Raw genomic sequence first — 119164 nt, 5'->3', positions numbered from 1 at the left:
CTGCTTTTCTATGGGTTTGCCAGAAATTTAACGGGGGCCTATCTTTTTGTTACAGTTTCTGTGTGGGCCTTATGTTATGTTCTATTTAAAGCCCCGTGAATGGACTTGAATTAAATTCAAAATTCTTAACATTGGATGGGCTTACATCAAGTATCAAAATTTTAAGCATACCAACCGGCGAGCATGGTTTTATGACAGAAAAAAAATTCATGTTGGGATTTACGACAAAGAAATTGGTATAAACTTTGGAGCAATTAAATTTTATTTAAATTAATTGTGTATTAACTTCCTGGTTAATAGTTATAAATTTATTAATTGGCTTGAATTATGTTAGTCAACTTGACAAATAACTTCCTTAATAATGAGAGAATTACATTACTCGAAAATATCTTTGATCATAAGGAAGGGAAAATGGCTCATGAGGCTCATACCCTTCTTTGCTACGTGCATAGCAACTATCAAGAGAAATGATCATTCATAATGATGACTGGCTCATGAGATTCATACCTTTCATTACTATTGCCGTAACAATTATTGAGCTATTAAATTAGATCATCATTAGAATGAATGATTCATTCACGAGATTCATACCTTTCAATCTATGTGCATAAAAACTAGCGAGCTACGGATATGATCATTCATTACAATGAATGGTTGATTCATGAGATTCATACTTTCATTATTATGGGGCATAACAACTGTTGAGCTATTGTTTTATAACATGGCGCCCTACTAAGCAAACCTAGGTGACACAATCACCTTTAGGGTAACTTGGGTGATATGGTACCTTAGTGATTTTTCACCCCGCATAAATTGCCCTCATTCCTATAGTACAACCCCTTTAGGGATGAGGTATGGGAGTATCCTAATTTTTATGTTCTTGATGAATATGAAATTGAAGGGTCGAATAATTATTATTGTCATGCATTATTTAAGGCTAGATTGTTGTGTCTAAAGAAATGACTTTGATTTTAATGTATGATAGTTATAAGAGGGACAAACGTCAAGCTAGGATATACTTTTGTGAACAAGACTACCTAGGTCTTTGATTCCAACTTGATCATGGTCATTGATTCAAAATTTAAAGGATTTATATTTTTAGCTTTACTCTTTTCTTCCTTTTTCTTCCTCTACAGCATTGAGAACAAAAGCTTACCCTTGGTGAATCCCTTATACTTGAACCTATTCTAGTCCTTCCTTTCAAACTTCTTTTGACCCTTTAGATACATACCTATATTGTTTATGTTTCCCTTTTAATTTCTTTAATTTTGTCACTTTTTAAAGTTCCCATTAATGACCTATTAGATGAAAGTTCTCTCTCTTGAAGAGGGTGACAACCTTGAATTTAAAGGCTTTTGTGACAACCCGAATAAAAATGGAATTTAAATAATAAAGAGGAAAAGAGATTATCAGAGGACTCATCGACGAAGTCAGGATTTGTCGACGAGAGTATAAGAGAATTCGTAGACAAAAACTGAATTTCGTCGACGAGAAAATACCGAGAGAGGTTTTGAGCCGACTGAATTTCGTCGACGAGGACTTAATTTCATCGACGAAATTATTAAAGGATTCGTCGACGAATGATGTGGCTCGTCGACGAATCCCCTATACTATAAATATCAAAAATCCGAGTTTTAACTTCTTAACTAAGCTAACTCTCCTCTCTCTCTCTCTCTCTCTCTCGCGCTCTCTCTCTCTCTCTCTCTCTCTCCCCCCCCCCCTTCGGCCCTCTCTCTCTCTTTCATTGATTTTGGGTCAGATTTACGCCGGATCGACAATTCGAAGTCACCACAACGCTCTTGGGGAAGTTCTCTCCAAATCTGTCGGAGCAGATCGTTGGCGAAAGTAAGTTGGAAATCATCCTTAAGTTGAGATAAGACTTTTTAAGTCAAATTTGATATTACAACAGTTATAGGAAATGATGCACGCGTGAGAATACTAAAGTTTAATACTGAGAGTTTTCAGTTTCAGGGTATTGATCAGGAAATTTTACGGGGGTTAGACCAGGATATTTTAGGGGCTTTCTCAGTAGTCAGGTAAGGGAATAAACTAAAACAGTTACTTTCTTACAAATTATTGTTATTTATGAGAAAAGTTATTTTCAAGAAAAGCATACATTATATCTGTATAATGCAAAAGAAATGTACGTTTGAGAAAATACCATTACTATGTTTAAATGTATATATATGTATGAGATGCCATAAACTGTGATTTTAGAATACAATGTATGGTTTTATACAGCAAATGTGTGGCATGAACATTATTTTACATGGAAGAATATCACGATATAACAAATATACGAATGTAATACGTTTTGAGAAATTAGAAAAGAGTACAATACATTACAATGTTGAAATACATGATAAATGATTTATTTTTGGAATGATATGTATGATATCTTCGGTGCAAGGCCGTAATTTATGAAATGTTCGGCGCAAGGCCATGATATATGAAATGTTCGGTGTAAGGTCGTGATATATGAAAGATTTGGCGCAAGGCCATATTTTTGAAATTATGAAAGATGCTATATGATTATGTATTATATATTATCAGAACCCGGATATTAGTTTAGTTCAGTTCAGGAGTTCGGTACCATAACTATATAGATCAGATATCTATGTTCAAACTTGTGCTAACCACCCCACGAAGGGGTGGGAGATGGATAGTCGATGTGACTTTCAGTGTAGAGTTGTAGATGTCCACCTAGCAGTCCGGACCAGGGTGTGGCGGGCCCATCGTACTTACAAACATATTTGACTCAGCAGTGGTCGGTCAACCATTGTCGAGTCCCGCCTTCAGGCTGCACAACCCATCACGAGGGGTAATACATGACATCAACTAGCTAGTCATCCTGGGTATGTTTTTAGTATTATCAAATATAACAGACGATGTATGAATGATATGATTTAGTAGAATAATATGAAAGTATATAATGATTCAGTATGTTTTGACGTATGTTCACTGATATATGAAATGTATTGTATATGTATAACTGCATTATATATATTCATGTTACCACACAGCTGTATTTAGTTTATTTTCCCTTACTGAGAAGTGTCTCACCCCCGAATATTAAATGATTTTTCAGGAGCCCCTGAGAGACCAGCAAGTCATGACCGCCGTTGAGTTTGTCAAGTTACCCCGTTAGGAGGGTAAGTTTTGTATTAGGATCAGTTGATTTTTGTTGTATGATCATAGGGTCATTTTGGTATTTTGATGGTTGTATATAAGTATAGTATTTGGTGATGTAGTAAACTTTGGTATTACGTAATTAATGGTCTAATGGATGTAATTTATTTTACGGCTGCTTAGGTTTCCGCTGTTTATATCAGGCTATCCCCGCTACCCACTGGTTCAGGTTGATTTTTCTATTTATTATGCTACATTTTATATTAAGAAATTAAGGGCGCTACAGCTCTCCTAGGCATGTTACCACTACCATCAATAAGAACTAAGGGGAGCTTCAACCCTTACTCTTATAGACTATGACTAGAGTTCTTTGGCCTCAAAAGGGAACTCTTCCCTAGAAGTGGAGGCATCCTTGTCTATCCACGCTTCATACCCATATCCTACTTTGTCAATGACGAGGAGGTTCTACCCAAATCCTATCCATTTATTGCACCTTGAGGCTAGATAACTCTTTATCTCCCTTTTTCTTCTGACCAACCTTGTGACAATAAACTTGGTAAGATTTTCCTCTATGAAGAAGCCCTCCTTGTTGTCTTTTTCATCCTTTTTTATCCCTTCATGGGGGCTAACCTAACACCTACTTAACTCACCCTCAACGGTTCAAAGATTCTCATAAGGTTTTGTTGTCTTTGTATCAAGACATAAAAATAGCCTTCAATGTCAGTGTTTCAAAATTGTTTACTTGTGAAGAGTCATCCCCAAATGAGGAGTTGTGGCATCCATGTGCTACCTAATACCCTAATTCCATTAAGGGTAGAAAGAACATTTATTTTCATGAATTGGAAGAAAACCTAGCTAGTCTCACAAGATGAGCCTAAGCTTATAGCATCCCCTTTGAAAAGCTAAGTGTACTCCCAAGAGGGGGGGGGGTGAATTGGGTTTTTAAAATTTTCTTTTTAATTTCTTGTTTTACAAGTTCTTTTAGTTAAGTATTAATCCCTTTTTCAATTTGAATTATTTTATAATCACAACAATCAACTTCACAAGTACAATTGATTTGTAACAACCAACACTCAAACCAATCAATGAAGTAAGCTTGATATTGCAATATGAAATTAAATAGAAAATCCAACCAATGCTTCCAAAGTTCAAAAATTGGTATCAATTAAGTATCTTAAATTAAGTATGTAACCAACCAATATATTAATGAGTTTTGGTATTAATCAATCAACGTACTCCCTTATGGTTTCTACAATTCTCAAAGACAAATTAATATTCAGCAAATTAATTACACAACCACACAGTTTATAAGTGCTGAAATTTAAAGAGAGTAGGGAATAGAATAACACCGGGTTTTTATGAGGTTCGGCTATACCCGCCTACGTCCTCGCCTTAGGTAACACACCTAAAAATTCCACTATACCACTCCTTTACGAGTAGATCAAATAGAGCTGATTAGTACAAGTTAGAGCACTAATATAATTCAAATTTAAATATCAATAAATAATGAATTTGAAGTTCAAGAAATTAATCATCGGGTTTTTCTTTAGATTGAAAGAAGTTTGGTAAGAGCACAAGACCCAAGTGGTTGTATCAGCAGGATTTCAGTATAACTTCAGTAAGAGTGAGTGAGCAAGAAAGCTTTGAGAGACTTTGATTGCTTGATTGTTTGTAGTTGTTGTTATAAAAATCCTTTGGTCTTCCATGTATTAATAGAGTTCTAAAAGTAATTCCTTGTTGCCCAAGTTTACTTTGAGTATTTCCCAAGTATTTACAAAGTTTGGAGCCCAAGCAAACAATTTTGAAAAGTTTTCACGCTGTTTTAATTCAAAATTTATGAAGGTCAGTCGTCTGACAAAAAGTGTTAGTTGCTTGACACGTTAAAAACTCAGCGTATTTCAAAAGTCAATGCTTTGTCAGTCGCCTAAGAAAAATTTGTGAGGCGCCTATCACAGTTCTGTTTGCGTTTCTTAAAAATCATATAATTTGTCAATCGCCTATTGAAACCTAGTCAATCGTCTAAGCATGCATTTTAACTGTTTTTAAGATTTTGTTTCCTAAAACTCTTTTAGCTTTTAATCTTGGAATCTTTTATTTGAATTTTGAAAAATATGTTTCCCAAGGTTTTAAAAATAGGTCTCTAAGTCTGTAAACATTCCTAAAGAGCTTCAAAGCATCCGTATTGATTTTAAATTGAAATACATACATAAGACTTTCCTTAAGACTTAAACTCTCTAAGTGTGAAGTCCTTATATATATATATCTTACTTTGAGTTCATCTTGACTTTGAGCTTCAAAAATCTTTAAGCTTTTATAAGATTTGACAAAATTGATCTGTTGAGTTTTCTTTTGGTCGTTTGTTTGGAATGTAGGCTATCAATGCACTCTTGATTTTGAACTCTAATGCTTAATTCCTTAAATATCATCACTTTAACCAAAACATATTAAATTCCTTTGATTTGTTATCATCAAAATAAGATTTGTAAACCTTGTTAAGCCAACAATCTCCCCATTTTTTATGATGATAAATAAGGAGCAAAAGAGAGTTAATCTTGATAAGGCTCCTTGTTGACTCTATGAGTCCAATCCTATTTTGATAATGACAAATCACTTGGTATTTGATCTGTGCATTGAGGTTGTGAACAGGAATCATATTAAGCATGCATGGAAAGATAACAAGTCATGGAAGTCACAAAGTAAAGCTAACAAATCTTGACAAGATCCATGGAACTCAAAGAGTATGAGAATTAAGATGTAAGCGGAAAAGTTCAAGATCATCTTGGGAATGGGTATTTAGAACTCATGTACTTACATTTTCGTATGATTTAATTTAAGGCTCATCGTAACTTAGAATGATTTTAGAATTCATGCATTTCATTTACATCATTAGGGAACCTTTATGGACTTAGAAATGTTTTTGAAATCATGGAATATATGTTTTATAAAAGGCCCAAGAAAAAGAGCTAAGCATTTTTTTTTTTAAATTAGAAAAAGGAAATAAAAAAAAGGGACTTCGGTAGCCTGAACTCCACCTCAGTAGCCTGAAGAATTTCTTCAAGAGCCTGAAGATTAAGTTCGGTAGCCTGAAGAATTAATAGGAATCACAAAACCTGGTACAGGCACTTCGGTCGCCTGACCTTGGAACCTCAGGCGCCTAAACTTGCCACTTCAGGAGCCTAAATCCCACTTCGGTTGCCTGAAGTCGCGGGAAACCTTAAAAATCAGATTTTTATTAAAAGAACTCGCAAGCTATTTCTTTGATCCAACAGTTGAGATCAATTCTAAGGGTAAGATACTATATATATACTGAATATCAAAACCCTAGAACGAAGTTAAGACACACAACAAGAGAAGAACACATCGTATTGCTAGATTGTAGAGAAACTTGAGCTGATTGTCTGCACTTCATTCTACTTTCATTGTCTTTGGGCAAAAGCTATTCCGAAAATCAAAGGGCATTCATTCATTCAACTGTACTTCAATCTAGTATTGAGGTTTGATCATTCAAGTTATTGTTTTCAAGAACTTCTCATCTCATTACATATTCTTGAACTTCATTAGAAAAGTTTTAATCTTGAGTGTGCATATTCGTATAAAAATTGATTTTTGAAAAAATCATTACTTGAGAAAGCTTGTTTAGCTTGGTTGATTGGTTTTTGATTCAAGAGTATATAAATATACTTATGTATTGTTCATAGAGCTTATTATTAAAAAACCATTTTGACTAAAAGATTGATCTTGAAAGTGCCTATACATATACATAGTTATTCTAAATAAGATCATTACTTGATTTAAGTTGTGTGATTGATTGAAAGTTTTGATTCAAGTGAGTGTTTTCTAAAAGATATATATTTTAGATATATTAACGCTTGATTAAATATCCTTGACACTTATAACTATATATTCTATTGAGGGATATTTTCTGAAAAACAATAAACTCAGTTTGTGATTGAATACTTGAAAGTAAAACTTTGTGATTTTGATTGATTTGATATTCAAAACAAAGTTTTTGTTAACAAGTTCACATCAAGCATATTTGTGCGTTTTTACAAAGTGAACTAAGAACCCTAGTATACTCCAAAACATTTTAAATATATTTTTACTTGGGAGTTTTGGTTAAATAGAGATTTGTGTGTTGAAGCATATCATACATAAAATGATTGTATCGTTTTCATACATTCATGAGCTTCAAGTTATATCATATGTTAATGTATTAGGAATTTGATTTGTACTCACACACTTTTGTTAGAAGCATTGTTTTGAGTGTTAATTTTCAGATTCTATTGTACACATGGTTTGGTGTGTGAACTGGTGTGAGAGGAGAGAGATGTATCTCTTGTAAACAGCGGAGTAGGAGGGAGCTGTTCCTCTTGTAAACAGCGGATTGTACGAGAAGCTCCGTCCCAATTTAAGGAGTAGGGATTTAGTGAATCCTTGAGTGGTTGCTCAAGGCGAGGACGTAGGGCAAGTCAGCTGAACCTCGTAAAACTGTGTTTGCCTTCTCTCTTCCCTTTACTCTTTATTTTCAGCACTGCATTTAAATTGTGTACATTGCATGCATAGGTTGGATAGGCTTACACATAAGTAATTGAGTAACAAGAAGTCATTGGTAAATATATAAGAAGGGTTTAAGAGGTAAATAATTTTCAAAGAATTTTATAAATACCTAATTCACCCCCCCCCCCTCTTGGGATTACACCTGATTCAACACTCTCCCTTACAATAAGCATACTTTTAACAATGTTTTGAAAAACAAATCATTCATATGATCAAATAACTCCAGATTCAATTTTTTGATTCCATGTAAGTTAATTTATATAAGAATCAAGTATTCATAGTTCATATCATCATATCATCATACCATTAGTGCAACATAGTTCATATCGTCATATCATCATACTATGATTAGCAATATCTCATATTCTACGTTGCTTAAGCTTTCTTATCTTTGCATTTTATCTCCTCAATTTTGTTCTCATTAATTTAGCTCTCATTTTTGCCCAAACTTTCTCCCCCTTTTGACATCAATCAAAAAGAGAAAAGTAACAAGAAAAACATATAAATACTAAGGTACTGAGTAACCATAAACAAAAGTATAGATTTAGTGAAGACACAAAGTAGAACTTTGCATTCATCATGCATAAAAAGATAGACAATAAGTCTCAAAGTAGCATGAGAAAACACAAAAGATTGTATATCATAAAATTCAATAATTTTCAGTAATTATGATATCATTACTTAACAAGTCTAACTCCCCCTGAATGAAATGTATTTTATATTCAATAAATTCATAATTTCATTCTTGAAGGACAAACTATGTATCCATGTATAATATGAGTGTAAATATCATGTGAAGCTGTCATCATTCTCAGTTATCATTAGCAATCATCATTATCAATCATGCTTTTAAATTTATTATGTCATGCTCATGCTTAGTTTATTAAATTTTCTCCCCCTTTTTTATATCAACAAAAGGATAGACCGAAAGAAATACTATGCAAAAGTACTAAGGACCCAAAAAAAAATTTTCACATTTAGATTGCAAGAATAAGGTTCATAAGCTAGCATATATTTCAATCATAACATGGTCATCCATCATTCAACATGCAAAAGAAATATTACATAATCCAACATCAGCATGTGAACTAAAATGGTCAGGAGAAACAAATAAAAGAGCTAAACACAACAAAATAGCAATGTCAAACGTTTCAAACCAGCTTAGTGTTTGGTTTCAGATTATTCTTTGGCATATGAATACCCAAAAATTCATATGGCTTTCCAAATCTCAGTATTTTCTAAGTTAAGCCTTGTACAATCCAATCTTTCTTGATTGTAGCCAATAATGCTATTCTTGTATTTATTTGTTTCAATATAATAGTCATCAATAAGCTCATAAACTCTTCTTTAATATTTTCCAAGTAGCAGCTTCTGATATAATCATGGAGTGAAGGCTTTTAATAATAATTTTAGAAGACTTCTTAGTTGAACTTTTTTTCTTGAATCAGCCATATGCTGTCAGCCATATGCTGTGAGTTTCAGATTCTTCATTTTGGAGCTTCTTTTAGTGTTCTAATCAATCAACTAGGTTTCTTTTTAATTTGATATTCTAAATCTCAAGTATGTGCAAATAGCAATATATATTGTGCTAATTTTAACCTTAAGTGTATATAACCTTTCTTTAAATATTCAACTAAGGTTATATTATTTCATCTCTTTTAGGTATAGCTGATATAAGAAATTATTTACCATGATATGCATAGCCAATATAGACTTTCAATTTATGCATTAGATCTTCAAGGATTCTAATATAGTAGACATATCTATTAATATTTTATGAGTTTAACATTGTCTATTATCATAGCACACTTATAATTATCACTAAATCTCTTTGAATTGACTACCTCAAATCTTGTAGGTCATGGAGACATTCATTTTCATTTAGTATAGATTTTGCTTTATTAATTCCTAAAAATAAATGACTATTCCTAGACTCTATGAAGTCCTTGGTTTGTGAACTAGACTTTCATCTAGAGATTTGTGTGCCTCCTCTAAAATGACTTTCCTAATCTCAGTACCTGTAGGATCGCATAGCCTGGTATGGAACCTCAGAGCCCTGTTATCTGAAATATTGAACTCTTTCCCCTATCTGTTCTATACTTTCTCTATCAGCTTTACTAACTTTGCATCATTCCTCTGGGCAGTTTTAATCCTCTCCTGCAAAGTAGGCCGCAACACCAGATAAACAATAAATGTCTGGTGATCACCCTCTACTATCTCTACCCCGAGTCTCTCCAGATCCATCTGGATCGGATGTTGAATCTCCACTGCCGACAACTCTGCCCCCACTAATTTCTAGCTTAATGCATTAGCCACCATATTTGCCTTCCCTGGGTGGTAGTTGATAGTGCAGTCATAATCTTTAATGAGCTCTAGCCACCTCCTCTACCTCATATTCAACTCTCTATGGGTAAAAAAAAATACTTTAAAATTTTATGATCAGTAAAGATCTCGCATTTCCCACCATAAAGATAGTGCCTCCAGATCTTCAAGGCATATACCACTGTCACTAACTCTAAGTCGTGCACAGGGTAATTCTTTTCATATTCCTTAAGTTGTCATGATGCATAAGCAATAACTCTTCCACGCTGCATTAACACACATCCGAGTCCTTTCAAAGATGCATCTTTGTATATAACAAATCTATCCTCCCCTAATGGAATGGATAGTACCGGTGCAGTGACCAACCTCCGCTTTAATTCCTGGAAGCTCTGCTCATAATCATTGATCCAGTTAAACTTACATTTTCCCTCGTGAGTCGTGTTAATGGACCCGATAATCTAGAGAAACCATTTATAAAGCATTGGTAATAACCTACCAGACCAAGAAAACTTCTGACCTCCAAGATATTTCCTGGTCTCACCCAATTCACTACTGCCTCTATTTTACTCGGATCAACTGATATGTCGTCCCCGGAGATCACATGCTTGAGAAAAGGGACCTGTCTCAACCAGAATTCACATTTCTTTAATTTAGCGTATAATTGCTTCTCCCCCTCAACACCTGTAAACCAGCCTCATATGATCCCCATGTTCCTCAAAACTCTTCGAATAGACCAGTATATTATCAATAAATACTACAACAAATTAGTCCAAATATCGATGGAACACCCGATTCATTAAATCCATACATACTGTCGGTGTGCATTAGTCAATCCGAATGACACTATTAAGAACTTGTAGTGCTCATACTTGGTTCGGAAAGTTGTCTTCGAAATGCCCTCTGTTCTAACTCTTACTTGGTGGCAGTCCAATCAAAGGCCAATCTTGGAGTAAACCTGAGTCCCCTGGAGCTAATCATATAGATCATCAATTCTGGGAAGAGGATATTTATTCTTGACTGTCAATTTGTTTATTTCTCTATAATTTATACACATCCTCATGGTTCTATTTTTCTTTTTCACGAACAGAGTTGGTGCTCCCCAAGGCGACACACTGGGTCTGATGAACCCTTTATCTAATAGCTCTATAGGGTGCTTTTGATATGGTGCTGACCTTGGTAAAAGATCCACAGTAAATTCAATTTCTCGGTCTAGTAGTAAGCCAAGTAATTCCTCTGAAAATACATCTGAAAATTCTCTGACTATAGGAATGTCAATCGATTTTAGTTCTTCTCTTGGCAACTCCTTTATGTAGGCAACATACCCCTGGCAACCAACCTGAAGCAACTTCCTCACCTGAATTGCCGACACTAAACGTGGCAAGGCGTTCACACTTGAACCTATAAATATGAATTATTGCCCACTGGATAGTTTTTTTTTTTAAGCACCCTTCTACATCTCATTACTAATCCAGTCGATGTAACTACTGACACCCAATATCAGCAACTATATCTCAATACCACATAATTAAACATATTCCAATGATACAATCGAATGGGTGGTACCTAAATCAAATTAAAACAACAACTTTTATATGATAAAACAATAAGAATACTTGTCACAGCGTCTCTGGTAGCCTCAGCGCCTCCTGGTGTGGATATGTAAACTCGTGCCCGCTTGGTATTTCTTTGCTAGCCTTCACGGGGTGCCTGAGTATTACACCGAAGTTGCCTGGGAGCGGGAGCTATAATATACTGCGTACAACAATTTCGTGCTATATGACTCGGTCTACTACATCTGTAACAAACATTGTTTCCCAACTGACATGCTCTCGTATTTATCTTACCGCATATGGGGCAAATAGGGTACATCTTCTTGCCCTGAACTTTATGGTTCCCAATCTCCTGCCTCTGTTTATTGCTATGTCCACCTCTCCCACTTGGGCCCCAGCTAGAGCCCGTTTGAAATTCAGGAGGCGCGGGCCTCTTCCTCTGGTTCAAGTTCACAAACTCCTCCACCTGAGTGTCTCTGGTGGAAAAGTGAATGTATCAATCGTAGAAGATTTCTTTAAAACGGTTCCATGTCAGGGTTGCTGAACTTGATCTTTGTTCTTCAAGTAGCTTCACCGACATCCACCAACTCTTGGCCTCCCCAGTCATTTTGAAGACAGCATACAAAATCTTCTGCTCGTCTGCAAAATGGAGATTGGTCAATTTACTTTCAATCTCTTGGATCCACTCCTTTGCAGTACTTGCATCGGCTCCTCACGTAAAAGTCGAGGGATTCATATTGGTAAACTACTCGATAGAGCACTTCAAATTAGCTAGTGACCAATACTGTCCCCTAAGATTCTGCACAATTCCAACCATAACCTGTTGGCTTGCACCACGCAGCATCTGCTCACAGTCACTGCCACCCATATTGAATGCCCCTACATTGCCACTTCTTTTAGCATTCCTATTGCTATTTTCAGGGTCCATTCTGAAAAGAAAATAAACATGATCTGAGAATCCCTACCTCATAGTGCTATTCTATCTAAAATACCCCATGCCTCTTATCACTAATTTAAAGTCTAGTTATACCATATGGAAATAGAAACTGATGATAGTTTACTATGGTTTTCCTGAAATCGTCACTCTAGGAAAAACATAGAAACCACATTGAAATTTCTGCTTCCAGATTGTAGAACAGAACCCCAAATCCTCATCCTAGTTTCCCAACATTAGCTCACTGATTTTCTATTCTATCTTTCTTCAAAATTCCATTCCTATATTCTAGTATTGTTTTCCGCTATACTCTAGAGTTTGCAGAACCTAGCAACCTAGGCTCTGATACCAAAATGTAACGACCTGAAATTTTATACCATTTTTTTTATAGATATACTGCAAAATAAAATACTCTGATACCCCTGATAATGTCTGCTATAACATCTCAGGCCCCAAGTGGGTACTGACGAAATTCCTGTCCACATAATAACAAACCTATGTAGCAGAAAACATAAAGTCATACATCGATATATACAATACCAAAATCCAGTATTTTCCCAAAATATACTACCCAAAACTCCCGAATGCTACACAAAAGTAGAACCTCTTGATAACACTTATCCTACAGGTAGGGTAGTGTTGATGACCTCTCTACCTACGAGCCTGATCCGCTCAAATGAGTTATTACTAGTGTGTGACAAATGAGTTTACATAAATAATTTACCGATAAATAACTGTACTGAGATACCATGTAAAATATAATACTATGTAACTCACACCTATGTGACTTAAAATACACTTGTAATATTTGAGTTTTCTATTTAATCATACTGCTAGTTTTATAATATATCTGTTGATATTTTGTAAATCTGTATATATATATATATATATATATATATATATATATATATAAATAATTGTGAAAACTACCCTGGAAATCTGCTTGTTATGATTTAACCCCTCATGACAGGGTTGTGTGGCCCGTAGGCGGAACTTAACTTTGGTTGGCCTACCAGGATAAGTCACCTGAATACTCTGTCAATCCTCAATCCGGCCTTACTGCAATCCCTCCAAAGGCTCGGTATTGACATTTACCTTGTCAAATCAGCCTCCTCAACCTAGAATACTAGGGAGTCTGCAATCCCTCCATAGGTATAGTAGACGGAATCCACATACTATCTGAGATATTGTGTTGCACTCTAATATGAAATAGCAATGGTATCGTGCTCTACTGAGTAAATCTGACTGAAATAATAAATCTGACTGAAATAGTTAATTTGACTAAAATATTTAATTAGGGTCTGATACTATATAATACTAATATATAATTATCTTACTATTTTATCATGATTCCAAAATAACCATAACACTACAAATCTGATATGAAAATACTAGAATATCTTACTAAAATAACTGAAATATCTGACTGAATAAACTGAGATATCTGTCTGAATAAACTGAAATATCTGGCTAAATAAACTAAAATATCTGAGTGTTATGGTTTGGAAATTCTGTGAATCATGGTATTATGCAAATATTGTGAAATATCTGTTTGTAAAATATCTGTCTTGTGAAATATCTGTTTGTAAATATATTGTAATTTACAATTCTGTAAAGTCTTGTAAAGCATATTCTTGTGCAAAAATAATGTAAATCGTGATATTCTAAAAGACCGTTATAAATTCTAAACTGTTATGATATTAACTCATGCCACACAACTAAATAAATAGAAACCCCTGTACTGAAATTTGTATTTTATGATAATGAAGACGAAACGCATATATATTACAGATAAAATATCTGAAATTCCTAGTATAGCATATTTCCCTTACCTAGCTAACTAAACTCATCTACTGATTCTAAATCACGCCCACGACATTCACAATTCCATAATCCTGAAATTATGCACATATATATTTTCATGTCAATCAACTGAATACTCAGAATAATTTTCATACTCATATTTCCTGAATCTGCTTACTCGTAATTTTCTAAACTATAATTTACCTTGGCTCCTAGAAAAATATCCGCTGGAGGTCCTCAACCCATGCCTGCAGGGTCCCAAAAACACCCTAACCTTAAAATTATAATACCCTAATTTTACTCTACAAAACACCAGTATATTCTTATACAATACAAAATATGGCTCAGATAAACCTGATAATACTAGAAATACCTAAATAATCTACTTACCCTGATCTTGGGATGGTGCCCAAGTTGCCCTAATCAATAATCTGTTCCAGCAGACTTGTAGAGAATCTCCCCAGGATCAAGATGATGGCTTCTGATCATCGAAACGAGGAGAAACGAGGCGAAAATGGTTGAGAGAAGGGGGAAAAACCGAACTGGAGAGAAAGAGAGAGAGCTGAGGGATTTTGATTTTCCTCGCTGAAATGTCATTTTCGGCTATTTATAGGCCTCTAGCCATGTGACCTCATCGACGAGCCACTACACCTCGTCGACGAGTCCAAGAAGGAGATTCGCCGACGAACACATAACCCTCGTCGATGAATTTCAAGCCTTGAAATTAGCCCTCTCGATAAGTTCTTGTCGACGAGACACATGTCCATGTCAATGTGCACAAGAAGACTTCTCGTCGAAGAACGTTTTGCGTTCGTCGACGAGACCCTGCTGAATCCCCCTTTGAAATTTCCTTTTCTCTCATTTCTTTTATTATTTAATTGCAATAATTCTTTGAGTCTCTACATATACAATATAGACAGTGCAACCATACGTCTCAGATAGAGTATGACATTACCGATTGTGTCACAGGTAGAGTAAAGGCCTCCCTGACGTTCGGACCAAGTGGAGCGGGCCTTTCGTGCTACAGGCATATACAGACATATGCATACAGTTAGACTAGCACTAGTAGGCCAATCAGTGTTTAGTCTCGCCTACGGGCCGCACAACCCTGTCATGAGGGGTTAAATCATGACATACAACCATCGAGGGAAGTTTTCAGAATTATAAACATACAGTATATACAGAGAACATAGATTACCTATTATAGTTAGAAATATGATTAAATAGATAACTCAAAAATTCTATATTTTAAATGACATAGGTGTGAATTATTATACAGATACTTTTACATGATATCTTATTTACAGTTTTAATTAAACGATAGGTTGCGAATAAACTCATATGCCACACATTGGTAATAACATATTTCTCCCTACTGAGAGGTGTCTCACCCCAGCATTATGAACATTTCAGGTAATCCAGAGAGACGTGCAGGGCTAACTCAGAGATTAAGGAGGCGGCTGAGTCGGCATAGTTTTGGGGTGAGTCTTGGGCTGAGTGGTAGAGCTTTCAGTGTTTTGGGATTTTTGGGGAATGATGTGTATGTGTGTATATATATGTGTATGGAGGATCTATAGCACTTTGGTATAGTGTATTTTGGGATATGGTTTGGATATATATATTTTCCATTGCATAAATATCATACAGAGAATGCACAGGATACCACGACACCCGCTCTGAGCCGTGATGATGACAAATATCATCTATATACAGAGGGTATCAGAGTTATGATATATAGTTTGACAACATTAATATAAAAAAGAAAAAAATAGTTAGAAATTTTAGGTCATTACAGAACATGTGTACAATATGAGTGCCAATCTAGTTTCTAAACAAAAGGTTCTCAGACTATCCTTACTATCACTGACAATGACTAGCATAGGTTTTCGGTCTGCAGCCACTATAAGCTATAGGCAGAAAAAGTTCAATTTGTGTAAAGGGTTTTTCATGTGCCTATGCGGAGGTAGTAACCTCATAATAGAGGCACCAGTGCCTCCCCCTTCGTCTAATCCAAGGTCAAGGTCAATAGCCCAGGCTGAGGGCAAAAAGCGTGGGCACAAGTGTTGGTGAGGTGTGTGTTAGGAGAAAACCAATTTTAAACCCAATATCAACAACATTTAGTACATACTCAAAAATATAATCCAACAATCAATGACATTAAATAAGATACTATAAAAATACAAGTATATACAACATAAACAAAAACAGGAATACAATAAGCAATTTTCAAAAACAAAAACAGGAATACAATAAGAAATTTTCTATAAATAAAAGAAAAAAAATAGTATGAAGCAACCAATCATTTTTTAATAAGGTAAACACAAGATTAGATAGCTTGACTCTCGAATGTCTCTAGCGGAGTCACTAAGCTATCGCTACATGTATGTGACACAAGGTTAAAAAATGATTTTTTATTATTAGAAAAAGGCAAACTCACTATTGGAGGCAAAAAAGATTGAAGAGATTTGGAGTCGCCATCATACTTTATTATGGAAAAAATAGAGAGAGTACCATTTGATTTGAAAAGATGATCTGCGAACCAAAGAAAATGGATTTAGAAGTCTATTGTGCGTAGGGAAGGTGATATTGATGAATCAATACCCGTATCATCACCTAAAGAATGATTGCCACCGTACCTTGTGTTTATCCAAAAATATTTTTAAATATTGTTTGGCTAGTAATTTTAGGAATTGTAAAAGAATTTTGAAGAAAGGCTTTAAATAAACCCTAGGATCTGAAAAGCGACATTTGATCAAATGTACTATCACATGACCCATTAGGATGACCAATAGTCATTATTATATTGCCTATCAATGGGGACCTCTTCTCCCCTCAACAAATCTAGTATATGAGGTGATGAGTTACCTAGTTGTACCTAAGGAAGGACGGTGATTGGTTCCTATCTAAGAAATTAAAATTTTTCGACTGTCCCATCGTTGGTCAAATAAGATGTCAGAAGCACACATTGATTCTTTGGGTAAAAGAATTTAAAGAATCAATGCTAGAATGATAAAGGATAAGCACATAATGTTATTTATATACTAATACAAGTCTCCAATGAATCTTCTGAAACCCAAAACACTATCAACACATGCTTTTACACCAAAGTGAAAGAAAGCCTTTTTGGCTTCTACGTCCTTCTCCATTAGCATCTCTCATCTCTCTCTCTCTCTCTCTCTCTCTCTCTGTAAATATAACATGCAAGGGATTTGTAGTAGCAGCAACTATGTAGCACATTGGTGACGACTCTATGGTGGCATGACAACAATGGTGGCAAAGCTTGGTGACATCAAAGGTGATGTAGGGCTAGTTGCAGTAGAGATGTTTTTCTTTATGGAAACAAAAAATAAAATAGAATATAAATGAATATGGAGAGAGAAAATGGTTAACTTATGTGTATGGATCAAATTTCACTTATATTCTTCTTCCTTTTAATTTCAGATTGAATGTTCCAGCTTTCCCTCTTCTCTTTTTTTTTTTTTTAATTTAAATTCCAGCCTTGGCTCTCTCCCATCACAATCCTTGATTTCAATATTCAGATCCCCCCCTCAATTATGCGTTGATAGGCTTATTTATAGGCAATTTTTCTGAAAATTGATTGGAAGAGCTAGTGGTGGCATTCCTTAATGGTAAGGATGGCTCAGAGATTGGAATGCGAGGGAGGCGCCATTCCTTAGCGTGGAAGGATGCGTTGGGATTGGCTTGCGAAGGGTGTGATTTCCCCCCTCGTGATTGCAGGTTGCAGGGATGATATTACTATTTTCAAATTAAAAAAATGAATTCAATATCGTTTGGGCCTGGATTCGATTTGAGCTGTCTCAAATTTGGGTCTTGGTTTAGATTCAACTTGCATTGAGTTTGGATTTTGGTTTGGGTTCAATGGGCACTGAATTAAATTGGAAAATTGATTTCAACCAATTTGAATTAAAATTACATGTCAAAATAATATCAATTGATAACCGATTTTCGGACAAAAAATAGAACAAGTTTTAAATTTTTTTCAAAATTCATCAATGATTTCAAACAAATAAGAAATTCAGATAAAATTTCTTTTTTTTTTTTGTTGAGAAATTCAGGATTGGGACAGAGAATTTAGATTTTTAAAAATGATTTTGAACTCAAAAATAATTGAGAGTTAAAAAATGGAGCAATGTTAATTTTCCCAATCTTGAAACTAATTTTGAAATCATCGATAAATAATTAACCTTAACGGATGAGAATTCCACTTGTAAACTTATCCCACATTAAAAAATCAAAGTGGATGTAGAAACTTATATACATGGTTGGATCCAAGACCTAATAGACTTAACCTTTTGGATCAAATCGATGTTCACCCAAGCACATCCATAACTTCCTCCTGTCCTCTCCCAATAGAGACAAGGGTTGCAATTTGGAACACATGAAAACTATAGACAATATGTCAAAATGCAAATCAAATATTGGTTTACATTGCATTTTATTAGTCAAATTGGAAATTAGAAATCATATGTTGTTTAATTGTGGTTTTCTGAGGAAGCCTGTGGGAAAGCTACTGGCAATCCGAACCAACCTTCACCTGCAACATCTTGCGGGAGGAAATGTAGAAGCTAATAAACTGAACTTCAGGAGTAACGAGGAGGACATAATCCTCTTTCTGCATCAGTTTGTTTCCCTTCAACTAATATATTCTTCTTTGCCTTCTTAGGAAAATAGAAAAAAAGGTAAAAAAGGGAGGCTAGCAAAACACGGCTGCACCGATGCGACTGTAGCCAAACCTTCCCCCAGCAATCACACCGCTGCTGTCGCTCGTCTCATACCGAAGCCGCCGAACACACAGCCTAACCACTCTCTGACGCCCCCGCTCCTGTCCATGGCATTCTCTTCTTCGATCTCTCCTCTGTACTACGTCCCGTCCAAGGCATTGTCGCATGATGCGAAGTCTCATCCCGAGAAGATCTGTCTCTCTGGACGCCCTGCCTGCTCTCGTCTGCGGTATTTTTCAATCTCGAGGTACTAGATTTGTTCCATTTGGTTGGTGAAAAAAAAGCTGGAAAACCGAATAATATTGAATTCACAATCTGTTTTATGTTCTTATCTGCCTCTGCGCGATTAAAGAGAGCAAATGCGCTCAGCTCAAGTTGCTGAATTGTTGCGCTAGGCTCTTCATAGCCGGGTTTTGTTTTAGTTTTATTGGGTTTCAAATAATAAGAACAATTAAAAGCTTGAGGTCCAAGTTTCTTTTAGTTACTTACATTTTCTCAGCAACCAAGGAGAACTGGTTTTCCTTCATTGCCGCCTTGTTACTAATTGATAAAGTCCTCTATTCTGAATTTTCTTCTGTAATTATTGTTTGACTAGTTTCTTTCTTTTTGGTGGTTTAGCATTTTGAAATTATCATTAACGAGTTAGATTTTTGCTGTGACAGTCGGCATTCTTTCTTTTGCTTGTATGAAGGATGGAATGTATAGTCATTGCACTTGTTCAGCAGTATCTGGTCATCTGACCGTGCCAAATGCTGACAGTGGCAGTGGAGGCTGTACCTGAATCTAATCTTTACTGGTCATGGATTAAACTTTACAGGTGGTGTGTTATGCAGACACAGAGAGTTCTCTTGATTCTTTATAAAACAAAGGCATTTATTTGGCTGGTTGTTCTTAATAGAGCTAACACCAGCTATCTGTTGCACGGAAGGAGGCATTCTAAGGATTTATCTCCGGATATGTGCATTCTTTACTTTGTAGCTCTGAATTTGCCTCTCATTTGTTCTTGCATTATTCCATCTTAGAGGAATTTTTGGAGAAAACAATGATTACTTGGACTTGGTGGAGGATGTGGTGGATTTTTTTTTTTTTATTTTTTAAATTTTTGGTTGGAGTAAAGAAGTGTTAGCCTTGTGGAAGTTGGGTTATTTGCTGTTTGGTGGGGTATTTGGTTGGAAAGGAAAGCTCGCAGTTTTTTATGGGGAAGAAGATTTTGCTCAGGGATTGTATTCAATGATATTATGCTTGTTGTATCATGTTCAAAGTCTGATTATATTTCACAAACACTAAATCATTCAAGTGTTGTTGGACCAGCCTATTTCTCCTTTTGCTATGAAGCTGCAAGAAGTAAAAAATAACATAGTAAGGATTCTTAAAAAAAGTAGCAGTATATGTTCTTTAATCCACAATATCCTACTATCTTTGTCTTACATGTTGGAATATGCTCCAATTTCTTTGGCAGCCAGTAGCACTACATGTGAAGCTAATAAGTTTTGCAGCAAACTATTGCAAGTTTGGGGTTGACCAGCCAAATGAGATCCACCGTTCCGCTATTATTAAATAAATTTCAAATGAATACCTACTAGCTAAGTAGCTAAAATTATTTTAAAGATAAAGTGGCAGTAAAAATGCACGTAAACACCAAGTTACCAGCTAAAGTTACTAAGGTAACTACTAGCTAAGTAGCCACTTTACCTAGTGCGCTTATCTTCCCTTTTCTTGTAGCTATATCAATTCCAAAGAGGCCTTTAGTGCTTGTGTAGTTTGCCATCTCATTTGAAATTTTATCTTGCAATTCAACAGATGACACCAACCTTGCAATGCAATTGTACAAACCAATCATGATTTCTTCATCTTGCACAATGTGTTGGGGTTTGAATGTTGATGAAGTTGGCATCCCACCTTGTGTCAATAATTTCAAATGCCTCTTTGAATTTATCCTCTCTCTCTCTCTCTCTCTCTTATTAAAAGCCTTAGCTATGACTTCCTTAGCCCTATCCATAGCTTCATAAATATATCTCATTGCAGGTTTCTTTAACCCATCAACTAGACGGAGTACACGAACAAGTGAGCTTGTCAATTTAAGGGCATAAACAATTGTACTTTAAAAGGTAGGCATTGAAACAGTATTAGCTGCTCTTTTGCCATCCACCTACTTTGTCCATTTACTAATATTCCAATCCTTAGAAGTAAACATCTTCCTCAAGTTGTTCTTCTAAAGTTGTATAGAACGAAAAGTGATGAAGGCTATTGCAAACCTTGTAACTGTAGGTCTTGGTATCTTCTTTCCTTTTGTAAATTGCCTTATTAAGTTCACCACGCAAACATGGTTATGAACATAACCATTCAAAAATATCACCCTACTCAAAGTTGTATGAATTGTACGCATCTTCCTAGAATCTTCCTTAACATTATTACTATGAAGTTTTTGGACTAGCATATCAAATTGAGTCCTCATTTGAGAACAGAAGGCACAAAAGATATTAAACAACTTAGAACGGTCTTTCATTAAATACATTATCCATATGACTAACTTTGGCATGATCCATTAGTCATCTTGTGCCTACACTCCACAAAAAATGGAGTTGTAGAGCAGAAAAACAAACATATTCTCAAAGTCACTTGAACCCTATTGTAACAAATGAATGCCCCCGAAGTTTTTTGGAGTGATGTTGTGCTCACCACTTGCTCTATCATCAATAAAATGCCACCTTCTATCCTTGGTGGTAAAATCTCTTATTCGTTTATCTTCCCCAAGGCTCCTTTGCTCTCCCTTTCTCCCCATATATTTAGATTTGTGTCCTTTGCTCATTAGTTAAATCCAAGAACGGACAAGTTGGATCCTCGTGCTATCAAATGTATTCTTTTGGGTCATTTCTATACTCACAAAGGATTTCAATGTTATAGCCTCGCTTTATATCAATTCTCTGTTTCTGTTGATACCGCTTTTTTTGAGTCTACACCATCCTATTATGATTACTTGAGTTTTGTTGACCTTGATAAGTCCCTTCCTTTGCCTAGCCTTCCGGGTCCTAACCTATTTTCTCCGCTTAGTCATCCTACATCTTCATCCAGATTGAGTCCTTCTTGCCGCTTGGATCGTCCCAATTAATAGGTGTACACCTGATGACTCAAAGGAGGAGAACCTCCTCTAATTTCCACTTCTACGCCTCTAGTTCCCTCGTCAAATTTGCCTATTTCCCAAATGTGGTTGATCTCCCTATTGTTGTTTGAAAATGTGAAGTAGTCGTACCCACATCCGATCTCTAATTTTATTTGTTATGATTTCTCGTCACCCTCATATTGTTGTTTTGTTAGTACTCAGTCTTTTATTGCTTTTCCAAAGTCTATTTCTGAAGCCTTGTCCCATTCAAGATGGAGGAATGCAATTATAGAAGGTATACATGTGCTACAAGATAATGATACTTGGGAGTTGGTACCTCTTCCCCTTGATAAGTCTGTGGTTGGTTGTCGGTGGGTGCACATCATGAATGTCAATTCAGATGGTTCCGTGGCTTGATTGAAGGCCCACCTGTAGAAACCATACTCAAGTGTATGGTTTGGATTCTTTAGACATATTCTCCCATGTCGCCAAACTTGCCTTAGTATGTTTGTTCATCTCCTTAGTCACCACTTGTCATTGGCCTCTACATCTGTTTGATGTGAAGAATGCTACATGGCGATCTTCAGTATAAGGTCTATATGGAGCAACCAGCTGGTTTTGTTGTGTAGGGGGGTTAGTCTTAGTGTGTAGGCTCAAGAAGTCGTTATGGTTTAAAAAAATATCATTGGGCATGGTTTGGTTAATTCAATGCTGTATTGAGTTTGGCCTTCTATGGCATGCAATATATCATTCTGTGTTTAATTGTCATACTCCATCCGACATGATTATGCATATTGTGTATGTGGATGATATTGTGATGATTGCTAATGATGATCAAGGTATCCAAGGCCTAAAGCATTTTGTGTAACTAAGTTTCAGAACAAGGATTTGGGACCCTTTTAAGTACTTCTTGGATATAGAAGTATTGAGATCTTGCATGGGAGCTGTCTTGTCACAGAGGAAGTAGTTCTTGATCTTTTAGATAAGATTGGGATGTTGGCATCCAAACCTATTGATACACCTAGGGATCCTAAAAGTACGCTAGTGCTAGATATGAGTGATTTGTTGCCCAACCCAGGACAATTCTAGAGGGTCGTTGGAAATTTGAATTATCTCATAGTCACTTGATGGGATATATCTTTCGCAACAAGTGTTGTGAATTATTTTCTTGATTCTCCTAGAAGAAGTCACTGGGATGCTGTAATTTCTATCTTGTAATATCTCAGAGGTGCACTTGGGAGTTGGGAGAGGTCTCTTATATTAGGATCAGTGTCACACTTGTATTTAGGGACATATTGATGTAGATTGGGTTAGGTCACCTTTCGATGGAAGATCTACAATGGGTACTATGTCTTTGTTGGTAGTAATTTGGTTTCTTGGAGGAGTAAGAAACAAATTGTGGTGGCTAGGTCAAGTGCCGAATCAAAGTATAGGGTCATGGCTCCCATTACATGTGAACTTGTTTGGTTGAAGAACATCTTGGAAGAACTAGATTTTCCACAGTTTCATTCTATGGAGTAAGCTGCCATTCATATTGCCTCCAACCTAGTCTTCCATGAGCGGACAAAGCACATTGAAGTTGATTGTCACTTTGTTCTTAAGAAACTTGTATAGAAGCTCATTACCACCACTCATGTGAAACTTGATTTTCAGCTTGCTAATTTATTTACTAAGGCCTTGTGGGATGCTTGTGTTATATTTATTTGTAACAAGCTAGGAGCATATGATATATATTCTCCAGCTTGAGGGGGATTATTAATGGTATTTTAGTCATTTAGTAGTATTAGTGTGTTATTGTTATGTTAATAAGTGAGAGTTAGTAAGGGTGTTGTACTTGACATATATTATAACTAGAGGGAGAGACCTATCATTGTGATTAAGTTTCCATTTGACCCAGTTGTCTAATGAACTTCATTTGTAAAACTGAAATCTATGTGTTAGTTAGAGATGTTCTCATGAGAGCTCTATTTAAACCTGCCTTGGCTAATTGTTGTAACAGGCTGGGCCTTGGTGATATATTATTCACCTCCAGCAGTCCAGCTCGAGGCAGAGTGTTAGAAGAGAATATGATATTTTAGTACTTTAGGTGTTTTAAGTGGGGGTATTTTTATACTTCATGTTCTATTACTATTAATACAAAAGGAGGGCAGAGGGCGAGGACTTTCGGCTGGGTCTACTCCTCCTAATATCTTCTTCTCTTCTTCCTCTCTAACCCTAGGTGCTGTATTTCCTTAATTGAATATTTCAAATCTGCTACAATCACAACTATTATTATATATGCATATGCACATTACTAGAATATGCTAAATGCTATTATTATTGCAGGTTTAGGAGTATTTTGGTAGTCTTACTGTAATAACATTAGAATATCCATGTTATCCTAAACACTATAATCTTATTCCTAGGAGTCCTGGTGAATGAAGCAAACAAAAAGATTCTCCTTAGATAGAAATCCAATTTCCAGCCATAAAATGCCAAGTAAAGTCATTCTAGGAGGATAACTCGAGCCAAATGCCCCCTGAAGGTAGTTTTGTTGCTGATGTATAGGAATCTTTACCGGACGCTTTCCATTCTTTTAGAAATAGGATAGGGATATGGGGAAGATAGACGTGAAGTAAATAAGTGGATTTAGTGATATGGTAATAATAAGCAGCTTGCCACGACCAAAAGACCCCCTGCACCCCAAAAGAATACATGCATCCGCCAACTGAGTTGTCCCAAACCTGCCACAGGCGCTACTTGTCACCAGCAGGAAGAACATTATTCAAAAATAATATATGTTATAGATAATTATTATTATTATTATTATTATTATGAAAAAATATAGATGATTATATTATAAGACATATGTATGAAAGTAGGCATACTTATGTGAATGTTTATGTACGTACGTGTATGTATGCACTTGTACATATGCATGTATATATTAGATTACCATTTTAGCTTAAAGCTTAAGTTTATTTTTTTGTGGGGCGACAATGTATATCAAGCTTTAACACTCTTTGGCACGTGCAACCGACAACATGTAGATAAATAAACACACGATAGATAACACCCATTATAGGGAGTAAAATAGAAGACCTAACTCAGCGATAGGTTTGTTAAACAAAAAAAAAGAAAGAAAAAGGGCAGCCCGGTGCACAAAGCTCCCACGTATGTGGGGTTCGAGGAAGGGGCGGACCACAATGGGTCTATAGGTCTGTTCCTCTATTTATAATATATATATATATATATATGTCAAGTGTGTTCTAATGACCATAATGCTCTTATTAACTCTCACTTATTAACATAACACTAACAGTATCACATAGATAGTTCTAAATGACTAAAATAACCACCCTCAAGCTGGAGCATATATATCATATGCTTATAGATTTTTACAAATAAATTTAGCACAAGTACCCTCCAAAGCTTTGGTAAACAAATCCGCAAGCTGCATTTCGGACTTCACGTAAGTAGTGGTAATGAGCTTCTGCGTAAGTTTCTCTCAAACAAAGTGACAATCAACTTCAATGTGTTTGTCCATTCATGGAAGATCGGGTTAGAGGCCGTAAGAAGAGTAGCTTGATTATCACACATTGACTTAATAGATCGATAATGTGGAAAACCAATTCTTGCAACATCTTTTTCAACAAACAAGCACACATGTAGCATAAGCCATGGCCCTACACTTTGACTCAACCCTTGATCTGGTTGCTAGGATTTGCTTCTTACTCTTCTAGGAAACCAAGTTACCACCAACAAGGATACAGTATCCGGCTGTGGATCTTTTGTTTGAAGGTGATTAAGATCAATTAGCATCAGTATATCCCTGAATATAAGTGTGACCTTGATCTTGATATAAGAGACCTCCCCTAGGTGCACCAATGAGACATGTCAAGGTGTGAATTATTGCGTCCTAATGACTTGTCCTCGGAGAATCCATAAACTGACTCAACACATGTTGTGAAAGATATATCTGACCGAGTGACTGTGAGATAATTCAACTTTTCAACAAGTTTCTTGTATCATCTTGGATTAGGTAAAAAATCACCAATATCCAACATCAACTTGCTGTTAGGATCCATAGGTGTATCAATTGGTGTATCCTAATAGCCTAGTCTCATCCAAAAGATCAAGAACATGCTTCCTTTGACAAAATCGTTCCCATATGACATATGGATACTTTTATACCCAAGAAGTATTTCAATGGTCCCAAATCTTTGTTCTAAAACTTAGTATGTAGAAAATGTTTTAGGCTCTAAATACTTTGATTATCATCACCTGTAAAATCCTACCCAATGAAGTATGACGATAAAAGATAAAGTGATCCATTGCACACCATTGAAGCCCAAAAAAATAAAAAAATAAAGTACTACAACACTGAATTGACCCAACCATGTTATAGGAGATTGTTTTAAACCATATAATGCCTGTTTGAGCCAATATACTAAGCTTGACTACCCTTGAGCAACAAACCCAAGTGGTTGCTCCATATAGACCTCCTCAAGATCACAAGCAAGAAGGCATTCTTCACATGTAACTGATGCATAGGCCAATGACAAGTGGTGGCCAAGGAGATGAACAAACATATTGAGGTAAGTTTGGAAATTGGGGAAAAAGTATCTGAATAGTCCAAATATATCCCATTAGCAACAAGACATGTCTTTAGACGAGCCATAAAACCATTAGGGTTGACTTTCATGCTATATAGCCAATAGCAACCAACCACCGATTTGTCAAGAGGAAGAGAGACTGGTTCCCAAGTATCATTGTCCTATAATGCACTCATCTCTGCGACAATTGCATTCCTCCATCTAGAGTGGGCTAATGCTTTAGAAATAGATTCAAGAAGGGTAGATGATAGAGTGGTAACAAAATAATAAAAAGGGTGACAAGAAGTCATAGTAAACAAAGTTGGAGGTGATGTTGTGTACATGTGTGTTTACTTTTCAGATAGGTTGGTCTTAAATTTCCATGAAATTGTTGAAGTTTCCACTTTCCATCACTCTCAAAATTGAAATGGCAGCTGATTTCCATCTTACATAATTTTTGTTAAAATTTCAACGAATTATCCAAAATTTATCAAAATCTTGAAATTTTAGTAAAAATTGTCAAAATTTTAATTGTGGAATGAAATTTTCTTGGGATTCAAATGTGAGATATAGAGGCAAAGTGGAATTTCTCTTAGTTTATCTTTTTTTTTTTTTTAAAACCAAAGATTATTACAAGGGCTTTGAAATGATATGAAACAGTAAACTTACAACAACATTTTATTTAACCATTCATGTCTAAATTATCTTCATTTGTATAACGAATATTATTTAATCAATTTATGAATTTCATTTATATTAACTGCATAAATTTAACTTACAAATATATTAATACACAATATATTACAACTATTGCACCTTATACACGACATAGATGTATTTAATTTGTAATATATTCGTCCTAATTTTCATAAAATAATTCCATGCTTTACTACTAATTTCCATCATTTTATCAAAACATCGAAATTGAAATTTCCTTACTTTTGGAGCTTAGAAATTTTAGTTGAAATTGAAATTTAAGACCTTGCTAGACAGCAATGGGTGGATCAACATCGTGGAAATGTGATCATTAGTCGAGGGAACCAAAGGTGTGGTAGTAGAAGCTAGTGGGGACTCTTTTCCTTTGAAACGCCATTGTGAATACACTTGTAGATTAAGACGATCTAGATGATGAGAAGGACTCAAACTACATGGAGACACAGGTGGATGACTGAGTAAGGATAGAAAAAACTAAAATTTGGAAGACTAGGTAGAAGAAGAGGCTCATTGTGATCAGAAGCACTCAGGGACAGAGAGTAGTATATTGTAGACTCAAAGGTAACATTGGTTGAAACTAAAAAGCAATGCAGAGTAGGACTATGATACCCTTTTTGAGCATGAGGGTAGCCCATAAAGACACATTTTATAGCATGAGGATCCAACTGATCCAGTTAGTTGATGAATGTAGGACACACACCCAAGTATACGAGGAGGTAAAGAGGACAAAGGTGATCAGTAAAGAGAGGACTAAGAACAAAGAACGACATCCTGTTGATAAGATAACAAGCAGCAAGAACAACACCATCCCAAAACAATTTAGGTTCATGCATTTGATAAAGTAAGGTGTGAGTAACTTCAAGGGTATGTCTACTTTTTGCTCTCTACAAAGTGTGGGCATAGGATGATTGATGAACAATTCCAAGCTAAGTCATATAAGTAGTGAATTGAGTATTGAAAAGTACTCTTTAGCATTATCAATCTGAAATATCTGAATTGGCGAACCAAATTGTATTTCTATTTTCACAATAGAAGGCACAAAATACATGGAATGACTCAAATTGATCTTTTATTAAATATAGCCAAGTCATCTTTGAATAATCAACCACAAAGGTTGCAAAGTATCAGAAACCCAACTTAGACACAACTCACCTAGGACGCCAAACATCAGAATGGACTAACATGAAAGGGATTACTGCCTGTTTATTGACTCGGGAAGCAAAAGGGACATTATGACGCTTTCCTAGCTGACGTGACTCACAATCAAGACTAGACACATGACTCAAATTAGGAACTACTAGTTTAAACTGTTCCAATGAAGGATGATCAAGGCGACAATGGATTTGGAGAGGAGTGGCAGCATCAGTGCAGGCGATAGAAGGAGATAATGACTCAAAATGATAAAATCCCTCAACTTCTCACCCTCTGCAAATCGTCTTCCTCGTCTTCAAATCCTGAATGATCACAAAATCAGGGAATAGTGTTACTAAACAATTCATGGATTTGGTAATCTTGCTAATTGATATAAGATTGAAAGGAAACTTGGGAATATACAAAACCAAGGAAGAGAAATAGAGGAAGTGAGATTTACAGCCCCAATCCCCTTAAAGGTAGTGGTGGATCTGTCAGCAAGAATAACATAAGGTAAGTTTTCATGGTACTGAAAAGTAGAGAAGAAATTAGATATACCTATGATATTAGTGGTTGTGGTGTCTATAACCCAAGGGCTAGGATGAGAAGTATTGGATGACAGGCAAGTTGTAGGGTTGCCTGTATAGGCAAGGGATGCAATGGGAAGAAAGCTTGCTAAGGATGCTTGTTACCACTGGAATTTGGAATAATCTTCCTCCGACACAGATATAGTACGTTGCTCCCCACGTGACAGCGAAGGTGTGGAGTCTTTAGCTGCTGCATTGGCAACCCGAAAAGGTTTACTGTGGAGATCTCAACACTAATCAATTGTATGATCTCGTCCACAATGAGTGCACTTGAGAGGAGTGCTTCTACCTTGCCCATTTTTCCACCACAGCCACTTGAACTATCTTAATAACATTTGCAGCTGCGTGGTTGAAAACTAGAATTAACTGACATGGCAAAGGCTGTCCTCTTAGACCTACGTGCAAGGGCAAGGGAAAGGGAATGTGTACTCAAGGAAGTATGAAGTATGAAGAATAAACATTGGCAAATAATGGCAACTCTGCACTTCTCTGGGTCTGGACTATTTTAAACTTCGGTTTCAAACCTGTTAGAATTCGAAGAACTGCAATATGCTTCCATTGCTTCCGCATCTCGAGAACATTGACAGTTATAGCTTGCATGATGTTAAGCTCCTCATGAATATGCTTCATCTCTACAATATACTCAGTAACACTCCTGTCTCCCTGTTGTAACTGAAAGTACTCTAGGGATAAATCATACATATGTTAATATTATTGGAATACAGCAACTTGACATAATCCCAAATCTCCTTGCGTGCGTCTAGATATATGCACATATGTGCAATTCGGGGTTCCACACTTCTTTTCTTTTCTCATCAGCAGGTTTAGATTGGAACAAGTAGTCAGATTTTCCTAACCTTGTTAAGGAGACTCAAATAGCCTTGGACCTCTGGACATAATTCTTTCCATCCAACTTTTTGGTTATTTGCAGTAGTGATGAATAAAAAATATTTTTGGGATTCATAGACTCCACTCCAACACTCACAAACTAGACCAACATCAAACACAAGGAACAATTGGACCAACCGGAACAACCGCGAACAAGGTCAACCACCAAAACAACCACGGAGGAGTCACCAACAACCTAAAATGACACTGCCACAGCCCCACAATCAATGTATGAATGCTGCCGCTGCTCCAAGAGACTTACCAGTGGACTTTACTAATACTGAACAACAACACCAGATTGCAACGAGTGCATAGTCGAAAAAGGTTGAGTTTTTGAACAAAAAACATGTCCAATAGTTTGATATTATGGTGTATGGAAGTAAGCAAGACATTTTGTAGAAAAAAATGTAGATAAGGTGGCTGGAAATTGCCTCACGAGCGGCATGTGGGGTCGGCATTGTCAGCAGTCGGCCGGTGCGTGGGGGCATTTGGGGAGGTTTTCATGGATGTGTTTTGTAGATCTACATATTGGAGGGTTCTGTTCTTCGTTATATGGTTGGTTTTATGAAATATGGAAGGTTTTGAAGGTTTTGTGAAGGGCAGCAACAGCCAGGGAATTTTTCAGCAACGGCTGAGTTTTTTGGCAATCCTTGCATTTGTTTCTAGGCTGTTGGAGTGTGGTTGATCCTCCTATACTGACTGATTGGTTAGGATGGCTAGGTATTAGGGTTTGGTTTGGTGGTGGTGGTGGTAGTGTTTAGGTTGGATCTTGCCTTGATATCGTGTTAGATTACCATTTTACCTAAAAGCTTGAACTCTTAGGTTGTGGGCCAACAATGTGTATTAAGCTTTAACAGTATACATTCATTCAAGTATGCAAGCATGCTTGGATGGATGCATACTTGAATGAATGTGTTAGCTTTACCGTGATCCCAAGAGGGGGGGTGAATTGGTATTTTTAAATTTTACCTTCTAAGTATTCCTCCTAGCAGCAGTATGTTCACAAGCCTAGGGTCAATCTAGTGCAAATGATGTAAATGTGCCAGAGATCAGATGAAGCAGTTTAAACAATCACACAAGTATCAGAAAGCAGTAAAGAGAAGATGACACGCGGATATGTTATCGAGGTTCGGCCAACCGCCTACGTCCCCGCCTTGGCTAACCAGCACAAGGATTATCACAATACCTTGCTCACTTAAACGGGTGGAGCGTCACCTATACAAACCAGGTCAAATTACCACAGGGCTGACCTCAACTTTAACCAGGTCAATTAGCGGGGCTGACCTCAACCTTTACACCAATCCTTACCAGGCTGGATTACCGCCCTCTCAGGCCACGCCTGGAATCTCTCAGATATACAATCAAAGGTACAATACAATTGTGCTTTCAAGTAAAGCAGATATGTACCACAAATGCGCACAAACACAAACACCACAAGTGATTTAAAATGTAAGCTCTGTGTGGTCTAAATATGTCAATCTCTCAACTATGTTTTCTATCAGTGTAACACGTACGTGAGAGTGTCAATAATAATCTGTGCACTTCAAAATATTCAGTCAAGAGTGTTCACACAGAATACCAAGCAAGCCTCAATATTATCAATCAATAGAATGCGTATGTGCTTGTATTGCAAAGTAGATAATCTTTGTTTTCGGTAAATGATATATATTTATAAAACTTGTACAAACAATACCACAAAGATTTATATATCACACACACACGAATATCCTTTCCCAAATATATCAATATGAACACCACAAGATATTCAAATATGTTTGAAAGTATTTTTGCAATCTCCAAACAAAAATGAACTTCCTAAGATATTGCAACTAGAGTGCAATACTTGGGATGTCACAAAGAGTCTTTCTTAGGGCAGGCTTATTGGCAAAGCCTCCTAAGAAAACTTAGGTTATGCTCTCAAAAATCGATTCAAATACACAGCAATATGAAGAGCTAACCAAAAATAAAAGACTCAATACACTTACAAATGATTTGGATAGATGAAGAGTGTAAGCTTGAGTAGGTTTTCAAAGTAATGTAAGTAGTAGGAGGCAAATATGAGTATTTGGCTTGAGAGAAAATTTTTCTTAATTTATTTGCTAATCCGTGCTTAATCCACCAAATGAAGGAGTATATATAGACATACCAAGAATTTTGACCGTTGGGGACTTATTAGGAATTTTCAGAAAAGATTAATGACACTTAAGAAAATTTAACCCTGTTTAAAAAATTTAATCGCAGTAAAAAAATCAGGGCAACCCGAGAGGTCCGGTCGACCAAAAGTAGCTCGGTCAACCGGGACTCAAGTAGCTCGGTCGACCGAGGGCATTTTGAACTAAGGGGTCGGTCGACCGGGTAAGGGCGATTTTTGAAATCTCCGAGTTTCGGTCGACCGAGGCCTTTTTGAACTGCACGGCTCGGTCGACCGAGTTGTTGGGAATTCTCCCGAGGCGCTTCGGTCGACCGAGTTGTTGGAGTACAAAAGTGGTCGGTCGACCGGGGGGTCAAATAGTTGACTCCCAGGTGGTTCGGTCGACCGAGGTCAAATGACCTGTAAGGGGTCGGTCGACCGGGACCGGGTCAAATAGTTGACCCGGAGCGGTTTCGGTCGACCGGGCCAATTTGAACTGTTTGGCTCGGTCGACCGAAAGTGCACCAAGTGTGCATTTCGGTCCCGAATTGACCCAACTCAATCAATTTTAAGTGCCTAATAAACATATGTGCATATGTGTGTGTCCTAAGGCCACTTGGGGTCCAATTTTGAAGACACCGAAAAAGTCCGGTGTCGGTCGACCTTCGGTCGCCCGAAGGTACACTCTAAGGTCTTTCTATGGTTCGGTTTGAGCTTACAAAGTAAATCATTCATGTGATGTGTGTGAGCTTATTACAAACCAGTACCCTAATTACTATTACAGACAGCCTAATTACTATTACAGACAAAATTCACTTAGAGATATTACAATTGGGAATATGAAATTGTCTTCAAGCTTTCACGTGCCCTTGAATGTATGTTAGTATAAACCTGCACATGAACTGGATATTTATTAAATACAATTGAGTTTGTCATTATCAAAACCAGGGTGTGACCTATAAGGTCAACAGAATGGATGTTCATGTTATGTGTAGATGCATGTATGTAGAGGGGCAGTATTAGGTTTTTAAACCTTCCTATGACTCCGGTCATTCTAGACTATAGGCTTGAATGGGAAGTGGGCTAAAGAGGGAATTGGAATTGACCTTTCTAATTGTCATTCCTAAGCCAATTTTTGTTCAGTCTCGTCTTATATTTAATGTCAGGGTAGCAAAGGAGTATATTTGGAGTTGCATTTTCATTTTTCCTATTTTATTATGTTTTGAGTAGGATTCTTTGATGTTTATTCTGGTGTTTACATAGTGTTCTGGAATGTTCAATTGGAAGTCCTTTCCTCCTCTTTTTTTTTTATTATTTAATTTAAAATTCAAGCTCATAACTCTCATTTTTACCCACTTGAGTTTTCTTTGGAAGGGTAATGTTGTAAGGTTCCATTTAGTCTTTTTGCATTGTCAATGATTCTCCAATTGGAACACTGATGATTGCTTGGAGTTGAGAAAGCCTAATAAGCCTATTTCTCCTAATATGTGTTATATTTAAGTGAAGTAGTGAGACTGAGATCTCTTTCTCAATCTGTTCCATTTTTTTTTTTCTTCTAAATTTATTTCTTGGTAAGTTTTGTGATACTGCTGGTGGCGAGGATGGTAGGATACTTTCTAAAGCACTATGTTTGTGATGGTTTCAGGACATTTGGATGGGGACAAATTCCTCAAAATTCAGAAATTGAAACTTACCCATTTTATTTATTATGGAAGAGAGAGTTTTTTTATGTGCAGCCTTCGTATTCTGTTTCCAGAGCTCTTGAGGGGTTTACCATCAGCTGGTATTCAACATAATTGGAAGGCTTTGCTTTGGTAGTTTTTTTTGGCTGTATTTTGTTTTTTTCCCTAGATTTCTTCAATCAGTATACCTTTATTGAGGTAGCTGTGCATTTTACAATTTTTTTTCTCTTTTTCTCTTGAGCCGATGTAGCAGCTCTTTTTGTGATTTCCTAGTGTGTTCTGGGTAATCATGCAATTTTCTACGGAACCTTATTTTTTCTGAAATTCCAGAGGGGCACATTTTTTTTTTTTTTTAAAGTTCCTGGTTCTGTTGGGTTGACTGTGGGTCTGCTACTGATCCTGAGGCCTGACTGAGGTGATAAAGAATTAGGGTTGGTTAAGAGATATCGGACTTCTATGTGATGCTGTGCAATGTTCAGTAGTCAAGCAAATATCTGTTCGGAATTTTGTTTTGGATCATAATTCTATTTTCCTGTTGTTTATTAAGGGATGAAGAGATTGTCTTTTTCACTTTCTGTTTCAGAACAGGATATGCTTTTCAACTGGGAAAAAAGGAGTTGTCAAATTGTCGCATATTTGCATCTGTTAGAGGTTCAATACCGGCATTCAATCTGTTTTAGATTATGTTTTGAGCTTATCTCCAGAATTTTTTGAAGCATAACTTCCTGTCTATTTGTTGGCAGATGCTTCATTGGTAAAGTCAATAGAAAAAGTTCAGCTGCCTAAAGGCGACACCTGGTCTATTCACAAGTTCGGTGGAACATGTGTAGGAACCTCTGAAAGAATCCAGAATGTTGCAGACATAGTTATCAATGATAACTCAGAAAGGAAATTGGTTGTTGTATCTGCAATGTCAAAGGTGACAGATATGATGTATAATCTAATCCACAAGGCTGAGTCCCGGGATGAATCCTATATAGCTGCATTGGATGCAGTTTTAGAGAAGCACAGATTAACAGCACTTGATCTACTTGAAGGGGATGATCTTGGTAGCTTCTTATCTCAGTTACATCATGACATCAATAATCTTAAAGCAATGCTTCGTGCAATATACATAGGTAATTAACCTGTGCTTCTCTGTTATTTGTTTGAACATGCTTGATACTGTAATTCTTGTTTGAGTGACTCTAAAAGTGCTTGGTGGGAAGTGGAAAATAGGGGACCATGTGTCATCATCATCACTGTAGAAAAGCTAATCCTTCTCATCAGTGTCACACTGAATCTCATAGTCGACTTTGATGGCCATCTAGCACATCTATACCATATAACTAAATATGGTGGATCTTAGAATTCATGACACACACAGGTTTGAGTCCAGGCAGGGTTGGGTGATGCGGTCCTTCATGTGTGAGGGATGGGGTGGGGGAGTGGGGTTTAATTTTAGTCTGTGATTGTGGTGGAGCCTGCAGGTTTAAACCTGGGCTGAATTGGAATAATAAAGATTATGTCATGTGTGACTACAGCACGCGAGTCCATATGTGTGAGTTCTGCATGTTCTAACTAACTCCGCTGCTTCTTTTTCACCATAATTAAGGCTAATTAATTTTGGCCCACCCTACTAAGTACATAGCCTAAAAATAATACAAGTTTATGACAAAATTATAAAACTATTCTAAAGTTAGTTTGGAAGTTTCTAAGTTCCACATGCGATGGGTGAGGGTGAACATCTAGGTGGGGGTTTTGAGTTTGGATGGTGGGATCCAGCCTTTTGATGGATAATTTTTTCTTCATATGACCAAATTGCATATTTTGGAAATCCTATCGGCTTCCTTTGGATCAAAGGATTTTGCTTGAGGAAAGGAAAGGAAAGTACAGGGGAAACTCAATTTTCTTTTGTATTTTTCCTCTATATCAAATAATATTAAATATTACAAATTTAAAAATGAGTTTGGTTGTTTTAAGTTTGACAGCTGGTTGGTGAGGGTGAAAATCTAGGTGGGTTTTGAGTTTGGATGGTGAGGATCCAACCTTTTGATGGCTCCCCCCCCCCCCCCCCCGGCGGGCCTATTTGACCAAATTATATATTTCTGAAATCCTATAGGCTCTTTTTGGATGAAAGGATTCATTTAAGCTCAGGGAAAAATGATCCTGTTTCTTCGTTCAGAGTAGACTCAGGTGGTCCTTTACCCTCATTGGATTTCTATTTTAGGAGAGCCTTGAATCATAGGGAAACTATTGAGTTGTCTTCTTTATTGATTATGTTGAATAATTGTAGGGTATACTCTGAAAATGATAGCCGATATTGGTTGTTGGATTCTTCGGGAGTCTATTCTTGTAAATCTTTTTTTGAATTCTTGGTTCAGACAAATTCCTCTTTTCTTCTTTACAAGGTTATATGGAAGGTTAAAATTCCTCCTAAAATCAAAACATTTCTTTGGTTGGTTATGCTTAATAGGATAAATACTAGCGACTTGTTGCAGATGAGGATACCTTTAAAGGCTCTCCTTCGTGATATATGTATGCTGTGCTTTAATTGTTCAGAGTCTGTTTCACACCTTTTTATGCACTGTGATTATGCATGGAAGGTCTGGAAAAAGTTATTTAATTGCTTTGAAGAAAGTTGGGTTTGTCCCAGAACAGTGGAGGAGTTCTTGGCAATTTCTTTTGTGGGGTTTCGGAGGAAAAAAAAGGAAGGAATTGCATTATGGAATTGTGCTATATTTGCAGTGTTTTGGGATTTGTGGAAGGAACGTAATGTGCGTATATTTGTAGAGATGAACTTACCATATTGGTTGGTGTGGGAAAAGATTCAGTTTATGGCTTATTTATGGTGTATGGGCTATGGAAATTTCAAGGGAATGTGTGTTTCAGAAGTTCAATGCGATTGGAAGTCTCTTTTAAGGGTGTCTTGAGTGTCATTGGTTATTTTTGCGATTTTCTTTTTTGCTTCTTTGAGGGTTATCAGACTTTGTTAAGGTGATGTCCTCTATTCTACTTGTAAATTCTATCTTTATCTAATGAATTTTTTTTTAATAAAAAAAAGAAAATTCATATTCATTGTATTTTATCTCTATATCAAATGATATTAAAAATGAAAAGTTGTTCTATTGTGATCAAATATTAAGAAAAATCAAATGTTAATAATGTGTAAAATCAAACTTTTGTTCATTGATAAGACCTAATTTAGAAAAAAATAGAAACATAGCATAAACTCTTCTTGTTGTGCCTCTAACCTTGTTACGCTACCCAACAGCCAATAAAAGGACAAATGCAGCAGGGCTGCAGGCACGAAAAGACGATAAATCTGTTAAAGGAAGCCTAATCAAAGTGGGCAAACAAGAAGATCTGACTGAGTTGATGGTGGACTGGATCTCGAATGAAATGGGATATGGGAATGGATTAGGATGGGCTCTGAGGAATTTTGACAGTGCACAAGAATTTTTGGTTGGCAATGGGAATTGACATCCTTTTGGCATGACAACTGGTGCAGGGAAGCTCCCTTAGGAATGCAGTTTCTAGACCTGCTCAAGCTGGCTGAGGGTAAGAAGGCCCTTATGGCAACCTCCACTTTCAAGTTGTGATACAGTGTGGAGGCAAGCTCAAGATTAGGAGTTCAATATATCCTCAAATTTCTTCGATTTGTTGGTCAAGAGCATGTTTGATATAGTAGGAAATAAATATTAAGGTTTAGAAACTTGATTTTGAATAATTTCAAGGCTTCAAAAGCATGGAAGTTTTAGTATCAATGTCAGTTTGATTTCAGTTTTAAAAAGAGAAGGAAATTAGTATAAGTGCACTTTTCTTTTTTTTGGTTGTCTGAAGCTGTTAATAAACATAATAATCCAATATTTAGAACTGAAATATAGTAAAATAAAATGTATCAATTATAAATATGTAGTGGATATTATGCAACGGTTATATTACAGTAATCATATTGAACATATTCAATTAATATAAATGAAAATATAAATCAATTAAAATTAGTTATTATGTAAATATACCTAATTCATACATAAAATGTAGAACAAAATTTTGTTGGTAATATCTATCAATTTTGCTTTAAATTTCAAGTGTGAAAGTTCTCATTCATGTCCTTCTTATAATAGTATCTACTTTGAGTTTAAAAAAATAATTATTGGGAGAGAAATTTCAATGTTTTGAATCTCAAATTTCAATTTTAAGGAAAATTTTTTTCATAGCCAAAATTTTGAAAATTTTTGCTGATATTTGGAGATTCATGATGAATAGACTATAGAGCATGATTTGTAGAGCTTCAATGGAAATGTTGTAAGACAAAAATTGATTGCCATTTCAATTTTGTGAATGGAAGAATGCTGGAATTTTGAAAGAAATTTTGGCAGAAAATTAAATAGTTTAATAGAAATTTAAAACCATGAGTCTCCTGCATGAATGGCTTGGATCTTGCACATTTACAGCATGTTTGGTTTGTGGAATGGAATGTGGTAGGAATGGAAATGGAAATTTGAATGTGGAGTGTGATGAAATCAAGTTAAAAATTCGATTCCATTCCTCCTGCTTCCATTCCATTCCTATGTACCAAACACATCATTATATTGTTCATATTTTAGTTATAAAATTCAAATTGTTTGGAAGATGAGATTAGATCTTGTGGCCTTTCTATGGTCTTCTCTTTAAGATAAGCTGTGTTAAAACTTTTTGATCAGCAAAAGAAAATATACAACAATAACAACAACAACAACAACAACAACAACAAGCCTTAAGTCCCACTAGGTGGGGTTGGATACATGAATTTTTTTCTCCAATTCACCCACTATAGAGAGCATTTTCCTCTACTAGATTAAGGGCTATTAAACCCTTCCTCATTATCGCATTCTAATTTATTTTAGGCCTACCCTTCTGTCAGAAATAATAACTAATTCATTTCTCCTCACAGGTGCTCTACTAGGCCTGCGTTTCAAATGTCCAAGCCATCTAAGTTGCCCCTCCCTTATCTTGTCTTTGACTAGTGCCATGCCTAAATTATTGTGTATAGGCTAGTTTCTTAGTTTATCATTTAATGTTATACCACTCATCCACCTTTACATTCACATTTTTGCGTTTCAAAAGAAAATAGTATCATTAATGAAAAAAAAAACGAAGCCAATTATTATGTATGTCTGTATATGTATGTATGTATATGTATGTATGTATGTATATACGTACGTATGTACGTACATACATAAAGCTTTTCTTATGTATTTGTTTAATATGATGCAGCTGGTCATGCAACCGAATCCTTTTCCGACTTCGTCGTAGGACATGGAGAGTTATGGTCTGCTCAAATGTTGTCAGCACGTGTCAAAAAGGTGTTTTGCTAGCTCATCATTTTGAAGGACTGGATTGTACCATCTTAAATTATCTTAACTACTTTCGCCGCCTATATTTTTTTTGGCTGCAGAATGGGTTGGATTGCATTTGGATGGACACGAGGGATGTCCTTGTTGTAAATCCTACTGGTTCTAATCAAGTTGATCCGGATTATGTGGAATCTGAAAGAAGGCTTGAGAAATGGTTCTCTCAAAATCCATCTAAGATAATTATTGCGACTGGATTTATTGCTAGCACACCTGAAAACATTCCTACAACTCTGAAGAGAGATGGAAGTGACTTCTCAGCAGCTATAATGGGTGCACTATTCAGGGCTCGTCAAGTCACTATTTGGACAGATGTTGATGGTGTGTATAGTGCAGATCCCAGAAAAGGTTTGTCATGGCCTATACTGGTGCAATGAATTAATAATTAGTAAAAATTGCCATAGTGAAATGATTTCATCCTTGAGTTCTTCATTGAGAATTATTTTGAGCATGGTAATTCTATACAAGGGATTTACCTCCTCTATGTGTTCATTGTGTTGCCTCCAAATTGTTTGGGCCATTACTTGGTATTTTCTAGAATGAGACTAAATTGAGGTTTGATCACAAGGCTAATAAAAACTTCTTCCGCAGTTAGTGAGGCTGTGATATTGAGGACACTATCTTATCAAGAAGCCTGGGAAATGGTGAACCTTGCCACTGTTCTTATATGTCTCAAAGATGCCCAACCTTGCTTTTAACATTTTTAACCAATAACTTTACATTCGTGTGCAGTCATATTTTGGGGCAAATGTTTTACATCCCCGCACCATTATTCCTGTGATGCGATATGATATTCCGATTGTTATAAGAAATATTTTCAACCTTGCTGCTCCCGGAACAATGATCTGTCGGCCATCAATCAACGAGAATAAAGACGGCCAGATTTTGGACTCTCCTGTCAAGGGTTTTGCAACAATAGACAATCTAGCCCTTGTAAATGTTGAGGGGTAAGCTTTGCATCATAGTGATTGCCTCTGGTTCTTTTCTTTCTCCTTGTGATGACATATTTCATTTCTTTTATTATTGTTTCCTCTCCCCTTTTTGTTGAAGAACTGGGATGGCTGGTGTTCCTGGTACTGCTAGTGCCATTTTTGGTGCTGTCAAAGATGTTGGAGCTAATGTTATTATGATATCCCAGGTAACTTCTTCCTCCACTATCTGTTTCATGTTATCTATCACTTGATAGAGTAGATTAAGATATGCAGTGATTTGGTCATTTTCAGGCCAGTAGTGAGCATTCTGTGTGCTTTGCTGTGCCTGAGAAGGAAGTAAAAGCTGTTGCTGAGGCCTTAGAGTCCAGATTTCGTCATGCTCTGGATGCTGGGCGACTTTCACAGGTGCTGCACATTGATTTGATGAATTTTTATCACCTGATTCTGTGATTCCTCAATTAAACTATTATGATTAGTGGGAAATTTCTGTTCGTGCTGTTTCGTTTTTGTGAGTGCATATTTATTCGTCAGTTTGCAAGTTTTCTGGAAATCCAGTTGCATGTCCAATAAAAGTTAGCTGTATCACTGGAAGACCTGGTGATCCCACATTTATGTTTTCTTCTGGGAAAAAGGCACCTGTATCCTATTCTGATGATTATTTAATCAATATTTAAAGCAGAAAATTTATTTGGCAAGGCTTACACTTCGTCTGGAGACCCTAAGAAGCAGTAAAAAGGAAAATAAGCAAATTATTTTGTGGCTTGGATTTTGAGTGTCTTTTTGGTCTGTTTGGAAAGTGTTAGATATGTTCCAGCTCTCTGGAGGGTTTTCTTTGGATGCTTTCAGAGGGTTTGGGAGGTGTGAGGATGCCAGGATATTACGATGATGTCCAGTTTTTGCTGTCTTTTGGAGACTCCTGCTGTAATGCTTTTATTTTCTGAGATCAGGTTTTGTCTATTGACTTTTTTTTGGAATCGGATTGTCATTTTTGCTTTACTGTTTTAATTGTCGGGTCACTTCAGTAGTGTGAGTTTTTCTGTTATACAGTGAGATTGGTTGGCTTTGTTAGCTTGATATTTTTTTTCTTTTTCTTCTTTATATTTGATTAAGTTCTTCCTTTTGCTATTTATCTTTGGTTAGGAGGATTCTTATCCTCAATTTTCATTATTTTGAAAATTTTTGAGCAAGAAAGCATATATTCTAGAACAACTTTTGAGAATTTGGGAGATGCAAGTATGTTAGAAGTCAAGATTCTGGAAGATAGGAATCATTTGCGACAATGTGGAAAAATTTTTGAGCAAGCAAAGAGAGAAAAAATGGTCAAAGCCTGGTAAATGGTCAGTGTACAAAAGACTTGCAGAAATTGGTTCACATCATAATGAACTGAAAATTCTTAGGAAGGAATTTCTAGCTAGAAATAAGAACAGGTTTGTTGGACCATGAAAAACATATGTCAGCTTTAAGAGGGTCCGCCTTGAAAATTGTTCTGTTAAACTCCTTTTAATTGATCTGGAAAAAAAGGATAAATGAGGAGACCCTCCTAACAATTTTGATTTTGTTTTACCCTCCAACTAGTAAGGAGCTTTTTCACTGATATTAGGTTGATACTTGAAATCCCCATTGACGATTAGAGAAGCCTAATATGTTAAATAAAGGGAGAAGTTTGAGATTATTTATTATACTGTTTGTACTGGAATGGCTGTGATTCATGTAGAGCTCTTACACTTTTATGCTTAGTGGTCATAAATTAGGTTGCTGATATTAGTAGAGTCGTGGTCTTAAGTTCCCACGAAATTGTCAAAATTTCCGTCGAAATTTCTGATTTCCATCACCTTCGAAATCAAAATGGCAGTCAATTTCTATCTTGCATAATTTCTATCAAAATCTGAACGAATTATCCGAAATTTATTGAAATCTCAAAATTTAAATGAAACTTGTTGAATTTTTAAATATGGAATGAAATTCCCTCAGAATTTAAATGAGAGATTCAGGATTGAAGTGAAATTTCTCTCTTAATTAATTTATTTTGCAAAACAGAAGATTATTATGAGGGCTTTTGAAATTATATGAAAAAATGAACTTACAATAACATTTATTCAACCATTCATGTCTAAATTAGCGTTATTTGTATAATAAATAATATTTATATGATTTATGAATTTCATTTGTATTAATTGAATATGTTCAATGCACATTATCTTACAGATATGTTTGATACACATTATATTACAACTTTTCCACCTCATACACAATATAGATGTATTTAACTTCTAATATATTAATTCTAGAACAAACATTATTATGTTTGTTAACCATTTCTAAAGTTTCATAAAAGAATTCCATGGTGTACTACTGATTTCTGTTATTTTTTCCAATCAAAATCGAAATTGACATTGAAATTGAAATTTTCACACTTTTGGAGCTTCGAAATTTGAGCCAAAATCGAAATTTAAGATGTTCAGTAGAGATTTCTTCCAAAGCCCCTCAAAGATTGAGGTTTTTATTTGGTTAGTTGTTCTTAATAGAGTTAATGCTAACAATCTGTTGCAGAGTAGGAGGCCTTTTAAGGCTTTATCTTCGGATGTATGTTTTCTATGTTTTGATGGTTCAGAAGCTGTCTCTCACCTGTTCCTCCATTGCTACTTTTCATGGAGGGTGTGGAATAATCTTTTTGGCTTATTAGAAGAGAGTTGTGTGTCCGGAGTTGGAGGATTTTTTTTGGCTATTTCATTTTCAGGTTTTAGGGCGAGTAAAGATGGTTAGCTTTGTAGGGGTGCACGGATTTTTCTGTTTTTTGGGGGATATGGTTGAAGTGGAATGCTTGTATTTTCACATGAAAAGATGATGCCTTTATCAATGCTTTGGGATAGTATTCAGTATTTGGCTTCGTGTGCTTTTGCAGCAGTGAGTCTCTTCTTCAGATTTACAGTGTTATTGGCACTTGGCAGGTTGTCTGTTCTTTTTTCCTTTTTTGTTCATCTTTAAAGGATGATTTCTTATGCTCCTTTTTGAACTTGTTCACTTTAATAATATATCTTCTTTTCCGATCAAAACATATTAGTACTTTCTTGTTATCAAGTCTAGTATTTGGATTTGTTAGAAGATGATATGCTATTTTAGTAACTATGTGGTTTGACTGGGTTTTTTTCTTTTGTCGTTTGTGCCTTTTTTAGTATTAATATGCAGGAGGGAAGACCTGGAGCTATATGTATGCTCCAGGAAGCTGCTGCCTGATTTTTCCCTTCTTTTCGTCTTCTCCTCCTTCTCTCCTCAATATCTAAGTTTACAACATGGTATCATAGTGTTGATCTCCTCTGATCTGATTTATTTGAGTTGTTTTGATATATATATATATATATATAAATATATATATATTTTTTCTATTTTTTTCTTATCCTTCGCTGATCAGTTCTCAAATCTGATTTTTTTTGGGTCTGGGAGTCTTTTAGGGACACTCTTCCTCTTTGTTAGCCAATGCGGCATCCTTGGTAGGATGCTATGTGTGTTCTTGGTGGTTTATTGATGTGAAGTCAGTTGCACTCTGTTTCTCATACACTGCTGTTGCTGGTCTGCTGTTCCACTGTTCTGCATGCTGGTTGTGGCATGATGATGCTGGGTGCATTTGTGATTAATTGCTTGCAATCTTGTTTCAGTTACGGTTGGTTTTGATTGGTGTTTGATGACTCAATTTCCTGTTCTTTCCTTTGCTCACTTCTAGTCGTTGCCAGCCATAATGCTTCTTACCTGCTGCTAGGTTGTTTATTAAGTGCTTGCTATGCTTTTTTGTGGTTTACCCTGTATTTTGCAGTCAAGCAATTCTTCATAGGATATTGTAACTTCAGTTCTGTGGTCGTAGCTGCCTCTTTGAAGTTCTGAAGTGCTATTCTGTGCTAGTATGTTCTGCCTGATTGTTGTGTCGTACATTCCCTATACTGGTGCGCACTGATTACAGTTTTGTAGGGGTAGTTTTAATGGCCTCTATAGAGAAAGCTTCAGCTGATATTGTTAACATACAGATCATAGCCGTCAAATTGGTTGGATCCTCCAACTACCTGTTGTGGTCTGATGCAGTATGTGTATTCATTGATCCAAAAGGAACTTCAAGTATCTGCTGCATCCTCCTCTGTCTCACTACTCTTAAGGACTATGAAGATTGGATGAAAGAGAATGACATAGCATGGAACCCGGAATTGTTGCTATCGTGTTGTTTAATAGGACAAGCAAAGTAGTATGGGAGGATCTTCATGAAAGATTTTAACAAGATAAAAATTGGACTTGTGTTTTTGGCCTATAGGAGAAGTTCTTCAAATATGACCAAGAAGGTAGGTCCATTAGTGAGTGTTATAGCACTCTAGAGGGTCTATGGGTGGAGCTCAACATCTATCAACCTGCTAGTTTGGAAATTGAGATGATTGCGAGGCAACATGAAAAATTCTTGGCTGCAAATTCTTGCCTTGGTTAAGTCTTAAGCTTCAACCCATCTTCGATCACGTTGTTGCCCATGAATCCATATCATTAGTGAATGAAGTATGCACTAGAATCCAATACAGCACCAAATATGGCTCTTAATCTTGTTTTCAGGCTCTTGTGATGGTTCAATCAAGGTTAGCACTACCTCTAATCATGGTAAGGAAAACTTTGTATGACAAGGATGAGGCTAATGAGGTTATGGAAGAGGTTTATATTAGGATGGGGGGGGGGGGGGTTCATTGTGGCGATTCTCGCATTTGCACACATTTTGGCAAGGATAATCATGCTTTGCTATTGGGATCTCATGGGAAACCTACTTAGGTCAATAAGTCTCTTGCTGAGGGTGATTCTACTATTGACACTTCAAATGAACCTAGCCACTGTATGAGGAGTTGGGTATATTTCTAGGAGTATAAAAATCTTGTTTGCATGGTTTAACAACTTCAAAATTAGTCTTCTACATCTACTGCTACTGTGGCTCATTGAGATACAACTTGACTTCTTTCCTCCTCATCCTCCTCACTATTGGGTTATTGACTTCGGTGCCTTTCCTTATATAAAAGGTAGTCCTCGTTTATTTCAGTTTTTAGTGCACTACTTAGTAGTATAAGGTTACTCTTACTTATGGTTCGGGTGGCAATATTCTTTCAATTTCTTCTATTCCTCTTTCCTCCATGTTATATGTGCCGTAATTTCCCTTGAACCTATCACTACTTAATCAATTAACTAAATCTCAAAATTTTTTCATAACGTTCTTTCCATCTCCTTACGTTGTTCAAGATCTCTAGATGAAGAAGAGGATTGGCAAAGGGCTTGAGAAGGATGGTTTGTGCTATTTTAATGATGGTCCTAGTGGATTTAACTCTTGTCATATGTTTTTCGAACTCATGGTGTTTCTATGGATCAATGGCATCCTTGTTTAGGTCATCAATCCCTTCAAAAGCTGCTACAAATTTTTTCTCATGTTCCAGGCTTTCTTGTTTTAAGTGTTCCGCATGGCAATTAGGAAAGCATATTTAGAAATTCTTCTATCTAGAGTTGAGTCTTATAGTAAATCATTGTTTTCTTTTATTCATTCAGATATTTATGGTCTGTGTGGAGTTAAGAATTTAATAGGTTGTCAATATTTTGTGCCATTTGTGGATGATTTTTCATGTATGAACTAGATACATTTGTTAAAAAATCGGAACTTCTTAATTTATTTACTCAACGATACCGAAAAATAGAAATTCAGTTTGGCATTGGTATTCAAATTCTTTTTTTTTTTTGATAATGCACTTGAATTTGTTCAAAATAAGCTTTAATGTTTTGCTTGGAAAAAGTGATTATTCACCAAACATCATGCATATGTCCTTGAGCACAATAGAGTAGCTGAATGGAAAAGTATACATTTACTTAACATAGCAATCTCTACTTTTTCATATGTATGTTCCTTTAACCTTTTGGGTTGATGCTCATCCTCTACAACTTATTCTGTGCTTAACTGGATCTAGGCGAACAAATACGCTTTCCTTTCTTGCAACTATAAACATCCATGTTTTTTGTTGTGCCTTATGTCTTTGGGTGCAAATTCTTTGTTCCTGTTCCCTCATGAAGACAAGTTATCACCTCATGCTGTTCAACGTGCCTTTGCTAGGTACTTGAGAACCTTGAAATAGATGTTATGATACCCACACTCATAGGAAATATGTTAGTGGGTATGTTACCATTTTTGAGGGGACACTTTATTTCTTTATTGTCAGGTCCTCCTTGGATGAATCTATTTTGAGTCTATCAACGATTTTTGGTCCCCTTGCATTTGATCCTCCTACTCCTACCTCTTAGACGAAATTTCTGCCCCAAATCAATCGTCTAATGACTCAAAGAAACAACTAAGGATTATGAATGATTCAAAGTTGGCACATACACCATGAACAACATGCATTCGTCTCTTTTTCCCTTCACTATTTCGAGTTATGGTTTTGGATATCCATCCCAGTGTGACTTGATCTGCCAATTGCTCATCATAAAGGTACTTGAACATGTACCCAACAGTCCTTAGTTGCTAATATGTTGCTCATTATCTTTTAGTTCTTCATCTTCTTAGTCTTGTGCGTTCTTTTGCCTTGATTATTTCCTCTGTTTCTATGCCTTTCTCCCATGTTGAAGCACATTCCATATATGGGTGGAAGCATGCAATGGATGTAGAAATGGATGCCTTGACTTCTTGAGGGACATTGACTTGGTGGGAGGAGTTGGTTAGATGTTGTTGGGTCTACACAATCAAATGTCTTCTTAACGGCTGTACCAAGTGGCCTAAGGCTCCAAAAGGGTATTACCCAAACATATGGTATTGATTATTTTGAAATCTCTCATGTTACTCGATTTAATTTTGTTCATGTGTTGCTTTCGCTTGCAGCTAATTTTGATTAGCCTATATACTAATTATATGCAAATAAATCCATTTTATATACAGATTTGCACGAAGAGATATATATGTTGGATGGGAAGGTATGTTGGTTGCATAAGAATGTTTATGGTCTTAAGCAGTTTCCTTGAGTTTGCTTTGACAAATTTTGTATGGTGGTCTCTAAATTTGGTTTTATCTAGTGGTGATCATTCACTCTTCGTCTACAAAATGGAGACAAGTGTGGTACTTCTAGTTGTTTGTGCTGATGATATCATCACTGACTCAAGCAATGGCTTCAGGCAAAATTTCAAATCAAGGACTTGGTACTCTATGTTTCTTTCTTGATATTGAGATTGTAGACATGGTTAAATCTATATAAATATAAATATACCTTGGACTTGCTACATGAGACGGGTGTGTTGGAGCTAGACTGTACTCCTATGGGGTCTTTGAAAAGAAACTTCAATATAGGTAGTTGGTTGGTAAGTTGATGTACTTGACTGTCATTAGACTTGATATATCCTTTGATTTGAGGGGGGTGAGTTAGTTTATGGCAAAGCGCAAACAACCACATCGGGATGCTGTTCGTAGGATTCTATAGGATCTGTGTGGCTCTCTAGATCAAGGTTTGATATGTTTATGTAATAAAAACTCTGAGATCATGGGATACTTTGATCATGTTGGCTTTGTTGATGATCGAAGGCCTACTACTAGATACTCTACACATTTTTGGAGGTAATCTTATATGGCGTAACAAGAAACAAACTACTATAGCAAGATCAAGTGCTAAAGCAGAATACCGAGCAATGAGTGAGCTTCTATGGTTGCAGTCTCTTATGTCAGAGAGGGGATTCTTGGTTATGAAATCTATGGTTATGCTTTGTGATAATCAAGTTGCCACTTATATTCATGAGAGGACAAAGCACATCGAAGTTGGCTATCATTTTGTGAGGGATGCTGCATTGAAGAAGGTAGTGAGGACTCCATTTGTGAAATTGTGGATCAATTAGGCAATATTCTCACTAATGGGTTTAGTTAAACCTGCCTTGTCTAATGGTTGTAACAAGCTGGGGTTAGGTGATGGTACACGACTCGTGCTTAAGGGGGAGTGTTAGAAGAGAATATGATATTATAGTAATTATGTGGTTGGAGTTGGGGCATTTTTTAATTATGTGGTTTGAGTGGGGGCATTTTTGTATTTCTTGCTTTTTTTTTTATTTCTTATTATTACTATATATGTATAAGAGGGCAGACCTGTATACATGCTCCAAGAAATTGCTGCTAGAGTTTTCCTCCTCTCCGCTTCTCCTGTTTTCTTTTTTCCTCCATCTACAACAAGAATAATTACTATAATGGGATTGTTCATGCTGTTGTAGCAGGTTATTGGCTAATGTTCACATTACCCAATCACAGTTCCGTTTACATTGATGTAGTGATGAATTATTAAGGGTTATGGTCTTTATGGTTCTGTTGATTTTATTTTAGTTTTAGGCCAAGATTAATTTACCCATGCACTAGGATTCTTTATTATCTAATACTATATATTAAAGTTGAGCTTGGTTGGTGCCATGTGTCAAATGAAGAGGTTAGGTAGTTTTTCTTCTATCTCTTATGCTTTTCCATTTTTTTTTGAGCCCTCGAGTGTTTTTTTTCCCCTCCTGCTACTAAAATGAGGTGTAGGTTTCTTGGTGGATATTGGGTGTCATGTGTCAGATGAGGTGGGGGGTTAGCTAGCTATTTTTTTTTTCTCCATCTATTGGGCTTTCTTCCCTACAAAAAAGATGCGTAGGTTTCTTGGTTCTTAATTTTTTTTTTTTGTTTGGTTGACAAGGAATTATTTGATATTCGAAATTTTTAAACATGTGTGCTATCAAATTTTTAAACATGTGTGCTATCAAAATTTTAAACATAGATTCAATCTCAAATCTTTGCTTTAATGAATGTTATAACAGACCATTCCTTATTTGCAATTAAAGGCTTTTGTTTAGTTTTTGACTTTTTTTTTTTTTTGGTGGGGATAGTTGGATTTAAGGTTATTCAAGACACTAAGGTTCTGTTTGGAACTTGGAAAACATTAGAGAAAGGAAAGGAAAATTTGAAGGAATCCACTTTTTCATACTTGGCTATCTAGAAAATTAAGAAAAATAAACTATATATGCCAAATTAATTAACAAATTTTTGATTTTACACATCAGTAGCATTTAATTTTTCTTAGTTTTTAACCGTATTAGAATATATTTTTATTTTTAATGGCATTTAATATTGAGAGAAAATATAACGAAAGATGAGTTTCTTTAATAGCATTTAAAATTGAGAGAAAATATAACAAAAAATGAGTTTCCTTCTTATTTTTCTTTCCTTATGTTTCCCCAAATGAAATCCTTTGGAAATTATTGATTATTTTGTTTTTTGGAAAAGTTTTATTTGTGTTTAGTTTTTTTAAGGTATTTATTCTTGAATACTTCATTTTTCCTGCTGTATGTCACCTTGACCTATGAGCGCATGTTCTTTCTGGATTATCTTTATTTGATCTTTAAATTTTCTAAATGTATGAGCAGATCTAAATTTTTAATTTTTGGGGTTAACTTTGAACATAGATGGAATAGTTATGATTATGTACCTTTGGTTAGGGCTGATATACTAGATTATTGTACAGTAGGAAGTGATTGTAATTTTTCCAAAAGAAATTCAGAGTTTTGATGTGATATTTTTTTTTTTGGGGGGGGGGGGGGGGTGGGATGTTGAAAACTGATTATGTTGGTGAGATTTGTGAGTGTGGGTTAATTATAAAGTATTTGTGTTGGTTGTGATTATTTATGGATTAATTATGACTTGACTATTATTATTTTTTACATGGCATTGGTCAAAATACTTATCCAATATGTTATGTTACATTTTTTTGACTATGCTTTTCTATTTAGTCTTTTTAAATCTTTAATCATATTTTTCATTTGGGAAAATGCGGGCCTAGATATAGTTTGATGTTTGCTTGGTTTGGTTTGGTTTGGTTTGTTGTATGGTTTGTTCCTGCTTTTTTCTAAGAAGCTAAGAATTGGTTTTTGGGTGGGTGATTTCATATTTTAAGATCACTTATTCGATATTCAAATTTTTATTTTGAATAAAAAAAAAAAATCTAAATTATTTACAAATATTCTTTTGTACAACTTTTAAGATTTTTTTTTGGGGGTGGGGGAAGGTGCATGGTCAGATTTTTTTTTTTAAAGGAACAAAAATTATATTTAGATGTGAATTTGTTTTTTTTTTGGTTTCTGTTTTTGAGTTCTTGTATACAAGCAGGATTTTAGTGTAGATGAGCACTGCTTGAACTAATATGGACAAGTTTTCATGAATATTTTAATTGTACCTCCCTAATATAGTTTACCACAAAACCTAGGTTGGTTAAGCTTTTCTTGTGAAAGTTTCCATATAATTGTCCTATGAACCTCCTTGAGCGGCACTAAATTGGGGGAGGATGTTACTGGCCGTGCAATTCTCTCCTAATAAATCAAAGACTGGGTTTCGTACGGAATCAAACCTAAGGCCTCCTATTACCATGAAGTCTCCTTATGTCCATGAAGAATCATTTTACTTTTTCCACTAAAGCTGTTGTTCAATGTATTCATTCTGAACATTACATGGGTAGTTGTAAAAAATTTCTTATACGAATTAGAAAGATGCCACTACTAATATTTCCCTTTGCGAAAAATTTATGCATTTAGTAATTGCAATACAACATCATATTAAAATTACATTTCTTTAATTTATCTTACTTTTTGTTAATTCATGAAATTTAGCCCAATATTAAATGCAAATAGGACTCTTGGTATATATATGGGGATATTGTTAACAATTATTCGTACTTATAATAGGAGAAAATCCTATGGTTATATGTGATGAGAAATATCAATATTTATAAAAGATTAAATCCTCCTAAATAGTTTTATTATTAACCATGATAATTTATTTTTGGATTATGATAATGCCTTTTTTGTACATGTTTTATAGAACAAAATATAGGTGATATGCGATAATCAAGGACTTAAACTTCGATTTCAATGGAAATTTTGATTTTGATATGGATTTCTATTTAAAGAAATTACATAAATTCATAGTAAATGATGGAAGTTTACAATAAAATTTTAGGAAATAATAAATTAGGTGATTATGCTTAATATGGTATCAAAATACATTAAAAAAAATGCATATATGACAAGTTTTTAGTATGTAGGGTACTAAACTGCATATCATGAAACAAGCTATGAAGTGAAGAACATTCAAATGATTATAAAGTTTTGAAGCTATTTCTTTGATGATTTATGCCAACAAATTTATCATTTTAAGCAATTACATTTTCAATAAATATAATATATTTAATGATCTAATACCACATGGAGTTTCTTGGTGGCTCAAAGTTATCTCTCCTATCCCTATCATTAGGATTTCGAGATGACGTATATGGTTTACAATAATCACTCCATGTCATATAATTTCCAAAATATTGTGTATAGGTGTACATGTGTTGTTCATACTCCTCCATAGTCATCTGATTTATGGCAATTTCTACTTGGCTAAAGATCTTCTTGTATTAGGATGTCTACTGGTAGGTTCTACTTGCTTTGTATCATTGTATGTCCATATGATTATTTTGCATTTGCATACTAGCCATACCTGTATTCTTGGCTTGTTTGTCCATACCCATAGGTATGTGGTTGCCAATTTCCATGTTATTGTGCCTGCTTATATGCATATGGAAATGGTTGGCCATATGTTGATTGTGAGGAACTGTTTTGTATTGATTCATAACCACTATAACTATTATAGTTATGCTTTGTTCCTATATTCATAGATTCCAAACTAAGGGAAAAAGGTCTCCTCTTCTATTTGATGCATCTTCCCTTTTCCCTTCCTACTACTGTACTAGCTATCAACTAGACGCATTTCTCTCGATAAGCTCTCATTTTCTAGTTGGGAAGGATGTGTATATTCCACTTTTGGTCTATAATTTTACATTCTATCATTTCCTCCATAGTCCCTACCATCACCACCTTGCTGACTACTACTGTCAGGGTTAGATCTATCACCACCAGTATCATCATCGTCATCACCAGAGGGCATAGTGGATGAAGTTCCATGTCTAGACCCAAGATTCATTAGTGAATCATCACTGCTAGATATTACCTCTTCTATCATTACCCGATTAACATCAATGCCAAAGTCGTCTCGTGCATGCTTAGCCATTTGTGGGTGGGGACTTCTGTCTCGTTCATCAAGATGGGATGGTCTAATCTACTGGAAAAGTGGATACTCATCCTCATCATCCAATTCGGCTGATATGTCAAGAAGGTTTAGGGGATCTTGTTCAGCCACTTTGTCCATTTCGGCCTCCATTTCTCTTATTCGACGCTTCATGTTGTAATAACAAAAATCAAGCTGCTGAAGTTTGGTGTAGGCTAGTCTATTTCTTTGCTTCTTGTGAATGAGTGCAAATGTGCTCCAATTTTGTTCACAAGTTGAAGTGATAAAATGCGCAATGCTAGCTTCCCTAGGATTGGAGCACTTGATCCATACATCATCTACCAATCAGCCATGCAAGATATTTTAAAACATAAGTTAGTACATAGTAGATTGTACTTGAAGTCCGTAATTTTGTATTGAACATTTATATATAAATACTTACCAGGTCATGGTAAAGTAGCTGCTTCTCCGAAGCTTCTTTTTGCATCTCTAAATCGAATAATCTAAAAAAAAATTATTATTAAATAATTAAACATGGATTAAGAAAGCAGCTGCTTCTCTGAAGCATCTTTTTGCATCTCTTAATAGAATAATAGAAAAAAAATTGTTATTAAATAATTAAACATGGACTAATACTTGTTTTATTTAATTTTTATTTTAAAAATATTCCTCATTTTCAATTTAATCCAGGCCTGAGGAATGTCGCTCAAGAGTGTTAAAAACATTATGAACTGCATCAAGCAAATAAGGATCTTCCCCAACACCTTCTTTGTATTGACATTTTGGATTTAAAAAATAAGCTCTCCATCAGTTAAAGTAAAATATAAATATGTAAGAAGTAATTTGATATATGAATTTCTTGAAATTTATGAATATCTTAGACCTGCTGCATGAAGAGGATGTTCAAGAGTTCTCTCCCACCAGTCATTGATTACTTTGGGAACCCATCTTGCACTTCTTGCACCTACTTCAATGGCCTTTTTCGTCACCCTTATTGCTTCAAACACAACTCCTAATGTTGGCCACACTTCCCTATCGAATATATACAATTCTCTATATCTAGGCTCATAAATGTTACAAACTTTTGCTACTCTATCCCAAAATTTATGGTTAAGAACTGTGCTTTGAATTTCTTTACCCGATTTTGTTCGACTAAGAGCATGCTCAGCCCATTCATCAGATGTGAAAAGAGATTTTAAGCCTACTTTTTGTTTTGTTTTGTTTTTTTTTTGTTTTTTTTTTTGTTTTTGTTTTTTGTAAGTGTAGTTTGTAGCAAATCATGTGGCTCTTGGACATGCAATATCCCTTTGATGGTGCTCCATCATTTTAGCAAGTAACCATCGATGGTTATCTATAAAATTAAGGATCTTTCTCCCTTTTCACTATTATTGCCTCTCTTTTTCCGATATCCTAAAAAGTGAGACCAATACAATGGGCAGCCCAAGGAATCCAATACAAATTGAACATTTTCATTAATTTTAGACCCACTTTCTTATAGGCGCTGCCATTATCGGTCACCACCTGGATAACATGTTGCTTTTTTACCTCTTGCACAACATGTTTTAATAGGGAATATATGTATTCATGGTCTTTTATTTTGTCAGAAGCATCTACTGACTTTAAAAAAATTGTGCTTCCTTTCGAGTAAACCATGAAATTTATGATGGATAATTTTGTTTGGTTTGTCCATCCATCACGCATTACAATGTAGCCATATGTGGCCCACTTTTTTTTTTTCATTTCTTCTACGTGGCCGTGGGCCTTCTATTTATTTTACCTCAAAATCAAGGTATTTTGTTGTAATTTCATAGGGTATCAGTGGATCGACTCCCACTCCAGCTGCTTGGCGACCGCACACCATGTTTTTAAAATGAGATCACTTTGCCTTGTTAGGCAGAATATTATCATATATAAAAAACTTTGATATCAACCCATTCATTTGTTCTTTTGTTTTAACTCATTTGAATAAATTTTTCAATTTTTTTTGTTTTGCTGCTTTTGAATTGTAATATTGAGAAGACTTTGAAATATATGACTTTGTTTATAGCTCTCTCACACTTTAAGATTGCCTTATCAGAGGTCGCCCTCCATTGCTACCAACCCAGAATTGCCTTCTTGTTGGCTACCTGCAAACCTACGAGATTGGTTTCTTTCCAATTCCTTTTGTTTTGAAGCATAGAATGCTTGTGCGTATGCAGACATCTCATAGGGAGAAATGTCAGATGGGTATGCAATATCATCAGCATCTTCTTCTTTATCAATTTCTTGTGATTGCATCATCTTCCCACGCAATTCATTTTTTATTTCCTCTATCCTTTCTGTTTTCTTTGCCTTAGCTACTGTTTTTCATTCTAAAACATTTTTCATTTCCTGCTTAACTTCTGGAGGTACTTTATCGCAGGATTTTATATTATGTTGTGAGTCATAATTTGCTAAGGGCATTTTTAATCTATTTGCACCACCACTCTTCATTTGTATTCCGCAGTATTTACAATTAAATACATTCTTTATGTTGGGCATCGTGTATCCATGTTCCCATGCTAGATCTTGTTTTCTTCCTTCAAACGTTTTTGCAGATAATTTTACTTTCCTAAAAGGTTACAATGAATCAATAATTTGGTGTTAAATTAGTCAATAATTTTAAAATGAAATTATTTAAAATGTTTTATCAATATAAAATTAATAAATAAGACAAACATTAAAATATTAAATTAAATTTACAAAATTTAATGATAATTTACAAAATTACTAATAAATTATGGAAATTAAATTGTTCAAATAAATGAAATAATTTAAACTACAATAAGCTAATAAGTAGTAAATTACATTAATTTATTTAATTACTAGGCTATAATGATTAGGTGTTAAATTACTCTAAAATTTTAAAAGAAAATTATTTAGATGTTACTCTACAATTTTAAAATAAAATTATTTAGATGCTAAATCAAGATAAATTAATAACAAAGAGAAAAATTAAATTATTAAATTAAAATTAAAAAATTAATAATAATTTTTGCAAAATTACTATTAAGTAATAAATTTTTGAAATTAAATTATTCAAATAAATAAAATGATTTATACTATAATTAGCTAATAAATAGTAAATTACTTTAATTTTATTTAGTTACTAAACTTACTATTTACTAGCAATCTAGGATTAAGGGGGTGTATGGGAGAGGTTAATAGAGAAAAGGTATTTAAGGAGGGGCAATATCATAAATATATTGGGGAGGAGTGATATTTTATGTAAATAAAAAAAATATAAGTAACTTAAAAGTTAAAACCTGCTTTGCCTTTTTTTTTTTTTTTGTGTGCTGCTGCTGGCTGCGACTTGGGAGATGGAGTTGGTGGGTGAAGCCAAAGGCTAGAGGGAGAGGGTTGAAGGGTTGGAGCACTGGAGGGGAGCCGAAGGCTAGGGCTTTTCAGAGTTTGAAGGTGGAGGCAGGGGGCAGCTGAAATCTAGGGTTTTTTTTTTTGAAGTTTGAAGGTGGAAGATGGAAGAAGAAGAAGCCTTTTGTTAAGGACCTTGAGGTATGTATCCTAATGCATGCTACAAGCTAATTTATAGATAAATTTTTCCTTTTCTTTGCATTGTTGTGTAGACATTTTCATTGGTAGCCGGTAGGGTCTTCGGCCTCTTGATGAATTTGTGGAATAGCTGACTTGCATCTGCAGAGCATACCTGCAAGATCTCTTTTTTCTTTGCCTTGACTCATCTAGTAAATGGAGTACTGAACTGTGATTTGACTCAAATCTCTCCAGTCTCCAATGTATACTCACGGGTTGTACAAAAAAAACCAACAAATCATGTGGGAAAAAGAAAACAAAGGCAGAGAGCAGCACTAAAATTTCCCCCACCAATTTTCTTCTTTTTGTTTTTTCCCATGATTTCCAGAAAATTTCGGGAGAACAATCGAAATTTTGTTCAAAATTTACCGAAATCCCGAAATTTTGGTTGAATTTTGCAAAATCGAAATTGTATCTCAATTTCGTTTTGGGACCCCTCGAAATTTGAAATTTCGACTGAAATTTAAGTCCTTGGCGATAATAATAATTATTAAAGAATATAATTGTTAATTAAATAATTTATATTATTCTAATTTTTGCAGCGTAGCGCGGGCTAAATGCTAGTAAGTACGTACTTGATGCAGCTAGAGAACCAACAGGTTGTCAAAAGAAGGCTCAATTAACTGGCCATATTTTTATTTTACTTATTTCTATATTTTTATCAAGGAGCTTAATTCTTTAGATTTTGTAACGAGTAGGAAGTTTGTTTCTTGTTCTCGAGCAATAATTTTGGCTCTTTCTTGGTTTGAGTGTGCATGTGCATGCGGACACCTTGACTATTACTTCAGCACATTTGCTCACATGATTACAAACTTCTCTCCTAGAACACAAAAAATATGTTGAAACCTCTTTTTTATCGTATGCTAACTTGTTATTAATTGTTCCCATTTTGAGAAGATATTTTTCTTCAAGTTCTGTCTTTGCATTTTTTTAGCTGATTAAAATTTCATGCTCATCATCAAGTTATCTAATTTCTGGTATTTGTTATTGTCTAATGCTTTCTGTTACTTTATTTACTAACTCATCTATTTTCAGGTTGCAATTATCCCGAGCTGTAGCATTTTGGCAGCAGTTGGCCAGAAAATGGCAAGTACGCCTGGAGTTAGTGCTACACTTTTCAATGCTCTGGCAAAGGTTGGGGAAGTTTCTATATTCTTGCATTGTATGTTAGTTTGCTTTATTTTTTCTTTTCCATGCCTATAGTTTTTGCACTTTTCTTTGTTGCAGCGAGGATGTCATGTATAACTAATATTTAGTTCCCTTTAATGTGGTTCATTTAAATACATCAAAGTTAGGAATAAATTTTTCTGTTATTTTCTGAGCTTGAGCCCAATTTTTTTTTTTAAAAAAATTAATATGCATGTTTTTCATACCTTCGATAAGAAGTTCTAAACATTTATTATGATGCAGGCTAATATTAATATCCGCGCCATAGCTCAAGGTTGCTCCGAGTACAACATTACAGTAGTAGTTAAGAGGGAAGACTGTATTAGGGCCTTAAGAGCTGTCCACTCAAGGTTTTATCTCTCAAGGACCACAATAGCCATGGGCATTATTGGACCTGGTTTGATTGGTGGCACATTGCTTGATCAGCTCAAGGATCAGGTACAACATTGAATTAGTTTACTTCCTGTCAGGTATATATGTCGCATCAATGTTGAAATGTGATGACCATTGACTTCATTATTAGATGGTTTGGGCATTTGAAATGAAGGCCTAGTATAGCACTTGTGAGGAGGAGTGAGTTAGTTATTGTTTTTGACATGAAAAGGGGTAGGGGTAGGCCTAAAATATCTTGAAATGAGGTAGTGGGGAAGGATTTAGTAGCCCTTCATCTAGTAGAGGAAAATGCTCTTGATTGGGTGAATTGGAAAAAAAAGAATTCATATAGCCAACCCCACTTAGTGAGACTTACGGCTTCTTGTTGTAATGTGGAGCAATAGTTGATGATTTATGTTTGAACCATGACTTTAAATTTATATTTCATATAAAATTTGAGGCTTTGACCGAAATTTCTACTTCAATGCCAATTTCAGTTTTAGTATTAGAAAATGATGGAAATTATTAGCAAATCATTGAAGTTGTGTTAATGAAAACTTAAGAAATTGTTAATAAGCATAATAACATTAGCTTTTTTGTGTTAAAAAATAAACATAATAATACAAGACTGTGAATTAAAATGTTGTAACAAAATGCATTAATGATAGATATATGGTGTATAAGGTACAATGATTGTAATACAATAATCATATTAAGCACATTTAGTTAATCTAAACAAATGGCATAACGTTGTTGGAAGTTAGTTATTATGCAAATACTGCTACACAAGGTCAAATAAAATGTTGTAGCTAATATCTAAGTTCAAGTTTGCAGAATAGTTCAAAAGTTTGAAAGTTATCATTTGTATCCTTGTACTAATCTTTATTTTTAATAAGAAAATTTATTAAGAGAAATTTCAATTTGGGCTTTGAGTATAAAATTTCAAATTCAAGGGAATTTTGTTCAATATTCACGTTTTTGAAAGATTTTTATTTATTTGTTTATTTATTTTGAAATTTGAAGACCAAGCAGTCACAAGCAAGCATTAGTCGGTAGGTTGGAACGACAGAATGACCACAGGCAAGTGCATAAGACAAGCAGTCATTTGCAAGTATAATGCCCTGAACAAGCTTAGCTTATAACATTCTTCCCCACTTACGCAGTCGACGTCATTGCGGACTTTGATGCTAAGTATGCTTTAACTTTTCCCACAAATGATTGCATGTCTTCACTGACATCCAACTAATTTCTTCATCTCCAAGGTCTTTCCACATCACTAAGAACTTGTGTTGCTTCTTCCTTGATGATATGAACTTTGTTTGCAAGGATGATTTCAAGCTCTCTTCTGTTAGGTTGTGCAAAGCTTCATCGTGCCATGCACCCTCTCAACAGCTATCCGACCAAGCAGATGATGTGTAAGTGTGGGTAAAGACCAATATTAGTCTTTAGTGGTGCTTTGGTTGACTGGCTTTTACTTGGATCTTCATCTTAGCGATGAATGGGTCTAGATAATTGATGTGAAACACAGGATGCGCCTTCATCCAAGTTGTAGGATCAACCTTGTAAGAGGCTTTCTTGATTTTAGTCAAAATGGGAATTGTCCCCTTTCGAACATTCTGTTATTGGAGAGAATGGTACTGAAATCCTTGATATACATGTGATAAAAAATGCAAGACCATGAAAACTTCGAATGTCACGTAATTATTGTGGACTAGTCCAGCTCATAATTGCTTCAATCTTGCTAGGATCCATTTTCACTGCTTCACTAGAAACAACATAGCCTAAGAAAACCAGCCTATTAGTGAAGAATTGACACTTTTACAAGTTGGCATACAACTTTTGATCTCTCAAGGCCTAAAATACAACTCGCAAATGATCAAGATGTTGCTTCTCGCCTTTTCTGTACAAAAGAATGTCAACAAAATAAACAACAACAAATCTGGCAAGAAATGGTTAGAACACATCATTCATCAATCGCATGAAAGTACTAGGAGTGTTAGAAAGGCCAAATGGCATAATCATCCACTCATAATGACCATCCCTTGTCTTAAAAGCTGTCTTCCATTCATCTCCTATACTCATTCTAATTTGATGATAACTCCTTCCGAGATCAGTGTTTGAAAAAGTGTTAGCAGTGTAGTCGATCTATTAAATCATCAAAGTGTGGAAAAGGAAAGTGATAACCAATAGATATCTTTTTCACTGCCTGGCTATCTATGCACGTTTTCCATGATCCATTCTTTTTGGGCACAAGAAGACTTGGTATAGCACATGGGCTCTTACTGCCCTTTGCCGTAAGCTTATCTACTTGCCTCGGCAATTCTTCATGCTTGTTTGGACTCATTCTGTAGGCTTCCTTGTTGGGAAACATAGAACTAGGTATGAAATCAATGCAATGCTGAATGTTTTGCATTGGAGGAAGCCTTGAAGGTATAAAAGGACCCAAAACAATCTTCACACCATCTTTTACAAAAGAGGGTAAGTATTTTTGTAACCATCATGATAAACTCTCCTATCATACTGCCGTGGACAACCAAGCAACAAATGACATGCATCCATATGTATAACATCACACAAAATCTGATCATTGTACTTGTTACCAATGGAAAATGAAACAAGACGTATTTTGTTTACCTTTAGTTTGTGCCCTTGATCTAGCCACCTCAATTTGTAGGGATGAGGATGTGCCATCATTTCAAGCTGCAACTTGTCTACCATTTCTATGGACTCAACATTAGCACAAACTCCACTATCAATAATAACATCACAAACCTTCCCTTTAGAATTACATTTGGTGTGGAAAATGTTGCCAATATTTACCTTCTTCATCCCAAATTAGCAAGCCATTTCCTTCTTCAATCTCCTCATCCATAATAGGGAACATTTTGCAATTTGGACAATCAAAAGCAATATGTCCATACAATTGATTCTTAAAACACTTTTTTGAGCAAGTATTTGACAAACTAGTTGACTTAGGGGCAGCCCCAATAGTACCCCTTTCTAGTGCCTTACTAGAAAGTTTGGTTGCTGTATTAGGTTTTGACAAAGATGCACTTGGTTTGTAGAGCTCTCCTTGATTCTAGGTTTGAAGCCACTCCTTTGAACTCTAGTTTGCTGTTTTCTACTTTCAGGGCAAGTTTTCTCACATCATTAAAATTCCAATCAAGGTTTTAAATTTCGATTTCGACTCAAATTTCGAAGCTCCAAAAGTACGGAAATTTCGACGGAAATTTCGATTTCGATTTGAAAAAATAACGGAAACTAGTAGTAATGCATGAAATTCTTTGTGAAACTTTAGAAATGGTTAACAAACATAAAAATATAAGTTTTAAGACTAATATATTACAAATTAAATACATCTATGTTTTGTATGAGGTGGAAAAGTTGTAAAATAGTATTGTGTATCAAACATGTTTGTAAGATAATGTACATTAAACACATTCAGTTAATGCAAATGAAATTCATAAATCATTTAAATATTATTTATTATACAAATATTGATAATTTATACATGAATGGTTAAATAAAATATTACTATAAGTTTATTTTTTCATATAATTTCAAAAGCACTTGTTATAACCTTTTGTTTCAATAAAATAAATAAAATAAATTAAAAGAGAAATTTCACTTCACTCTCGAGGTTTCGATAAATTTCGCTAAAATTTCGGATGATTCGTTGAGATTTCAACGAAAAATTATGCAAGACGGAAATCGACTGCGATTTCGATTTTGATGGTGACAGAAATCGAAAATTTCAACAGAAATTTCAACAGTTTCTTGGAAATTTAAGACCATGATTCCAATAAGGCTATAAACTAATCGTTTCATTGATTTCCTCGTTCAAGCCACCCAAACAGCGAGCTATTGCTTGTTCTTTAGGTTTGTCTATGTCACACACCAACATTAGTGTGTTACCAAAAGGTCAATTCTTGGTTGTGTTATAAAGCAGGATATGTTGTATTTGAATACTTCCAATCATTAAATTAAATTATTTTTATATAAATAGATATGTATAGAATATAAAAGTTGTATAATATTTGACAATAACATTACCTGTTTGACCACTGAGCTGACCCGCCGGTCCAGTTGGTTTGACCAATCCGGTGAGCTCTCCAGGTTGGTCATTCGTCCGGGTCTCCGGGGTTTAAAACTATGCATCCTTCATTGGACAAGTTAAAATGTCTAGTTTGTATGTTAAGTTGTGTCTAATTAGGGAAGCACAATCATGTTCCCTTTGCTTTTTGAGTCAATAAATGGGTCCTCAACTCTCCGTTGTTTATGGTCCTAGTTGTATCATATCAACATTGGGATTTTGATACTTGTTACATTTTGACTACATTAGGATGACTTAGTTGTATTTAATTAAAGTTGTCATTTAATAACTTTTGTGCCTTTTGTTCTCAAATAAGGACTTAGTTTGAAATACTTTGTAGTGATAATGCTAAGGAGTACCTGAGTACACAACTCACTATGTATACGACTAATTTTGGTATGAATCATCAGTCATCTTGTGCCTATACTCAACAAAATGGAGTTGCAGAGCAGAAACACATGCATATCCTTGAAGTCACTTGCACCCTACTGTATTAAATGATTGCCCCCAAAATATTTTTGGAGTGATCGTGTTTACTGCTTGCTCTCTTTTCAATAAAATGGCACCCTCCACCCTCGATGGTAGAATCCTATACATTGTTAGCTTCCCAAACTGTCCCTTGTTGTTACTCCTTTCTTGTATATTCGACTGTATGTCCTTTGTCTATCCGTAAGTCTAGGGGTGGATAAGTTGCATCCTTGTGGTATTAAATGTATTTTTCTAGGCTACTCTTGTAATAAAAAAGAGTACCATATTGGCCCTACATTGCATCCATTCTTAGACTCTGTTGATGTCACCTTATTTTGATCCACACTATACCATTCCAATTCCTTGTGTCCTACTAACCTTGCTGAGTTCCTTCCTCTTCCTAGCCTTCCAAATTCTTATCTATTGTATTTTCTTAGTCAGTTTGTATCTTAACCCATTTTCGGTCCTTCTCATTGCTTGGATTATACTAATTTGCATTTGTACGCATGATAGAGACTCAAGGGAAGGGAGCCTTCTTTAGTTTCTAGTTATATGCCTCTAGTTCCCTGCTCTAGTGATCCTGTTGGCCAAGATGTTGGTTTTCCTATTGTTGTTTGGAAAGGTGAATGCACTTGTACCCAACCTCGAATCTCTAATTTTGTTTGCTATGATTTCTCTCAACCGCATTTTATTGTTTTGTTAATACTATGCCTTTTCTTCTATTTCTTAAGTCCTATCCCATTATGGGTATAGGATTGCAATTGTTGAAAAGATGCATGTGTTATAGGATATTGACATTTCTCTTGATAAGTGGTTGTTGCCGCTGGATGTATATTGTGAAAGTCAATCGACATTGTTTTGTGACTTGTTTGAAGGCTCGTTTTTTTTTTTTTCTATAGGATACACTGAGGTGTACATTTTGGATTATTATAACATAATCTCCTTGGTTTCCAAAGTTGCCTTTCTTTATCTCCTTAGCCACCATTTGTCATTGGTCTCAACATCAGTTCAATGTGAAGAATGCCCTTAGGCCTTTTTTATTTTGGATGATTTGAAAGTTGTTTTTCTAGCCTTCATCGCCGAACCTCCTACCTTCTCTGTTGAGCCTCCTAGCCTTCTTCGCCAAGCTTCTCAACGACATTCTTGGATTTTTCCAAATTCTAAAGGGCTATTCTATACTCGAGCCCCTCCCTACTTGAGCCCCTCCCTACTTGCTGCACATCTCACTCTAGTCCCAACCTCCTCTCTCTTGAAGGCTCTTCTTTGCTCAACCGACGGCAAGAGTGAGTTGCTAACTTGTTGGAGGATGATTTTCCTTGTTCTCGTCAGTTGGAGTCGATTATTTTGAGTTGGTCCAAGATATGTTCCTTCCTTTCCCCCTTTTTCTTGTTTCAAAGGCTAGGTGTGTGGTAAGTTTTCAGCCTCCATCACATGCTACCTCCATCCATCACCCGGGACTATCATAAAAACCAAGAAAATGCCAGAGGATTAATACTTATATACAAAAACAAAGGTCATATTCAAACTTGTAATAGCTATTGCAGAATCAAACTTAGGAGTCATATGATGAAACTATGGGAATGGGTAAATGAACAAAAAATAAGATTAAAAATTAGGTTATGAGAGAATCGATTCGGTTTTAATGTTTGGGAGATTGATAACAAAAGATATTTATCTTTTAAGAAGGTTAATGAAAAAGTTTAGGGAAAAGAAGAGGGACTTGTATATGTTTTTTATTGACCTAGAGAAAGCCTATGTTAAAGTACCTAGGGAAGTTCTTTGGTTGGATTTGAAATAGAAAAGGGAGTATACCGTCGATATATTGATGTCATTAAGGGTAAGTAAGATAGAGTAACGACCAGCATTTGGATTGAAGGAGGAGACTCTAGAGAATATACAATCACATAGGGGTACATCAAGGTTCTTCTTTAAGTCCTTATCTTTTCACTTTAGTGATTGATGAGTTGACTAGGAATACCTAGAATGAGATCCCATGGTGTATGTTATTTGTAGATGATATTGTTCTAATTGATGAAAGTAGGAGTGGAGTAGAATATAAGTTATAACTACGGAGAAGAATTTTAGAGTCTAAATGAGTTAGGATAAGTTGAAATAAGACAGAATATATGAAATGTAACTTCATCCACATAATGAGGAATATGTAGATAAGATTAAACTTGATAATCATTAAATTAATAGCACTAGTAGTTTTTTGATACCTTCGATCTATCATGCAAGTAGAAGGAGAGATTGCAGAGGATGTAATATAGAGAGTTAGAGTTGGTTGGGTAAAATGAAGGAGTGCTTCAGGTGTGTTGCATGACCATAGAATACCCTTGAAATGCAAAGGAAAGTTTTATAGGACAGTTTAAAGACCAGCTATGCTAGACGGATCAGAATGTTGGGTAACTAAGAAACAACATTTCCATAGAGTAAACGTTTTCGAAATGCAAATGCTATGGTGGATGAGTGGTATAACTTTAAAGGATAAATTAGGAAATGAACATATTTGCAATAAGTTAGGCAGAATACCAGTAGAAGATAATATAAGAGAGGGGCAGCTTACATGGCTTGAACATTTGAAATGCAGGCCAAGTAGTTTGCTAGTGAGGAGGAGTGAGTTAGTTATTCTTATTGGTAATAGAAAGGGTAGAGATATACTTAAAATAACTTGGAATGAGATAGCAAGAGAAAGGTTTTAATAGCTCTTAAGCTAGCTGAGGAAAATGTCATTGATTGTGTGAATTGATGAAAATTCATTTATTTAGACGATCCCACCTAGTGGGACTTAAGTCTTATTGTTGTTGGTGCTGGTTATTTTTGTGGGTTTTAGGGGAAATTTTAATGTTTTTATGTTCTTCTGAGAAGCAAGGTGGTTCTAAGATTACTACTTGAAAGCTTTTGATAGGCCTATTAGTGGATTGTGGGTCCTTGGGCTAATGCTGTCTTTACTTAGTGTATTTCTAGGGTGGACTAGTACCCAAGGGGAAACATTCTTTGTATATTCATCTTGATTGGTTTTTACTACATGGAATTGGGAGGATGAGTTTCCAAATATTTCCAAGGTGTTTTTATCATTTTCCCATTGTTTTAGGATGGCATTTGGTTTGCGGAAGCTTTCAACCTTTTGAAGAATGTGATGTCCATGGCATTACATTCCCGCATTTGTTTTGAGGTCAAAATTTGACGTGGTAGGAATATAGGAATCCCATTCCCATGCTCCCAAAATGGGAAAGTTTCATGGGAATCCCATTCTCGTGTGAATCTTGTTTCTGAATTAAATTTCCCGACTTGTTTGGCCATTGGATATTAATGCCCTCATAATTTAGTATTATTTTACATTATAATTATATTCATTAGATAAAGAAAGAATGTACAATCAGGAGGGAAGACATACCCTTAATGAAATTTGAGAATCCCCAAAAAACAAAACAAAAAAGGAAAACACAAAAAAAACAGCAAGCTCAAATCAGCACACCCTTAGATGTAACTTTCAATCTTGCTCAACATCTGTCAAACACATCCCCTTAAAAGTTCCATTGCCCACACAAGCACTTTCTCCCACACCAACCAATATGGGATTTTTTTCACTGAAAAAATATGTTGATTACGTTCCTTCCACTAGTCCCATAACAGTTGCATAACACAATGCCTTCCTTCCTGCTACCTAACCCCACAAAAATTATTGCCAATAACTCCTCCACTGTTCTCAGACAAACCCTACTTTATCCAAAATAATCAAACAACTTATTCCAAACCTTCCATGTAAAATCGCAATGCAATAAAAGGTGAGAAACAAATTCTGAACAATCCAAACAAAGCATACAAATATAAGAGGATAGAGCCTTTAAAGGTCTCCTCTGCAACAAATCATTAGTATTTATTCTATTAAGCATATCCAACCAATGAAACACTTCGATTTTATGGGGGATTTTGACCTTCCAAATTACTTTGTAGAGTGGAAAGGAGTGATTTGTACCAACCAAAAAATCAAAGATAGTTTTACACAAAAAACACTTGAGAAATCCAACAGCCAAGAATGACTATCATCCTCGGATGACATCCCATAGTTGTTCAACATAACCAACAAAGATGATAATTCAATAGTTTCCCTCTCATTTAGGGCTCTCCTAAAATCAAAATCCCAAGAGGGTAGAGGACCGCCCAAATCTATGATAAAAGAAGAGATGGGATCATTTTACCCTGTGCTCAAACAGAATAAGTGAGGAAAAAAGATGGCCAGAACAACATTCCCTAGGCATACATCTTTTAAAAAATGAGTGATTCTTGAAACCCCCTACCCTTGACCACATAAAATCTCTCATAGTTCTCTCATTCGTACTAGCAATAAAAATAGATAGGAAATACAACCGAATACTAGAAAGACAAGCCTGAATTAGAATAATCCTCGCTCCCAAAGAAAAAAAAAGGCTCCCTTCCACCCGTCTAATCACTTAGACACCCTCTCCACCACTAGATCCTAGAAACTAGCTACTCTAGTATTACCCCCCAACATTGGCCACCCAACTCTGCACACTTCACTTCCAAGGCTAGTTCCCTAACACTCTCTATGGGCACATTAATAGCTGCAATACCACTCTTTCCCATGTTAATCCTCAACCCCGATACCCTTTCAAAAATTCAAAGAAGCCTCACGATGTTTAAAACATAAGACTTATGGTCTGCTAGGAAAAAAATAGTATAATCTGCAAACTGAAGGTGAGAAACCATAATCTCCTCCCTACCCACTTTAAGACTTTTCACTAATCCTCTATCCACCACCCTACCAATACTCAAAAGATCCGCCACTAACACAAATAAAAACATTAGCATTCAATGTGCTGGACCATCCCTCCTCTTTCGTATGTCAATCCAATGTGCTGCACCCTCCCTCCTCCCATGTCAAACTTGCCAGCATATAGAACACTAACCCCCTTCATTGTCCTTGTATACTTAGTTGATTCAGATGACAATCTTATTTTGTTGTGTTAAAAAAATCCTTTGCTTCAAATATGTTTTTTTAATGCCTCCTAAAATGAGTTGTGCTTTTAGTTGCAAGGATCTTATGTGTACGATGTCAATGAATGCACTCCACTTTCTTAGTACCATCAAGCACTTCAGTTTCTTTATATTCCTATGAAACTTTAGATGTCTTAGTTCTCTTCCTAATTCCAAGGGGATTATCATCCTCCTCCTAATCAACATCTTGAGTTGTATTTTCATTGGCAATAGTTACATCACCCTCATTGGAAATCTTATTACTTTAATTATTCTAGTTCATCTTTTGCCTCAATTTCCTCACGTTGTAACACTATATGGTGGGAAAATGACTCAATAGATCTAGACTCATTTGGAGTGGAAGATAGATCAGGTGTGGTGAGTGACATGTTTATTATCAAAATAGAGAAAAATATTAATCCATTTCTGATAAGATCAAAATGAATCACCTAATCAAAATAAGTTCCCTTATTCAATGTCCTACTTGTTCAAATTTATTGAATATTCATGGCGACATAATATCATTTTTCACTTGTTTTTCTGATTAGAAAATAATCCACCAAATCAAAAATTTAGGAGGCAATCAACTATTTATATTTTAAAATGAAAATTTATAAACAAATATAAAATTATTACAGCATCCAAAGCATGTATAGTGTAATATATCTTAAAGTCATAATAAACTAATGAGACCAACATCACAAATATACAACTAGTCAAGAGTCAACTTACAACTAACAAATCATTTAATATTAATTAGTAATATAAAGAGAATGTGTGTGTGTGTGTGTGTGCACGAAATGGGGCTTAGTACAAAGCAGCTTGAAGGGAGAATGGCAATGTTCGCCTTAATGCTCTTCCCCTTCCTCCTTTGTTCTCAAAATCGAACCCTAGTCGATTGATCTTTTCTTGATGTCGAACTTTCCTTGTCGTCCATCATTCTATCAGTTCTCTTTTTTAAATTCCAAAACATAGTTAGTTGAACATTTATCGGAGTTGACTCTTGACAATCATCTCACTCTGTCACTCTGAGTTCGACCATAAGGAGAGTTTTTCTCCCAGAAATTGATCTTTAAGGCTTCCGCTATAGTCGTAGCATGAGAAAATCCTTTTGATTATAACTTGGCAATCCCTCCTCAAACTTGATTCCTCTTCAAATAGAACACCCCAACAATCTTTCGAGCATCCCTTCGGTAACTCATCCTTGCTTTCAGAGACGATTGATGTATCCTCTTTCAGTCTTTAGAGAACTCTCGTATGTAATTCTGATTCCCTTGAGTGGTGGGCGAGTTTGGCTATTTGGCTTTCCGCTCTGATTCATTGGAGTTTGTTTTGAAGAATGGGGGTGACTAGTGGCTTGTCAGGAAAGAAGTTGTTTGGATGGGGAGGTCATTCCTTAGTGCGAGTCGAATGTAGAATCTTCTATGCCAGCCGTCTTGAGCCCCCAATTTTTGAGATTACGGAAAATTCAGGGAGAAATTTTTAGTATATTCTTCTAAAGAAAGAGGAATTTATTTGGATCATGAAGATGTTGGGAGTAGTATGTGAAGGAAAGAGGGAAATAGAAGAATTTAATCGAGGAGGCTTGTACCTAGGAGGTGAAGGAACTTGGGCCTGAATTAAATTGCGATTCTACAACAAAGGGAGATTCCTTCTAATGGAGAAGGGGATCATTGGAGGAAAACATAGCATTTTATGTGTTCTTGAGAGTAAGCACAATGAAGGAGGGAGAAATCTTTTTGAAGCTCGTCTGTAGCTTTCTTGTGATAATAACAAGCATATTGCTGTTAGATGTTCAGATCATGGTTCCTTAAAAGTGATAAGACATGGGAGGTTGATGATGGAGCAGAGCTGGGGCTTAAGACAGTCGGAGAGGAGCACCTTCGCAGAAGTCGTTGAAGATGTGTTAATGAGGGGGAAGATAGATTTGAGAAGGAAATATGGGGAATCTCGTGATTTCAAGAAGGTTCTTTAACTTCCCTATCCAGCCTAAAGTCAAAATTGATTCCAAATTTAATACTGGTTGCAGGAGAGGGAAATTTGGGCCTGTATCAAGTGGGCTTCTTACAACTGTTAAATGGGTAGTTAAAGGACATGGGGTAAATGAGCCAAGCCTTTTCCAAAAAGGTGTTGGGGCTATGTTAGAGGACTAGAAAATAAATAATTATATCCAGTCTTGAGAAAATGCTAAAGAGCAAAGCGAGAAAGTGAGGGCCAAATTAATGAAGAGGTTAAAGAAGTAAGCCTAGAGGTTGAAGGTTTCAGTGAGCATAAGATGATTTCAACGTCTATGGATAAGATTAAGCGGCCTAAAGGCATGTTGAAAAAATTTTGGGGGAAGGGTGATTTAGCTAAAGGGCAGATAGAGTTTTTAGACGATATACTATTGCAGAGGGACAATCTAGAGGAACAAATACGACCATTAGTTTAGTAGAAAAAGAGCAATACCTTTTCCCAAAAACTAATCCAAGTTGCGGCAAGCGGTCTTTTTATGTTGAATATGAAAATACTCATCGAGATGATGATGATGAGAGGTGTTTTAGAAGCAGATGATGGTCTTAGCAGCTTTTGTGATTCTAACTTTGGCTTATTACTTGATTAACTAGGAAGTGAGATAGAGATGGGAGAAGTAAACAATTGGGAAGAACTTGCTAGGAATTTTTGCTTTAACGAAAGAACGGAATAGATACTATGAAATAAGAAGCAATTACTTACACCGTAACTAACACAGGAAGGGAGCCTTTTGTTTTTCTTTGATATGGGGCAAGGATTTGAAGGTTTTGTTAAGCACAAGTTTGATCAGAGTAAAATTTTTATTGATGAGGGACTTTTGCAACTTGCTCGTGAGCCTATTCTTGAAAAGGTGGTGGTTGGTGTTAGTCCTCCAAGTGTCAGGAGGGGCAATGATGAGGAGATAGGGGATCTAGTGGGTGATCTAAATTCTTTGGAACCTCGTAAAGGTATTCTTCGTACTTTGGTTCAGTCCTTTTTTCCTGTTGAGTCTTTGTGCCACAATGAGGGAATTGATAGGGGGAGTGTCATTGGTGTTGGCCAAGGGGCTAGTGAGAGGGACTACAAAGACTCAAACAAACTCTTATATGATGTGGGGTTAAAGTTAGTGAGTTCTTTAGGTTTTGAGGTTAAGTTGGGGTTGAGTCTAAAATCTTATAAGAGGATAAAAAAGAGGGTGGAGAAAGAATTAAAACTCTGGTTTCTTGCATCAATTATGGGGGAAGAAAGGGGACAGAGAAAGCGGGTAATCATGTTAGATTATGAAGATTATTAGTTGGAATGCTAGGGGTATAAGGGATGCTAAAAAGAGGTGTTTGATTACGGAGGTTTTACAAGGAACCTAGCCAATATTTTATTAATTCAGGAGATTAAGCTTGAGTTAGTAGATGAGGAGGTCGTTAGAAGGATTTGGGAAGGGCGGTGTAAGAATTAGGTTTTTGTACCCTCATAGGGCGTAGTGGGAGGCATTCTAGTAGTGTGGGATAGTTGGTCTATTACTAGAGTGGATATTTTAGTGGATTTTTCTCTCTTTCGGCCCTTTCAGAAATTAGAGATAGGGGTCAATGGTGGATTTCGTTTTTGTATTGTCCTTCTAGGCCTATGCTGGGGGGTTCTTTTAGGGATGAGCTTTATTTTGTTTCTAGTTTTTGCTCTCAAGGCGAACCACGTTGAGGTTCCAATATTCCTCTTATTTTTTGGAGACCAAAGAAATCACTTACACCTTTGTTTTCTATTGAAAGAAGGAAAAAACCAATACAACCGGTGTTTTCTACGGAGACAAGGAAACCAATACAAGATAGGTTACAAATGAAATTTCCTCTAAAGGAACGATTACAAATTTGAAGCTGAAAACTATCTCTCAAAGAATATTCAAAATTATGGCACAAAAGTTTTGGTGTTTCTCACAAAAGTAAGCAAATTTAGGGCACAGAAGAGATTAAGAGAGAATAAAAGCTTGGGCACTTTGAAATTCTATATATATATGTGTTCTCTAATGTTATTTAGGCTTTAGAGGGCTTACATATAGAGATTGGAGAAAAACTAGTTGTCTTTTGCTTGTTGCAGAAGGTCTGGTCAGTTCGGTCAACCGCTTACTGAGCCGAGCTGATTGGTTACTAGCCATTAGAAGAAAAGAAAAAAAAAGAAAAAACTGTTGCTGGCTAAACTGTGTAAACTAGTGGACCACCTTTAGGGGCTGGTTGACTGCCTCCAGCTTTTGCCCAAACCGATTGACCCCCCCGGTTGCAAAGCCTGGTTTGGGCTTCCTTTGTTTCCAATTTTCTAGTTTTAGTTTATTTGTGCTATGGTTTGTATATTCTTAGAGTTTTACAAGTTAAAACACATTACAATTGAGAGAATGAAGTACAAAATAAGTAGAACTTTAATTCTTCAAATAATCTTTGTATTCTTCAAACATCAATGGCTAAGTCCTGTTAAAAACAACTTAAGAACAAAACCATTAGTGTACAATAGTTTGTTATCATCAAAACTAGGTTCATGAAACCTTGGGGCTAACAATATGATCATTTTCTTATGATATTGGAATCTAGGAAAGTGCGTTGGCGCCTCACCCATTTTAGGTTCGAGAATATGTGGTTGGACCATGGCTCCTTTCAATCCTCTTTAGGTATTGGTGGAGTGAGGATATGAAGCAGGGTTGGGAGGGGTTTAAATTTATGAAGAAGTTGAAGAGGTTGAATGGAAAACTGAAAGTGTGGAATAGGGAGGTGTAGGGTTAAAATGTCCACTATTCTAGGAGATTTGGAAGAGTTTGATACAAAGGAAGAAGGAGTGAGCCTTCCAAGGGAGGAAGTGGCTAAAAGGGTTTCTCTGAAAAATGAATTGGAGGAGCTGATCTTTAAGGAAATGACAAGCTAGAGGTGAAAGACAAGGTTTAAATAGGTTAGAGATGGAGATTGTAATTCTCGATTTCTTCATAGGATGGCCAATGGTAAAATGAAAAAGAATTTGATTAGGGTGATGGAGGTGGATAAAAGGGGGGGGGGGGGTTATTATCACAGACTCTTAACAAATTGTTTTTGAGATCACTGATTTTTATTAAAATTTGTATCTTGAGGAGGATGAGAGTGGATGGAAGGTGGAAGGATTAGAGTGGGATCCTTTGTTTGTTGATTGGATAACCTGGTTAGAGTGACCTTTTGAGGAAGAGGAAGTTAGGGCTATAGTTTTTGGGATGAAGAGCGATAAAGCTCTTGGGCTGGATGGTTTTAATTTTGCTTTTTATCAAGATTGTTGGATGGTGATGAAGAATGACCTATTGGAGTTTTTAAGGAATTCTATTGGAATGGGGTTCTTAGTAAGAGGACAATCTACATTTATCACTTTGCTACCAAAGAAAATTAGGTCCATCAAGATTCCTAATTATAGACCAATTAGCTTAGTTTCTAGTGTTTATAAAATAATCATTAAAGTGCTAGCTAATAGATTAAGTGTGCTTGATAGGACCATTTCTAAAGCCCAAACTACATTTGTGGGGGGGAAGGCAGACTATGGATGCAATTTTGATTGCGAATGAAACCGTTGAGGATATGAGGTGAAGGAAGAATAAGGGGCTTGTTTTTTAGTTGGATTTTGAAAAATCTTATGATAGAGTGAGCTGGAATTTTTTGGATATGATTTGAGTGATGAATTGGTTTGGTGAAAGATGGCGCAAATGGATGAAAGGTTGTATGCATAATGTGAGTTTTGCAGTGATAGTGAATGGAGAGCCTAAATCTTGGTTTTGGGCCACGAGGGGGATTAGACAAGGGGATCCTCTTCCTCCATTTTCGTTTGTGTTAGTGGCGAATGTTTTGAGTTGGTTGGTTGATAGGGTGGTGGATAGAGGTTTGGCGAAAGGGCTTAAAGTGGGCAGGGTGGAGATTATGAGGTCACACCTTCAGTTTGTAGATGATTCTATTTTTTTCCCTGGAGGACCATAAGCCTTTTGTTCTAAATATAGTGGGGCTTCTTCATATTTTTGAAAGGGTCTCGGGGTTGAAGATTAATACGGGAAAGAGTGGATCATGGCCGTTACTGTGCTTGTAGAGAGTGTTAGGGAATTAGCTTTGGAAGTTGGGTATGCTGAGTTGGGGTGGCCGATGTCCTATTTAGGGGTTCTTTTTGGGGGTAGTCCTCGATTAGCTAGTTTTTTGGATGCAGTGGTCGAAAGAGTGTCCTAGCATTTAGACAGGTGGAAGGGAGCCCTTTGTTCTTTGAGAGGGAGGATTACTCTAATTCAGGCGTGTCTTTCTAGTATGCTGTTGTATATATATATTTTTTTCTAGTTTTAAAATTCCAATGGGAATCGCTAGTAAGATTAAGAGAATTATGAGAGATTCTTTGTGGTCAGGGGTAGGGGACTTTAAGGATCACTTGGTGAATTGGGAGGTGGTGTGTAGGATTAAGAGTGAGGGTGGTTTGGGACTTAGAAATTTGGTGCCTAAGAACATGTCTCTTTTGGCTAAATGGCTTTGGTGGTTCCTGTTAGAGGTTTCCTCCTTGCGGCATAAAGTTATCAAAAGTAAATTGGACTTGATGGGAATGGGTGGGATACTAATTTGGGTTCTAGATGTTCTTTGGAAAGCTCGTGGAAAGCTATTTCCTATATTTACGCTTTCTCTATTCCCCATACCAAGTTTGTGATGGGTAAGGGATGCCACATTCGGATTTGAAAAGATTTATGGTTTGGAAATGTTGTTTTGGCCTTCTCTTTTCCTCGCTTATTTCGTTTGAGCTCAGGGAAAAATGATCCCATTTCTTATTCTATTGTAGGTTTAGGCGATTCTGTACCTTCTTGGGATTTTCATTTTAGGAGAGCCTTGAATGATATGGAAACTATTGAATTATCTTCTTTGTTGGTTTTGTTGAAACATTGTAGGGAATCTTCCATGGATGATTGTTGATCTTGGTTGTTGGATTCCTCGGGTATTTTTTCGTGTAACTCTTTCTTTGATTTCCTGGTTGGTACCAATCACTACTTTCCACTGTACAAAGTAATCTGGAAGGTGAAAATCCCCCATCAAATTAAAGCATTTCTTTGGTAGGTTGTGCTTAATAGGATAAATGCTAATGATTTGCTGCAGATGAGGAGACCTTTAAAGGCTCTATCTTGTGATAAATGTATGCTTTGTTTTGATTGTTCAGAATCTATATGTCATCTTTTCTTGCATTGCGGTTTTGCATGGAAGGTTTGGAACAAGTTATTTAATTATTTTGGGGAAAGCTGGGTTTGTCCCAAACAGTGGAGGTGTTCTTTGCAATATCTTTTGTGGGGATTCCCTGATTTTGTTAAGGAGATATCTTCTCTCCTGTTTGTACATTCTTTCTTTATCTAATGAATGTCTTATTCTATAAAAAAAAAAAATAATAGTAATATAATAACTTTGATAAAACAACACCCTCCATGAGAACGATGACCCACACAATCAAGCTCCTTTTGTTCTGCATCATAAAATTAACAAATTAGATATCCAGTTTGTTGAATATCCAATGACAATTTTTTCCCCTAATAAATATTGTATTTCCTTCTCTGGATATTTAAAAGAAGAAGAAGAATATAGGAGACCCATGACCATGAGTACTGCTTGTCTTTGAACCCCAAACTGTTTGTAGTTTGTACATCAGTACATAATTACCACTAGCAGATGTGCATATCCAACAAAATGAATGATAATGCTGGAAAGAAATAATGAAAAGAGGGAAAGAGAACCTAAACTGCTGGAGGACCAGATTTGTTAAACAACTGAGGGGGCAGGGACCTCTCAGAGGAGCAGAGGTGTGTATGTGCACATGCTGCAGAGGAGGAAGACACCAGCAAATGCAGCCCCAAGCTTAGTAAATCTTATAAGGAGCACACAACACATCAAATCTACTCGAGAATTGCATGACATAGCCACGAGCTTAGTAAATCTTCGAATCAGCACACAGCACACCAGATCTACACTAGATTTGCGAATGTCAAGGGCCAAAGAGCCCACTACTCACCTCTCCACATAGCAAGCTCAACAGATAAAGGACACAGGTGCACAGTGAAGGGGCGAAGTGGCAGCTGTTGAAAGTTGAAAACTTGAAAAGTTAAATTCTAAAGCTAGAGCCTTTGATTCGTTTGAAGTTAAAAGTTGAATGCCATTGAGGCAGTGAATACCCGTGTAAGACATGGCCATACCCCCTTAGTGCCTTTTTTTACTTGCAGTTTAATAATATAAATAATTATTTTATATTATATACATTTTAAAATATTATATTTGTTAAAGCTTGATATACATTATTAGATTACTACTTTTCTGAACAACTGAAGCTTTTAGGTAAAGTGGTAATCTAACAAGATTCTATATAAAACCTTGAGAAAGCTCGCAGGCTCGTGAGTTGAGTAGCTGGAGGCTCAAAACTTGATTCAATTGGAAGCTCAAGTAGCTCAAAATCAACTCGAACCCAGTCGAGTTGAATCAAATTCTGGGTCAAGCTGAGCTTGAGTAACTAGTGAGTAGGCTTGACTTGCTTACAACCCTACCTCCTTGTGAGTGCACCCTTTTAGATTTTTTTGGGGGTCTTTTGTTGTCTGGCCTCACAAGATATTGGCGGCAGCACTTTTGTAATGGATACTTGTATTGTTTATTCTGTTTTTATGTTCTTTCTTTGCTGCATTATAGATTTTCTGCTTTCCTAGTTTTCTAGGGAGGACGACTCCTCTAAATAATGTACTCTGATTCTCGATTATAATAATATTATTTTCTGTGCTTAAAAAAAAAAAAACATGTTGGGTGTGCTTGTGATCTTTGGAGGCTTTTTTGCTTAGGGTAGAAGACAATAAGCTCCCTTGAGGTTTGGCAAAAAGAGAGAGACCTCTTTGAGGTTTCAAAAATCCCATGGACCTCCCTTAAGGTTTCAAAAATACCACTGACATTCTTAGACTGTTAATTTTTGGGACACTTACAAACCCCACCAAAGATTTGTATTTTTGCAAAGTATAAGGGAAAGCTTGTGTCTTTTTGGCAAACCTCAAGGGAGTTCTATGGAATTCTTGAAACTTCAGTGGAGGTTTCTAAATTTTTTTAAACCTCAAGAGAGGTTAGTGTCTTTTATCCTTTTGTTTATGTTGTGCTGTTTTTTGTAGGTCTTTAGAGTATTTGTTAGAGAGAGGAGTTTAACATTATTAAAGGCATTATGTGACCTTGCAGCTACTTTCGGATAGAGTTATCTTCGACTTCTTTATGTGCCTATTCTTCTGGTTGCTTCAAAGGACCCTGATTTTCATATCTTTCATATTTTCAATGTGATTGGCTGTTGCGATCTGCTTGATGTCTTCCATTGTTTTGTGTATTTATTTCATTTTCATAATTTTTATTTTATTTATTTATTTATCCAGATTTAAGGATTAAGGAGGATACCTTTTCCTCCCCATTGTATATTTTCCTCTCTTAACAAAATTTCTTCTATCCAAAAAAAGAAAGTTAACTGCAGTTGAATACTGAGGCTTGACCATGTTATGAAAATTCTTTTGGGCAGGCAGCGGTACTTAAGGAAGAATTTAACATTGATTTGCGTGTTATGGGAATTACTGGGTCAAGTACAATGCTTTTAAGTGACACGTAAGTCGCAAATTTCTTTATGATTTTTTTTTTCCTAGGCTGCATGAGTATTCTTAATTTAAAGTGTTACAGTATCATAAATTTTTATATGTTGGAGCTGATTTCTATAGAAGCATATTTGTGTGGCTTTATCCACCTTTATTCTGCTATTTTAATCTACCTTTTTATTTTTTCACTAATATTTTTACTTGTAAGTGCTCAGTATTTATAGTGCAGGTTTTTTTAAAGGGCTGTTGTGTTGAGGGTGTTGACCATGATTGGGTGCTATAGTTGTGTTGGTGGTTGTTTCTTTCTCTTTTTTGCTCTTTATGTTTGAGGATTCCTTATCCTCCCTTTTTACAACTTTTTCTCCTTGCTATCTTAATAAATTTTTTTTTTCCTGTAAAAAATAAAATAGATAATAGTGAAAAAAATAATATTAGGCTTAGGATACTCACTAATAGCTGTAATCTTATCAAGATCATTTGCTTTTGCGCAGAAACCTCCAAAACAAGAAAGAGCACATAGGCTTGAGAAAGCTACACTTCTTTTTTTTTTTTTTGATCAATTGGGTAAATATATATTGATCAAAGAGTATATACACTGTACACTGGGCATCCCCAGGATAAAGGGGAAATAACCCCTATCATGGAAACAATCAAAATCATCAAAATGGGATTACAAGGCAACCCGGGCATACCCAGGGGCCAACTTGGCCAACAAGAAAATCAAATCTAACGATACATGCCATCTATTTAATTCAAAAATCTCCTAGGTAATGGAGAACAGATCATATTTATCAAATACAATTCTGAAGACATGCCTTTGAATCACCTTGACCAAGTCCTCAGGAGATATGTACGCACCTTCAAATTTCTTCCTATTCCTGAAATGCCACAGGAAATACACGGCAGTCATAAGGCCAACTCTCCTCCCCACTGCCTGGTAGCCCGTTCCTTTAACTTCCTTATGGAGCCATTTGGCAGCAGCCTTCAATGTAGTCATTGCTCTTTTAAGCCCCATCTACACTCTAATTCGGTCCCACACCAATGAGGAGAACTTGCACTGAAAGAATAGGTGGTCTCCCGCCTCAACTTCTTTTAGTAGCATATAACTTGGTTTTGTTAGCGTGACAAAAAAACAGAGGAAGATTACTGACTGTTCCTTTGTAGTCCTACTATAGACCACCATGTATCAAAATACACCACTATAAATTTTCCTTTAAATGGCTGCAAAACATGAGTCACAACCCTCATAGAGGGCATCAGAGAGTACAAAAGGCATGACCAACCACTCAACTAAACCTTCATGAGTCGTTAGTGCAGTTTTCCACTCATCTCTTTGGCTAATTTTAATCTGGTGGCATCCACTGTTTGAGATTTGATCAGTCTAGGAATACCAACTAGAGCAAGCGACATATCAAGCGTATCTTCAATTCTTGTTATAAGAAACCTGTACTTACTGTAATCTTGTTAATGTCTCTCCAATCTATGCACATCCTCCAAAAATCCATCTTTCTTAGGGGTCAAAAAGGTTATGACAACACAAGGACTATGGCTTTGCCTTGCAAGCTCTCCCACCTACATATTCAATTCAGCATGCTGCTTGGGACGTAATTTGTAGTTGAGATGATTAAGTTACAGGGTAAGAGAACCAGATTTTTGTTTTTTTTTTTTGATAAAAGAAAATTCGTTAGTGTACAGATGTACAGGAGACAGAGTTCAATAGAAAGGAGAATAAAATATCCTTTTAACACAAAAGCATTACAAAGGTAAGCAAAGAATCAAAGGAACAGTTACAACAAAGCCCCTTTCCAATGCATTTGAATATCTGAAAACAAAATTTTTTGACAGAAACCCAAAGAATGAGCCCCAAGAGAAACCTTGAAAGTTCCTCTATACCAAAGGAAATGCACAGAATTTGTTTTGCCATTGAAGATCTTGCATTCCTTTCAACTCACGAAAGATGTAACCTAAGAATAAAAGAGAAGAATGAAAAGGAAAAAAGAATTTAATAAAATAGAAGCTAAAAAACCTAATGCAATTCAAATTAAGCTAACAAATACAACTAATCATGCTGGATGTTCGAAAAAGTTATGCTGCCAAAAGACATTATAGAGGAAATCCACATGGAAGCTAAAACACAATTATGTCCCATATCAAATCATGAGAAGAAGCATGATCTCTAAAAGTCTGAGAGCTTCTCGCCAGAAGTACCCCTATAACAGACAAAATCTGCTCTGTGGCATGAAATCCTTGCATTCTTTTGCTTTCAAGAACCTTTAAAACCAGTCAATGATAAAGCCTCCAAAGAGTAGGGACACATTCCAGCATTCTACCAGCTAACAGAAAAAAAAAAATTCCATAAACACCAATTTGCTGAGCAGTGGTGAAATAAATGCAGCAGTTTTAGCATTTCACAATCAACTAACAACTTTGTAATTTGAGAACAATTTGAAGTACAACTTTGATGGATTGGTTCTCATTGTTAAAGATTCAAATTGCTTATGTTTATTATAGTGACAATAATCTATGAAAGTTGCCTTCTAGTACCATGGCTCTTAAATTTATTATTGTTATTATTATTATTATTATTATTATTGTTGTTGTTGTTGTTGTTATTATTTATTATTATTATTATTATTATTTTTCCATAGAGGCATAGACTTGTCTCAATGGAGGGAAACTCAAAAGGAGAAGGGAGAAGTGGCTGCCTTAGAGAAATTTGTTCAACACGTGCATGGGAACCATTTTATCCCTAGTACTGTAATGGTAGATTGTACTGCAGACTCTAATATTGCAAGCCATTACTATGATTGGTTGCGAAAAGGTATTCATGTAATTACCCCAAACAAAAAGGCAAATTCAGGGCCTCTTGATCAGGTAATTTAAATTTTGATTTTCTGTGTATAATTTTCACTGCTGCCTTTCATTGATAAGTCCCTATTTTTTGTTTTTTTTTTTACTTCACAGCAGTATTAATTTTTCTGTTATTCTAACATCTATTTATGATGATTTATTGGAAAGATACATGCACTATTTTTTAGTCTTATGAGGGATACATTCTCTGCAATCTTACCCTGTGCACCCACACGAATAGGGAATCCATGAACCTGATTTCTTTTGGTTGCACATGTCACTGGTTTAGTTTCCCTTATTCGTTTTGAAGTTTAAGATGTTATTCCTGAAGATGTACTGACAGCTCTAATGTATAAAATCTAGTACTGCGTGTAAAATTTTATTTGTAGGATAGTAAATTAAACTAGCCTCCTCTAAACTGATATCTGTTTGCTATGAAGGGAGTTATGATGGTTCGGAGGAAAAGATTTTTCTTTTTGTCTTTTACAGAGTTGAAATGACAATGGCATTTGAAGTCTTCAAAGAAGCTAATCATTGTCTGATCGAAGAGATTTGGTGCATCTTGTGTGTATATTCTATTTATTGCCATTTGGTGGGTTAACCCTTGTTAATGATAGAAATGGTGTGAGGTTGGATTTTGTGTTTTTGAGAGCATATCCACCTCAGGAGGTTCAGTGGTAAACTTAGATGGCTTACGAAATTAAGAGAGAAATTTCACTTCACTCGTAAATCTCTCATTTGAATTCTTAGGAAATTTCATTGTGTAGTTAAAATTTTGATTAATTTCGCTAAAATTTCGAGATTTCAATAAATTTCGGATGATTCGTTAAGATTTCTACAAAAGTTATGCAAGATGGAATTCGACTGCCATTTTGATTTCGAGGGTGAAGGAAAACTGGAAATTTCAATGTAAATTTCGACAATTTCATGGAAATTTAAGACCATGCTTGTCTCTATGGTGACTGTAGGGCATGAAAATAGAATGTTTCAGAAGATCAGTCCAGATCAAAGGAAAAACCTTATATCTGATACGACCATTGTCAGTGAAGGTGAATTTTTGTCTGTGCTTGAGCATGTGAAGGGGTTATCAAAGCATGCTGATTGGTAGCATTAGGAACTCGCTTGTGATTTGATCAACGAAAACAGAGAAATTTTGTGCAGGAATTTCCTGCAATGGCAAAGAATTTAGAAAAGACGGTGTCTGCAAGAGAACTCAGAGCAAATGCTTGATCCTGAAGGAACCTGATTTTTGACTGTCAGGATCAAGTGCTTACCAGTTCGCCTAAAAGCAATTGCTATTAGGGAGGATGCAACTTTATTTCCTTATACTCCTGGCAGCACAGAGCCCCACACTAAGTGGCAGGTGGGCATAGGTGCTGCACCATTTCTGGTGCCAACGGGCGGCCTGCTACATTCTCCAACAAGCTGGGTAGACTGCTGGCCCCCATAAAGCCAACAATCTCCCCCCCAGAAGCTACCCTGGGAGCGCTCATACTCGTGACCTACTCTGATACCAATTGTCAGGATCAAACGCTTTCCAGTTCGCCTAAAAGCAATTGCTATTAGGGAGGGCGCAACTTTATTTCCTTATACTCCTGGAAGCGCAGAGCCCCGCACTAAGTGGAAGGTGGGCATAGGGGATGCGCCATTTCTGGTGCGAACGGGCGGCCCACTACGTTCTCCAACAAGCTGGGTAGATTTCTGGCCCCCATAAAGCAAACAGTGACCACATTATGCATCATCTCCCCTTGCTTGTTTGGAGTGGGCCCTGCGAAAAGTGGGCAAGTTGAGTTCAAGGGGAATGGCGTGGGCTTGGAATGAGCTGGACGTGGTATTATTAATATTTAGTTGCATTTGGGGCAGATTTTGGGTATTTTAAAAGATTCTGTTATGAATCCTGGGCGGGCTTTAGTTAGCTCTGCTCATATAGGCCTGATGGACACACAGCCCACTAATAGTGTTCAGGCCCATTATAAAAGTAAGAAGCTGAGATTAAATGCAGATGATTGAAAGATCTTGCCCCTCTAATAAGGTGGCTCCTCTTTCTTTGCAGACAAAAGGCAAACTCATTTATTCCTAAAAACAGTGCTCTGCAATTGGAGAAGGAATCAGTTACATCTTAGGAAACTGGATCCATGGGTCTTGGTAGGCAGATTTCAGGGAAATCTGGAAATTTGGCTGATGTATCGGCTTCCTTTTTGGTTGAGAATTGTGATCTTGATGAGAGATTGACTAATGTGCATCCCTCGTTATCTACTGGTAGGGGTAGGGATACAATGGTTAAAACAGTTGGTGGGGATGATGACCAGGTTAAGCACGGAGTTGTGAGGAATCAGAATAGAGATGAGGGAACCAGCTGTGATAAGGGAAGGAGCAGCAAGGTTTATTTTCACTGGGCAGCATTGCAGGTGGATGTAAATGGTCAAAAGAGGGATTCAAATGAAAAAATTAGTTATGGTGGGGAGAGAAAACAATGGGGACATATGTGGGAGGATGAGCGTGTTGGTGAAAGTGAGTTTGCATGTGATGACAGTTGGTTATTGGATGATTTTTGAGAACACTATGGATATGCCTGAGACATCTGATTTACTTGGGGACCTGTCATATTTGCCTCCATCCTAAATTACACAATTGTTACAAGCGACCTCCAAATGCACAATACCGTAAATGTGTTTGGTGAGGAGGTGGAGGATGAGTGTGATAGTATGGGTGAATCTCATAAAGGACTACTGCAGCTGTTAATTGTAACCCATGGCTTCAGGTATGGATTTGATAGTAATGGAACTATTAAAGAAAATAAAACATCAAGCTCAGGCACTATGGATTTGGGGGAACGTGAGTTACTGATTCAGAAAGATAGGGGACCTTGGACTATGGAAGGAACTCTGAAAATGTACAGGTTGGTGTTCACTGCTTGAAGAAGGCTGCTGGTCTTCAAAACATTGTAGTTGAGGAAGGAACTTTTGCTTTATGCTAGAGAGAGAGAGAGAGGGGGGGGGGGGGGGAGGAGGAGAATGGAGAAGATATTACCATTTGTTCTTTAGGGGGTGAGAGAGACAATTCAGATCTGCAAGCCCTTTTGGAAGAGATGAGTATTAAATCGGTGAGTCCTTTAGGGAAAGAAGTCAGAGAAGGGAGATCATTTGCTCAAGTGAGAGGTGGTATGCAGGTTGAAGGAAGGAGGGTTGGGTCTTGGTCATTTGATATCCAAAAACACAACCCTTTTTGGCTAAATCGTCATGGCGGCTTCCCTTGGAGGTTAATTTCCTATGGCACAAAAGAATAAATAGTAAACACCAACAATCTTGCAAAGTAGGAGGCCTTCTAAAGTTTTGTCTAACATCATTTGTGGTAGTTGCTTTGAGGATGTGTCTCATTTATTTCTACATTTGTGGGAGTTCTTGTGGAAGTGTGGTCTTTGTGTCTGTGATATGGAGAATTTGGTTGGAAACTATTTCTTGTTTATTTCTTTTTTTTTTTTCCTTGAGGCCCCATTTGGAACTTGGAAAACACAAGGGAAAGGAAAGGAAAATTTGAAAGAATCTATTTTTTTCATGTTTGGTAATCAAGGAAAGTAATAAAGGAAATAAAATATACACTAAATTAATGAACAAAAATTTAATTTACACATCATGAACATTTAATTTAGTTTAATTTACACATCATTAACATTTAATACTAAATTAATAAACGAACATTTAATTTTACACATCATTAACATTTGATGTTCCTAAGTTTTAATCATATTAGAACAAATTTTCATTTTCAATAGTATTTAGTATGGAGAGAATATAATGGAAAACGAATTTCCTTCTTGTTTTCCTTACCTTGCCCCAAACAATCTTTGATCCAAACAGGCTCTGAAAGGGATTATCAATGGGGCTTCCTTGGGACTGAGTGCTGTATTTGTCTTCTCTTTGGCTTCTAGCACAAGCTGTTTTAAGGGCTTCTGTTTTCAGGATGTCAACTGAGACTCTGTAGCTTTATTAAGTTGATGCTGGTTTTTCTTCTCTCTTTTTTCACAAGTGAGGATTTCTTGTTCTCCTTTATTGTATCTGTTTCTCCTTGCTAGTTTCATTAAAGCTTCTTTTTCTATCAAAAGAGAAAGGTGAAGAAAGACCTGCAAGAATATGAAAGTTGCAGTTTTCAGTGAATTACAATGGCAGGGGTTTTCTTATTTCAGTTTTGTTGGTTCTTTCTTCTTTTTCATTTTTTTTTCTTTTTTCCCTTTTGTTGTTTTTTCTTTGACTGTTTATTTTCCTTTCTTAAGTTGCAGTCTCTTTTTCTTCTTCCCTAATATATTTCTTTTCATTCAAATAAAAAAAAGCATGTCCGTTAACAAGAATCTGAAATTTTACAATCAAGGAAAGAAAAATAAAAGAACATGACGAATGTCTGGGTACCGGGCTTACAAGGCTGATATAAAATAATTTCAATTAAGATAGTAAAACATAAAACCTTTCTGAAGTTGTAAGAAGTCACCCTTTTTTGTCAAGACACTTATTTCAAAGTTAGCCGATTTTGTGCTCAGGAGCAATGAAATCATAGAGTGATTGAGAATATTATGTAAGGATTGAGTATATCTATTAAGTATCAATTAAACACCATGAATAAATAATAAGAAAATACAGTGTAAGTTTGTCAAAATGATAAATGAAGAATCTTTGCATGAATCAATCACATGTTCTGTTGGACTGAGACTGGATACCTAAGCCTGTGCAGAAGGCTTACTTTAAGCAAAGCATAGGTTTTAAATTAAGAACAAAGAAAATGAACTTTTGACCATGAGTGGATGCCTAAGCTTTGGTGGAAGACTTAAGTTGAGCGAACCATGGGGACTCAATTCATGGTTGATGATCAAAATAAACTTATGGCTCTAAAATGAGCACACAAAAGTGATTTGGCCGTGTGTTTGCACCTGAGTGGGAGTCTCAAATTGCTTGCATATGGCTAAATTCTTAGTAGTGCAAAAGCCTCCATGACGAGGGAGCCAAATTACTAAAAATCATAGACATCAACCAAAATAAACATTCTTTTTTCTTTCAGCTCATTCATGTAAAATAGTTAATCTTCTTGAAATAATAAAATCATAACAATAACAACAACAAACCAAACCTTAAGTCCCACTAGGTGGGGTTGGTTACATGAATCCTTTTCCCCCAATTTATCTGATCATGGACGATTCCCTTCAAAAGATTTAGAGCCATTAAATCCTTATCATTTCATCCCAAGTTAATTTAAGTCTACCCCTACACCTTCTATTACCCCTCACAATAACTAATTCATTTTTCTCCCTAGTGCAAACCAGCTGAGCTGCCCCTCATTTTTCTTATCGTTTACAGGAGCCACGGCTAACTTACTGTGAATATGTTCATTTTCTTAATTTATCTTTTAACGTTAGACCACTCATCCATCTTAGCATTCTCATCTTGTCAACTTTTACTTTTTGGATATGTTGTTTATTAGTTGCCCGACATTCTGATCCACATAACATAGTTGGTCTTACAGCTGCCCTATAGAACTTCCCTTTTAGTTTTAAGGAGATTCTATGATCACACGACACACTCGAAGCAATTCTCAGTTTTACCCAACCTGCTTTTAACTCTATGCATTACATTTTCAATTTCTCCTTCAACTTGCATAATAGATCCAAAGTATCGAAATCTACTACTGCGTTTGATTTTTTCTTCTTCAAGTTTAACTTTTTCTCCAATATTCCTTTTATTATGAGTGAAATTACATTTCATATATTTTGTCTTATTTCTACTTATTTTAAAGCGTCTATATTTTAAAGCTGCCTCTAGATTTTAAAGCTTCTCTCCGTAGTTCTAACTTATATTCTACTCCACCCCTAGTTTCATCAATCAAGATAGTGTCATCTACAAACAATATACACCATGGAACCTCATTTTGGGTACTCCTAGGTAGTTCATCCATCACTAAAGCAAAAAGATAAGGACTCAAAGAAGATCCTTGATGCACACCTATTGTGATTGGAAATTTTGTTGTCTCTCCATCTATAGTTTTAACGCTAGTCATTACTCCATTGTACATACTCTTATTGACATTAGTGTACCTACCACATACACCGTTTTTTAAAATAATAAAATCATAACAAAACAAAATAAGGATTGGTAATGATGGAACTGCAGTAGAAATAATATTACTAGTTGGTAGTTGGTACCTACCCATATTAAGTTGGAGACTAAATGAATGGTAGTTCATGTCTAGTAAAGGGAATCATCAATCCAAATATGGTTCAACCAGTCAAATATTTATTAAATTAATTAATAATTTTGGTAAAGCATGCCTTTATCACATCATTAATCCAACATCTAATCCAATGAAAATACATGAAATTTTGCATTAATGTTTCTAGGAAATATTTTAATCATAGGCCCTAAACACGCTCATCCCATTATGAATTGAATCACAACAGCCCAAACACCCAATCTGCATATTTTCAGTGTTGAGATGTCCTTGTGGTTTTAGAAAATCCAAACCATGTTCTTGGTAGATTCCAACAGAGGTCTTAGACTTTAGTAATCACACTCCTTGCTATAGCTCATACACTTATTATTTCTAAATGCCCTAAGGATGTACCCTAGGGTCGTATAGGCAGTGAGAGATTTAGGGTTAGAGTTTTTCCTTGGAGGGCAAGGAACCATCCAAGGGTCCATAAAGGCATCCTAATTCATGTAGCAGCGCTTTGGAAGAGAAAATGTGCTAGTGCTCTCAGTTAAAAAAAAAAAAAAATAAAAAAAAAAAATAAAAAAAAGGAAGGAGAAATTTTGTCAAACCTTGCTAATTCCCTAATTTTCTTGTCCAAAATACCTTTGTTTTGTTGAGTTAATTACAAAATAAAGCTTGTTAAGGATTATAGGCCCGCGATCATGCAAATTGAATGTAGGCTTCACAAATTATCCATTTTTAAATGGTCACAGAAATTGGCATGGGAAAAGTTTGTTACGCTAGTACAAAAAGGGGGTGTCCACAGGTGACAGATTCCATCTATATAAAAATTCATGTCTTATTTGTTTGATGGCAAAAATATTTCTGCATCGGCTGTGTATTGAACTTGTAGGAGGAAAACAACTTCTAATGTTCTAATTTTAAACAGAAAATTATTATATCTAAATGTAAATTTGTCGCAATTATGATTGTAGAATATTTGATATTCCACAATGAGGAAACACAAGTTTCTCTTGTTCATTATTAATTATATTACATTTTTGGGAAAACTAGCATTATGTTGATTCTCCATCAGTGCAAGATTTTATTTCTAATTGCCAAAAATAAAGCTAAGGAATTCTTAGGCCTGACAGAACATAAGGCCTGAATGATAGGTGGGTTTCAATTTAATAATTGATTTGACAGCTTGATCATCCTTTTTCCTTTTGAAATTGAGAAGTTCAACAGTTTGATTTATGAAGATTTTAGAAAGACAAATTGAGAGGCAGAAGCAGCAAGGTCAGTTTCTGTGGAGAAATGTTCTATTTTCTTTGGATTTCTCCTATTGACCATTTTCATTGAACCTAACTACTACCTGAGAACTGGGTTGGTTAAATATATCGAGACTCATTTCGAACATATCTGAAAGTAAACATTATTGAATAAGCAAATCATGCAATTTAAATAGGTTTATCACTAAGTTCTAGGTTCATAACACCTTTCCTTCTCAATTTATCCAAATTCTGTGTAGCTTTGTTTAGTGGCTTTGCTGCTACTTAAGCTAGGTGATTGGTGTAGCTTTCTTGCAACAAATTTGAAGATACTGTGGAGCTTTCATTTGTTCTATATTTATATTTATATTCATTTATTTTTTTATCTTTTTCCTTTCCTTGGAAGACTTCTCTCTCTCACTTTATTTCTTTTCATTTGTTGAACACTCTCTTACGATAACAGAAGTAGTTGGATATCTGTTATATGCACTTTCTATTTCTGCTTTTATATATATATATGTTTCTGTTTTAGAGTTTGTTTAATGATAACTCTGGAGTTTGGGTGTGCCTCCAACATCTTTACTTTTCTGATCCAGTATTTGAGGTTGAGAACTCTTCAGCGGCAATCGTACACACACTACTTCTATGAAGCAACTGTTGGAGCTGGTCTCCCAATTATTAGCACTTTACGTGGTCTTCTTGAAACTGGGGATAAAATATTGCGCATTGAAGGAATTTTCAGGTGAGTAATGTTGACTATTTTCACTTTTATATATTGGTTAAAGGTTAATCCATTCAACCAACTACTGTTTGAAGATTGAAACTGACATAAAGAAAAAAAATAATCTATGTTCCTCTTGCATTTAAACTGTTGCTGCTCACAAATGTATGCAGTCTCAAGTTTACGCTTTTCAATTTGCTGTTGCAGTGGAACGCTGAGCTACATTTTTAACAACTTCACTCGTGCATGTACTTTTAGCGAGGTGGTGGCAGAAGCAAAACAGGCAGGCTACACCGAACCAGATCCAAGGGATGATTTATCTGGAACAGATGTTGCAAGAAAAGTACCACATCCAAATGCTTAATTTTTTATCTACTTATAGTGGGAGTGAAACTGCATAATATTTCATGTATGCCACCACATTTGTGAAGGGCAAGGAGAGTTTGTTCTTTAACCAGATCTCAACTCAACTTTTATTCAAATGTGGCATGATCATTTGGAATTTTACTGTTCCTACAGTTGCTGTATTTTCCATCTTGGAGGCTGCTATACTACCTGACATAAATGACAACATTCCAAAGAAAAGAGGCCTAGGACTTGTACTTATCCATTGCTAATTACGTGGTAGTAGGTTCAACCAGGAAACGTAACCCCCCCCCCCCTCCCCTCCTGGCCCAACGCACTCCAAACAGAACAGAGCAAAAGGCTTTATAATCAGCAGGTGACTTGTCATTGTACAAAGGCATGGTATTTTGTCCAAATAGGCATGTACCTAATTATAAAATATGATTGCTTCCACGTATCGAAAACCTTGCTTCCATATCAACAGAAGCTACTACTATTATTGAGGCTGCAGCAGTGCTTTATCTGCTTTGCTGCCAAAACCTGAAGTATGACCTTGCTCCTAAAATTGCTGTCATACTACAACAACAACAATAAAAGCAGTGAACCAAGCCTTAAGTCTCACTAGGTGGAGTTTGCTACATGATTCCTCTTCTGACAATTTACACAATCATGGGTAATTTCCACCGATAAATTTAGAGCTATTAAATACTTCCCCACTATCTCATTCCAAGTTATTTTAGGTCTACCGCTACCCCTTCTACTGCCCTTCACAATAACTAGCTCTGCCCCTCTCACTAGTGCACTATTTGGTTTACGTTGTAGATTCTCAAACCATCTGAACCATCCCTGGCTTATCTTATCATCTATAGGAGCTGCTCCTAACTTACCACGAATATGCTCATTCCTTAATTTATCTTTTAATGTTATACCACTCATCCACCTTAGCATTCTCATCTCAACAACTTTTACTTATTGGATATGTTGTTTCCTAGACACCCAACATTTTGATCCATATATCATATCTGGTTTTTATAGGACTTCCCTTTTAATTTTAAGGGTATTTTACGATCAGACAGCACACTCAAAGTAATTCTCCATTTTACCAAACTTGTGTTAACTCTATGCATTATGATTTCTATTAGTGTTATATCTTGACTGCCAAGTTTAAGATTTTCTCAATTATTCCTCCTACTGTGATTGTAGTTACATTTCATATATTCTATCTTATTTCTACTTATCCTAAAACCTCCAAATTCTAATGTTTTCCTCCATAATTCTAACTTAGATTCTACTCCATCCCTAGTTTCATCAATCAAGACAATATCATCTACAAACAACAACCATGGAACCTCATTTTGGATACTCTTATTAAGTTCATCCATCACTAAAGCAAAAAGATAAGGGTTCAAAGCAGATCCTTGATGTACACTTGTTGTGACTGCAAATTCCCTAGCTCTTCCACCTATAGTCCTAACGCTAGTCATTACTCCATCTTACATATCCTTGATGATATCAATATACCTACTACATACACCCAATTTTTCTAAAAAGGCCTACCATAGAACGTCCCCAGGTACCCTATTATGCTTTCACTTAGTCAATAAAAATCATATGCGTGTCCCTTCTCTTTTTCCTAAACCTCCCCATTGATCTTCTTAAAAGATAAATAGCTTCTGTAGTAAATCTCCTGGGCTTAGAATCAAATTGATTTTTTGAGACCCTCGTTTCTTACCTTAATCTTTGTTCAACTACTCTTTCCTACAGTTTCATTGTGCAACTTATAAGTTTAATTGCACGATAATGATTGCAATATTGAATATTCCCTTTATTTTTGTATATAGGTATTAGAGTGTTTTTCCTCTATTCGTCTAGCATTTTCTTAGTTTTTATAATTGTGTTAGATAAATTAATTGACCATATAATTGTATATCACCTAGGCATTTCAAAACTTCAATTGGAATGTTATCCCGTCCTATAGCTTTTCCATTTTTCATCTTTTTTAATGCAAACTTAACATCATTAACTCTAATTTTGTGAATAAATCTCATTGTTATGCTTCTCCTCATTTGTTAATTATGAGTTTAGGACTTCTACTTGGTTTTCATTGAATAGCTTACTAAAGTAACTTTGCCATATTTCTTTTATGTCTTCTTTCTTAACCAAGACCATCCTAACTTGTAATACATTTTATATTATCTAGGTTCTTGCTCTTTCTTTCTCTAGCTCTAGCAAGTTTAAACCCCTTCTTTTGTATCTAATCTAGCATATAGATTATTAAATGATCTATGTTTAGCTTCCTTCACTAATGGCCTTTTTTGCATCTTTTCTCGTCGCTTTATACTTTTAGAAGTTTTCCATATTTCTACATTTTTGCCATGTTTTAGACCAAATTCTTTATCTTTACAGCTTTTTGAACATCTTGATTATACCACTAACTTTCTTTTCTATTTGAGAATATTTCTCTTAATTCACCTAAAATCTCTTTGGTTATCTTTTTAATAGAGCTAGCTATCCTATTTCAAAGAGTTTAGGTCTACACCATCCTCTGTTGTCCAAACAGTCTTTGATCATTTCATCTTTAAATTTTAATATATTTTCTCTCTTTAGGTTTGACCACCTAGTTCCCTTGCACTGATTTATGTTATGCTTTCTCTACAAGATAAATGATCTACCCTCCTAGTCAAGAAAAAATCTATTTAACTTTCAAAATTGCTGTCATATTGCAGGTCATAATTCTTGCTCGGGAATCTGGTCTGAAGTTAGAACTTTCAGATATACCTGTTCAAAGCCTTGTTCCTGAACCATTAAGAGTGTGTATTAACCTCTGTTAATAATAGAGCATTGTACTGAATGAATACACATTTATTATCTCATATTCTGATCCTGCAGGCATGTGCTTCCGTGGAGGAATTTATGAAGCGACTACCACAATTTGACCCAGAGTTGGCTAGGAGACAGCAGGATGCTGATGCTGCAGGGGAAGTAAGTATCTTGTAGATGCTAATGCTAGGTTACATGTGTTAGCATGCCTTGACAGTAGGGAAATGTTGATAACCCAAAATATTTAGCATTGTTAAGCAACCACTACTCCTAAAATCTTAAGCTTCAGTTACGGGGTCAACAATATATATCAAGCCTCAACACTCCCTGCAGGTGCTGTTTGATTGCATGTGGAGAGATAAACAAACAATGGTTAACAACCATTATTGGGAATGACATTATTTTTTTTTTCACAAACAAACAATGACACAGGCAGTAAGAATCTAGAACCGACGACTTCCTAGTTCCCGTTAACCATGGCTCTGATACTGTGTTAAGGAACCATTTCACCTAAAAGCCTAAGCTGTAGGTTGTGGGCCAACAATGTGTATCAAGCCTTTACGAGAATGATTTTCAACTTTTCTTTAGCATACCTAGAAAAATTAATTGACCAAAGTGGACTCGGTGTTGACACCTCATAGAAACCAAATACTTCTATTGTCTTTTGCATGGTATTTGAAGGAAGTCACCATAATTGAGCAACTAGAAGAATGGGAGCCACTATCATAATTGATGATGTGAGATCTGTTTTAGGATTTTATACAATGAAGCTGTCTTGCCTTCCTGCTTTCATTTGTGATTATCTCCCCCTATTTCTGCTGTTGCGCCTCATGTCTTGTCTCTTAAGCACAAGATTTGTGTAATCCAATATGAAGAGGAAAGATGAGCATATGCTCATTTAAACAAGTTGTTTTTTTTCTTCATTAAAAATATTTATTGAACACTATCTGTAACCAATGGACCTTATGCTAGCCTTACTGGGAGAACAATGTGCTTCAAACAACTCTGCCATATACAAAAGGGATAGCTTGCAAAGAATATGGAACTAAATTTAATTGCCTATGCATGTGTTAAACTTTAACCAACTGAAATCCATACAGAAGGGACATTATTCTTTACATCTTCTCTTCCATCACCTTACTAGGAAATTCAGGGTTTCTCAAATTGGCCAGGGCAATGAACCAACAGCAAGCTGGTTATAACCAACTGTATTGAACACTAATTACAATCAGTCTTAAATTTCCACAAAATTGTTGAAATTTCCCGTTTCCACCACCCTCGAAGTTGAAATGATAGTCAATTTCTGTCAAACAAATTTGATTTTTTTTTTTAATCAAAATTCCCACATATAATTCATAATTGATCAAAATCATAAAATTTTGACTATGGAACAAAAACTATGGAACTTAACTCCATGAAATCGAAATTTAAGATTTAAGATCCAAATTGAAGTTTCTCTTCTAACAAATTTTCTCTCTTATTGAAAAAAAGGATTGTTACAAAAAGGATATGAATGATACTGTCACACTTATGAACTACAATGCAAAATTGATCTAAGATACTTCCTGCAACATTTTATTCAACCATATATGTCTAAATAAGTCTTATTTGTATGTAATAACTCATATTTACTCATTTATGAATTTTATTTATTTTAGTTAAGTTTAATATGATCATTGTATCACGGTTATTGCACCTTATACACCTTGTTATTGACATATTTTATTTACAAAGTTTAGTTTTTTATATGTCATTATTATGTCTATTGACATTTTCTTAAATTCAATTCAATTATAAAAATTCTATGCTTTACTATTAATTTCAACGATATTTTTGAAGCCTTGAAATTTGAGTGGTAGCTGAAATTAAAACTTAAAATTTGATTACAACCTAGTAGCAATTGAAGGCAAATGCTGTAAAAAGGAGTAACAAATACAAAAGCAGAACAAACTGCAAAAGGAAACCCCAGCACTTGGATTGCTCTCATGCAGCAGTTTAGGTATCAAATACCTTTTTTTTTTTTAATCTTCAAAGAGAAAGTTTATGAAAAAAAGGCATCAAGAGGATGCCACCCAAATACAAAGGAAACAGAAAAAGAGAAACGTCCCTTACTAAAAAAGTATCAAGAAATCAAGGATTACAAAAGGATCCCTCCTAACCAGCCAGAATGCCAGCTAGAGATCTTTTCAATCTAATGTTCCATGACAGTTTGAATAGTAGAAATAGTAAGGCTCTTCTGTTCCTTTCTCTCCACACCAGCCAAAAAATAGCAAGGGCCATGAGGGAGATAGATTTTCTTTCTTATTTGATCTGATGTTTACTTTCTACCACAGCTGCAGTTACCCACTTTTGTTTTACAATGGAGATGGCTAAGTTCCACAATTTCTTACTCCTTGAACAATGCAAAAGGATGTGATCTACTGCAGCTGCAGTGACCCACTTTTTTTTTTACAATGGAAGTGGCTTAAGTTCCACAATTTCTTAGCCTTTGAACAATGCAAAAAGATGTGATCAATCGATTCCTCCTGCTCCAGGCATAAAAAGCATCTATTAACATGAGAGAAACCTTTTTTCCTGAAGATTGACCATGGTAAAGATCTTTCCAAGATTAGCTTCCCATGTGAAAAAAGCAACCTTAGTAGGGGCAGCCAAACTCCGAATAAGTTTCCATGGGAAGTTTTTGCTGCTCTCAACAGGGGAGCTAAGGTCTTTGTAGAAAGAGGCAAAGAGCTAACCGTGAAGTTTCCAAACTTGCTCAAAACCCATTTGGGCTCATCAGAATTGGCTTGACACTTAATTTTATACAGACTGCTGAAAAAATCTGTTTTCAGTACCAAGCACCCAATTGAAAGCATTCCTGTTCATAGGAATGTTCCAAACAATCCCCTGATTGGTGAACTCCATGTGTCGGGAAATGAGGGCATGTTTTTTGCAAGAAATTCTAAAGATGGAAGGGAAAAGGAGCTGGGATTTGCCACATCAAATATCATGCCAGAATAACAAATCCTTCCCATTCCCCACATGAAAGTAGATAAGAGAGAAGAATCTCTTCCATCCTCTTATGATATATCTCTAAACACCTGTACCATGAGCTTCCTTTGAATCTTTTGAAGTCCAATTGTTATGAGGGTGACCATTCTTGATAGCAATGTCAGCCTTCTAGAAATGAGTTTTCTCTGCCATGAACCTCCAAAACCATTTCCCCAAAGGGGCCTTCTTAAAGCTAATAAGGGATCTAAGGCCAAGGCCTCTCTTTTGCAAAAATTTCTTTAACCACCCCCCATTTGAAAAGGTCCACGATCACAAGTCTCCATTTGGATGATTTCACTTTTGCCCAAATTCACTTTTAAATCCTGAATTCGCTTCAAAACCAAGGAGGATGCATCTAAGATTAAGAATTTGCTACAGGTCATCCTCACAAAAAATGGTAGTGTCATATGCAAGAAAGAGATAGGTGATTTCCATAGCATCATTGTTCCTTCCAATGGTAAGTCCCTTGAGAAGTCTGCCTTCATTTGCGTTAGTTATTTTGTGAGACTCAGAACTTCCATGACCATGATAAACAAAAAAGGGGATAGGGGATCACCTTGTTTCAGACTACAAGAAAATCTGAAGAAGCCAATAGGGCAGCCATTTACTAGTACTAGAAAAAATGGGTTAGAGATGCACTGACGAATCTATCTGCACCAAGAATCCCAAAACCCATTTTTCTGAGAGTACAGCAGAAAATTCCAGTTAACTTGGTCAGGGGCCTTCAACATGTCCAACTTGCACACCACTCTTTTCCCAACCTTATTGTGGGCATGCACTACTTCATGGGCAATCAGAGTAGCATCTATGATTTGCCCATTTGCATGAAAGCATGTTGGTGCTTTTTGACAACTGCCAAAATTGCATGCTTCAGCCTAGCTGCTAAGATTTTGGACGGAACTTTGTAAAAATTGCCAACCAAGCTGATCCGGGGAAAGTCTTTGATGTTGCAGGCCCCCGGTTTCTTAGGAATCAAGGAGATTAAGGTTGAGCTAATATTGGACAAAAAATTGCCAGTTCTATGGAGATCTTTAGAAACCCCAATGGTATCTTGCTTGAGAAGGTACTAGTTGGAATAAATCCTTATTAAAGCCATTGGGTCTGGGGGCTTTATCGTCATTGCAACTCTTAAGAGCTCAAACAATTTCTTCTTCCTCAAAAGGCCTCTCAAGCCACCGAACTGTGGAGAGGATCAGGTTTCTAAACATAATCCCTCCCACTGTTGTTCTCCATGACTTTGGTTTGGTGTACAAGGCCTTAATAAAGTTGCAAATGCCTCTATTGATTTCTCTCTCATTCACCAATATCTCTCCCTCTTCTACTTTGGTTATCATATTAAATTTATGGTGCGCTTTAGCTGTACGATGGAATAAACTAGTATTTCTACTTCCCTCCTCAACCAAGGAGCCTTAGATTTTTTTTCCCTGAAGTCATTTCCTTTAAGGTGATGATTTGAGCAATATATTTTCTGAGAGTAAGCTTTCTAGACCAGTTTTCTGCATTTAGACCCTTACTATTTCCTTTTCTTCCAGTTCTTTAACTCCCTACTTGTGCCTTTCAAGCAGCTGTTACCTTGCGTTTTTTGTTTTATTTCCAAAAATCATGTCTTCTCTTCTGATCTCTATTTCCTCAAATAATCACCTCACTCTTTCTTCCAAACCTTTTAAAAATACCCTGTTATTCTTGCTCACCAAGTTCATTTTGAGAAGCACCCAATTAGACACCTGCAGATTGAAATCAATGCTATTAAGTGCCTCATTTAACTCCATCAACCAGAGAGGGGGGACTAGCTTCTTCATTCTGCAAATTTCTAGCTGCTGCAGGTATAATTGCCAGATTATCCGCCTCAGAAACTTGATTGAGAGGCTCACCAAAAGAAAAGTCGCCAGCCAGAACTGGACAAGCATGCTTGATCTGGCCTTGCCGAAACTGTGGACGGTTAGAATTCCCAAGAAGGACCTGCTGCAAGTCCAAATAACCAACAGGGCACAGTTGGAGGGGAAAGGGGTGAAGGCAGCAGGCTTAACAGGTGGAGGGGAGGAGGGGAACCCTGAAAGTGAGAGGCCGGAACTGAAGGCACCTAGACTTGAACAAGAGGAGTGCAGAGAAAAACCAGCCCCCAATACTGTGAAACTTGCACAAGGTAAGTGGCGAAGAGAGCTAGGCCTAGAAGAATCAACGAGGAGAACCTTTGCAGCCTCACAGACAACACGTACGAAGGAACATGTGTCCTTGCATGCCTTTTTCACCAACTTCATCTGCATCTTAGCTATGGAAAGCTTGATGCAGCCCCTTCACAGCGTGGGCATGCACACTGAACCTCCCGAAGAGGCAAAATCACAACTCGAGGGGGATCAACGGTGGAACTCAACTGATACAGTTTGAACACTGCTCTCGACCACACCTTAGGATGGGCAGGAAGGCAAAAATCACTCAATGGCCTAGCTCCTTCACAACTGAGAATAACTTGGATCAACCTTTCGAGTTGGGACTCTCTGGTAAGGCGATGACCGTCCAGCCTCTCTTCGTTGATTTCAGCTAGGACAAGGAGCTTGCCAAGGGCGTTTTCTTTCAGTTGGAGCAAAAAAGTCTTCTCCTTCGACCCCCAGTATCGTAGCAAAGAGGAGGAAATAGGCCTTGCACTGAATGAGTTTCAGATGTTTTCAAGGGCAGCCAGGAGCTGCTCAGTATCACCCATATCAAGAAAAATGTAGACCCTCTTGCCTTCGAGATTTTCAGTAACCGTGATGAGATCGACCTTCTCGCTGTCAAGTGCAAGGTCAAAAAAGACTAGCCATCCTGCCATTGCATGGTGGAGAGGGGGTGTGCACAGGAGAAACAGCAGATCGAAAAGCTTCAAGCCTGAGAAACAAGAGGCTTTGAAGTTGGGAAGGAGAAACGATTGAAAGGAAGGAGGAGGAAAGGATTGTGAGCCAGACAAACATGAGAGAAGAGGCAAAGCAGGAGAGAGACTTGACGTCAAGGAATGGGGTGGGTGGGGTCATGAGGCCATCTAGGGCTATGATGAATAGACTCAATGTCAAGGTAGGGGCATGGTCTTAAATTTCCACGAAATCATCAAAATTTCCGTCGAAATTTCTAATTCCCGTCACCCTCGAAATTGAAATGGCAGTTGATTTCAGTCTTGCATAATTTCTATCGAAATCTCAACGAATCATTCGAAATTTATCGAAACTTCAAAATTTGAGCGAAACTTGTCGAAATTTTAACTATATGAAGAAGTTTCGTTAGAATTCAAATGAGAAATTTAGGAGTGAAGTGAAATTTCTATCTTTATTTTATCGAAACAAAAGATTATTACAAATGCTTTCGAAATTATATGAAAAAATAAACTTACAGTAACATTATATCTAATCATTCATGTCTAAATTATTATAATTTGTATAATAAATAATATTTAAATGATTTATAAATTTCATTTGTATTAACTGAATATGTTTAATGTACATTATCTTACAAATATGTTTAATACGCATACTATTTTACAATTTTTCCACCTCATACAAAATATAGATGTATTTAATTTGTAATATATTAGTCCTAAAACTTATATTATTATGTTGATCATTTCTAAAGTTTCACGAAGAATTCCATGATTTACTACTAATTTCCGTTATTTTTTCAAATCGAAATCGAAATTGACTTCAAAATCGAAATTTCAGTCAAAATTTTTGTACTTTTGGAGCTTTGAAATTTGAGTCGAAATCGAAATTTAAGACCTTGGGTAGGGGGAGGAAGGGGTCGCGACTCGTGAGTCCCTCTAGGGCTCTGAAGAAAAGGTTGAGAAGTTCCACAAACATGGCAAAGAGTTCAGGTACCAAATAATACACCTGGAAACTTCAAGAATGGAGCATAACCATCACTGAGCATAACGCATCTAACCAGCTTCATCAAACTTCAAGAGCTAGTCATGATGTTACCAAACTAGACACATAAAAAAACAGCTTGCAGGTTTATGATAACACAAATCACAATTGCTTCATGTTGCACACAGGCCACAGCACCCAGCCAGAGATTTATGCAGCAAAACTGACAGGGAAGTGGAGCCATAAATGAATCCCAAACCACAGAATGCATTTTTTATGTAAATCATTATGGTAGACAGCTACAATGAGAAGAGGCAGTAAACGTAGCAATGAACAATGATGATGAACAATACTCACAAATAGTGGGGGGGGTGGGGGGGGGGGGGTTTGTCGAGGTTACATCAAAGCAAAAAAGGAGAAGAAAAGGGAGAAGTTTCAGTTTAGAGAGGATAACTCTTCTAATGCTATTTTATGCATGAAATTGTAATGATGAAAATACTCTTAAAGCAGTAAGATAATTATAGTTTGCACCATAAAGTGCGACTACACTAATATCAACTCCCAAACCTCTTTAGTGATGGAGCACACAAAAACAAATAGTCATTGTTCTCATTCTTGTAGAGATGGAAGGCACAGGAAGAGGAAGAAGAATGTTCTTAGACACTAGTACATCTTGGGTTTGTAACCTTCCTATAGTAGCCATCCTGAGAATAAAACTAAGTCTTATAGCAAGCCTAGTCATTCCAGGTGATGCCAAATAGCTGTAGGATAAGAACTCCTTGCTGCGTGCCAAGCACTTTCAAGAGAGGCGGAACCTGTCTTTGTAGGACATCCAGACTAATAATCTGTTTCCTGATCCATGACAGTCAAGCTGCCAAAGTTCTGCTTTGATTAGAAGTAATAGGAGAAAAGCGCCACGAACCACCCTGGGGAAAGTATGGCATTGTAGTTCAAGCATGCCAACAAAAGTCTTCAATAGTTCCTGCACCATATCTTTCCACGGGAACAACAAAAGACGGCCCCATATATTATATCAAATGGAAGCTTTCTTTCTGTTTACATACAAATCTTAATATGGTTCTTAAGAGTCTCTCAAGAATCTTCTTCAAAATCCAGCTGTTGTCTCTTGGATGTTCACACCCTGAATAATTCTTTTCTTCAATGAAGTGACATCATTCAGCCCTTGAGAAAGGAGCTTTAACAATAAAATGCCAACTATGTTTCATAATATTAGCAGTGTTTCAATCAATTAAAGCTTAACAAGCACCCCTTGACTGAAAGCCTAATCCAATGGTACATGACTCAATTTGCTTATTCAAATTGTAGATCAAAGAAACTGTCTGCATTTACCATTCAACTCCTCAAGTCTTTTGCGAAGGATAGACATAGAAGACAGTAAACGTGCATGCAAAGAGCAATTTGATCACTTGAACTCTCCCAGCATATGACAAAAATATTTTTTTTTCAGCTGTAATTTTTTCTAAAAGCTCTTGGAAATCACTGTGTGACAACTTAGATGAAACAAGGAATTCCTAAATATTTAGCTGAAATCTTCCTGTAAATAAAACCAAGATTTTCTAATAAGCTCATTCTTAAGGAATCTCCACCCTCTCACCTCCTTCCCCAAATATACATTTAACTGGAACCTTCCCTAATATAAAACCAGGTTTACTAATGAGCTTATTCTTGAAGGAATCTTCCACCCCCTCATCTCCTTCTCCAAATAAAATAAAATAAAGAAAAATAAAATAAAAAGAAATAAACTTTTCATTTCTGTTTATAGAAAAATCAGATACTGGGAAGAAATTTTGCAAACATCAAAGGCAGGGAAGCAGGTCTACACACTCCAAGACAAAATCATCAGTAAAAAACTTGTATGGTTGGTGCCCATTTTCTCCAGGATCATTAGCTGGAGCTTTTAGGCTTTTAGCTAACTACTCCATGATCAACTAAAAGATATGGTGACATAGGATCATCTTGTCTCCAAACCCTGCCACCTGAGAAATAAGCAAACAATCTTCAATTAATCGAAATAGAGAATATAACAGTTTTAAGGCCAGGTAATTGGCCAAGCAATAAATATAATAGGAAACCAGGCCCATTAGCAAATTCTCTAGGATACTCCAATTCACCTTATTGTGAGCCTTAAAATCAAATTTTCAAAGCACTTGTAACAGTTATGGCAGCCTCTTCCTTGACAAGAGTAGCTTGGGACTTCTCTACCAATTTACCAAGCCCAAGCTTGAATCTCTCAGTCAAACTTTTGGAGATGCACTCGCACAACACATGCAAAAGGCAATAGGATGAAAACCAGCCATAATAGAGAGGTTCTGACCTATAGGAACCAATGCTATTGAAGTGGCAACAGTTGCACAAAATTCTTCTTGATTCTGAAAAATTAATAGCAGCATTAGTTAACTTCTCCCAGTGTTTTTCATTCCAAGCAGATTTGAGGAAAGGGCCCCGCTATGCCAAAAGCGAGAGAAACCCCATCCCTCTCTTTTATTTTAACTTCCCCATGTCGCCACACGGGGGACATGGGGACGTAAAAAAGGGGAAATGTGGCATGGGTTACTTCAGTGCCATAGCGAACATTAGAAAAAGTACTTTCATCTCTTCTAGTGGTATGGCTTAAATTACCCCCATCCTTGGTAAGAAGATTTTTCAGAGCATGACCATTGGTTTTTGATGTTGTATGCAAATTTGGCTAACCCATGAGATTTTTAAAATAGTTGACCACTCCTCATAATTCCTTCTAAGATATTCATTGTGTTCACTTAGCTTCAGAATATAGATATTGACTCTTATTTCTAGACACTGTAGCCTTCAAACAATCACGAAAGGAAGCAGAATCAAAATTCCAAGCCTAAGCCAGTTTATTCTGTTTCTGCTAAAATAAGCTGCCGCCAGCTAGTGATAAAAATGTTACTGGTTGCACACTGCTTTTCTTGGTCAAAATTTAGAATCACTGGCCTTCGCAATAGCTTGCTTTGAACTTCATTTGGCAGTGTTTTAGAATCAGTAGCCAACAGATTGTTGGTTCTAACCCTTTGAGGTGACATGATATCAAGTAAATTTGAAAAAAATCGAACCTTAAAATCTTGAAACAAATGACTTCGACTGTTTCTGAAATGTAATTTTCCTAAGGGAGATACCATCTCATGTTTGACACAAATGCGGGGTCATTGCTGTCCGCTGCTCTGGATCCCAAGCTGGCCTGTGGGGCCCACAACCGTGCATGGATGCAATCCCAATTTCTCTTTAAAGTACTGAAAATTCTTAGGGCTGTGGGCACTCACCAGAAGTTGCTTGGCAAATAAGATGGCCTGGGTCTTGTTGAATGTTACAATTTTGTTGAGGTTTTTGCACCAAATGACCATCTTTTTCTACTTTAAACTTCTTACTCCCTCTTCTCACTACATTTTAATTTCTGAAGGTCCTGAGATATGTGGGGGTGGTGGATGCCGTTAATCAGAAGGGACTTGTGGAGTTGCAGAAGTATAAGAAAGATCATCCATTTGCACAGCTCTCAGGGTCTGATAACATCATTGCTTTCACAACTGCAAGGTACAAGCAGCAGCCTCTGATAGTTCGTGGACCAGGCGCTGGGGCTCAAGTTACAGCTGGTGGCATTTTTAGCGACATATTGCGGCTAGCCTCTTACCTCGGTGCCCCATCATAAGGCCATCTATTTTTCTTTGCTTTTATATATGTTCTAGTTGCAAACCTCACATGGTCTGGCCCTGTTGTAGTGCCACAGCCGTCATGTATTTTAGTTTCTTTATTTGTGCATGTGTATCGCCCCTGTTTAGTTTTCTGGGAACCACATTTTTACCTTCACCTATGCATGCACTTGCACACACCCGCATATATATTGTCACATTTATGAACATTTTTAGAACTCATCCCAACTCAAAATTTTGAATATTACCAGTTTTAAGGTGATCTAAATAACCTCTGAATAGAAAATTATGTTTGAGCTTATTCACTAAGTAAACGAATTGCTAAGACATCAGATTGTTTGGCGGAAGCTTGATTTATTTAAAAAAATGGATAATATTTGGGAAATTCATAGGGGGCCTTTCCAATTTCATCCCCCTTATATTGAAAAATGACCAAAACCAAAAAACTCAACATCCAAGTGATTAAAATGCAAATAATAATATTTATTGTGTATAAAAAATATTTTAGTTTATGTAATTATTTGTTAGTTTTGTCAAGCATTTATGGTTCTAAGAGTCGCAAAGGTTAAAAGTGAAATATGTATTTAAATATTAGGTATCAAACTCTTGAAATAATTGTATTTAAATTTAATGAAGAGTTCAAGTTCAATATGAAATCAGTTCATAGAATCATGTTTAAATTTAGCTTTCAGTACTTAAAAACCTGATTTTATTAAATGTTTCTTAATTGGAAAAAATTTAGAAAAAAAGTTTTTTTTTTTTGTTTCTTTTCTCAATTGGCTAGGCAATAAGGTTTTCTTGGTATTTTGAAACCATCCCCTGGTATTGGTTGCTTATCACTTCTACTATGCTTTGATTTGAGATATTATTGTATGTATATGCAGTTTGGTTTAGTATTACTTGTCAAAATTATATGTAAGTTGCGGTTATATGTAAATCACAGGGTGGTCATCATTGTTCTTACTGTCTCAGTTAGCCTTCGCAACATTCTGAACCATAAGGATGTATTTAGTTTGGTGACTAAGGTTTACAACACAACTAAATTGGACTGAATTAAGTTGGAGTGGACTGAATTATTATACCGTCCCATATTTGAAGTAGGAGACTAATTGAATAGGATAATTATTTGTAGGACAAAAATACCCTCAAATTTTAGGCAAACTTGCGGAGGATCTATGGGCATATTTCTCCATTGCAATGCCAAATTCCCGTCACCCCATCTCCCTTCCAACTCTCACCCACTCCACAAATCTCTTTGCAAAACAATACCAATAATTTCAAATATTTGCTTAGCCATCTACTAAGTATTATGTTTGGTGATAGTAAGGAGTGAGGGGCTCAACAATTTGCACATTTCAATGGCATTGTAAACCCCACCCCCCAAATCCCCCAACCAATGGTTCTTCAAATTTAGAAACCAACGAGTGGTTGAACAATTAGTTGCAAATTGCATGTTGATTTCATTTGTAAGCAACTCAAGTTTCTAACAAAATTACGAGGAAATTGTTGGCAAACAAAACCCTAGAAATTATAATATCTCCACTATGAGACTATCAACATTTGGGCTGGGGGAGTATGGTGTCGATGGGGAGCTTATGAGAGTGAGAAGGGGGCATTTTGGTACTTTTGTTGCTTAGTTAGGTTTGGCATGTGGTGCCTAGTTGGATATATCTCATGTGCTAACATTATCTTTTTGAATGATATATCCTATCTTGTGATTCAAATAGACCCTAATATTGCAAGGTTGCATCATGAATGTCTGTCTAATGCTGGGTTCTACTACAATTGAATAGGAATTGGTCATTGAGTTGGTTCCATTAACATCCAAGAATGATGCAAAACAAGATCGAGCCCATTGTGTTGGCTTCAACCAAATTGAACCATGGGTCAAAGATGAGTCAACTCTGCCCTTGCTTGAAAAAATGAAATTTGCTTGCTTGCTTGCAAGTTGTTAATCCAATACAAAGCAGGACCTCCACCATGTTATGTTAGTGGCTTACTACACTTATAGTTGTTAGTTTTTTTTTTCCACATAAATAATATATTTAAATAATAACAAAATAGGTACAACTATTATGCACATTAACACCAAACATAAAATTTTCAGTTGAATGGAGAATCCCCTGGGATCTTTGAATAATTTCACCAATAGTATAACAATAATAATAATAACAACAACAACAACAAAAATACCCAAATAGAAAAGTTGGTTTTCTCTTTATGCAAGTTAGCACTCATGAGCTAACATGCACCGTTTGTCCAAGATCTTAAAGAAATTTGATGATTTTTTATTCTTGATTACTTCTTTGTTGATTTCTTTTCTACTAGTGCCACATAGTGTCTTCTAATGGAGAAACTATAGCATGATTGAAGGCAGAATTTAAGGATAAACAATAATTTTCGATGAATCTTGATGTAAATAGCTGCAAATGGAGGGATCTTTTGTGAATTTTTTACAAAAATATTATTTTTTTAAATAAAAAAACACAACTACATGATTATTGCCCAATTATTTATAATAATGTGCTAAAATGAAATCGACTTTTAGAAAGTTGGTAAGCTTTACCGAATGAATTTTGGAAAGTCAATTTATGTAGGATGCATGGATTTGTTTTACATAAAATATTACTAACTTTTGAAAAGTTAGTTATGAAGGAGAAATTGACTTTTCGTTAGTCGGTTAATAAAGAATAAACTAACTTTCCAAAAGTTGATTTCAGTTTGCAAAGATTTTTTACGTGAACCTTGCATGAAAAATTTATGCAGTTCTTCATTAACTTTACAAATTTAGATTTAGGTTCCTTTCACTGACTTTCCAAAGTTGGTTTCAATTGTATGGATATGTTACGTGGACCTTTGCATGTAAAATTTAAGTAGCCCTTCACCGATTTTACTAGAATCGATTTCAATTCCCTTCACCTACTTTTCTAAAGTTGGTTTTCAGTTTGCTTGGATTTTTTTGTGGACTTCTGCATGCAAAATTTATGTAGCCCTTCATCGACTTTCTGGTTTTTGTTTGCATGGATTTTTACATGGACCTTTGCATGCCTTTCACTGACTTGCTATAAATCTAGGTCAGTCAATTTGAATGTCACTAGTTTGATCTTCGCTACCTATTGTTGTCATGTTTAATTATAGCTATTGAATATTGAAGGGTAATAACATTATTACTAATAAATTAAATTTAAAATACTTTCATTTACATTCAAAGTGTTTCACAATTACATATAAAAATATAAAATGAATTAAATGGAAATGAAATCGACCTCCACCTAGTTGCCATCTCTTGTCTCAATATGATAATTGTCTCGCAAACAATCAAACATTGATCCATTGATGGCATAGTAAGGTGGGGGTACAAAGGTAGAGGTACCATAACAATAATTGTGAGCATACTCTATTTCAATTTCAATGCCCTTTTATTTGCACATTAATTACCCAACCTACCCTTGGCTTTATGGCCCATTCTTGATGCAATGTGGGTTATTGATCAAGTGTGACTTGGGTAGTTGGTGATGAACAAGAGGACCCATTTTTGGGTTATAAAGTGTTTTGAGATTTCGGAGAGTAAATGAGCTCAAGATTTTAATTAGAGTATCTGAAGAATGACTGTAAATAGATGTAAACACATACTTTTAGAGGTATAGAATTTGGTCGCCCCCATTTGTAAGCCTTTATAGTCATAATTAATGCTAATATATTCTATTTTTGAGACTTCCAATTGTCCAAAATTGTTACAAGGACTCCTTTGCTATACTATAGATGGGTGAGATGTTTAATTTTCTATGTGGCAACTATCACGCCATGTAACAACAAGACTTTTGTCAAAGTCATTGCACTTAGGAAGATGTTCTTCAAGATTAACAAATGGCATGCCACTACATCAACCTAAAGTATAGTTTTAGACTCCACCCAAACCCGCACCATGCAAAGGATATGGTTGCTAACTATTTCTTTGAAAATTACAAAAAAAAAAAAGACTTATGTCAAGGCCAAATATATCTCAGCTCACAAGGTTGTTACAAGAAAGATCGTTGCAAGGACTCCCTTGCTATGTCATAAATGGACAAGATGTTTGATTGTCATCCCATTTAGGAAGATATTCTTCAAGACTAACAAGTGGTATGCCATTGCATCAACTTAAGTAAGATAACTAAAGTTGTAGACTCCACCAAACCCACACCATGCAAAAGATATGATTGCAACTATTTCTTTGAAATTTTCAAAAGCAAATGACTTATGCTGAAGGAAAATTTGTCTCATCTCACCTAGTTGCTGCGAGGAAGGTCGTTGTAAGGACTCCCTTGTTATATCGTAGATGGACAAGATGTTTGATTGTCATCCCACCTAGGAAGATGTTCTTCAAGACTAACAAATGGTATCCCATTGCATCAACCTAAATAAGATAACATTATTTGCAGACTCCACATTACAAGATGTTCTTCAATGACACTATTTCTTGAAAATTTGTAAAAGAAAAAAAAAATTATATCGTGGTCATCCTACTTGGGAAGATGTTCTTTAAGACTAACAAATGGTATGTCATTTCGTCAGCCTAAAAGAATAATACTTTAGTTGCAGACCCCACTGAAATTAGGAATAGCTTCCCAAGAGGGGGAGGAGGTGAATTGGATTCTAAAAATTTCTTTTAATTCCTTTTAAAATACCTTAAAATTCTTTTATTTATTTTAACCAATTCTTGAATTGTTTTTTAATTCCTTAATCAATCAAGAATTTAGTTCTTTTATCCAATCAATTAAACACAATCTTCAAACCAAACAACCAATTTATTTGCCAAGTACAAGTTAAACAACAAACAACCAAACCAAGATATAAAGTATTCAGCAATTTGGTAATATAAGATCTTGAGATAGTTTGTTTGTTTATATAAGCCCTATGATTATGAATTATAATTTATGCTTACTGAAGTAAAGCCCTGTATAAATAAATCCAATCACTCTTTCCAAATATTTAGAATTCAAATAAACTCTTGGTAAATTTATCTTTGGGGTGTTAACCAAGTAACGTACTCCCGTATGGTTTCTGCAATATATGGTGTAACCAACGTACTCCCTTTCGGTTTTCGCAACCCAAATCAAAATTGGATTTTAAGTTTACTTGATTTCAAAATATTCGTAGTATGTATAATTTAGATATTTAAATCATCAACGCAGTTGTATATGAACTGAAAATAAAGAATAGGGAAAGAGAGAGTGAGATGGAGATTTTTACGAGGTTTGGCTTATACCCAGCCTATGTCCTCGCCTTTGGCAAACCACCAAAGGATTCACTAAACCTGTTCCGTTGACGGATGGAACAAAACCGATTACAACATTCCTTGGTTAAGGCTAGAGCCTGCCTTCTCCAAATGATATTCCCTCATTCGGTCACTCCTTACATAGGCTAGAGTCCGCCTCTCTAAGCAATATCCCCTTGCTTAGCCAACGATCCAAACACCTTGGAACCTCAATGAACTACAAGAAACACAAGATAAAATCTGCGTACAAGTATACTCTCTCAAAGAGTAAGTTAGTACAATTTCAGCATTATATACTTCAATGTAAAATATCAATAGGAAATAGAATGAAGCTCAAGTGTAGAATTCACCAATATACTTCTTAGAAGAGGATTAGTAGTAGGAATTCAAAGGAAGAAGGATCAGCACTTTAGAGTTCTCAGCAAAAGAATTTTTCAATGAGTGAGCAAGAGAACTTAGGAAGAACAAGAGTACTTTCAGCTTCTCAAAATAGATTTTTCAATTCTTGGGTTTTATTTTGTTTTGCAAAACAATGTATTTATAGGCTTTCAAACTTGCAAAAGTTTCCTTAAAGAATTTCCCTATTTATTATAATATTTAAGGTTCAAACGGCTATAATTTAAAACATTAGAATTTTAAAAGTTTGCCCGTTGAAGTGTTTAAATGTCTGACAGCAGTGACCCCGTTTCAGTGTTTTGGCCATAACTTTTTCTGTATAACTCCAAATTAGGTGTTCTTGGTGTCAAAAGAAAGCTAAGAGACCTACAACTTTCATGTTTACCACTATTTAAAATAATGAGTGTTTGATAGAGAAAAATTCACATATTTCAAACGATATTTTAAACATTAAAGCACTTACATGAGACTTCTAAAATATTAACATTCTAAGTTCTTGAGTCTTCATGCTTTGTCCTTGGATTGAATCCATCTTTTCTTCAAGCTTCCATATTCTTTAAGCTTTCTTACTTTGCCTTTCTTTGGATCTTTTGACTTTAATATGCCTTGACTTTCAACAACTTATTAATGTCCTCATGTTCTTCAACAAGTAATTCATGTCTTGGCTCATTTAAGCTTCATTTGATCCTTGTGAGCACTTTGACCTTGCTTCCATCATATTTGATCCTTGTGGGCACTTTGACCTTACTTTCACATATATGAACCCTGAAATATCATTACTTACACAAATACATTAAATTTCACTTGTTTGTTAGCATCAAAACAAGATAACAAGATTTTAAACCTTGTAAGGCCAACACCCACCTAAGAAGATTTTCTTCACTGACTATTCCTTGAAAATTTGCACAAACAAATGACTTATGTTATGTTCATCCTATGTGAGAAGATATTCTTCAAGACTAACAAATGATATGTCACTGTGTCAACCAAACTTACACCATACAAAGTATAGGACTGTGTAAGTTAATTATGCCTTTCAAAATTTTAAATGAGAAGTCAAATTTTTCAAAGCATACCTAATAACTATCCTAGGAATATGTTCAACTCGGTTACTACTAAAAAGATTGTTGCAAGGATTCCCTTGCAATTTCATAGATGGATGACATGTTTGATTGTTTAGGTGGAAACTATCACACCATGTAATAGCAAGACTTACACCAAGGTCATTGCACATGGGAAGATGTTCTTCATGGCTAACAAATGGTATGGCACCACATCAACTTAAAGTAAGATAACTTTAGTTGTAAACTCCATCCAAAATACACATGCAAAGGATATGGTTGCTAACTATTCCTTGTAAATTTAAAAAAGAGAATAAGAAGTCAAATTCTTTAAAGGATGATCGTAATAATTATCCTGGGAAGATGTTTAACCCAATTGATACTAGAACCTAAAGTAAGATATAACTTTAGTTGCAAAATCCACACAAGCCACACCATGCAAAGGATATGGTTGCTTACTATTCCTTGGAAATTTACAAAAACAAATGAGAAGTCAAATTTTTTAAAAGCATGCTCATAATAATTTTGTTGCAATTTTGATGCGGTTTGTGCTATTTTATTTATTTTCGTGTCTATTGTTACTAGGAAGTGTTATTTGGAGTTGTATTGGGATTGTTTGCATTATTTCTATTATGTTTTGCTAGTGTTATTGGTGTTGGAGTTTTTTTACCCATATTAAATATGGTCTCATAAACTCATATATGCTAAACTCTTCAAAGCATGCCCGTAATAATTTTACTACAGTTTTGATGCAGTTTGTGCTATTTTGATGCTATTCTTATTTATGTTAGTGCCTTTTGTTGCTGGGAAGTGTTATTTGGAGTTGTGTTGGTATTGTTTGCATTGTTTCCGTTACGTTATGTTAGTATTGTTTGTGTTGGAGTTTTTGTGCCCATATGAAATGTGGTCTCACCACCTTGTCTATGCTAAATTATATTTCCTTCGACTATAAGTATACCCTCTCCTTACCATTCATGTATGAGAACCCATTAACTCACTTAGCTTATGTTGTATATTTGTTTGGTAGATCTACATTTTAAAAAGAATGAATTCAAATTGCATTTCAACAAGATCCTAGGTTATTATTTTTATTGCCTAAGCACATAATACTTTTCATATCCAAGGTAAGGCATGCTTATAAATTTTCTACAAGCCCCTAAATTCACATTGCCTAGTGAATAGTCTAGGATCTTGTGAAATGCAACCATTATTTTAGATTCGAATCTTGTAAGCACATGCTCAAGTTGTGCCATGGGGATCATTGTCTTGGGTTGTAATTAGGTGTTTCAGTGAGGGATATAAGCATGTCAACAAATTTAGACTTTCAAATTAAAGTCTTGAGTTTGAATCATAAGAAGGGCTGAAAGATATATGAGATGGGAGATGAATTACCTTTCATTGTGTAGCTCATGGCGTCATATGGTCCTTTAATAGAGAGAGAATGTGTCCTAAATGGTTAAAACTTGAAACTTTCATGCTAGGGCTCTTAGATTTAAATTTTCTATATTATTATTTTTGTATAAAAAAGTTAATTAAAATTTTTTATTTTATATTAATTTTATCAAATGAATGTTGAACAATTGGAGAAGATAATTTATACTTAATGGGAAAGAGTCAGCTCAACGATACGCATTGATAAATTGCAATGAAAATGGTTCCTAGGTAGAAAAACATCAAGCATTTCCTTTAGAAAATGTGAACCAAACAACCTCTCCGCTTACTAGCTAGCTACTAGCATAAAGCAACTTCATCAATGAATCGAAACAAGTATGTACAAAGAAAGAAAACTAAATTTCTTTGAGATACACTACAAAGAAAGAAAGGGAGAGAGAGAGAGAGAGAGAGAGAGAGAGAGAGAGAGAGAGAGTGATGTAGATGAATGATTGTGACTAAAACTAAATGAGCACTTAATATGTCATTCCTCAGCATCCTCATTGTTAGACTCGTTAGACATATCTGAGACTAATAGGCACGCTAGATGAATGATTATCCTTTGCACCTCTGGATGCTTAACTATATCCTAGTTGTTGTCAAGCGCATATTTTGTAGTGACCTTATAAAGAGAGTATCATGCTTGATGTAACAATATTCTATTATCCTCGCAACACAAATGCCAAACTACATTGTTAAGCACATCAAAATATTTAAAAAAGTACCCCCGCTGCATGTATTGGCCTCAAAGTTTAGGTACTGGGGCCATTAACATTTGTAATTGTTGCACTAGTGAAGCTTGCAAAGCAATTCCATTATCCCATTACCTTTGCAAAATGAACCACAAATGATCATACCCACGTTCGCGAACCTTATCCAAATTTCCATTACCATGCAGCCATATCCCCAAACATATAATTTTCCTCTAAAATTGTGTATGTAATCGGAAATGAATTTCATTTATAAAGATATTAGTAGTAAATCTAAAAGCAATGTTTGTGCTTACATTGCTATGCATACTGCAGTGCAACGAATTATCCTTATCTTATTTCATTGATAGGACATGTAAATGTGTCCTTGTCAAGTGAATAAACTTTGACATCATTTTCTTATGTTAATATCTCGTCTGCCCTCTGTGTGCAAGAAAAGTGAAATGAATTGTGACACATTCTAGAGTTGGAGTCTAGTCTCCTTGTAAAGTTCAATAACTTTTTGTGTTCTAAGTGCAATGAATTTTTGTTATCTTATTTCAGTGATGTATTTGATTTGCATGAAACATGTAAATGTGTCCATACGACTATCACACCTGCCATGTATGTACAAGAAAAGAGAAATGAAGTTGTCTTGCAAAGTTACTTTGTCAGGTGAATGAATTTTCATGTCAAATTTTTGTTTAATTGTGTGTGGCTAGGCATAGGCATGCTTTATAGGCTGGTTAAGATTTTTTTTTTTTAAATTATTCTTGTAGTTCAAACTTCATTTCACCACATTTGCATTATGAGTTCTCCGCATCATCCCATGTTGTATCATCATCATTGTTCAATGGTTTTATACACTCCCAATGACTTATTTACTGATGGGGAGATATTGAAATCTATAAGGCCCTTTTTATTATTCATTGAACCCTTATGATGCTCAATTAGTAGATACAGTGTTAACTATGGACGTGGGATGAGAATATTGGCTACAAAAGATAGACAGTTTGTAGAGCAATTATGTTCTTTCAATGTAGCAATCCCAAAATGCAAAGCACGTTGTATATGACGGGATGACTATTTATCAAAGAGACAAACATTAAATATGATATGAGAGGAGAACAATCGTATGCTCATTTATATCAATTTTTTTTAGAGGATATACTCCATTATGACTTCTATGACTCGCGGTAGGTAGGAGGAAGCTATTGCTTCCACTTCCAATGACCTATCATGTAAATTAGACATGTTCATATTTGATAAGGATTAGTGTTTTGACTAAACCAATGAACTGCTTATGTCATTTATACAATGCTTTGTTATTGTATGTTTCTATCCCTTAAATAATGCTATGTTTTCTTTATCTATTCTATTTTGTTCCATTAAATGAATGAATGAATTCTTGTTCTATTTTGTTAACTATGACCTTTTGCTTAAGAGATACCTATATGTACACAATATAAATCAAATCCCAATATCTCATATTTTACATCCTAATTGTCTATATTTCTTATTCTTTCTTTCTTTTATGGGGCATAGTGAATCTTTAAGAAATTGTACAATATACTAATTATGTGAAGCATATGTTTAATAGTTAGAAGTGAATATAAAAAAGTTAAAATGCAAAAAAAGTGAAAGTATGAGATGTTTAAATCACACCAAGAACATATAAAATCATTGTGTTCAATTAATTATAATTACATGCATAAAATTTCAAAAATAAGTTTAAAAAAATATCATGTGCCACAAGGTGGGCTTTTCCTCTATCTCTGTTGCACCCGTGGTTGTTGTTGCTCAGCGTCATGCTCCTCTATTGCATCTTTAGCCCCGTTGTGCATATGTTATTACCCTATGCCTCTACGCCTACCACCTCCATGTGCATGCTATAAGGTATGTGATGTCTCTAGGAAGTCCTCCTCTAAGAATGCATTATCCCCGACATTTAGTCAAATGACTAGAATGAAATTGGTAAAGATACCAAGAAGTGATGGTATCGATCATGTGTAAGGTACATCAAAGGTGGGAGTAAGAGAATGAATTGCGGTGGATTTGGTATTTAGGGTGTATTGATGGAAGCACCATACACATTGATGTCTCTGCCAATGGAAGTGCAAAGTAGAACTTCACCATGCCAAGGGGAGGCATATGGAGGTATATCTGACTGTGCTAGCACTAGTAAATCATCATCTTGAACATACTATGGTGACTCCACCTTTCCTCTACTATGGCCTACAGTGTGACTCCTTATCTCTATTGGGGTGTGGCATAACCTCCCCTTCGCGGTGGAGCATGAGCACTTGCGGTTTCTACGCCATCCACGACATCACCTCCATCATCGTTTTACACGGGTGGTTGGGGTGTAAGGACACTCTTGTAAATCAAACAATGAGTCTCCTTCTCCATGATATGCATGGCGAATGATGCAATTGGTCTGATTAGGCACTCCGAGTAGTAGTCTTACAGCTTAATGTTCTCCATCATCACCTCCTGCAAAAAAAAAAAAAAAAAAAAAAACAATTAGTTAGTTCATAAAATGAGTTGTATGTTAACAAAGAAATTGCATAATGTATTTACTCACCACTCTCATATACATGCCATCTGATCTACTAATGAATTGAAAGGTGTGGACCAATAACACTCACTATATCCATCATCAGGCTATAGAGGGGTGGGACTATGGATGGGGTTCTCTGTCAATATGTGCATAGTATGGTCTAATCTTCGTTCCCACATTTGCTTGGTACAATGGTATAATTTGACCTAGTTAGTGTTTATGTGGCCATGCTGATTGATATCATGGAGATGTGTATGCTCACCCTTTGGGTTGTGCCCCATGTTTGGTGCACGAGGGATCCGTTGCCTCAACCCAAAATGCCTTAGGACTCTATCTTATAGGTTCCACTCTACTATATGTAAACATAGTAGTGGAGTGCAGTTGAGCCAGATCTGAATTCCACTAACCACACAACAAGTAGGGTGGGGTGGGTTGGTAGCATCGATTGGAAGACATGGTAAATTGAGTTGAATCGAAGCAAGCAAGGGCCTCTACTTTGATGCCCAGAAGTGTGGAAGGATCAATGGTAGCCTTAGTATATATATTTTTTCGACTAACATGACCCATCTTTAGGTACAAACAGGTTGGTGTGGGACTACCCCAACTATATGTGGATGTCCTATCCAAGTCCTTAAGGAGAGGCAAGAACATCAAAGATGCATAATATTGCAACTTGTTGACGAACAACAAGATATAGATGAGGTGCAATATGTACACTTGGGCATACTGTATGACTGTATCCTTGGATACATTAGCTAACATCATAGATAGTTGGGACCCATACAGTGCACTCCTATCCCTTGGTAGGAAAACACTAAGGAGCTCCTTGCATAGCTTGTCACATGTCTAGAAGGTGGTGTAACTCCCCGAACCCGCCCAGTGGGGCCTGAGGTGTTATGAGACCAATCATACGTCTATGATACCATTCACATAGCAGAACTAAGTAGACAACTTCAAATAAATTACCAAAGTACTATAAACATATATACAAGCCCATAAAATAACGTAACCAATTTCTCCATATTACATGTCCAAGAAAGAAATTAAACATATCACATAATATATATCCATTCCTTTAAGCACTCACAAAACAACACCCCACCCTGGAGCTTAAGCTCGATCACCTGAAGGACCTGAAAAGATTAATAATCGCCACGGTGAGACACCTCTCAGTAAGGAAGAAAAAGTTATAAACTATATGTGGCAGAAAGTTTAATATATATGAAAATAATCTATTATTTAATATTAATAGCAGCAAAGAATCCACATTAACAATCACATCATTGACATTTAATAACAAACACACATTCAATAATTATTTTACTGATAATTCTCGAGAATAGGGAAGACTACCCGCCTATACAAGTAGCTTTCCTTTGCTCTAACACTAATGCTAGGGCAGTCACCTTATTAAGTAAGCCCTCGGGTTATGTATCTAGGCAAAGTTTCTGAGAATAGGGAAGATTACTCGACAATACATATAGCTTCCCTCTGCTCTGGTACCACTGAATATTACCAGGGCACTCGCCTTTCTCAGCAAGTTCTCGGGTGGAGTATTCTACTTTACCATAAATACTTATGTAATTAAAGTTACATGTATCCAATGCCATCATTTCAAAAAGATCCACATACATACGCATATCACAGCCAATCCACGCAGAATATACACATACATCATTCACACCTATATAGGGTCCATATCAACACAAAATATACATCCACACCGGACTCTCATCTATACAAAACATAACTTAATTACAATACAACTGAAAAAGACACATAAGTCTTCAAGCTTTGCTCTTCTGATGATCATGGAATATGCCAATTTGTGTTCAATTAAGTACTTTAAGGCTTTCATTTTGCATCGGTCATTTGTGCTAATAAAAAAATAAACATGTTCATACACTTAGCGCACAAATGAGATATTGTGCTTTGTCATAATCAAAATGAGATAGGACTCAAAAAGTCAATGATCTCCCCCTTTTTTATGATCACAAACACATGAGCAAAATGAGATTCTCTTGAAAAGGCTCCTCCTTACAATATGCATACTTTTAAAAGAATAATCAATATAACTCAAGCATATTCAATATGAAAACTTCAGAATTTTCCAAGTTGAAAATTCAAGTTTAGTTAGATTCAATGTGCATAATGTATTGAAGCTGACTTTAAAAATATTTAGTTAAAAAACAAGGTCACATGATATGAAAATGATTTCAATTTTGTAATTTTGCAATAAGTATCATGTCTATCATTTTCCAATTGTGAATAACAAAAGGGCAAGAGGATACCAATTGTGAAAGAAAAGAATTAAGAATTTTGCTCATAAACCTTCTCCCCCATTTGTTATTAGCAAAAGGGCTAAAATGTCTCCCCTTTGTTAAGAGGATCATTTAAACAACAAAGTCCTTAAATTTTTGAATTCCATGATAGAAATTTATTTTTACAAATAGTACATGTCATAAGTGCCTTAAATTTACAACTTGCAGCAAGAGATAAGATATATCTTATATAAGTTCATTTATTGCCATTGGATTTTTAAAAAAAAAATTCCCTTTTTAAAATTATCAACATGTATTAGGGACAGTGCTTGCTGTAAATTTCAAAATGAATTTAACATAATGTTTAGGTAAGCTTTATTTTTCTAGTAAGTATTTAAACATTTATCAAGTAAAAATTCATATTTTAACCAGAAAAATCAACCATATAGATCCTAGTAATAGAAAATTTAATGCAAGATCATATGGCTAATTCTAGAATAATTGTGCCTAAGCACCAATTTCTAATCTAAGCCAAAATGTAGGTGAGTATAACAAGATAGAGTTTTAAGTTCAAAAGCTCCCCCTTTTTATCTGAAATCTAGCTTAGATGCTATTTATCACTTATACAGAAAGATGAATTATTTCTTGAAGGCCAAATAGTATAAGCTACCAGTTTAAATTATTTTAAAAAAATATATAGGTTATTAATCAAGCATTTTAAATCCAACCAATAATTGTTTCTATAGAACACACATGTGTCAGAAAATTAAAATTTAGTCATGCAAGGTGTTCATATATCCCAAGATCATTCCATATCAATTTATGATTCCATAAAAGCATGATATGATGTTCAAGATATTCAAAAGAGCCTCAAGACTCAAAAACAAAAATAATAGAAAGATCTAATTCATTTGAATCCTTAAGCTTGTTAATTTGATGCATTTTCTCTTGTTTATGGACTTTAATCAAGGCATGTGATGTTGAATTTAAAAAAGCATGATTAACCATTTAGGTGCTAAATGAGGTTCATAATTTAAGGTTTAGACCAAATGGTGTCCATGAACTTCATTTTCCTAAGAACATGTATATAATTTAGAGCGTTTAGGAAAAATTAAATTTTAACAAAAATTGGGTAGCATGATGTTTGTAAATAGTTCATTTTTTCCATTTAGCAGTTCACACATGAGCATGCACCAAAATGCCTAGTTGTTTCCACAACATGCAATTCACAAATCTGCATTAGCCATGTAGATGGTGTTCAATTCGAGCACGCAGTCCAGTATAACTCAATAACAGTTCATGCTATAAAATATCCATCAAATAAATTTAACAATGTATCAGTATATGGATAATAACGTGCAGTTCTCATAAATGATAAAAACATAAGCCAGAGTGTTTACATGATTACAGACCCAAAAGTAAAATGTTTATCAAATAAAAATTTTAACAATGTTCAACAACTAAAAATAAACACCAGGAGCTACTCCCCCTTAGATGTGCAACCTAGTCTTCTCCATCAACGTGCCCTCCATCAGATGACCCTTCCTCATCACCACCGATATCCATATGATGCTTCCCTTCCAGGTCATTGAAGCTGTCATTGATCACAGTGAAGTTGGTCTGCACAATGTCTTGCAGTCCTATGAAATAATTCTGAATGTCGATGAATTAGTTTTAAGTAAAGGCTGCAAGTTCCCTAAACTCTTTCTGGATCGAAATGAGTCGAGTGTAAATCATTAAAATACTTGGCCAGACTTTCAATGGCTGCCATTATCTCGGCATTGGAAGGTTGTGCAGGCTGCGGGGCCAGGTTCTGATGTGCTGGAGGCTGCTCTCTATCCTCATTTGGGTTGGGACTTGTGCTACCCAGATATTTCCTACCAGCTCATATCCCATCTGTTTCACTATAGTGGAGGAGAGAATATATGTGGTCTTCCTCTTTACCAACAATGATTGCCCTCCCCCCCTTTTTCACTCCTAATCTCACAAAGATGCTAATTAGAATGCCCCCATATGGCCTTATAATTCTATACCTAATGGTCTTCATGAACATCCATTTTATGATTAGGTTGGATAGGTCCACTTTCTTCCCCATAATTAAGCACCATGAAATGAAACAGTCTAGGTAGGAAACATATACCCTAGACCCACTCTTAGGTAGGATGTTGTATGAAATCAAGTGGTGGATAATTTTGGCTTCTAGGGTAAAGGAGCTATAGGCAAAGGTATGATTTAGGTTTACCACTGAAAGTTCCATGACCCGGTTAACAAAGGCTTCAGTAGTGAAGCCCTATTCATTAATCCATGTAGTCTCAGGGTTGGGACATGTAAAATATCCTCACTCAATTTCAAAAGTTTCTGGAGGAGGTTTGCATCAAACCTAAGGGGTTCTTTTAGGACATGAGTGTAATACCCTCTATCGTTATGCCCTAGGTTCAAATAAAATAACCTAACTAGGGTAGGGTACACACCCCTAGGCTGGAAAGAAATAAACCTAAACCACCCGTAGAATTTAACATATCTAGTATGTTTTAGAAATACTGCTCCATGAAAGAAAAGTCGAGAACCTTACCAATTAATGCATCCTTTGAGCGAAACTGTGTTTCGTATCGCGTCCTTTCATTCTTGGAAATGAGCCATTTCCCTGATGTTTCTCTAGTCTCTTGAACTTCTTTCCTATTTTCGGCCCTTGGCATGATGAAATATGGAGATTGAGTGGAGAGAAGGCAAGGGATTGCGAGAGAGTATAAAGATATCGAGAGGAGAGAGTTTTGATTTGAGAGATGTAGAAAAAATGATGCTCTCTAGGGGCAAAAAATTTTATATACCCCGATGGTCCAGTCGACTGGGGAGAGTCCCGATTGACTGGCTGTGCATTAAAAAAAAGCTTTTTTCTCTCTATTCGGTTGACTGGGAAAAGGCCTGGTCAACTGGCTCTTCATGATCTGTTCAAATTCCACTAGTCGATTGACTAGGGAATTGATCCAGTCAACTAGCCTTTCATAATCGGTTAAAAGTCAAGTGCTCGGCTGATTGGGAGAAATGGTCTGGTCGACTGGAGTGCAAACAGAGACATCTGGTCTATGTTCTGGTCGACTAAGGGAAAACCGGATAGGCTAATGAGGGCAACCATAGAGTTCTGGTTGAATGGTCTATGGTCTGATCAACTGGGCTCTGCTTAAAACTATGCCCTAAGAGGGTCCAGACGACTGGGCTTCACAAATTTTGAAAAATTAGCCCTTTTTTTTTTTCACTCTGTTTTGCATTTAACTCCAAGCCAAGAGATTTGAAATTTTCAATAAGTAACATTTGAATTTTTATGCTTAGACTAAATTGATCAAAATGTTCAAATAATACCACTTCAGTGAAATAAACCTATTTTGCCTTTTTGCATCAAGTGATGGGCACAATTTAGTTCTTAAACCTAAGATCTAAGGTGGGAATGATGGGGCTTGTCTTGGTACCCATTTTTCTCTGAGTCTTGGCAGGTTAGAACCTGATGTTTCTTTAACTCTCCTGACTTGTTTGATTTTCACACCTTTCCTTTTGAATAGCAATCAAATTTGATATGACCCTTCTTTTTACATAGGAAGCATATGGTGTGAGCATAAGCACTAGAGGAGTTATTAGCATAGAATTTTGAGGCTTTTACAAAGTACCGTATGTATAGGTATTTTCTCTTCTTGTTTTCAATGCAATTAAATCATATGCCTTCCTTGTCTAAGGTCATCTTTTGAGAACCTATGAGCTTATCAAAATTTTCCTTCCCTTTCATAAATGTATAGATAATCTTAGCTTGGTCCTCTATTTTTCTTTCTAGGCCTAGTATTTCTAAATCTTTGATATCTTTGCAATTTTCTTGTAATCTTACAAGCTCTTTGGCCATCTTGTGAATTTCCCCATCAAGTTCAAAAATATGAAGATCCTTTCCATTTTCAATAGAAATTTGGGATCTTAGATTTTGCAGCTCTTGTATCATCTTTTCATTCTTACTTTCTAATTTCTTGATTTTTAAATCTTTTTCTTTTTCAACAAGAATTTTAGATTCTAATACTTTCACTGATGTCTCATTCTTGTTTTTCAACAAAATATATCATTTGTTTATTTTAACAAGAATCTTATGAGTCCTAATATATTCTTTTTGTAATTCCTTATAAATAGGGGTGCTTTCATCATTAGATTCAGTACATGATTCACTACTAGATTTATCATAGTATATATCACAAGAATCATTGCACAAATCAATAATTGAAGTAGAAGGGGAAGCATGCATCTCTTCCACCTCTTCATTG

The 119164-nt window shown here is 35.8% G+C and overlaps 1 protein-coding gene across 4 annotated transcripts; it reads left to right on the top strand.

The window, feature by feature from the left end:
- The first annotated feature begins 17478 nt into the window (after positions 1-17478).
- Positions 17479-101516, top strand: LOC131161999 (bifunctional aspartokinase/homoserine dehydrogenase 1, chloroplastic-like). Of its 4 annotated transcripts, none has more exons than XM_058118087.1 (19): positions 17479-17590; positions 18980-19266; positions 34428-34495; positions 34588-34962; positions 39083-39171; positions 39264-39567; positions 39811-39863; positions 39952-40166; positions 40270-40357; positions 40443-40556; positions 56848-56946; positions 57223-57417; positions 76430-76512; positions 79148-79373; positions 87388-87533; positions 87720-87855; positions 90584-90667; positions 90747-90839; positions 100971-101516. In XM_058118087.1, the coding sequence occupies exons 2-19, from the start codon at positions 19145-19147 to the stop codon at positions 101214-101216; spliced, it is 2736 nt and encodes a 911-aa protein (XP_057974070.1). In that variant the 5' UTR covers positions 17479-17590; positions 18980-19144; the 3' UTR covers positions 101217-101516. The 4 variants fall into 4 exon arrangements, with proteins under 4 accessions (XP_057974070.1, XP_057974068.1, XP_057974067.1 ...); XM_058118085.1 differs by having other exon boundaries at positions 18980-19284; XM_058118084.1 differs by lacking the exon at positions 17479-17590 and adding an exon at positions 18786-18874 and having other exon boundaries at positions 18980-19284.
- The last annotated feature ends 17648 nt before the right edge of the window (positions 101517-119164 follow it).

The sequence above is a fragment of the Malania oleifera genome, chromosome 8, assembly GCF_029873635.1.
Source record: "Malania oleifera isolate guangnan ecotype guangnan chromosome 8, ASM2987363v1, whole genome shotgun sequence".
NCBI classification, from domain to species: domain Eukaryota; kingdom Viridiplantae; phylum Streptophyta; class Magnoliopsida; order Santalales; family Ximeniaceae; genus Malania; species Malania oleifera.
This window is presented reverse-complemented; position numbering and strand designations above follow the sequence as displayed.

Excerpts from the sequence above, each read along its gene's own strand:
- LOC131161999 (XM_058118085.1), top strand. The coding sequence starts at position 19,145 with ATGGCATTCTCTTCTTCGATCTCTCCTCTGTACTACGTCCCGTCCAAG. Across the intron at positions 34,496-34,587 it reads CATATTTGCATCTGTTAGAG|ATGCTTCATTGGTAAAGTCA; the intron begins GTTCAATACCGG and ends ATTTGTTGGCAG. Across the intron at positions 87,856-90,583 it reads GAACAGATGTTGCAAGAAAA|GTCATAATTCTTGCTCGGGA; the intron begins GTACCACATCCA and ends GTCATATTGCAG.